The following is a 143,155-nucleotide window of genomic DNA, read 5'->3' as shown; positions in this document are numbered from 1 at the left end:
ATATTACACACACACACACACACACACACACACACACACACACACAAATGATGATCTTCAAGTTTAAATTCCAAAGGGTCTGAAAGAGTTCAGTGCATTTCTGCTTAAATAGAATCGGGGAAGGGCCACAGAACAGCGGTACAGCATTTTTTCCCCCCAAACAGAAGGTCCCAGGTTCATTTTCCCTGTACCTCCCAATAGGGCTGGGAGTCTCACCTGTCTGAACCCCTAGAGAGCTGTTGTCTGTTTGCAAAGACAATACTGGGTTGGGTAGGGTTTGTCCGAAGCAGATTTAGGAGAGCATGACCAGTTTGGTTGCACTGGGCACAGAGCCTTGGGGATACTGCAGGCAGTGCTGTCATGTAGAATGGAAGGCGAGAGATGGGAGTCAGTGAATTTTGGCATTGCACAGGGTGCTACTGAAATTTTGAGACTCCACTGGGTTTTTATAAGGCAGCTAGAAACGATCCATTTCCATCAGCTCCATAGGTTAGAGCAGCTGCAAAGGAAGGGGCCAAGAAAAGGGGGCAGCCATTTGCACCCACACGTTCAATGCATGTGAAAACCCAGAGGGATTTATTTGTGTCCACGGGCCTCTTGCTTTAAAGCAGCTGGAGAAGGAGGCCCTGCATGGTAAAAAGGTAAAGGACCCCTGACAGTTAAGTCCAGTCGCAGGCGACTCTGGGGTTGCAGCGCTCATCTCACTTTACAGGCCGAGGGAGCCGGCGTTTGTCCACAGACAGTTTTTCCGGGTCATGTGGCCAGTATGACTAAGCCACTTCTGGCAAACCAGAGCAGTGCACAGAAGCTCCGTTTACCTTCCCGCCAGAGTGGTACCTATTTACTTGCACTTTGATGTGCTTTTGAACTGCTAGGTGGGCAGGAGCTGGGACCGAGCAACGGGAGCTCACCCCATTGTGGGGATTCGAACTGCTGACCTTCTGATCAGCAAGCGCAAGAGGCTCAGTGGTTTAGACCACAGCGCCACCCGTGTCTATAGACCATAGGAAAGAAGTTGGAGGATGCAGAGCATCCAGCAACATGGCACAACTCACAGCTAAGCTCCCATCTTGCTCATTCTGGCCATGAGTTGTGCTGGCCACTGTGCTGTGCTGCATCTTGCCTCTTTTCACGCAGTCTCCAAGAGGCTGCTGGTCAGGATTTTAGGAATCTGCACAGTTTGGTCCATGCCCTGGTAATCTCACAATTAGATTACTGAGATGCATTCTACATGGGTCTACCTATACATGGTCTGGAGATTATAACTAGTTCTAAATGCAGCAGCCAGATCATCGGGCACATTTGCAAGGGATCTTATGACACCAGTTCTTAAATATTTACACTAGATGCTTATTAGTCACCACCAACACGCAAAACCCTAAATGGCTCAGGGTCTGAGTGCCTGAAGGAATGCCATTCCCCATGCAGTCTTGCCCAGTAGCACCCCACCTGTGGAATATTCTCCCCTCTGAGCTCTGTCTGGCTTCTGCTTTGTATGTATTTTGGAACACAATAAAGGCTTGCTTTCTTGTTTCAGGTACTGCTTTCTTGTTGCAGGCCTTTTACAATAGTATGCCCAGATTGAAGGACTATTACTTTTGATGGATTTTTGCTTTAAACTCTGTTTTATCTCTTTATCTTGTTTGTTGTTGTGACCCATTCCAACACCATACACAATATACACCTTAAAAAGAAATAAAATAACCAATGCTGGCCAATTTTAATCAGTCTGGAGGCATTGGAATCACTTTTGTTAATACGGGCAATTTTGGTTCTGGTGTGTTACCGTAGTATGGACATTATCTCACAGCCCTTTAATGCTCTAAAAAGATATTTGTCCTGTATTTTTTTTTAGTTATATGCAAAACTATTTCAATAATTAATATTTAAAGAAACATTTTGATTAGTTGATTAGTAAATAAACATAGTTGATTAGTCAGTTTTATTTCATTGATTGACAGGCCTAGAAATGAAAGATGTTTTTAAAAGGCAAGGAGAAACGTAATCATAATTTGAGTAACTCAGAAACGAAACGTGATAGAATATGCAGTCCGAAAGGTTATGCATCCTTGCATTTCCCCACTTAAGCCCAGTCCCATAAACCAGTGTTTCCAAACCCTGGGTCTCCGGCTGTTTTTGGACTACAACTCCCATCATCCCTAGCTAGCGAGACCAGTTGTCATGGATGATGGGAATTGTAGTCCGAAAACAGCTGAAGACCAAAGGTTGGGAAACACTGCCATAAACTATTAGAAGCTCTTTGAAAAGTAAGACATCTCTTTGTCTCTTCGCAAGAGGCTAACTCAAACAGGATGCGACAGAGCAGACTCACCATACAATCTCACCTTATCAATGAAGCAGGCAAACTTGTCATTGAGGCACTTGATCTGCTCTCGCTCCTCCACCTTCACTCTAGAGATCTCTGGATCAACCTGTATGCAAAGGGGCCTCAAGAGGTTTGTATTGACCCTGACTGACTGGATCCCCCTGGAGTCACCAAAGCGGCCAATGGGCTCATAGCCCAAACCCCCGCAAACAGGACGGCCACAAATAATGCTTCTGCTGCCATACACACCACCCCCCAGGCTTGGGATGCCAAAGCCAAGTGTCCTATAGCCTCTGCCACAAACGCCACCAAAACTTCGGCTGCTGAAGCCACCATATCTATAGCTACCACTTCCTTCGCCACCGTAGCCTCCAAGGCTTTGGCTGCTGACACCTCCAGGTGTGCCATAGGCCCCTGCACTTCGACTACTAAAGCCTCCAGGCCTGCCAATGCCAGCGCCATACCCTACGGGCCCAAAGCCATAACCCAATGGCCCAGGACCATAGCCCAAGCCACTGAAGTCCCTAAAGCCTGCACTGTATCCACCAGAACTTCCTCCGTATCCACCAAGGCTTCCACCAGAAAGTCTTCTGCTACGGCCGATATTATAGTGGCTTATGCTGCTGTAGCCGCCACATCTGCCTCCTCCGGTGTAGCAGATGGAAGACAGGCTGTTGCCACCCCTAAATCCACTGCTGATGGCCGAGCCAGATGATAGCCGTCTTCCATTAAGGGACCGGGAACTGAAGCACTGCCGGCTCATGATGGCTTATTCAGAGGTGGGACAGAGATTATTGAAGCAAAGCTGAGCTGCAACCAGATGTCCCAGAGAGAGGGGAGGAGAATGGAACCCCTTTTCACATGTCCACTGGAAGTTTATACTTTATATACCTTCAATAAGATGGGCGTGGCCTCAAGATATTTAATCCATGGGACTGGTTGATTTGGAAGTCATAAATGGCAAATGAGATGCATTTTTAAACATGCATACAAAAGGAGACATCAAAGAAAGAGAACATCTGAAATGGGGAGAAGTCGCTTGGCTTGCAAGCAGCTGGATGATGACATTGTGATCTCTAATTAATCTGTTTTCCATAAGGCAATTAGGCTCAAGCTAAATGCCTTCAGAAAGGCCCTTTGCTGCCTCATTCAGAAGCCACCATCCCGCCCCATCTTCCATGCAGCGGTGGAGGAAAGGGGGTGCGGTGGGTGCGGTCCGCCCCAGGTGTTATCACCGAGGGGGTGTGTGTGTGACAAAATGACAAAAATATGAGTTTCAAAATAAATGGGCTCACAAAACTTTGTAGTTCAGTCAACAAGCGCAACGAAACGCGGCTGGCACTGGGCGCCACACTGCGGGGGCCGGCACTTACCGTGGGGCCTGCAGTATGCCCGAGCCACGTGTCTCTCCTGGGAGTGATGTGGTGGCTAGGGCGCCGACAGGCTCCACGCTGCCTGAAACGGCAGCGTGGGGCTTTCGTCTGCCCATCACCTCTCCCTCAGCTGCCCTACAGCTGAGGGGGAGGCAGTGGAGAGGCTCCAGGCAGTGCGCCCCGCCCCTGGCTGCAGGATGTGCGGGCCACACCGGGCACCCGATCAGCTAGCTACGCCGCTGCTTTCATGCCACGCAGACTTGGATTTTACGGTTCCTGGTGTTGTGAACTGTAAATGCTATTGGGAGGGGGGGTTTAAGGGATGAGGCAAGGCCAATGCAGGAATCTCAACTAAAGCACCCATGACAGATGGACATCCAACCTCTGCTTAGAAACTTCCATTGAAGTCCAGTCCAGCACCTTCCGAGGTAGTCTGTACACCAGACTGCAGGAGAGTTACCGGTAGTGGAGAGAGTCCCCGCAGTAGCAGTTCCATTCTCCTCATCAAGGCCTGAAAAACTGCCTGCATTGTAGTATGTTGATTTGTCGTCCTGCATTTAACATATTTCTTCATGTGTGGCAAAATGCCAACAGCTGTACATCTGTCAGTAAGAAGCATTCTAATTGAAGCCATTGGCTCTCCTGCCTCTCGCTCAGCAAGGACAGCAAGTGCTGCACTTCACATGCCTCATAATCATTTCTTTTATAATTTGGAATAGCCCAGCCTCTAGCAGTTCTTGGTCACTCAGCTACTTTTCAGGGCTGGAATGCTAGTTAAGGTCTGGACCTTTGAGTAAATATGAAACTAGGCAAGCAGCCTGCAATGGTGGAGCTGAAGAAAGCATCAAGGCTAAGCTACAGCCCAGCAAGTGAGTCATTTGCTAATTTAAATGAGAAATACCATCAGTACAGTCATACCTTGGTTTAAGTACACCTTGGTTTGAGTACTTTCAGCTTAAGTTCTCCGTGGACCTGTCTGAAATGGATTAATCCACTTTCCATTACTTTCAATGGGAAAGTTTGCTTCAGGTTAAGTATGCTTCAGGTTAAGTACAGGCTTCCGGAATCAGTTGTGTTTGTAAATCGAGGTACCACTGTATTTCTTAGACAAGCAGCTTGCGTGGAAAAGCCATTTCCTCTTCCTGGGGAGATGGCGCTGCGGGCTGGGAGTAAGCCCTCCCCATGTGCATGGGGCGGGATAGCCCCTGCGCCATTGGTTGGTCCTTGACCATATCATCCTTAGGGCTTCCAACCCGGACGGTCTGGGGGCATGCCACGGGCTACTTAAACTGCCCGCAGCCAAGGACTCGCCCCTGTTTCCTCCCTGCTTGGTCAGTTCTCCCTCCCTCCCTTAGGTTAGGCTCTTTATTCCTTGACCTTGCTTTGAACCTCAGTTGGTTGCCTTAGTTGTTCAAGGGACCTGGTAGGAATTTTTCCCACTTGGCAAATTGGCACCGGCCATTTGGTTTTTCCCCTACCTCGTAGCAAATCGTCACAACTTTGTAAGTTTTGGCAGTTAGGCATTGGAAAATTAGGTTGAAGGGGAGGGGAGGTAGTGGCCATCACCTACCCCTCATAATTCAAGGGTATTCCGTTACCATACGATACTCTTTATTGTCATTGTCCCATACACAACAACAAAATTAAAGGAATCTGGGGGGCATGGTCTCTGTCCGAAGCCCCAGACCGGGGGGGGGGGGCTAGGGCCATGCAGAGGGGCAGGAGTCAGATATAGTCATGTGGTCTCCAGTGCCTAAGCCAGGCATCCCCAAACTTCGGCCCTCCAGATGTTTTGGACTACAATCCCCATCCTCCCTGACCACTGGTCCTGTTAGCTAAAGATCATGGGAGTTGTAGGCCAAAACATCTGGAGGGCTGCAGTTTGGGGATGCCTGGCCTAAGCCAATACCACTCACATTCTGTAACCATAAAGTCATGGCCTTTTCCCACCCATTAACCTAAAATACTGTTTCATGTGTCTTTATTCCACTTCCCAGGTGGGTTTGGGACCTTGCCACGCAATACGTGCTGTTGTACACAGATGGCAGATGGAAACCAGCTTGCAAAGTGCAAACATCCATGATGGCATGTGGCACACAGAAGGGAAGCTTGCCTTGGGTACTAGGCTAGCTTTGGCTTTTGCTACCTTACGGTAAATGAAAATACCTCTTGCCACTTAATCCTTTCATGCATCTTATTGTATGTAGTCAAGGGGTGGACAGACATTTTCCTGAGAAGGCAATGGAGGGAAAGAAAGAATGTGAAAGCCAGTGTAGTGGTTAGACTGCTGGAATAAGATCTCGGAGACAGAGTTCAAATCCCCACTCAGCCATGAATGGGTAGACCGGGTAACCTTGGATAAGCCACTCTCTTTCAGGCTAACCTACCTCACAGATTTGTTGTGCAGATAAAAGGGACAGGGGGAGAGTCATGTATGCCTCCCTGAATGCTTCGGAGAAAAGGTGGGATATAAATATGGTTGGTGTTGTTATGTTCACACAGTTCCACAGAATGAAAGAAAGAGGATTCTGTGAGGCTGGAATAAAAGCATCTGCTTCTGGCATTTGGATCTAGACAGCTATACTTGCACGATCAGACATCTCCTTGCAAGTAACTCATTCAAAAATGGTTACACTGGCACAAAGTTTTAATGTCTTTGTGGGAGGAGATTGTTGTTTTGATTTGGGGTGTGTGGGCTTGTGTGTGTCTGTAGGGGGCCATACACTTGGGCTATACACTTGTTCATCACATTCCTCTGCACCAGCTGACACGTCCAAAGATCGCCATGCCCTGTTCAGGAGGTGCCACCAAGTCTGATGACTGTGGGGCAAGAAGAGGAAGGACCTCCCTGGGATTCTGTTCCAGCCTTGATCCAGCAACCAACTCCCTTTCATTTAAAAGGCATGTCTGCCTTTGAGACAGAACGGGCAGCATTTCTTGAGCCCTGTGTCTGTGGCAAAGTTAGACCAGACTCATTTGCCTTGTTAATCCCCTCACTTAGGCATTCGTTAATTTTATTGGGTTCATGAGGAATGGCAGGCTCACCACCTTCTGCAGGGAGGATCCTTTTCCATCCAAGATGAAATTTGCTCCATTAAATATATGCCTCTTGTAATTTGACAACTGCTTAGGGCTACTAAAGATTTCAAGAACAGAATCTGTTGGGGGGGGGGGGAACACACCCACAGAGGAAATATTTTTTTGCTGGATGAATACAGTATTCTTATGGTTACTCAGAAGGGTACAGTTTTCTGAGTAAAATGATTCAGTATTTTGAAGGCTCATTCTGCCACATATTCTTGATGCAATAGTGCAGTAGGACCCAGCTGCAGGATATATTTAAAGCAATATCATGCCACTTTAAACAACCATGGATTCCCCCAATTAGTATTGGGGAATTGTAGTTAGTGAAGGGTTCTGGGAGCTGTTAGGAGACCATTTCCCTCTTACAAATCTACAGTTTCCAGAATGGTTTAACAATCAATCCTCCCTGCCCAGGTAACTCCATGAACCCCAATGCTCACACAGTAGTCCCTTGCCAGAAGGCACATACTTCACCTTCAGTTGACCTACAGTCAAGTGTCCCAAAATGAAACCCTCCACTTCCACATTCTGGTGGGCTGTTCATTCTCCGCTCTAAACTACTAATACCTCTAGATCCACCCTTCCCACTTCCAAAACTGGGTCTCTTCCTCCCAGAACTGCTCATCTCCAGAAAGTTTGGAGCCAAACTGTCACGGTCTGATCGGCGGGTGTCAGGACCAGAGGCAAGATGGTGGTGTAGAAGCAGGAACAGGTGCAGGGCTGAGGGTCCAGCAGCAGGCAGTCACAGGGTCAAGGAGCAAGGCAGAGGCGAAGGTCAGGGAGTCAAGGAACAAGGCATCGGCAAGGCGAAGGTCCAAGGAACAAGAAGCAAGGCGAAGGTACAAGGGTCGAGGATCAAGGCGTCAGCAAGGCAAGGGTCCACGGAGCAAGGATCAAGACGTCGGCAAGGCAAGGGTCAAGACGTCGGCAAGGCAAGGGTCCAAGGAGCAAGGATCAAGAGGCCAGATGCAACCAGGCAGGGATAGCGTTGCTGTGGCCAAGAGCTAAAGGGAAATGCTGAGCTTTTATCCCTCCCAGCTCCTGCCACCAGATGCAGTGAGGTATCAAGTGGCCTCACCTGAGTGACCACTCCTTGCCTCTCCAGCACAAGCTGAGGTCTTCACCTGTGTGGCCACTCCTTGCTTCTCCAGCACAAGCTGAGGCAGGCCCCAGTCCTGCAAAGCACTACAGGCCCCAGAGCCTGACTCCTGCCCATACTCCTGACACAAACATAGTACCCAAAAAGCTTCCTTCATCTCTACAATCTTCTGGCAAAACACTCTTCCCGTAGCAATTCCCTAAGCCTTTGTAATCACATTCCTCATTCTATACAATTGTATCTCTTATCTCTGGAGCTACAATCTGAACTGCTAGAGCTACACATATCTCAGAGCTCTCTTTACCTCTTGTGTCATATCCACTACTTCTACAAAAATGCTCTCTTACAAAAATGGGAGAAGCATATTCTTCACACCCACAAGGTGCTGATCTACCTATGCCACCACTAGAGTAGGTAATCCATCTGGAGCAACACGCTACCCTTCCAGAGCTATATCTCTGACTTGCTGAGCAATAGAAGATGCCCTCAGAGTTTTCTAGGCCACCTGAGATATCTCCTCCAATTGCAACTTCAGAACAAAACCCTATCTATTGTTTTGTATAACCTCCGGTTCTCCAATTGTCTAAGGCAATTTCCAAAGTGCTTGTTCCTTTGGAACCATATCCTCCAACCTTGTAGCTGGGTGTTCCGCAACCACTTGCAGTAGCTGGAGTTCTGATAACAGCAGTCCCTTCTGTTCTTGCACTCCGCTTAGTTGTATCCTCAAGTTTTGGGTAGAAGACTGGAAAAAATGATTCAGTATTTTGAAGGCTCACACTTTGCAGACTATATTGCTGTAAAAAAAAGGTAAAGGACACCTAACAGTTAAGTCCAGTCGCAGTCTGGGGTTGCGGCGCTCATCTCACTTTACATGCTGAGGGAGCTGGCTTGTCAGGAGTGCATGCAGGAGCCAGGCCCTGTGACTGGTAGGGTCTCGCAGGACTGGGGCCTTACTGAGTTTGGCATGGAAGGGCAAGGCGTGGCCGCACAGGTGAGGCTTGACAGAAGACTCGTAACACCTGGTGGCAAGGGCCGGGAGGGGTATATAAGACCAGCATTTCTCTCTGACTCTGTCAGGAGTATGGGCAGGAGCCAGGCTCTGGGGCGTGTAGAGCTTTGCAGGACTGGGGCCTTCCTCAGCTTGTTCTGGAGAAGCAAGGAGTGGACACTCAGGTGAAGCCACTTGATAACTCATAGCACCTGGTGGCAAGAGCTGGGAGGGATAAGAGCTCAGCATTTCCCTTCAGCTCTTTGCCACAGCAATGCAATCCCTGCCTTGTTGTATCTGGCCTCTTACTCCTTGACCCTCGGACCTTCACCTTTGTGACGCCCTGTTTCCCAGCCTTTGGTTCCTCGTCTTCGTGCCTTTCTGCTGCTTGACCCTCAGCCCCGTGCCACCTGGACTTTCATTCCTGCTTCCACACCACCATCTCCCCCCCCCCCGGTCCTGATGTCCTTAGTTGAGACTGCTACCTCCCACTGACCAGACCATGACAGACTCTTTACTGAGCAATAGGAGCTCACTCCGTTGCGGGGATTTGAACCGCCGACCTTCTGATCGGCAAGCCCTAGGCTCAGTGGTTTAGACCACAGTGCCACCCGTGTCCCTAAAGATAAAGGACCCCTGAATAGTTAAGTCCAGTCAAAGACACCTATGGGGTCGCTGTAGCATTTCCCATTTGGTCGACAGCATCATCTGCTGCTCAAGGAACTGGAACTCGATCCAAAACATGATGCAAAACAAAAGAACAACAAAAAATGAAGCGAATTGTGAGGAGAAAACAAAAATCTCATGCAGAGTTCTCATAGGTGAAATAACTCCTCAAAATGCATTTTTTTTATTCTGAAAATTCATTGCGGTATACTTCAAAGGCAGTAATTTAAACATGAACTTTATAGCGCCCTGCACTCAATACCTCCCCCCACCAGCACAATTTAATTTAGCCCAAGCAGAAGCCCTTCCCCCATATGTGTTTCATCCATCCATTCATAGCATGCGATTAAGCAGAAAAGCTAAGCATAAGAGGCCTTCCCTGCAGACCAAATAGCAGCTGAGGGAACAATTAACTCAATTAATTTTCAAATGGCTTAATCTTCAGCAGGAAGCTCTTTGGCTCAAGCGATTGGCCCAGTGCTCCGTGCCAAAGCTTGCCCTGCAACAGGCATGTGCTAGAAGCAGAACAAGCAGTGTAATTAATGTTGTACTTCCCAGAGGAATTGCAGCTGGCCAAGAAGACTGATACCACTGCTAAAAAGCAATGACAGAGTCTGAGACAAGCAGTGTGGACTAAAGATGGATGAGAAATTCAAATTGGTACACATTTTAAGCCAATTCTTGATTACAGTCATACCTCGGTTTAAGTACGCTTCGGTTTGAGTACTTTCAGTTTAAGTACTCCGCGAATCCGTCTGGAACGGATTAATCCACTTTCCATTACTTTCAATGGCAAAGTTCGCTTCAGGTTAAGTACGCTTCAGGTTAAGTACAGACTTCCAGAACCAATTACACTCATACTTCGGGTAAAGTACGCTTCAGGTTGAGTACTCTGCAGACCCGTCTGGAACGGATTAATCCAATTTCTATTACTTTCAATGGGAAAGTTCGCTTCAGGTTAAGTCCGCTTCAGGTTAAATACAGACTTCCGGAACCAATTGTGTACTTAAACCGAGGTACCACTGTATATTTATATTCCATTTTTCCTCCAAGGAGGTCAAGATGGCTTTCCTGGTCCTCACTTCTACATTTTATCCTCAGAACAACTCTGTGAGGTAGCTTAGTCTAAGAGATGGTGACTGCCCCAAAGTCGCCCAGCAAGCATGATGGATGAGTGGATATTTGAACCTGGTCTCCCAGGTCTTAGTCCAACTCATTAACCACTATGCCACACTAGTTTGCTGTGTGTTATTCCTAGAAGAAGCTAATGCATACAGTCCTACCGTCAGAAGGAAGAGTTTCTAACTAGGCTCCAATACAAGTGTGGACCTGCCACAAAATCTTCACTTCCCTCCAGTCTATTGGCATCCTAGCCTGCTGAGGATGTGTGCCTGCTTCTGTGTTGCCTTTGGGGTGCCAAGGTTGCAGTCTCGTGCAGCCCCCAGACTTCCATGGCAGAGCAAGCTGACTGGGTGCCCAGGGCAGAGCAGGGGCGAGGCCAGATGCTTGTGGGGCTCTGAGGAGTCTGCCTGCCTCCTTCCCCTCAGCCGCCCTACAGCTGAGGGGGAGGCAGCAGGCAGACCTTTTCAGCAGGCGAGCCTGTGCGAGCCCGAGACACTGTGTCTCTCCCAGGAGAGATGCATGGCTCAGGCACGAGTGCCGCCCGGAATTTGTCACCCTTTCAGTGGTGGCACCCAGTGCGGAGCTCCCCTATCGCACCCCGTTGCTACACCCCTGTGTGTGGCAGGGATAAAATGTATCAAATAATTTTAGAAGCTAATGTTGTTGTTTTTCTGCACACAAGTATTTCCGCGGGAACACTGAAATCTTCTCTTTTGTTGCAATTGGCCCATGCTGGTTGATTTGTTTCAGGCCTTTATACCCCATTTGCCCAGCCAAAATAGGTCCAAAATCAGCTTTTGGGAAGAAGAACCATAGACATGAAGTCAATGCAACCCTTCAGGAGGGAAACAATGTCAGCATAGAACAGGCCATCCAATGATCTCACCTGACAGGTGTTTACGACGAGGTAAACAACCTGACCACAGGAAGATGGCTCAGGTCATATAGTCATAGAACTGTAGGGTTGGAAGGGATTACAAGGCTCATCTAGTCCAACCTCCTGGAATGCAGGAATCTTTCGCCCAATGTGGGACTCGAAGCCATGACCCTGAGATTAAGAATCTCATGCTATACCAGCTGAGCTATCCAAGGTGCATATAATAATAATAATTTATTATTTATACCCCGTTCATCTGACTGGGTTTCCCCAGACACTCTGGGCGGCTTACAAGAAAATATTAAAATACAATAGTCTATTAAGCATTAAAAGCTTCCCTAAACAGGGCTGCCTTCAGATGTCTTCTAAAATCTGGTAGTTTATCTCTTTGACATCTGGTGGGAGGGCATTCCACAGGGCAGGTGCCACTACCGAGAAGGCCCTCTGTCTGGTTCCCTGTAACTTGGCTTCTTGCAGTGAGGGAACCGCCAGAAGGCCCTCGGCACTGGACCTCAGTTTCCAGGCAGAATGATGGGGTGGAAACACTCCTTCAGGTATACTGAACCGAGACCATTTAGGGCTTTAACCGTCAGCACCAACAATTTGAATTGTGCTCGGAAATGTACTGGGAGCCAATGTAGGTCTTTCAAGACGGATGTTATGTGGTCTCAGCGGCTGCTGCCAGTCTAGGTGCCACATTCTGGATTAGTTGTAGTTTCTCGGTCACCTTCAAAGGTAGCCCCATGCAGAGCGCATCGCAGTAGTCCAAGCGAGAGATAACTAGAGCATGCACCACTCTGGCGAGACAGTCCGCGGGCAGGTAGGGTCTCAGCCTGCATACCAGATGGAACTGATAAACAGCTGCCCTGGACACAAAATTGACCTGTGCCTCCATGGACAGCTGTGATTCCAAAATGACTCCCAGGCTGGGCACCTGGTCCTTCAGGGGCACAGTTACCCCATTCAGAACCAGGGAGTCCTCCTCACCTGCACGCCTCCTGTCCCCCCAAAACAGTATTTCTGTCTTGTCAGGATTCAACCTCAATCTGTTAGCCGCCATCCATCCTCCAACTACCTGCAGACACTCACACAGGACCTTCACTGCCTTCCCTGGTTCTGATTTGAAAGAGAGGTAGAGCTGGGTATAACAGTGCCCCCAGCTCCCAAACCCTCTAGACCAGGCATCCCCAAACTTCAGCCCTCCAGATGTTTTGGACTACAATTCCCATAATCCCTGACCACTGGTCCTGTTAGCTAGGGATTATGGGAGTTGTAGGTGAAAACATTTGGAGGGCCGCAGTTTGGGGATGCCTGCTCTAGATGGTCCGGAAGAATGTTATGGTTGATGGTGTCAAAAGCCGCTGAGAGATCCAGCGGAACTAGGAAACAGCTCTCACCTTTGTCCCTAGCCCACCGGAGATCATCGACCAGTGCGACCAAGGCAGTTTCAGTCCCATGATGAGGCCTGAATCCCAACTGGAAGGGATCCAAATGGTTTGCTTCTTCCAGGTGTGCCTGGAGTTGTTCGACAACCACTCGCTCAATCACCTTGCCCAAGAATGGAAGATTTGAGACTGGGTGATAGTTGGCCATATTGGCTGCATCTAAAGATTGTTTTTTTAAAAAAGTGTTTTGATAACCGCCTCTTTCAGCGGGTCGGGGAAGGCTCCGTCACAGAGAGAAGCATTCACCACCCTGTGAAGCCCATCACCCAGCCCTTCCCAGCTAGCTTTTATAAGCCAGGATGGGCAAGGATCAAGGAGACAGGTGGTTGGTTTCACTCGTCCAAGGCCCGAATACGGCAGCTGAATAGTTCCAGAGCAAGGCACACACATGAGCTGCCTGCTTATGCCCACACCGGAATACTTGCAGTATTGGTCTTTGCAGCAGAGGTATGTTTTGTTTTTCAGATTTTGACTGAGCTTCTGAAATTCATCCTTTACATCTTTACATCCTTTACATCCTTTGCATGCACACGAAAGCTCATACCAAAATATAAACTTAGTTGGTCTTTAAGGTGCTACTGAAGGAATTTTTTTATTTATCTTTACATCAGTGTATGAGGTGGGTATTAGAGAGCTCCTACCTGGCTTAGGATGTACCTGCTCCACAAATCTTTATCCCTGCATTCACTTTGTTCAGTGGGAGTTTGGAGTCTAACGGAATGCACCATGTTGGCTCCACCCTGGTTTTAGAGATGGGAGTATCTGTCCATTTTGATTTCTCTCACATGTCTCCCTCTCTTGCCACTGGAGCACCATGAACACATGACAAGTACCTGTCAGGAGGGGAGCCTTCCTGGGCCTGATCTGTAAGCACATTTCTACCTGTTGCCTGTAGAGATACCAATGCTTTGAACTGTAAAAACAACAAGGAGTCTTGGTACCATAAAAGCTAACAGATTTATTGCAGTATAAGCTTCCATAGACAAGAGCATACTTCATCAGTCTCACGGAACGGCCAATGAAATTGTTGAATACTTGAATTGTAGCTTATTGTTAGCAATGTTTAACAGACTGTGTGTTTCAAAATGGAATATACAACACAATTATTATTTTTAAAGCACTTCTGTTGTTTTGCACCACCACATTTATTTATTTCTCATTTCGCTTCCGGGCATTCCTTTTCTTTGCTACGAAATGGGCCTGGGGAGGAGCCACTTAGGTGAGAAAAGAGAAATTCTGGAACAAGGCTATGCACCAGTTTGCTTGAGAGTTATGCAACTGTACAAGTAACGAAAAGGAGAGTGCTCTGGAAGAAGCACCCCATGGGTTGAGAAGATCAAGTATCAACAGAGAAAACTAGAGTGCAAGGAAAAAGCAACTGTCTACAGCCTTATTGTGACTGAGCATTGGGCTGAAGACCCCACACTATTGGAACAGTCATGTCGCGTGATACAATTTCTCCTGTACTGTACCACTTCAGCCCTTTGCTTGGGTGAGGAGAGCAAGCACATATTTAACTGCTTCCCATTCATTACAAAGCCTCCCTGTCCACACAAAACTAGCATGCCAATGAGAAAACTGAACAAGAAACCCTCCTCCTTAACATTAATTTAGGAATTCATTTTCTTCTTTTAAATATGCCTACATATTCAAGCCTGAGCTTCTCCAGTCTACAGCCTGGTACAAAGTTGCACCAGCTAACTTTTCTCATCATGACTCAAAGAGCTATAGTCTTCTATAGCTATTTGGTTTGGAAGGGGCAAATCCTTTCTTGCCCAGACTTGTAGAAGGGCACCTGCCTGTCTCTCCGAATCCCATTCTTTACTTAATATCTCCGAGTTGTTTGAATTATTGCTTAAATTAATGGTGCAGTCTTGATTAGATTTGTTCGGTTGGGTCAGGAAGGGTGCTGGAGCTGATGTTAAGATCCCCAACTCAATTAGTCCTAACAGGACAAGATTATTAGCTTTGATGCCTGATAATTCCTTTCTTAGGCAGTCCAAGCTCTGAAAATTTTTATCATTAGTTTGAGCATTAAGGAGGCAATGATCTCGGAGATAGCTGTACTGTTCTGTAACTACAAAGAGTGGCATAAACCAAATAATTGAATACTGGTAAGTGTGCGTTATGGGCTTTGAGGGGGATATACATAATTGGGGGAGAATCTTTGTTTTCTTGAAGCAAGGAATGGTGCGTACTTTTGGAGGGTGTGAGCAAGGAAACCTTAGCTGCTCATTCTCTTGCTTGAAGAGGAATGTACGATCTTCACACTTGAACTGCCTCCTCCATAGCCATATCCTCCACCGGTGAGGCTTCCGGAACCGCTTAAACTGCCTCCGGTACTAATTCTGCTGACTCTTCCTCCTCCAGCACTGACATGGCCATGTCCATAGCTCCCGCCACCTCCACCGCCAAGGCTCAACCCACTTCCGCCTCCGGTGCCATATCCGCTTCCTGCTGCACCTCCGACACCATATCCACTTCCTCCTCCAATGCTGTATCCGCTTCCACCTCCAAGGCCATATCCTCCTCCTCCACCGCCACCGCTGATGGTGCTAGAACTGCTGACCACAGCTGTGGGGTAGGAAAATCATATTAGAGGTGTCATTCTGTCCCTCAAGCAAAGAGCCTTGTTTCTTAATGGAATCAGATGCTATGGCACATACTTACATACGTTAACAGGGGTTGTGAATTCTCCAGACATCCTAAAAAGATAAACACAACCTATTGAAGTGAGAGCAAACCATGCTAGACCAGCTTGGTAATTTCATTAGTTATAGGGATTGATTTAGCTCAGCCTTCCTCAACCTGTTGCCCTCCAGATGTTTTGGACTACAATTCCAATCAGCCCCAACCAGCATGGTCAATGTTCAGGGGTGACTACAGCTGCGGTCCAACCCACTCTTTAGTGCTCTATCAAAGCAAATGTCAATTCAGGTTTTTCGCAGATGGATATTTGCTCCAGTTCAGCTTCCAAGAGTGGGTTTTCATAGGGAAAGCTCCAGAGCAGGCATCCCCAAACTGTGGCCCTCCAGATGTTTTGGCCTACAACTCCCATGATCCCTAGCTAACAGGTCCAGTGGTTGGGGAAGATGGGAATTGCAGTCCAAAACAGCTGGAGGGCCGAATTTTGGGGACGCCTGCTCCAGAGCAAAAAAAGGGGGGACTGGGACACAGAGCTTTAAATTGTGGGCTGTGTCACAATTTAAGAGTGGAGGAAAGGTAAGTGTGGATAAGCCCTGAGATGAATAATGTAGCTTTGGGCAGAAGTCAAACTGCAGCAAACAGATGCAGTGCTGCATGTGACAAAAACAAGGTGGAACAGAAAACAGTGCCTCCTAATTTGGAAGGCCACTGCTTCCCCAGCCCTGCTCCAATACTTGAATCTACCTACATCCATTCTATTTAAAGAGAGGGAGGAAATATATATAATTCATATATCTTGATTTTAAAAAACTAAGCAGTGTACAGGGCCGTCTTTACCTGGGGGTTCAATGGGTGCGGGGCACCTGGGCACCTAATTCTGGGGCGTGCGTGCCCGGCGCCTGCCACTGAAGCCACCCAAGATTATGTTACGTATTGTATTGGAAGCTGCCCAGAGTGGCTGGGGGAACCCGGCCAGATGGGCAGGGTATAAATAATAAATTATTATTATTATATATTGAGCTGCTATGTGGCAGCAGGGTCAGCGGCACCTTTGACACGACTGATCTTGCACCGGCAAGAAATTATTTATTTTCGCTAATTGCTGTTTCAGCATGAGATTTCAGCTTTCCATTCCTGCAAAAACACGGCAGCTAAACTAAATTTGGGGGCGCTGGGCGGATCTTTGCACCCCGGCGGCGCATATGCTAAAGACAGCCCTGACAGTGTACACAAACCAATGTTAAAAAAAGAAGTTATTTTACACGATTGTTAAAAAGGTCTTCCAGAGAAACTCCCTTAAAAGAATCAAGTCTATTTGTCCTAAGAAAGTCTTTAAAATAATCCTTCCAATAGCACCTTAGAGACCAACTAAGTTTGTTCTGGGTGTAAGCTTCCGTGTGTATGCACACTTCTTCAGATACTCTGAGAAAGAATTCACCAAGCCCTTATATATACAGTGGTACCTCACAAGACGAATGCCCTGCAATACGAATTTTTCGCAAGACAAATGCGTTTTGCAATCTGATGGTGACTCGCAAGACGAATTCGTTTTGCGAAAAATTCATTTTGCGAAAAAATTGTCTTGCGAATCGCGGTTTCCCATAGGAATGCATTGAAATTTAATTAATGCGTTCCTATGGGCAAAAAAAGAAATTTCAATGCATTCCTATGGGAAACCGCGATTCGCAAGATGAATTTTTCGCAAAACGAATTGACTTGTGGAATGAATTAAATTCTTCTTGCGAGGCACCACTGTAATGAGAAGGAGGGGAAGGATTCATGACTAATTGGTCCTACAGGAAAAAGCAAGGGATTTTAAAAGAGATAGTGACCAAAAATACCTTTAGCAAGCATCCCTTGCTTTTTCCTGTAGGACCAATTACCATAGCAGTCAAGTTTTCCCTTTTCTTGTGAGGAATCCTATTCGGCGTAAGGGAATTTCCCTTAAAAAAATTGGAAAACTTGACAGCTATGCCAATTACAGTCATCAACAGTTGTCAACAGGTTCACCATACCCATTAGCCAATCACCCATTCCCATGACCCTTCTAAGAAAAATCTGAAATAAAAAGGTTTTAAACAGACATTTAAAACAGGATAGTGAGGGTGCCTGTCTGATGTTTATAGGCAGGGAGTTCCAAGGCAAAGGCACTGCCACATTGATGGATTGACACCTGACAGCTGTGGAATGCACATTGCATGGCACTTGAAAATTCAACAGATTTACATTCAACAGAGTACATTCCTCATTGAATAAACTCCCCAAGGACTACTAGGCAGTGGCTGCTCCATGAACTTATATGCCTATCCAATCCCTATTTGCTCCAGGTAGTGTTGGGGACGGACTCCATTCTGAAACCCTGGAGAGCTGCTGTCGGTCAGTGCAATTCTGAGACAGGTGAACCAATAGTCTGTCTTAGTATAAATCAGCTTCCTATGTTCCACATTCTAAAAGAACCAGGAGTCCCATTCAAAACATCCAACCGCAAAATGGCAGATATATTTTGCACCTGGATCCGCATGCCGTCAGATATGTCTGATTTCCCAGTGCCTACCTGATCTCCTCTCCCTCTAGCAGTGTCTTGTATGTAGCAATTTCAACATCCAGGGACAGCTTCACATTCATCAGTTCCTGGTAGTCACGCAGCAGACGAGCCAGCTCATCCTTTGCCGTGTGCAGGGCAGTCTGCAGGTCGAGCAGTTTTGTCCTGGCATCTTTGAGGGCCATTTCCCCGCGCTGTTCACATTCTGCTATGGAAGATTGCAGGCCATTAATCTAAAATAAAAATAGGGAAAAAATGGAGAAGTGCCTCCTTTGGTTATTAGTTATTAAACATGTGGGTTGATTTCCTACATCTTTCCCCCAAATGCTATTCTGAAAGAAAGGGAGAGTATCAAAGATGGCAATTGCCTAGGCAACTGTGCATTTGGAGATGTAAAACCATGTGGTGGGCCGGACTATATTTTTTTTGGGGGGGGGATATGAACTATTTCCTATGCCCCACAAATAACCCAGAGATGCATTTTAAATAAAAGTACACATTCTACTCATGTAAAAACACCAGGCAGGCCCCACAAATAACCCAGGGATGTATTTTAAATAAAAGCATGCATTCTACTCATGTAAAAACACGCTGATTCCCGGACCGTCCACGGGCCGGATTGAGAAGGTGATTGGGCCACATCCAGCCCTTAGGTTGCCTATCCCTGTAATTTAATCAAAGATTCTGTGGGCTCTGCCAACATCCATTTTATTATACAGGATCCAGTAAAATAACCTGATGCATTTACACTTTTTTCATCATCATGCAACACTTCTCCTCTCACCACACTCAAAAAGCTGACCAATCTATTGGATGGGTAGTGCACACATCCTAAGTCCTGTCCCTGAAAAGAACACCTGCCCTGCTTTCATTTGTGATGTGAATTTTATGCTTTATGATATAAGGGATGAGGAACAGGTTAGGACTAAAGAAGTATTCTGTATGTAGGAAGGAATGAGGCAAAAATAAATGCAAAGGGAAGACCAGCTTGGAACTTTCTTTCATTCTATTGGTTATTGCCAACTCTACCCACTGAGTCTACCTACAAAATCTTACTTTGACACAATAGTTGCTCACACAAACATTCAAGAGAAAGGTTTTTAACATCTGGTACTGCAAGAGTCTTGCCATAATTGCTGTTGGTCACTTCTCATTAGATATGTCAGATAATTCCAGTGACAACAATGTTCTCTTATTTGTTTCATGTCTGGAATGGAAACTAATCCAGAGAATACAGTTGGCATTCACTGTTGTTGTTGCTTTCAATCCACGAACAATACAAAACTGATTGCATTCCCCCCACTATTTGCATTGCATTTCCTTTGTGCTGAAATGAATGGGGTGGATGTTGTCATTACATAATTTATGTAATATAAGCCACAGTAGACCGTGAGATGAATAATGTAGGTTTTGGCAGAAGATGAACTGCAGCAGAGTGGAAGCAGCAATGTATGCAACAAATACAGGACAGAGTGGAAAGGATGCCTTGAAACGTCCCTGCTCCTCGCCTACCTTTCCCTCTGAAGCTTTAATGCTTATTGCCTTGCCTGTGGTTTATGGTGTTCCATGGCTCTCCACTCCCTCCTGCCGCTGCTATTTCTTAAATCCACCTCCTTTCATAAGCCAAAAATGCACCCAAGCATCGATAATTGCACATGGTAAGCCCAGGTTAAATCCTGGGGGTGAGGAAGGTGTTAGGAGGGTTGGAATATATGAGAGCTGTCTGAAGGCAGGTTATTCAAGTCTGGACCTGTGAGTTGCATGGATGGGACAATTGTATAGTGAACCATATATAAGCTGCTTTAAGCTCCCAGGAGGAAGAACAGGATGTACAAGCATAAGAAACAAACAGCAATGACACAAGTCCTTGACAAACTGAGTAAAAGAGATCAGAAGGAATTGTTTGGACATCTAGTGACTTGCTCAAAACCTGTCCAGAATTGGCTGAGCTTGTTGTGGATTTATACAGCATATAATAGGAGAATGAACCTTGAGCCTCATGAAGCCCCTAACTGCCTCAATTGGCTTCCTTACAGGCTATGTGGAGGGGGAAAAGTTATGTCTTACAGCTTTCTGCACAATTTCAACTTCAGAGCGAAGTCTTTGGACAAGCCGGCTCATCTCTGCGATCTCATCTTTGGTGGATTTCAAGTCATCGCCGTGTTTGAAAGCTGTAGTTTGGAGTTCCTGGAACTGATACCCACAAAACAAAACAGCAATCATTATATACTCCATAAGCAACTCATGTCAACAAGTTCTCCTAAGTATATGTCTGTAAATGGCTATAGAGAAAGGAGTTGGTGTTCAGTTAGATTTCAGTTGGTAGCATGTTGCATCAATTAGAACATTGTTGCAATTTTACAAAGAAAGGTATAATGGATGCATTTCTACACAGATGTTGGAAACAGATAAAATTCTGGATGGCATTAAACCAGGGATGTGGGACCTTCGGCCATCCAAATGTTGGACTACAACTTCCACCACCCCTCCCAATTTGTCATGCTGGCTGGAGCTAGAAACTGTCCAACAGCACCAGGAAGGCCATATGGCCCATACCTTTGTACTAAAGTGTAATGTGTGAATATTTTCTGCAAGGAAGAAGCCAACAAAGAGACACATGCATTTGTACATGGGAGTAAATATTTGTGTCCTTATGAATGGACTCATGTGGAAATACTTAATGGAAGGAATTCAATGTAGTGCTAAGCTGATTGCTCCATTGAGACAAGCATTTCTGCTGGCTTGATGGAAAGATCTCCCCCTGCATGCTGTTTTGGGGGTTCTCCTGACACCCCCTAAACCAGTTAGGGGAGCATGGGGAAGGAGGGGGAAGCCCCATTGTGCTAGTCCAAGTCATTGCATGAGCTTCTGCTGGCATGCTTTGTTAGCTGAATCTCACCCAATGTGTGAAGTAGGCAATCATAAACATTGTCTATTCTGTGATGCCTATGAATTGGTATTGTAGCTACTTCATTCCCACCTTAACATCAGCTAGCTCGGGAGGGTGATGTTGAGGCAGGAAGAAACCATGGCATTGGCCCAACATAAATAGTTCTGGGTATTGCATGTTATTAGAGTGATGCGAGGAGAGATGCTCCACATCAGGTCATAAAAACTATTGCTCAAATTGTCTTGCTTCTCAGTTGCTATAACTGGATCATAGTTTAGCACTTTTGGAGCTCAAAAAAAGAAAATAAGAATAGAGAGAATTTTCATATTGCAAAAGCTTTATATCAGTTTGGATTTATTTTGTGTGACAAACTATTCTTTTCAGTTTCCTAAAGACTTAGCCCAACCACTTGAAAAGATAAGCATTGGCTCATTGGGGCGGGGGGGGGGGGGGACTGGTGGTGCCATAAGTCACCATGTGAAAAATAAAGTGCCAATTTAAAATTATAATTTTTTTGAACTCATATTGTTCAAACTTTAATATCCATAAAATCTCACACGTTTCTGAAAAATAATTTAAGATTTTGATTGCCAACTATTTGCTTTCAAATATGAAGTATTCTGAAATTTAGCATGGGGCTCTGAATTCTGCTTTGAATTCCAATTAACAATTTGGAACAGTTCAAAAATCGACTTTCAAACTCACGAGGGCCTTTGAATTTCAGTTTTTTGGTAGCACTTTGTGTCCGAGTTACAACAAAATTTTACCTTATTTTGGTACCAAGCCTCTGCCTCAGCTCTGCTCCTGGTGGCAATATCTTCATACTGAGCTCTCACTTCAGCAATGATGCTGTTCAGGTCCAGATCTCTGTTGTTGTCCATTTGTAGGACGACATTGGTGTCTTTAACCTGTGCCTGTACCTGAGTCAGTTCCTGTGGGAATTATTAAAGAGTTTTTTTATTATCAATTGAAAAAACTGTTGTGCCAGCTTGGTCTTTACATCTTGTGGTTTCTGGCACCAGAAGGTATTTTATTCATTTGTCCAAGGTATTTTTAATCCTTCCTTTCCATTAAAAGGAACATTTGAGATAGCCAACAAACTGGGCTGAAACCTGTGGTTGCTGAAAAGAAATGGATTTTATTTATAGCCTTGCTGGAAACACCACCATCAGAGATACTGTAAGAGGTCCTTATGGGGGGGAAGCAGAGACTGCACTTGAAGGTGCTGTTGCAAAAGGAGGAAACTCTTCCCTGACTCCTGGTGCATGACAGCCGGGCCTTCATGTGTCTGTATACACAGAGCACATAACAGCATAGCACATCCCCAGCGGCAGAAGAAGCCACTCAGGAGCCTGGGGCGGGGCAAGCCGCCCATAGGGCTGGGGCAAGGGCAGGGCACACCGCAGCGTCTGCCTGCCTCCTCCCCCTCAGCCGCCCTACAACTGGGGGGGGGAGGCAGCAGGCAGACCGTTTGGGCAATGTGGAGCCTGCTTGTGCCCAAGCCACCACGTCTCTCCCAGGAGAGACGCGTGGCTCGGGCGCACTGCAGGCCCCGCGGTGAGTGCTGTCCAGCTGTTCAGCGGTGACGGCCGGAGCAGGCCACACCCACCACACACCCTTTCCTCCGCCCCTGCACATCCCTACCAAGGACCCTGGCACCCACCCTGCCATAATGACAGGAATTACCGTAGTTTAACTGGTGTTAAAATTAATGAGTGGCTTGAAGAGAGAAGTTCACTTTCGGATGTTTGCTTGTTTTTAAAGGACTGGAGTAAAGTTAAGTCGTTGGGGGAATAGGTTGGCAGGTGGATGTGAATTTGTTGAAGTACAGACGGACCTCGGAAGTTGAATGGAATCCGTTCCAGAAGTCCGTTCAAGTTCCGAAAAGTTCAGAAACTAAGGCGCGGCTTCCAATTGCGTCCCGATTGCGCAGGCGCACCGGAAACAATAGCGGAAGCCGCACTGGACGTTTGGCTTCCCCCCCAAAAAAATCGAAAACCGGAACACTCACTCCCGGTTTTCGATCATTCAGGAGCTGGGTCGTTCGATTCCCAAGGCGTCCGGGAGCAGAGGTACGACTGTACTTTAGTCTGTCCATGGGATCTGTTGTTTGTGGGGCTGTAGTTATTTGTCACATTTTGGGTGATGAAATTGGTTTAGGAAGACGTTCCCATACTGTTAGAAAAGGGGATAAAAATCTTTACCACATCGAAGAGCGCTCTTAAGAACTGGATGTGCTGAGTCAAGGAGTCGGCCTTGGATCCCAGATCTATCTTGTGCATGTAGGAGCCATCCACATCCTTAGGGGTAAACATAAAAGCACTGTTAGCATAAGCTGAGTGTGTGAAATAAGGCGCAATATTAGGTGCAAACTCCAAAACATATTGGTGTGATACACCCTGGAACAAAGTGAAGTGAAAATACCTGATGTGAATCTGTTGATTAAGAACTAACCTCAAGAGCTAGGCTTCTGTTTTGTCAAAGGTCTTCCTCAAAATTGAATTTAACAATCAAAATCCACCCAAAGCTGAGCTTTAGATGGTTTTGAACATTAGCTCTGACCATTGTCTGCTTCACCATTCAAATGGAAGAAACCTTGGTTTAGGTTTGGGTTTTGCACAAGTGGAACTACAAAATGCAAAAGTGCTGACTTTAGTCATTATATTATTCTTGCACTACATATGGATACATGAATACAGATACAGTGGTACCTCTACTTACAAATAACTCTACTTACAGATGTTTCTACTTACGAACGGAGCTCCGTCCACCATCTTGGATGTGGTTTAGATAGGATTTTTTCTATTTACGAATTTTTAGATAGGGTTGCTTTGACTTACGAATTTTTTCTCCTAATGCATTCCTATGGGATTCGCCTTACAATTTTTTTCTACTTACGAATGTGCATTCGGAACGCATTAAATTTGTAAGTAGAGGTACCACTGTATTTAGGATCAGGGTGTATAAGAAATAGGAAGTGAGAGTGGTCTGCCCTTCTGGTTTTAAATTTTCCTTATGCCACTTACCTTTTTGAGCACCACAAAGTCATTTTCACAAGCTGTACGTTTATTAATTTCATCTTCATATCTGTTAGAAAGGGAGAAATAATTATTGTCACCATGATAATTTAAGTGCATAAAATACAAGCCTTACAGGCATAGAATCATAGCATTATACAGTTGAAAGAGACTCTGAGGGTCATCTAGTCCAACCCCCTGCAATGCAGTGTCCTGTATGGGGACTGAACCTGAAACCTTGGTTTTATCAGCACCATGCTCTAACCAACTGAGCTATCCAGTAGTATATATCTTCATTACGACATTGTGAGGCAGATGAGGCTATGAGACAATGGTTTACTCAAAGTCTTTCAGGAAGCCCCATGTTTTGGAAGACTGCTTTATCCCAAGAGAATGTGCTTTCTGCTGGCTCACAGCCATCCCACACCCTCCAACATCCTGCTGATCAAAATCAAGACACTCACTTTTTGGTCCCAAATTCCTGTGCTGGGCCAAAAAGTGGGACATGCCGGGTTACAATCAGAAGCAAGGATGGCTTCTGTAATTCTGGGATGTCCTGCTCAAATTGGGACGGTTGAGGGGTATGCTATCCTTGTGGGAAATTAACTGATGATGAATGGAAGAGACCTCCCAAAAATCCAGAGGTGGGAAATACTTTTTAGCCTGAGGGCCACATTCCCTGACAGAGAACCTTTCAGAGGCCACATGCCAAGTAGGGCCAGAGGCAAAAAAAAGTGGGCAGAACAATGGATGTCACTCTTTACTTTTGTAAAGTCAGGCTAAAGTCACACACACTCACACACAACACACACAACACACACATCTATTCATCTTCCAAGCAGGCAAGCAAGAGGCATTGTCACCCTCACTGCCACCTTTTCTGCCACATACTTGTTCTTGAAATCCTCTACAAGCTCCTGTGTGTTCTTCAGCTCAATGTCCAGGTGGTTTTTATCATTGACTAGGTGGTCAAGCTGCCTTCGGAGAGTGTCAATGTAAGCCTCATAAAGCGGCTCAAGATTGTCCCTCAGAGCTGGGCTGCCCTGCTGGTAGAGCAAGTCCCATTTGGTCTCCAGCACTTTGTTCTGTTGCTCAAGGAATCGCACCTGAAACACAACAAGGGAAGGGCAGAGATGAGGCTAGAGGTTATAGTTCTCAGGGTTCCTTGAGGAAAATCACGTAGTTTAAAGGCATGGCGTGGATGGGACCAGAGTCAATTCACAGATATATGTGCTTATCAAGTAAAAAGAAGATGGTGAGTCTCTGGCCCTGTACTAAATGCCTGCCATGTGCATTCTAAGGTATTATACTCCTGTGGTAGGACTATACCACCACAGGTCTACCTGTCTCACAATATATTAGTACCAGGGGAAGCTTCTTTCAACCTTTCGTCTACCCCTTCAGTGCATTTTAAAAGCCAATGAAAACTGAAATGAAATCATGCATGAATTTATAACTCAGCAATATTTGAAATATTATGTTCTAAAAGGCGGGACTGTGACTTTTTAAAATGGTGACTTTAAATTTTTTTAGTGTGAATGGCAATTAAGACCATAAGTATATTTGCTGCAGCAGCAACAACAAAACCACCCAGTCTGGAAGGGCCCTTAGTGAAAATCTGCTCAGTACATTTGGGGAAGTGAAAAAATAAAAATGTTTTTCTAACTAGTAAGGACTCTTTATTATAAAATGAAAGCCACTTTGTATATTTTGGGTGTGAGCATGATCCATTCTTCATCATGGAGCCCCTAAAGTGAGAGTGAAAATGTAGGAGAGGGGGAATTGGGTGGTTCTGATAAATGATTTTCAGTTAAAACGTATTTATTATTAAGATATAAATCAAGCACAGAAACCCATTTCCTAACAGTAATTCAAACTCTCAAATTATTCCAGAATACAGGCTTTTAAACTGTGGGAACTGAATGCATACTGGAACTCTGCCAAGGAATCTCTGGGTGGCCTTGGGCAAACTATCTATCTCACAGTTTCAGCTCCTTAATCTGTACAACAAGAATCATAGTAATAAGGAACTTGAGCCTAAAGGGATGTTGGAAGAATTAATGGGATAATGGTTTTTGAAACTTGGTGCAAGTGTAGCACAGTTGCAAGACAATTCCCAACATGGGACTCTGAAACCATTGCTTGCTCACTTGGAAGAAGATGATCTTTTCCCCATCAGTGGAGCATAGAGCCCTGTACATCTATGCAGGGGGAGGGAAGTAATAATTCTGACATAATCACTAGGAAAATTTTGCTCATGAGAAGTACAGGTACAAGAGAAACTGCTGGGAAGTGTGAGATTATATTGAGAGTGTCTTTAGGTTTTAGGTTCTGCACAGGGGCAGACAGCATGAAAGTTCTGACTGTTTGCTGTTCTTTGACAATAATGCTATGTCTAAAATAAGGCCTTTCCATCTCCCTTTTTTGGGTGTGTGTGTGTGTGAGGAGATACCTGAATTTCATGCATAACATGGATTCAGATTAACATTAAACACTAGGAGCCTGCACCCCAATCCCAAAGCTGCGATCCGAGTTAACATCTGATTCCACAACAGGCCATAATTGGTACGGGCTTCATGAAGGCTTCTGACACCATATCATCTCACGGGGGAGCAACAAGAACCTGGATGAAATCATGCGGATGAAACCACAATGGCATAAATCAGGCCTGTGGCCCTTCTGATATTGCTGGATTCTGGTTCCCATCAGCCCCAGTCAGAAAGGTAAGTTATCAAGGATAATGGGAATTGTAGTCCAGAAGCATATGGAAGCCTGGGTTCTGATTGACCAGGCATCCCCAAACTTCGGCCCTCCAGGTGTTTTGGACTACAATTCCTATCTTCCCTGACCACTGGTCCTGTTAGCTAGGGATCATGGGAGTTGTAGGCCAAAACATCTGGAGGGCCGCAGTTTGGGGATGCCTGTGATAGACCTATGGCTGTGTGGGTAGAGTACCCTGCAGATATTATGAAAGAAAACATTTTGAAGAAAACATGTTCCGCGTAACTATGCGTGAAGCACATCCTGTGTTCCTTGAGGGTGTGCACATTGTATTTAATGTGAGAAGACAGGACCAGAATATCCCCCCCCATATATTTTTTGGGAAAACCAATAAGGGAAATGACACCCTACCCCACAAGCTACATATTCCTCTTCTGATAAGGCTAGGAAGCATAAGACTGTAATCACTTGATCTCCATTTCACCCTTCAGCACAAGAATGCACACAGCCCCATACTCCATATCTGACCTATGGCAGCCACAATACAACAACAGTGGCATACAAGAAGTAGCCTGAACTGGTTTTGTATGAATTCAATATTTATATATATGTACACGTGTCCCTGAATTTTTCAAAAATGAACACTTTCCTGATGAAACATCCATGTTCAACGTCTGTGAAACTTTGTGCCTAATATTTCAATAGGGATGGGCCAATCTATAAATTTCAGATTCTTTTTCTTTCTCCTTTTTTCAGTTCTTCACATTTCCATATCAGTTTGCAATATATATTTTTTAAAAAAATCCTAATGAAAAGTCATCATCATTTTAGTATGAATATACATTTTTGTGTGCAATTTGCCTAATAGAGACATTTTTGCAAAACCGTTTCCTCTGATATAATGTATTTCTGTATGTTTACTAATATTTGCATATACATGCACACTTTAGAATATGCACTTTGTACACCTTATTGGCTGGAGAACTGTACTCCAAATCGCAAAGGATGTGTTTCTGTTTACATCTTGATTCAGAAAGTGCAAACTGAATTGAATTCCCCACCTATTCCTACATTTTGAAAACACTAATATTTATATTTTGCTAATCAGCTGTTAAATTCAGTGCTTTGGCTATCACATGTGGCTGCAGTACATTTTATAGTACATAGTACACAGTACATAGTCCCTTCTTCATCAAAATGTATAACTAAAAGATCTAATTACAGCAGAACCCTATGCCTGTCTGCTGAGGAGTCCAAGTGGGACTTGCTCTTAGGGAAATGAGAACAGGACTAAATTTGGGGGGAGGGGGGGGTTATTCAGTAGCTTTGAATTAAATTATTATGATTATAGCATTCCAGTACAGCTATAGATAGTGCCCTACTCAGTTACGCAATCTTCCACTCTCTTTCTCCATTTGCATTTTAAAAGGGGGAAACAATGACGTTCTCCTGGCAAACTGTAGATGTGCAACATTTGATAACTTTGTCAAGGCTTTGGAAAGCAAGGAGCTTCCCAAAAGGGAATGTTTTGAATGAGGGTTTGGCATGAAATTGACAAGGTAAATGTCAGAGACAATTTTAACCAAGGTGAGACATTAATTCTCCTTTAAAGTTGCTGGAATTTGTCCATCTAGAAGATTATTAACACATCTAAAAGGGCTACATTGAAGAACTACGAAAACGATCGTGCTGCTGGATCCACAGTTCCTTGTATCTTTGCCATTGGGTTTAATTCTTCCTTTTCTTTTCAAAATTTGTGTACTGCCCGTCATCCGTAAATCTCAGGGCTGTTCACAATATAAAATTTGCCCTTGACATTACTGCTGTAAAACTAGTCAAAAATTTAAGATTTATGTGTATTATTGCTGTTATCATTATTTGTTGTTGTTGTTATATATTATCTCTCAAAGACAAATTTCAAACAGAAAATCTGTAGCATTTCCAAATTCAAAAAGGTAAGTTCTGGAATCTTGCTAACTGTTGGCTTCATGAAATTTCATTTCCATTCCATTTGGAATAGATGTATCTTTAAAAGTAGTTTGGTCCTAAAAATCACCTTGCATACGAGAAGTTTGAACCTCAGGGGGGAAACAAATAAAATGGATGCATTGAGTTCTGTGTGCATTTCAGCCAGAATTCTCTGCTCTTGTAAAAAAAATCTACTGTGTATCCAGCAGGGCTATATTTACTCAGATGCATCTCAATTTTAGGAAAGCACAATCCTCTTTTGAGAAGCAGCAATGAAATCTTTGTCCCAAATGACTTGCTCTGCAGATTAATGCCTGTTGAGCAATCAAAATGGTTTGTGCCTCATGGATACTTATAAGTCAATATAATTGACGTTGCTGATCCTACATTTGCTTGCAAGGCTACCTAGAACACTAGAATAGCATTATCACTATTGAATTTCTCAGTCAGAGATCTTTCCTAGCCCATGTGCTAGAAATGCTGTGGATTGAATTTAGTTCCTCGCACATATATTCTGATAATGGGAGCTCTATTCATTCCATGTTATGCTAATATTAAATGTCCCAAACATGTAAGCATCCACAAAACATAGAAGCAGCCTTTTAAGCATATGTGATCAACAATATGGTCCACAAGCTTCATGGCTCATTAACATCTAAATTGCCCAAATGGCATGATGTATGGAATGTAGGGACCCAGGTGGCACAGTGGTTGCTGATCAGAAGGTCGGCGGTTCGAATCCCTGTGACGGGGTGAGCTCCCGTTGCTTGGTCCCAGCTCCTGCCAACCTAGCAGTTCGAAAGCACGTCAAAGTGCAAGTAGATAAATAGGAACCGCTACAGCGGGAAGGTAAACGGCGTTTCCATGTGCTGCTCTGGTTTGCCAGAAGTGGCTTTGTCATGCTGGCCACATGACCTGGAAGCTATATGCCGGCTCCCTCGGCCAATAATGCGAGGTGAGCGCGCAACCCCAGAGTCGGTCACGACTGGACCTAATGGTCAGGGGTCCCTTTACCTTTTACCTTATGGAATCTTTAGAAGCTTACAGATCACAATGGTTTATCTTTTTTACACAGGTATAAGTAGATAGAATCATAGAATCATAGAGTTGGAAGAGACCACGAGGGCCATCCAGTCCAACCCCCTGCCAAGCAGGAAACACTATCAAAGCATTCTTGACATATGCCTGTCAAGCCTCTGCTTAAAGACCTCCAAAGAAGAAGACTCCACCACACTTCTTGGTAGCAAATTCCACTGCTGAACAGCTCTTACTGTCAGGAAGTTCTTCCTAATGTTTAGGTGGAATCTTCTTTCTTGTAGTCTGAATCCATTGCTCTGTGTCCGCTTCTCTGGAGCAGCAGAAAACAACCTTTCTCCCTCCTCTATATGACATCATTTTATATATTTGAACATGGCTATCATATCATCCCTTAACCTTCTCTTCTCCAGGCTAAACATACCCAGCTCCCTAAACCGTTCATCATAAGGCATCGTTTCCAGGCCTTTGACCATTTTGGTTGCCCTCTTCTGGACACGTTCCAGCTTGTCAGTATCCTTCTTGAACTGTGGTGCCCAGAACTGGACACAGTATTCCAGGTGAGGTCTGACCAGAGCGGAATACAGTGGTACTATTAATTCCCTTGATCTAGATGCTATACTCCTATTGATGCAGCCCAGAATTGCATCACAGAATCACAGAGTTAAAAGGAACCAACTACTCATCTCATCCTCAGAAATTAGCTCCTTCTCATATCTGTAGCATCCTTGACAGCTGCTTGTCCAGGCTTTGAACGACAAGGATATTCCACAATCCCCTGAAATAAGCCAATTCTGCTGCTGAACTATGCTTGCATGGTTTCCTAGTGTTTAACCTACACCCATAGATTAAAGTTATTTGCCTTGCCCTAGAATTACAAGCAATTGAAAACCAACATTTTATTGCTTCGGGCCTAGTGATGCTGTCCCTCCTTAGACTGTTTTGTGTTCACCAAGATTCCCATACATGAAATAGCATAACTCTAACCACTTGTATTGCGAGAAAAAGTTACTCCAGTTCCTGTTTTAGAATATTAACAGGTCATTTTTGTCTTCCTTTCACCCCTTTTGCAATACAACTTCCTCCCAGTTCCATCTTACCTTATCAATGAAAGAGGCAAATTTGTTGTTGAGGGTCTTGATCTGTTCCCTCTCTTGCACTCGGACCCTCTGGATGTCAGGATCAACCTCCATGTGCAGAGGAGCCAATAGGCTCTTGTTTACAATGACATTGTGGATTCGTCCCGGTGCTGGACAGGGAGCAGGGCCTGCAAGCGCATATCCTCCACCACCACCACCAAAGCCTCCAACATGACTGCCCAGGCCAACGCCGCCACCAAAGCCTACCCCACCACCATAACCTCCATAACCGCTGCTAAAACTGCTGAATCCTAGACCGCCCCCAACACTTCGTGCGCCAAAGCCTCCTCCAAAGTGACCACCACCACCTCCACCAGAAACTAGGCCCGTGGATATCCGCCTGCTTCCATTAAGGTTGTAGAGACTTCTGCTGCCAAAGCCACCGCTGAAGGCTCCCACTCCTCCAACAGGAACCACGGAAGCTGAGGAGCTGCCCATTCGGAAGCCACTGCCAGAAACAGAATAGCCCCTTCTTCCACCTGTTGAAAATGATCTGGAACTGAATTGCCGGTTCATTGTGGCTCCTTTGGGAGGATGGCAAAAGGTAGGATGGCAAAAGTTACGAAGCAGGGAGAGACGAGCAGAGATGGAAGGAGATCAAGAGCCCCCTGTGATGTGGGAGTGGGATATTTCTCCTTATATGTGTTTGGAGAGCTGGGCTTGGTTGCCTGGGAATGGGAAGATTAAGGCAAAATATTCATCAAGGGCTTGGCTTGCCTTCAAGCAATGAGTTCTCCACTAACGGCTCAACACCAAATGCAACACACCTACTAGATAGCTTTTAATTTGTCGAAATTGCTTGCCATGCAATACTTGCTCGTTAGCATCTCTTTCATGTTAACCGCTACCATGTTTGCCTCCTTCAAACGGCTTTAAGCTATGGGACACAAAGGTGAGATAACGCAATGTAGGATGCTAACCAAGAGATATATTCTCTACCCATTAATGGTCTTGTGTAGAGAGATCTAAGTATGCGTAGGGATGAACAATGTTCTGCAGAAGCCATAATTTGCACACCTTTAGGGTGATATCCTTTAGAGAACGTGAGACATGGAAAAGGGAAAGTGACGTTTTGTGTGCAATAAAATACAGAAGTCGTTCAGTGAGGAGGAGAGGTGGAATTGCTCGCTGTAGTGCTTTTACTCACTTCTATTCTTCATGAACCCATGGAGATGTGAGAAGAAACTAGCAAGGATAGAGCCATTGGGTAACAACAGGCATCCCCAAACTGTGGCCCTCCAGATGTTTTGGCCTACAACTCCCATGATCCCTAGCTAACAGGACCAGTGGTCAGGGATGGTGGGAATTGTAGTCCCAAACATCTGGAGGGCCGAAGTTTGGGGGTGCCTGGGTAACAACATACAGTACTTTACTTTGTGCTAGAGCAGGCATCCCCAAACTCCCATTTCCTCCTCCAGTGTAGCTGGACTACAGCTCCCATCATCCCTAGCAAACATGGCCCATGGCCAGGGATGATGGATGTTGTGGTTCAGCAATATCTGGAGGCCTAAAGGTTCTCCACACCTGTCAAAGAGACACGCAGAAAAACCATTTCTTCTGTTTCCCTAACAGCATTCATGAACACATAGTGTGTGCCCTAACAAGCCCTCCCTAATGACTTGGTCCATTAATGCAAATTACAGACTGCAAGTAACTTAAGAAAGACGATAAATACATGTACGAGAAAAGAAATTTTGGAGATGTTTGCCAGACTCTCCATTGTCCCATAACAATTTTTTGCCATGCCTGTACATTCACCTGTGGACATAAGCTGAGGAAGGAAGGGAGAAGCCAAGCTCCGTTGAGTTCAATGACCATTGCAATCAAAGATTTGGGAGAGCTTTGTATGGCATATTTTGCTTACCGGTATCAAGAAAACAGAAAATCCTGAACTGGGGGTGAGGGGAGAGATGGGAAGCAAAGTCTGTTTTTTTTAAAAAAAAATACTTTCTACTTTGAAATGGTATTCCATTTCAAATTTACACACGGTGAGAATTTCAATGGGTTGTATCCAAAGCAGCACAAATTCACTGACACATCAGTGCAAGGATTCCTGCATGTGCAATGGGACTTCCCTACTCGCTTCCCCCTACACATCTCCTAAATCTGTACTAGGGGTGCCCCAAACCCTACATAGCAGATTTGAGGAGAATGTAGGGCGTACATTGGAGGGGGGGGAAGGGGCAGGAGTCCCACTTCACAAGCAGAAATCTTTGCACTACTGGGATGCAGGTGGTTGGATTCCACCCAGTCAATTTTTAATTGGCTTTTTATATGTCTTATGTTTATTGGTTCCTTCTTTTGCATCCTTCATTTTAGCATATTCATTTAAACATTTAAAATAGTAATAGGAGCTACAACCAATAAGAACAATGTACAGGTGAATCTCAGAAAATTAGAATATCGTCATTTCAGTAATGCAATTTATTATTTATTATTTTTCTTTTTCTTTCTTTTTTTTTAAAATGGTTTTTATTGTTTTAAAACAACAGAGACAACAGATACACATTTACATAAAAAGGATAATAGGGTAGGAGGGGAAAAAACAGTAAATCAGCAATAAAGTAAAAAAGAAAAAAAGGGGGGGAAAGTGAAAGAAAAAAGAAAAAGAGAAACCTTGTCTCACAATATTTCATCGAAACTTATCCTCACAAGTTTACAAAACAAATATAAATACAAAGCAAATACACTCATTACATCCACATATAGATACTTCCCGTCCCTTTTGTTGCACACTTTTCAATATCTTATTTTTCACAGGCTTATGTTAACGGTATCCCTTTTTCCTCCTCATTATCTTTTTAATCATTTCTATTTTTCTCAAGCATCATTCAATATCCGTGAGTAGAGAACTGTCTGGGTAATATGTTTTAAGATAATTCTTATACACACTCCACTCTTTCGCTGTCTTTTGTATGGGTATATCTCTCATTGAATCTGTCAACCATGCCATCCTAATATAATTTAACATCTGTGTTTGCCAGTCTATTACCGTGGGCAGCGTCTCGCTCTTCCAATTTTTAGCTACCAAAATTCTAGCAGCGGTCACACCGTATAGGCATAGGGATCTTATTTCCTTATTTATTTCTGATGGTAAGATATTTAAAAGGAACATTTCGGGTATTTTTTTAAATGGTATTTTGAACATTTTCTTTAGTTCTTCATATATCTTGTTCCAATATTCTTTTATATTTTTTTGCAGGACCACCACATGTGGTAGTATGTGCCATCTTCTTTCTTGCACCTCCAGCACCTCGGATTTATACCCCCATACATTTTAGCCAGCTTACATGGTGTTAAATGCCAACGGTATATCATTTTCATACAATTCTCTCTTAGGTTAAAACATGCTGTAAATTTTAGATCTTTCTCCCACAATCTCTCCCATTGTTCCATATTGATGTTATATCCCAGATCTTGGGCCCACTTGATCATTGGGGTTTTAGTTTGTTCTTCCATGTTCATTTATTATTTTTCTTTTGATTTTTACAAATGCTTTCTTTTGGAAATTCCACAGTAATAAAACAAATAGTTGCAATAATACAAAAATAAGCATTGCTATTACATTTCATTAATTACATTCCATTTATAATTGAGCCGCCTAATGACAAATAATTACAATTACAACAAATAAAGGCTTGACATATCTTGCTTTGCATCTCATATATTGGTTTCACCTTTTAAGTTGCATTACTGAAATAAATGCACTTTTCGACGATATTCTAATTTTCCGAGTTTCACCTGTACAAGAAGATGAAAATCACATTATGTTCAGTAAGTCAGAAACCAATTTCAACTGAGAAATCCCATTATGCAACCTGCAAATATCAGGAAAATATTGATTAAGTAAACAGCACTTAGGTGCTGCTCTTGCAACAGACTTTCATTTATGCAATGGAACTTGTCTGTCTTCTCATCTTCACTGCTGCCCACAACTTTAAAATGCACCTCCCCCATGGGGCCGAGGACCTTCCAGAGAAGATTTGGGAGTCACACAGGGACAAGAGATGAAGGGGAAGTTTCATTATACAAGTGGAACTTCACTCATGCAGCATTGTACACAACCCCTAATGATTTGTTTTGGAATTTGAGAACAGCCTAGATCAGAATAGTGGCCCATCAGCTACCTCCACAGCAACGCAAATGCACTAACACCAGTCTCTACACCCTTGACAAGAAGCAGGTTATGTCCTTGGATACATGTCATAAGTAATCATTTTATTTCTGTCTTTATACAAATGGTGTTTCTTCTTCTTTTGAACCCAATGCTTAGTCGGTTGGCCTGCCAGCATTTACAGTGTGGCATAAATAGACTGCAGCCCTTAATGTTGGTGCCCAAAAATCAATGATGGGAGGGAGGGAGAATTGATGTGTCTTAGGGCTATGTTTTGAGTCACATTTATCTGCTCACAACAGGGACCCAGGTGGCGCTGTGGTTAAACCACTGAGCCTAGGGCTTGCTGATCAGAAGGTCGGCGGTTCGAATCCCTGTGACGGGGTGAGCTCCTGTTGCTTGGTCCCAGCTCCTGCCAACCTAGCAGTTCGAAAGCACGTCAAAATGCAAGTAGATAAATAGGAACCGCTACAGCGGGAAGGTAAACGGCGTTTCCATGTGCTGCTCTAGTTTGCCAGAAGCGGCTTTGTCATGCTGGCCACATGACCTGGAAGCTATACGCTGGCTCCCTCGGCCAATAATGCGAGATGAGCACGCAACCCTAGAGTCGGTCACGACTGGACCTAATGACCTAATGATCAGGGGTCCCTTTACCTTTACCTTTACCTTATCTGCTCACACTCGGAACTATTTCTGCAGGTAATAGCTTGCAGTTTGATTGCACTCATACTCAGAAATAAAATAACTTGACTTTGGGTAAAGTAAAGCCACAACATTAATAACTTTGCAGCAAATGAGATCTGCAATGGAACAACCTATGCATGTGTTTGCTAAGGATAGAAGTTGCCACTACCACCACCACCTCTTGCTGACTAAAGGCGGGTGAGCCTGTTCCAACCCTGAGGCCAGACCCTCCAAGTGTCCCTATTTTCCAGGGACATCCCTGATTTAGAGAAGCCATCCTGGTTTCTGATTTGATCCTGGAATGTCCCGCTTTTCCTTAGGACATCCTTTTTTTAATTAGAGAAATGTTGGAGGGTATGGAGTTATCCAACCCCCGAGCCGTCTGAAAGCAATCCTGTATAGGGAAGGTTTTTTTAAAAAAAAAGTTTAATGTTTTATTATGCTTTTATACATGTTGGAAGCTGCCCAGAGTGCTGGGGCAACCCAATAAGATGGGTGGGGTCTAAATAGTAAAATCACCATTGTGGAATGGGGCGTCCCTATTTTCATCAGAGAAATGTTGGCGGGTATGTGAAGCTAGTTAACAGCGTATTCTTTCTGTCCACTTGGTCACCATTTCAAAGAAGGTTTTTCTCAGTCACAACCACAACCACCCCTCTTTAACCCGATTTTCACGAAACATTTAAAGCAGTATCATACAGCTTTAAACAGCCATGGCTTTCCCCCCAAACTTCCTGGGGACTGTAGTTAGTTGAAGGTGTTGAGAGTTGTTACTAGACCCTGATCCCCCACAGAGTTACAATTTCAAGAGTTCTCTAGGAAGAGGGATTGACTATTAAAACCACCCTGAGAACTGTTGTTGTTTTTTCTGGGTGTATGCAGGGACGCGCATACTCCTAAACATTTTGTGAATCTTTGTACTTTTATCAATTTACTGTATTTATTTCCCCCGATTTGAACTATAAAATGGTGATTTTCTTGAGTCAAAATGAGAGTACCCCTAAACATTTTTTAAGAAAAAAGGCACTGACTCTGAGAATTGTAGCTCTGTAAGGGGAATAGGGCCCCCTAACAACTATCCCTATTTGAATTATGGTGCTGGAGGAGACTCTTGAGAGTCCCATGGACTGCAAGAAGATCAAACCTATCCATTCTGAAGGAAATCAGCCCTGAGTGCTCACTGGAAGGACAGATCGTGAAGCTGAGGCTCCAGTACTTTGGCCACCTCATGAGAAGAGAAGACTCCCTGGAAAAGACCCTGATGTTGGGAAAGATTGAGGGCACAAAGAGAAGGGGATGACAGAGGACGAGATGGTTGGACAGTGTTCTCGAAGCCACCAACATGAGTCTGACCAAACTCCAGGAGGCAGTGGAAGACAGGAGTGCCTGGTGTGCTCTGGTCCATGGGGTCATGAAGAGTCGGACATGACTAAACAACTACTACTACTACCCACACCCTTGACAAATTTCAGCTCCCAGGATTATTTGCGGGAAACCATGGGAGTTTAAATTGGTATGATAATGCTTTAAATATAGCAGCAAGTCACAGGAATCTCTTTTCACCTTCCTGGTCACACACAGAGTTACCTTCATTTCTCTTCGTTTATAGTTGTGACTATAAGACTAGCTGTACTATACAGTTAATCTTTATGATGCAGAGTTCCATCTGTCATGATTCATGGTGGCATGCCTGAACTGCAGAGACATTACTTTACTCTGGCTATTATATAGGAGGAAATGTTCAGGGTGACAGAGGTTTAAACAGGCAGAAAAACCAATGAAATGCAACAAGTAGCCTGTCCAAGATTCAATCCCTTCAGAGTCTTTCCACAGGATGTGTTTCTGAGCTAGGTTGTCGATTTCTGCAGCTGCAAATGTTGCAAGTGGATACATGCACACTGCACCTGGCCCCCATGGGCTGTGCATGCCCTCAGAGTGGGCACAACCAGGGTGGGCAAAATATGGATGTTTATGTTAATTTGTGCTATGTTTGTGCTTGAGCTGAACTTGAATCATCTGCCTAGATCTGACTAGTCCCCCAAGCACTGGGAACACTATATCTGAGAGAGACCAGAAATTCCCCACTCTTTGTCTCTCTGTTAGCACATAGGTCACGGATCTGGCACAGGGCATTTAACTTCTGGCTTTGGCTAAAGTCAAATCCCCCCGGTCTAATATCCCTAGTGCTACAAGACTATCACAAGATTGCCTGTCTAAAATTGTTTATCAAAAACTTCACTCTTGTGGTTTATCCCCACAACAGTTACTCACCGTAGGTTTCAGTAAAGCAAACAGTCTAATTTGTCAATGCCTAAATGATATCCATTCTGAAGGAAATCAGCCCTGAGTGCTCACTGGAAGGACAGATCCTGAAGCTGAGGCTCCAATACTTGGCCACCTCATGAGAAGAGAAGACTCCCTGGAAAAGACCCTGATGTTGGGAAAGATGGAGGGCACTAGGAGAAGGGGACGACAGAGGACTAGATGGTTGGACAGTGTTCTCGAAGTTACGAACATGAGTTTGACCAAACTGCGGGAGGCAGTGCAAGACAGGAGTGCCTGGCATGCTATGGTCCATGGGGTCACGAAGAGTCGGACACGACTAAATGACTAAACAACAACAAATTATATTGAGCATCAGAACAACTTGGCCACAATAAGGAAATTTTGCCCATGGTATGACCATTTCCCCTCTTCCCACTTCGATTCTCTGGGCACCCCATCTGTATTAACCTAGCAATTCCAAAATATAGACGCTCTTTTACCCTCGCAAGATTGAATGTACAGTGGTACCTCTATTTATGGACCTGATCCATTCCGGGGTGCCGTTCGCACCCCGAAAGGTCCATAAGTAGAGTGCAGCTTCTGTGAATTATGCAATAGAGTGCTCCTGTGCATGTGTGAAGCGCACAGAATGCTTGTGCACGTGCGGCAAAACCCGGAAGTATACACTTCTTGGTTTGCAACCCGAAAATCCACAACATGAACCTACTGCAACTAGAGGTATGGCTTTATTGCCCTTGGCTGTACTTGAGGGACGATTCCAACAGATTCCACACAAAAAATGCTTATGTCGCTGCGGAGGTGGCAGTACCGAATCAGTGGCACATGCCCTCCTGGCTTGCACTCTTTTTAAAGACCTGAGGAATGAGATTATCACCCCTCTTTTATTGTCTATTCTGGGTCGTCCAACCACTGCAGAGTGTCTTTTCTCCTGGCAGAGTGTCTTTTCTCCTGGTAGAGGAGCAGATGACAGCAACAGCTGCAAGGTTTTTAGCTGAGGCAATCAGAATAAGGTCCACTATTTGACTGCTGATTCAGAACCCTAAACTGTGTTTTATATAATTGACTTTTAATTTTGTTCTGTGTATATCACAATGTTCTTTTGTTGTTATGGCCGATGGCTGACGCAAATTAAGTTTCATCCATTCATTCATAAGTCATATACACCAGTGGTCTAGTTTTTTTTAAAATAAAAAAACCCCTAAAAACCCTCATGCTAAACCAGAGATGAGGCACACATGACCCTCCAAATGTTCTCAGACTACAGATCCCAACATCCCTGGCCTTTGGCCATGTTGGCCGATGCTGATAGGAATTGGAGCCCACAACATCTGGAGGATCACAGTCCCCCTCCTCCCTGTGCTAAACTTAGTTCTGAAGTCTTGCCTTTCCTACTAGGGCTCTTTAGTACTCACAAAGATGTTCCCATACTTCGTTACAGCCCTTAAAACCATGTCAGGGCACACAACCTTTTCCTCTTCATTATGTGATGAGTATCTGAAGTCATCCAAACATTCTTCAAGCAAGATTTTGCATCTCATCTGAATGCTTTGTGGAATTGTCTGGACCCTCCCACCAAGGCAGCTATCATTCCCTTTAACATCAATCTTCAGGTGGTAGGTGCTGTTGTTTATGTTGCCAAAACAAGACTGCCAATTACATAATGGACCCAGCATCCATCAAGGAAGACTTTTGTAGCCAAGACAGCACCTCCCATGCACAAGAGGGAAGATATCAACATGCCCAGGGAATCAAGAGATTTGAGAAATACAAATTAATAATAATAATAATAATAATAATAATAATAATAATAATAATAGACTCAAAGCGGGTAGTTTTCCCTTTAAAAAAACCAGTTAAAGCAAAATTGGGTGTTTATGAAACAAAACTTGCTCTATGACTGTTTCCCTGCAATCCAAATAAGGCTCAGTCTAGAGAGCATAGTTCTTCAACGGGTGGGTTGGGACACACTATGGCTTCTGGCCTGATCCAAGTTGGGCCACAACAACAGTACAATTATATGAGGGGTTAAAGATGTCTCCTGGGTCTGAGAAGGTTGAAGACTACTCATATAGGAGAATGTTCCCCCAACTTCTCAGCCTGTCTGACCAAAGAGCAGGGCAACTCGCCACCAGGAAATGGAAAGTGTTGAAGATGCCGATCTCCATAAACAAAAGTCACCCAGTGAGCTTCATGGTTGAGTGGGGATTTGAACCCTACTCCAGACAGACTCTCATGTTCATAAGCATTTGTTTAAGATTCCTCAAAAAAAATTAAATCAGCAAATTTCAGTCAGTGCGAGCAGTAAGGTGACGAGGGCATATTTAAACCTCAAGCCAAATGTGGCCCTCCAGGGCACTCTTTGCAGCCCTTGGGACTCTGCACAAACCACACCCTCTCCCCAGCCACACACTCTCTTCTTTGTGTCAGGCCACAAAGAAGTCCATCAGTTTAGCTTTTCCTTTCCTTGGTTTTCATCTATTTCCCCCCGCTATTGAAATATTCCAATCTGTTTAGCCAGGGGGGGGGGGAGAGGAAGAGAGCACACAAGGGTGGGGAATGTGCCCAAATGTGTATTGAATGTAACTCTATTTGGCCCTCACAACTCTCTCCAGGCCTCCAGGCCACACCTCTCACTGGCCCGTGCTTCAGTCATTGTTTTCCCCGTCTGAGATGTGACCTTGTACTCCGATACTGCCTCTTGCATACCAAGACAGTAGAGAAGGGCGTGTGAGTTTCTAGAAACTAGCCTACTGCACAAAGGTTAGCCCTACATTCATTTCTCTGCCTCTGCTCCTGTCCACCACTGGCATAAGGCCCTCAGAAGGTTATCCAGAAGGGAATGAAGTCCTCAGGCTGAAAATGGTTCCCCACCCAGTGAAAGAGACAGCAAGAAATGGCATAATGAACCTTCTGTAGAATTCCTAAGTGCCAAAGGAGCTCTTTTCATCACTCTATATCCTGAAGCCTTCTCTTGTATAGCTACGGAGTTGGCCAAAACTTGTGGTGCCATCCAGGATAATGCTCAGGAAGCCACACCTAAGGTGGCTGATGCCGAGCAAGATGGGCAGGAATGAGGCTTCCACCTGCTTGGTCTCTTTCCCTTGTGAACTCAAGCATTTTCATTCATCCTAGGCCAGCGTAGTGGCCAACCCACTATTTAATAATACAGGACTGAACATGATAGGAGGAATTATGTTGTCTTGATAACATCAAGCCTTAAAACGAAGAGACTCCTTTCTGATCATGCCTGCACATGTTTGACTCCAAGAGATGTACAGCATGTCTGATGATGAGGGATGCCAAGGTCAGGCAAAACATCAGGGTACTTTTTCAAAAGGGATGCTAAGAAAGGGCACAAGTCCCAAGGTGGCTCCCTAGACTGGATGGGAGAGATGTGACTTGCTCTGGGTGGGGAGACACTCTCTGTGTAGAAGCAGGAACATATCAATGGATACTTCTGGATCCATTCCTGTCACTTGAGGCTCAAGTAGCCTCAGTGGCCCAGTGTGCCTTCCACTAGATTAGACTTTATCTGGACAGGGGCAGCCTAACTTCTGTTGACTATGCTCTAGTAACCTCTTGGTTGAACTACTGCAATGAGTTATTTGTGGGGCAACCTTTGTCGGTAGCCAGATTGTTGAGCAAGGCAGAATTGTCCTAACATATTATTATGACAACAATTATGTCATGCATACACTGTTTATCAATCTAAGCTCAAGACCGAGCCAGAGGCAGGAGTGCCAACTTGAATAAAATACTGAGGCCCTGTCCCACACAATTGATCACAAGATGTGGTGCACACACACCATTTGAATGGCAATGCCCAGTAACACTGGGTGAGCCAGGCCCCCTCAAATATACTATATTTTATCAGCTTAATATCAAATTGCCTTTTTTTTAAAAAAAAAACTAAAACTCGATTCTTCGTCTGACCACTGTATATAAACAATATTCATTTCAACCACTCCAGTATAACACCCTAAAAAAGCCCCTTCTTATAAACAAACATTATCTTCCATCCTCAGATCCAAATGTCATTATTTCGTTTTCTTTTTCATGCAAAAAGTCTGTGAGAGGTTTCTACTCTTTAATAAATGTTAACAATGACTTTTCTCTCATTAAACATGTCAGTTTCACCATCTCAGCTAAATCTGTTAATTTTAATAGCCATTCTTCCATTGTTGGTAGCGATGAGCCCTTCCATTTTTGTGCATCTAAAAGTCTCGCCATCATAACCAAATATTGAAGCAAAGTTCCATAGTCCTTTTCTAACTGTTTATCTATACGTTCCAGCAGGAAGAATTCTGGCTTCAGTTGATAGTTAGTCTTCAAAATTCTCCATATCAATGCATGTATTTGTAAACCTTTTTTTTTTTTTGCTTTTTTACATGTCCACCAAGCATGATAAAATGACAATCCCCCCCCCCATATTCTAAATTATTTGAGTGTATAGGAGTTAGTAAGCCAACTCAGTGATCAAAGCTTTTTTTAAAATTAATCTTAATACCTTTATAGAAACACTATGGATTTCTATACCCACCGGTGTTGACCAATTGGTTCTCTTATTGAATGACATCAATTCCACCGTATGGCTAAATTGGCTCCCTTCATAATAGCTACTTAAGTTTGGAATGCCCCAACTGCCACCTGATGGGTGGAGATATAATCAGTGCTATTTTTTATTTTATTTTTTGAGAAAAAGAGGTTTTCAGAACTCTCCATGAACACCTTCCTTATTCTCTTATAATGAGAGGTGCCAGAACAGAGCTCTGTAACGTTCTGGCTGAAAAAAAGCCCTGGGTATCAGGGGAGTACCCAGGATCAAAACTAGGTGGGGGGGCAAGCCATGGTTGTTCAGGTTGTGACATTTCAGCACGGAAAAGGCGAATGAAACCAAAATTTTAAGAAAATTATATGTAATTATATTTTATATATTACGGTAGTTATTTGCTTGAAAAAAATATATAATTTTTATTCTAGTTACATGTCTTATACTAATATCATTTTTCTTGGGTTTGAAGAAAACTTGTTCAAAACTTTCGTTTCAATCTAGTCCTGATTTTCCTTGAAGAATTTCCAATGGACGCTCACCAAACACAACCCAGTCAGTCTGTCCTCTCCCATTGTACTTCTGAGCCAGGTCTTTACCCTTTAAAATTTAATTTTCTACAGAAATTACTTAACTTACCTTTTTGGAACCAGTTTCTTATATCCATTTTGGCAGCCTCGATGACTTCTAAATGTAAATAAGAAGGTAAACTAATAGCGGGCGGCTCAGTTTAGTGGCGGGCGGCTCAGTTTAGTGATGGGAACTCACTAGACCCCTCTAGAAGATTCCCTCTTCTCTCTGCTAGAGCCCACTAGAGACCTCTCCCTCCCTTGAATCCCAATGGCTGGCTACCATTCGCTAGGTGGCTCTACCAGTCGCTAGGCGGCTCTAGATACTTCTCGGTTTTTACACCATTTCAGTGTGGTAAACAACTGATTATTTGCCATCTACCTAATTTTGTTTCGTTTCATCACTTTATAACCATTTAATTTTTTATTGCTTCTAGGGGGGCAGCTGCCCCCCTTGCCCCTCGCTGGGTACACCCATGCTGGGTATAATAATAAAAAATTAAATACATGATCAATCCAATTGAAATATAAATTTATTGATTGTTTTAATGTCATTTGTTCAGATGAGCTATTGGAATCCAAACTGGCAGCATCTGAAACAAACAGAAAACAAAAAAAGTAATTGAGTTACAATCATCATTTTAGATGGAGAGTCCAATGTCTTTACTCCAATGTATTATATCTGTATTTATACCTTTCCAAACTGTACGAAAACATTATTTGCTTAGGGAAGCCCACCCAGGTACATAGATGTTGACATGCTTTAATCCATTTTTAGTTTACTGCTGGTTTAGATTGGGTTTTTAAAAAAGTTTTTTTAAAAATAATTTTATTAGTTTTTACAGATATTTTCTTACATTACATCATACTTTGCAAAAATAAAATAATTGGCTCCTTGAGCCTGTGACTTCCCTCCTCCCCAAATGATGATTTTCAAATCTAATCTCTATATACTGCATTTTCTTGTATTTCTTATTCCTATTAAATTATATCCTTCTAGAATTACTTAAATACAATGAGTAATAAATGATCATTTTATCCTTACAAAACTGCTTATCACCCTACTAGCAATGTTAATTGTTTACAGTTGTCTTTCAAATATAGCGTAATTTTTTTCTTAGTCTTTCTGAAAAGCCTAGTCCTGCTGGTTCCGGATTTCAATAGTTTTAATAGTTTTTATTGATAAATTTAATATTTCAGGTAAACTGCTTGGAGGTTTTCTTTCAATCAAGTGGTATATAATTCTTGCTAAATAAACAAACTCAGCTGCTGGGCTACCTCCCAGAGCCACCAAGTTGCACCCAACATTGAGTGGGCCCATCGTGTGTTGCATGATGCCACACATGAATGACATCAAACACAAGTGATACTGGTGTGCTGGGCTCCTTAGAGTGCAGAAGATCCAGCCCTACAGCATGGCTCTGTTGATGAGCACAGTGCACCTTGGACCTTCGTGTGTCATATGCGAGACTGTAGGAGGCCAATGGCCAGCCATTGGGAGGAGGCCTCAACATTCAGGGGCCCTGGCCCCTTTCCTCTAGATATTGAGGGAACCAAAGACCCCTTGGCCCCCTAGTGTTGGCACGCCTGCTACCTCCTGCCTTTGCCCTGCCCTGAGTGTACCAGGCAAAGGAAGTACAGTCCTTTGTAACTTATAAAGTAGCATTATATGCGTTGGAAGCTAAGAAGATCAGGAGAAAAGAGCTAGATAAAATAGCGGTCAACTGCAAAGGGGATTTGGACATTTAAACTGGCATATTTTACCTGAGATTCCCCTGCTATTCTAGCTTATGCAACAAATAATCTCTAGGAGACTTGACCATGGTTTATTGCACCGGTAGTGCCAAATGTTTAAAATGTTTTTATGGTTATTGCTGTTTTTCCTTTTGTTCCCCCTGTGAACGATGCCATGGCCTTTGGCTAGCGCAGGCATCCCCAAACTTCGGCCCTCCAGATGTTTTGGCCTACAACTCCCATGATCCCTAGCTAACAGGACCAGTGGTCAGGGATGATGGGGATTGTAGTCCAAAACATCTGGAGGGCCAAAGTTTGGGGATGCCTGGGCTAGCGCAATAAAGTTTATGAATGAATGAAAAAGTACAGTCGTAGCTCTACTTACGTATCCCTCTGGATACGGAATCTTCGGGTTATGGTCACGGCAAACCCGGAAGTGTATACTTCTGGGTTTCGCCACGTGCACATGCGCAAAAGCGCTCAATCGTGCTGCGCATGTGCACAGAAGCATGCCTCTATTTATGATTTTTGTGTGTGTGAATGGACCCCCGGAATGAATTAAGTTTGTATCCAGAGGGTCCACTGTATGATGATTCTGACGGGAAAGTGCTGGGTCTCCTTTGTGTTAACACCTTAAGCAGGTCCTGCTAGCCATCATATATGAGCCTCCAGGCCAGACAGCATCCACAGAGGTCCATGCAAACTTACAGCAGCCATATATGGCAAGCCTGCCCTACTTCCCAGGTATTGGGTTGGGCTTTAATTGTGGGAGTACAAGTCTTTGCATGCAGGGCTGTACCAACAATGGAACACAGTGAAGCTGTGAATAAAGGCAGCAGGTTCCCGAGAGAGTACCAACTTCCCCCCTCTTCCTCTAATCATTACCACCTTTGCATCATTTTTTAAAAAATGCATGTGGAGAAGGGAATATTATTACACTTCTTAAATGTGCAAAGCTATAGTGCTCATTTTGCATGGAAAGTTGCCCCCTTCAAGGAGTGCTTGAAGAATCTGGTGGGAACTGATCTGATCCTGCAGCTCTTAGACCAATGTGCAGATTACACAGTTTCAGATGTTATATACAGATACCAATTGGGATCTTCTTCTTTTTTAAAAAGCTGCACTTAGATGGTTTGTTGAAAGAGGCAACTCTTCAACATACACCAAAAAGAATATCCTTTATAATATATAAAGAGGGTGAGTTTTAAAGGGTAGGTGCCACCACACTAAAGGCCCAATTCTGGAATCATGATATCTGCAGGATGTCTTCTCCTGCAGAGCTCAGCAATCAGCTGTGTATATATAATACAGTGTTTTAATTTTCCCAAGCTATATATGGCTTTGTTCACCTGTACCACCAGCTTGGAATTAGGTGGTTAGCTGATGGGCAGCCAATGCCATTCTTTCTGGCATAATATAATGGTGGTATTCTTCCCCAAGGAGCAGTCGAGCCACTGAATTCCTGCACTAACTGCAGCTTCCAGATCATTCTCAAGGGTCACCCTATATATGGCAGTAATCTAATCTGGAGGTCACCAGCACATGGACCAAAGCTGGGAAAAGGCAATCCTAACCACTGAGGTCACTTGGGGCACTAGTAGTAGTAGTGTGGAGAGAGAATTGCTAATTGTATTATTGAGCTGGATCTGATCTGATTTGATCTGATCCTTTAGTTTGCATTGCTTGCATTGTATGAATTCTGTCTGTATGGCTGTATCCCTGGGATGTCTTGCTTAAATGCCTTTTTTCTTTGCCTCTCTCTGTGTGCCAAAGGGTGGTGTGGGCAGGACAGAATGCCCTGCTAAACTATCAAGGCCGGATGGCTGGCCTTGTCTGGAACACAGAGAAAGCCTTATCAGTGGATGAGCTGGACACTAGAAGCTGCTATCCTTGACGCATAGTCTTACTCAAGGCTGAGTGAGGATGCTACCCGGGCAGCATGAGTCAGCATGTGTTTATGCACAGGACCGGACATGGATCTTCCTTATATGTACTTGTGACCCCCTTGCGTATGCACATTTACAGAGGAGGGGGAAAGGAGCCCAATAAGTGTATAAGAAGCTTTGCAAATTTGTGTTACTTTACTCTTGTCGTGAAACATGGATCACCGAGAGTCCCTTAAATTTAAGGATTAAATTCTTTCTCTGAATTCAACCTTTGGAGTCTTGTTGACTGTCTCTGTCCTTGCCTGGGCGCAACTTAAGGACCCTTAGTAGCTGATAAGGCTACAGTAGCACACCCTGTGAACCTGCTCCTTCAATAGGAGTGTGGCCCCATCCAAAACAGGCAATAGGCCCATTATCCAGATTCAGGACCCACCCACTACAGCATCTCAGCTGACTTGTACACTTCCTGTGTGGGGGAAATAGTACCCAAATACATTTTGTAGAAATGCATATTTTGAGCAAAATACATTTATACTGATTTTTTTCTCATTCATCAATTTATACAGAAATGAAACAGAACAAATTTGTGAGTAAACCCATGCAACAGTGATACCAGCTGGAGATAGATTTGTCCACCCCTCTTTGGATCTACATCTGTTCATTTGGGACAGATTTAGGTTGGAGTGCTTGGCTACTATGATCTCCTGCCTTGTGGATCTCTGACTGGGCTACATCTTGAGCTTCTGGCTGTCAGCAGCTTGGAGATTCACACAAAGGTGTGAAATGGAGAAGAGCACAAGAATATTTTGATGGCTGTCTTAAGAAATTTCTTCTCGCTATACAGTTTGGAACAGCAAGCTGGAGCTGGTATCTTGGGTGCACCTGAGTTATCATTGAAAAGTACCATGCATATATGGCTGTGGACATCATGAAACCTTATAATTAATATATCAGGCTTCTACTTCAAAGCCAGTATGTCCAAATCCTCTTGTGGGTGTGGGTGTTTGCAGGGAAAGTCTCCATGCCACAGCCTTCTTTCTCCCAGAAGTTTCACACAGCAAATTTGGCATGCATGTAGGTCATGGCGGTAGCCTGGAATGTATTATGTGTTGCGTCTAATCCAAATGGATTCATTTAGGAATTTGATCTGTGAATTCCGATATAAACTGTCTTGATTTGCACCTTCGGGTCTAATGATCAGGTCAGAAAACAGTTATCTACGGACTCTCACATTTCCTGAATATTTCACTTAGAGCTCTGAGCACATGACCTTTTGCCATTCTCCATCTTTCTTGTGGTCAGAGAAACTGGGGAGGGGGAGAACATTTCACCATATTTATGCAGTGGAAAGAATATTTTTTTATCATCTATCTATCTATCTATGCATGTTAACGCTGCAAATGACAGCAACATAAATTGTATTGCCAGCCTGGCCATCATTTGATGTCCTCCACAATAAGAGTTTCAATCTTGTCCATACTTCTTTGGGAGTGAGGCCTCTTGGGCTCAAGGAGACTTACAATGGAACAAACCCAATTGGCATCAAGGTGTAAGTCTGTGTCCTATTCTTAGTTGGCATTAGAAGAAGAAGAAGAGTTTGGATTTGATATCCCGCTTTATCACTACCCGAAGGAGTCTCAAAGCGGCTAACATTCTCTTTTCCCTTCCTCCCCAATTACAATCTTGGTGTAACTTCCTTCTTAATATATGCACATAGATTATGGGGCAGTGGTGATCTTTCCATGCTTCATCAGACCATACTGGAGTTGAGCTTTCTTTTGTCATGTGGCACTAGGGATGCTGCAACTGATCTAGTAAACTTCAGTAGGTGATTTGACTCTGAGTTTTAGCCGTCTTCAGCTGAGATGACTTAATTGAATTCTGAAACTCTGTGTGTGCATCATACATTTAAAGCACATCCACAGAAACCCATCCACACACAAAACCACATTTCCTTCCACCCTCATTTCCAGGAGCTCAGTTCAGTCCTGTATTTCCATGTGGCAGTATGTTCTGGTCTCACCAGAGACCCAACAGGCTCCCTATACTAGACTCTTCCTTGCTCAGATTGTATGTGATCCAGGCAATTCTGCAGGGCTGCATGGTATCCTTCCATTATACTTTAAAATTTTATTTTAAAAAAAACACTTGCAGGAAAGAAATATTACAATGCAGTTTATTGGCAATAAAGATCATGCAGAAAAATGAACAGTGAGAAAAGGATGAGCCTCTGCAATTTTATTTACAATAAGCACTAGCAGACAGAAACCAATCAAGGTGAATGTGCTTGCTAAGTCACAGATTCCTTAAAATCTTCAACAGTGTGTAAATTCTATTCAAACTTGTAAAATTCATCACTTTGCAAAGCAACCCAACCAAGAAGGCAAATATGTGTTCCACTTAGGTGCTGCAAGTGGTATGTGACCTAAAGTCAACTATACTGGAATGAATATTGTGATGTTGATGAAGCCAAACTCTATCATTGTCCTGGGCAATCATGAAAATTAAAAAAGAACCAATGCTGATTGATCGGAGCACTTGCTCCTTTTGTTTATTAAACAATTTCCTGTTTTGACTGTGCCTGTGCCACATGGTGTCAGAAGTGGTTTGTAATCATTCAAAATAAATGAACAGTGCAATCCACAATATGTCTATTTGTAGTAAAGACCCCTCAGTTCAAGGGGACTTACACTCAGGCAAGTGGATATAGGATTCAGTGGATATAGTACAGCCATTTACCTGTGACTAAGTCCTACTGAACATAATGGGGCTTAGTTCTGAGTAGATGTGCATCAGATTGCACTGACTGGGATATCAGATGCCTTTTATGGCAAAATTATTTTTATATATAAAGTGGTATTTGATATTCCCAGTGGCACCTTGGCTGGAGGGTGGTATACATTGTATTCCACACTTCTCAATGCTCCAAGAGATCAGTACACAAATCTGCAACTGGAGCAATGGAATTTCATAGCAAAAAACACAGACTTTAAGGTTACAATTCCACAGTGTTACACATTCTAAAACCCTGTTTGTAACTGTACATTCAGTTGCTGCCTAAAGTTTAGAACAAGTCATTAGAAGTAGGGATTCAAATGTGTCTTTTGAAGTGAAGCTATGATCTAAAATAAATGTCATTCCTTGACATACTCAAGTTTCCTAGGGTGGTTTTTTTTTCCTTTGAAAAAAGGAGCACAACCCAGCCAAAGATTAAGCATTTTATCAGCCCCTTTCATTTCAGTGGGCAAAGTTGAATCACATCCTTAACTCTCTCACTGAAATCAGCAGGGCATTAAAGTGTTCTTGTTTTGTTTTTTTGCAGTAGGAGCATGCCACAAAATGATTGCAATATTACAATGGGATCCAAGTGTTGTGTTATTTGTCTTCAATGGGGGAAAAAATACCCCAAATTTGAAGTAAATTTCCTGCTGGTTCCTCTCTTCCAAACAACTGGAAGAGAGACAGCAGCCGATGCAATTTGATATGGGTGCCTCGATTCATTCACACTGCAAGTGGTTCTGAATTCTTGCACTGCAGCCAATGTTAACAGTGTCAGAGAGAAGGGGGGAAACAGGCATTGAACGAAAGAGGTATACAAAGTGGGAGATGCGCTGCTCTCTGGTCAAGTTTCCTCTCATTTATTTCAATGAGGTAATGGTGGTGTTAATCGAGAAATATAGCCTTAAGCAACAGAATCTATCCACTCTAGGCTAGGGGGCACAGTGGAAAGGCATTCTTCATGAATATCCACTGCATTCCTGTGTGTGATTATTTGGGGGGACCATTTCTCCCATCATTTAGTCAAGGACAACTAGCACGGAGGCTGGGTGTTGCTGCGGGCAGTTAGAACAAATATGAACATTTTCTAGAAGTGGCTGAACTTGTGTGAGTGTGGCTGCTTTCCTTTTTATCTGACTACTTTCTTCCTTGATGACGAAGTTGTTGAGCTGTATTTCACACTCGAGGAGCCCCCTCCCCCTCCTGAACTCAGCCCCCCACCAAAGCCAGAGCTGTAACTGCTCCCTCCTGCAGCGACTGCACTGCTCATGCCATAACCACCACCACTGCCACCACCCATTCCGAGATTAAGGCTGCCACCTCCACTGCCACCACCTCCTCCTCCTCCTCCTCCACCACCACCCAGGGAAAATCCTCCGCTGCTCACTCGGCTGCCGCCGCCGCTGCCAAAGCCATAACTGCTTCCGCCCATGGTAGAAGAGCTGCTGATCACCGCTGGGGGGAAAAAAGAGAATTTTACTGAAAGATGCTCCAGAGAAATTCTCCAAGCAAATGCCACTACAGGTACATGCAAAGTACTGCAAAGCTCACTGGGTAACCTTGGGCCCTTCACTGCCTCACAGCCTAACCTAACCCACAGAGTGGCTGTGAAAATAAAATGGGGCAAGGGAGAAGCAAGTAAGCCACCTTGAGCTTTTGGGAGGAAAGATGCAATAAAATAAATGTAATACAGTGGTGCCTCGCTTAACGAATGCCCTGCTTAACGAAATTTCCGCTTAATGAAAGGATTTTTCGAGCAGAGGTTGCCTCGCTAGACGAATTCATTTTATGAAAAATTCAACTAGCGAATCGCAGTTTCCCATAGGAATGCATTGAAAGTCAATTAATGCATTCCTATGGGGGGGAAATTCAAAAAAAATTCAATGCATTCCTATGGGATTCGCTAGACGAATTTTTCGTTATAAGAAAAGACCTGTGGAATGAATTAAATTCGTCTAGCGAGGCACCACTGTATATCCATTTGTTTCATGACTGAGCACTGCTGAATCAGACCGAGGATCTGTCCAATTCAGGACCCCATTGAGTGGCCAAACCAACTCGTTTCCAATTTATTTCCCTGCCTCTGATACATTACTTATCATAAGTGTGTGTGTGTGTGTGTGTGTGTGTGTGTGTGTGTGTGTGAAATACCCTCCTCAAATTATTATTTTTATTTCACTTGCCTTCTTGTCAACTTGCATTTTTGTTCCCGCCAAAATTTGTGCCCCTTTTTATACTCCTCATTTGGGCAAGGCTTACATTTTCCCAAAAGAATCCTTCTTGCCTTTTATTCCTTGATTCTGCTTGTTAACCACACTGGCATCCCCTTGGACTTATTTACACCAGCCAGAATGAGAACACCTATATCTTTCACCAGATCCTGGGCAGCACTCAGGATTACTTCAAGGGTTGCCTCCTTTCTAGTTAGATTACTCCTAGGGTGGCATCATTTATTGTATCTAGAAATGTGATCTCTCTGTTGTAACCTGAATGCATTTTGGTCAACCTGTGGGTATCTGGTAACTCATAATTACAACATCCACTCCTCGCTTCTCCTATATATATATATTTTTCATCTACAGATCACCATCAGACTTTTGGTTTGAGATGTGAGGTAATGCAATAGTACAGTCCTGGTACCAATAAACTTTTAAAGTAAATTTCCATCCAAAGAGATCCTATAGAGAAATATATATGGGTATAATGTCTGAAAGGGGCTTTGGCAAGGTATGGTATGTAAGAAGCATCACAGCCAGGGGTGTACACATAACCACATGTTTTAGTATTTTTAAAACAATACAAAAACCTACTAAATCTCTTTACTACAGTCAACAGAGGGGATGAGTACAAACACCACAGGGAGGGACCCCTCCTTCAGACTGTCTTCGGTTTCTGGAAGGAAACTATTTTCTGCCTTCAGTCAAAGTTGCCCACTTGGAAGCTATGAAATTTTGTTCCCTGGAGGTTCTTGATGGGGTACTTGCCAAGGTGTCTGTTAGAAACCACACTATACATTCAAAACATATTTAACACACATAGCTTCCCCCAAAGAATCCTGGGAACTGTAGCTCACCCCTCAGAGAACTAAAAGTTCCCAGCACCCCAATGAAACAGCATTCCCAGGGTTCTTTAGGAAAAGCCACATGCTTTAAATGTATGGTGTGGATGTGAGATTCATAGCAACATAGGAAGCTGCCTTATAGTAAGTCAGACCATCTAGCTCAGTACATTGAGTGGCTGCAGCTCTGTGGGATTTCAGTTTAATTCAGCTTAATCTGCTATCTGGAGATGCCAAGGATGAAATCTGAGACCTTCTGCACACAAAACAGATGTACCCCATCTAACCTATTGCCCTTCCCAGTCCCTTCATTCGTCCCAACTTTATGAAGTTCTCAAAAGAGCCTTCGGAAGTCCCACACTATTCTAGATTGGGAGAACTTCAGCCCAGAGGTAAACTCTGTGGGGGAGAGTGTGGTATCATGGACCTTCACAGTGAAAAGTAGTATAACTAAAATACTTACACATGCTTACAGGGGTGGTAAGTTCTCCAGACATCCTAGTGAGAGAAAAACATTGAAGGCAAGTCAGCCAATCATTCAAGGATGAAATGCTTTTGAGCAAAATGATTAAGGCGTGTTACAGGACATTTGTCTGAAACAGTGCCCTGGCAAAATAAATATGTCTGCTAAGTCACAAGGACAGTTTCCAGACACAGAGCAAGAAACTCTGCCTGGCATTTTAGTTACTCATTGGGGAGAGATCAGACATGGAGGAAGTTAGGGCCCCTGGTATCTTGCCTACAAAAGGGGATTTCCTAATAAATGAAGCTTGCCATCCAAGGACAAGAGAAGCTGCATGTCTCTCCCTGCAACAAAACCTACTACAGGGCCCTCCTCTAAATACCAGTCCTGCATCTCCATAACTTAGACCAGGGGTGGCCAACTCCCAGGAGACTGTGACCTACTCACAGAGTTGAAAACTGGCAGTGATCTACCCCCTTTTGGGGGGTTCAGGTCAAAGTTCTTGAGCATTTTTTAAGATGGAGGAAGGCCCATTTTGGGGGGGTTCAGGTCAAAGTTGTTGAGTTTGTTCTGGGAGGAGGTGAGATGCTGAGCTTTTTTTTAGGGGAGCCACAGTTGTTCAGCTTCTCTGGGGGGAGCCAATGATCTACCAGTGATCTACTTCAGACATCCAGTGATCTACCGGTAGATCACGATCTACCTGTTGGACATACCTGCCTTAGACCAAGAATGGGGAACTTCTTGCCCTCCAAATATCATTGACTCCAATCATTCCTAGCGAGCATCAGACATGATGGGAGCTGTAGTCCAGCAACATCTGGAAGGCCTCACTCTATAGCCTGGGGAGGCTCAATGGTTCGTTTACATTACCAGGATTAGTCAGGCAGCATTTCCTGCCCTTGCCCATCACTGGTGCCATGGCAGGCAACACCTCCCACCCTAACTTGGGTTGTTGGTGTAATATTACATATTGCAGGTTTCCATGTTGCACTGGCCCAGCAGTCCTAAGGCAGAGACAGGCAACTCACAGCCTTCCAGATGGTACTGGCCATAAGTTTATTATTTGCAAATGCACAGTAATGCCCAGCGCCTCACCATACATACTGTGAGTGGAGAGGGACCTTTCCACTCAGAATATATTTTAGACCCGCTACAGGAACAGGAGATACTGCTCTCAGGTGAAACTGCATATTGTTCTTTGAGAAATTTCCCTTTTTAAAAAGGAATTCATGTGCCCGACTTTCAGACAAAATATCCCATCCTCCAATACTTGAAAGTGGGGGCCTCTGGGAAGTGACTGTGAGATTGCCCTTTTCCTCAACCAGGTGGCTGTTCTGACATGTTAACTAAACGGGAGAAAGGGACACAGGTTTGGTTTCAGCTTGTGGGAGGCCTCACAGGGCCGGCCCAACCATTGGCCAGGATGATGCAACCACAGTAGGGTGTGTCATTTCAGAGGGTGAAACTTAATTTTGCAATCTTTTTTCAGTGAGCGGTCTTTAAAATACGTTTTTTGGTGTGAGGAATTCAAACCTGCTATTATTTTTGTGTCTGGACAACATTTAGCTTGGTAAGTCTACATTTGATTTAAAAAAAAACTTTCGGAAAAACAAAATTCCTCATATTTGGAATTTGAAAAATTCAACACGCTCTCCCAGCAAATACTGGGAGGTAGGGATTGTTGCCACACAGACTGCTCTATTCCTCCTAAGCTAAGCTCTCAGGTGCAGTAGAAGCCAGCCAGCACTGAAATACAATTCAACTGCCGGTCCAATTGGCTTCTGTACATCAAATTAGGGAAGGCAGTCAGCGTCTTGTCCAGGCATAGGCAAACTCGGCCCTCCAGATGTTTTGGGACTACAACTCCCATCATCCCTAGTGTCAGGGAAGGTTCTAGCAGTGAAACTTCCCTGACTACCGAACTGGAGAGGCACCGAGGCTCAGACAGCATCCTAGAGCCATTACTGCAATCTGAGACAGACACTCAGGGGGAGGGGGAGGGAGAAGTGTCCAGCGGGGAGACAGCCCGACCTTTCAAGTTCGCGCCTGAATTGAGACATTCCAGGACACGTAAGCGTAAGGGGAGGAGATTCAGAGTCCCACGGTTGTTATGCTGGGGGAGGAGCAGGCGAAGGGCATTGGGGGAATCTTCTTCGGACTAAGCAGACATGTTTCCTTGAAACTTTATTGCACTTGTACATATATTATGCACCAATAAAAGTCTTAAAGGCAGGATGGCTGTGGAACTCATCTCTCAACAGTAGCCAGAAGCAATCTGTGACACCTAGCTAACAGGATCAGTGGTCAGGGATGATGGGAATTGTAGTCCCAAAACATGTGGAGGGCCGAGTTTGCCTATGCCTGGTCTTGTCTATCATCTCAGGAAACAAAAGGCCTTGGACCCACCCCCTGGAGGCGTATGAAGAGGGGTGGCTTGTGAAGAAATGGGGACTCTGATTTGGTAAGCAGATGGGCAGTGCACACCATTTTGTTTCCCCTGTTGCTACTGTCCTAAGCCATTTCATTATCCCTGCCTCTGGGGATTCTGCAATCACAGCCTCAGAGTGAAAGATCGACAGTGGTTTCTGGGGTTGTTTGCCAGCTTCAGGCTTAACCATTTCTCACAATCCTGGGGTGGAGGACATACCAGTCGAACTAGTGGAACCAGTGCTCTGCCTCTGAGATAGTCTACATTACATGGTTGCTGCCAATGTGCGGTTTATCTCAGATCCCAATGGGAAACCTTTTGCCACTGGCTGGGACTATGGTGTAAGTCCATGTAATCACCCCTGACACTGCCATGCACACTCCCTCTCCCTTCCCCAGTTGCAAAACCTGCCCCCGGGGGCCAATTAATAACCCAAGCAACTTCAGCCATGGAGCAATCACCAAATAGCTCCCTCAAGTGGTGAGGAATGACCAGGAATGAAAGGCTGATCCCTTTACTCATTGAGCAAGCTTGCAACAGGAGTCATACTTGGAATCTGTTTTGAATGCCAGACGTCAGCCTTAGGCACATAAACAAATAATAATAAAGACACAGGTCTCTCTAAGCATGTGAGAGCTGGACCATAAAGAAGGCTGATCGTCGAAGAATTGATGCTTTTGAATTATGGTGCTGGAGGAGACTCTTGAGAGTCCCATGGACTGCAAGAAGATCAAACCTATCCATTCTTAAGGAACTCAGCCCTGAGTGCTCACTGGAAGGACAGATTGTGAAGCTGAGGCTCCAATACTTTGGCCACCTCATGAGAAGAGAACAATCCTTGGAAAAGACCCTGATGTTGGGTAAGATTGAGGGCACTAGGAGAAGGGGACGACAGAAGACAAGATGGTTGGACAGTGTTCTCGAAGCTACGAACATGAGTTTGACCAAACTGTGGGAGGCAGTGCAAGACAGGAGTGCCTGGCGTGCTATGGTCCATGGGGTCACAAAGAGTCAGACACGACTAAACGACTAAACAACAGCAACAAACATGCACAGAGTACCTGTTTTTCACCATTGCATAACTGTCAGTAGGCCTTTCATGCCCAAGATAGGGGCTAAGAGACCCTTTTATGAATAGAGATTCCTTTTATGAATAGTCTCTAAGTAGCATTATGGTGTGGGTTTTTATTTTTAAAAAAATGCATTAGATACGTATCTACTAATAAACAGAGACTTACTTATATGCATGTAAAATATTTGTGCATGTTATGCATTTGCATTTTTAAAATCCACCCTGTGTTATAACCTGCTTCAGCTAATATGAATGCAAATAAAATGCATGTGGAAACACAAAATTCTATGGCATATGCATGCAATGTTACTTATGATGTGCAACAGCAGGCAATACTTCCTAAGTATGCACATAGATATTGGCTAAGAGATCCATTAAATATGAGACATTTTACATGATTGGATAAATGCCATGCAAATGTATCTGTGTTTCAATGCCCACATGAATAAATGTAATAAAAAGCAGGAATAATGGGTGCCACCACCTGAATGATTCTCTTGCAAAATCCCAAACTGGGCGAATCATGGCATGTTCTGTGTTCATCAACTGGCTGATTCCTATCGTTTGAAACCCCCTTCTAACTGTTTTCTGAGCTACCATGATGGTGTAGTGTGTCCATGAGTGTTCTGCATGGTATGGTGGAATGTGGGGGAAGGATCAGTCTAAGCTGAGATATTTCACTTCCCACACAGAAATGGCTACAAAATATCTCTCGTAGGTTTCAGCTACAGGAGTAGGGTGACCAGATTCAAATACAGAACAGAGTTCTTTCATTTGTTTTGTACAGAGTCCTGTACAACCTTTGATAGTTGTACAGAAGAGAAAACGTTTGAATGAGAGAGAAAGGCCTCTTGTACTAACATAACCTCTCCTACACAACCATTAAAGATATAGAAACTAACTTTTTGTGTGTGGAAGGGGGGGGGTGCGCCTGTGTATCTGGTTCCCTTGGATAAGAGGGAGTATATATTGCTGGTAAGAAGAAGAGTTGAAGGTCAGAGAGGGCAGGTAGGGGCAGGAAGCCCAAGTGAGGGAGAGGAGGCATCTAAGGAGCAGGGGATCCTGGGGCAGCGTTGCTGAAGGAAGAGAGCATGCTAAGTGAGTTGGACTTGTTGGAGGAAGCAAAAATCTGAGGGGAAGTGGGACAGAGGAAGCATCAGCTTGATGGCAGGAAGAGCCAAAGAGAAAGGAGGCCCCAGGTATGGTCTTCGTAACAGGAGATCAAAGAATGGGCAAGCAGGAGAAACTGGGAGGCTAAGATCACAGACCCAAGGCAGGGGTCCCCAAACTCACGTCATCGAGGGCAAGTGCCACCAGCGCTGATTGTGCTGCGGGCCGGAGCGTGTGGGAGCGCACACCCATACGCATGCACACACGTCATTTCCAGCGCACTTCCGGTTCGCCAGAACACTGGAAATAGCTTGTGCGCATGCGCATGGGCCTCCTCTGGTCCGCAAGTGCTCAGGAAATGACGCTTGCGCATGCACACAAGCTATTTCTGATGCTCCAGCGACCCGGAAGTGGGCAGCCGCGCCGCATCACACCGTTAACAGCGGGGGTCGCTGGGGGCCACATAAAAGAGCCTCGCGGGCCGCATCCGGCCCCCGGGCCTTAGTTTGGGGAAGCCTGACCTAAGGCAACACTGAAGGGCAAAGAGTCGGTAGGTAGCATTTCACACCCAGATGTGAACAAACCAACCAGGCATATCTTTGCTGAAGGTATTTGATAGTTATACAAAGCCAAATATATAGTTTTAGGGTATTAAAATATGTATAGATTTGAATATGGACACTCACACCGCAAGTATGCAGCATTAGCTATGTTGTGTCAAATGCATACATGCTACAGCACCAGGTATGAAATGAAACCATCGCAAGATGGCACCCACCTGCATTCCTCTCCTTCCAGCAGAGTTCTGTATGTAGCAATCTCAATATCCAGGGATAGTTTGACATTCATTAGCTCCTGGTAATCCCGCAGTAGGCGTGCCAGCTCATCCTTGGCACTTTGTAGGGCATGCTGCAGATCAGTGAGTTTTGTTCTGGCATCTTTCAGGGCCCTTTCCCCTCGCTGCTCAGCATCAGCAATAGCTGCCTGGAACTGAGCAATCTGCAGCAGGTATCAGAAAAGTCAAATAGTAGCTTCCTAAAGTGTTCATTTTACATACACCATAATATGTAATATTGCCTTGTCAGTGTTACTTGTAGATAGTTCAAGAGCCCACTGGCCACGAATCAGCTCTTTCCATACATCTGCAGAGACACCTAACCCTGTTTTCATGAAGTGATAGCAGTTTTCCGCATAGTCATACCTTGGTTCCCATTTTGGTGTCAGAATGGAAAGGGCCGGCTGGAGGCATTTTGCAGGACTCATTGTGGCACCGGCTACTGTTCAAATACCTTCCCCATTGATGAGTTGGATTAAGGGGTGGGTGGTATATTCATGAATCTGGCAGATGCCATGACATGTTTAGGAATTGTAGGTTTCTCAAGAGGTCAGTCTAAATATTCTAGATCAGGCATCCCCAAACTTAAGCCCTCCAGATGTTTTGGCCTACAACTCCCATGATCCCTAGCTAATAGGACCAGTGGGCGGGGAAGATGGGAATTGAAGTCCAAAACATCTGGAGGGCCAAAGTTTGGGGATGCCTGTTCTAGATGATAGTCTGGATTGCTGGCCAGATAAACATCAAACTGAAATATATATATAATTTTTTTTTAAAAAATTGTCCAGTAGCACCTTAGAGACCACCCATCAATCACCCATCTCCTACTAGCCTCCTGAGAAAAACCCCACCCCACCCTCCCACTATATATAAGGGTCTGGTGACTTCTGTTTCAGTGTAGCTGAAGAAGTGTGCATGCACACGAAAGCTTATACCAAGAACAAACTTTGTAGGTCTCTAAGGTGCTACTGGACATTATATAAATATATATATCGACTGTGTCAGACCAACACGGCTACCTACCTGAATCAAATGGAAAGGCAATCAATTTAAAGTGTAGCTCATAGAATCCTCTGTGAATTTTGATTATTTTCTGTCTTAAGGATATCTATGGTATGTATGTATGTATGCATGCATGCATGCATTTACTTACACACACACACACACACACACACACACACACACACACTCCTGCTCCAAGGAACTCATGGGCTGCCCAATACAGTTCCTAGGCAGTTTCCCAACCAGGTAACTTACAGGGCCAAACTTCTTCTTTTCAGGAGTAGTTTGGAATTATATGCCCAGCTTTAACTTAAAATATCTTAAATTAGCATGGATTTAATGTGTCAAATACCAATACATTATTTTAGTATCACGGTGCATGAACAGACGTCCCCCAGGGGACTGCAGGATCCATGTCTGGCTCTCTAAAACCCTTTGCTTAAATGCAAGTCTAAAGTAAAAGTAGCTGCAGCAAGCGCAAATTCAGTCAGGGTTGCAGGATTTGTTACCTTGAATTATTTCCCATTACAACCCCAAAGCCACTATTAGCCATGAAAGTGAATCTATAGCAGTCGCTGTCTTTTTTTCTCTCTTTTGCAGCTATTTCAATCAAGGGGCTCAGGAGGAAAAGCAGAAGTGAACACACCCCAGCAGGACAGAAATAAATTGCACCGTGTCCACTGAGGTTTTCAGTGCTGAGCGCCAAGCAGCAGCCACCAATATTAGGCCTGATGACACTTTTGAGAAGGGTTCCTAGCTCCTATTTTAGTAAGTTTATAGTGTGAGAGAGGTCTGGAAGGGAAGAATGGTGGGTGGTGGGCAACTATCAGGAACACCTGTCTGTGGCTGCTTCCAGGTGGGTGTTTATTGTAGGATCAGCACTACTCATACACGCAGGTTCTCTGCAGCACCCACACCATGTCGCTGACGTCAAAATGCTAGCCCATATTCCCCCGCCATGTGCATCATCAAGATGGCAGAGACTGAACCTGCAACCATGTGTTCTGCCGTTGAGCAAAGGCTCCACCCAGCCTGAACTTGCAAGAAAATACAAATTGAATAAATAATAAAAAGAAGAACAAGAAGGAGGGGGAATGAAATACACACATGCCATAGATTCAGTCGTTGCTATATTAAAATGGTCCCCACCTGTTTCTTAACAGCATCAATTTCTGATTTTAATCTGTGGATCATTCGATTCAGTTCTGCAATCTCGTTCTTGGTGATCTTCAGGTCATCACCGTGGCCAGCTGCTGTACTCTGAAGTTCCTGAAACTGCAATGCAGAAATACATTCTTCAGTAACTGAGCTACTTTAAGCAGTACCAGTTCTAGGATTTAGGAATGGGCAGCTTGGTTAGGCTCTGGAACTCCCTCCCTGGAGAAGCGAGACTGGCTCCCTCCTTGCTGTCCTTCTTGTTTCAATAGGCTTTTGAGAATGGACTGCTTTTAATGAAAGTGTTGGTGCCGTGCTGTTTTTATTATAATAAACCTCAAAGTGGTTTGATAGCTTCCTTGGTAGCAAATGCTTGAATTTTTTACTTTTGAATCTATGCTGCATTGTCTGCACATCTTTCTGTGGTGCTTCCCCAATGGTTCTACGTTATTGCCATTTGGAGGAGGACAAAGAGGAGCCCCAAATATTTGTGGCACATGCAACAATTGAAATCGAAGCAGAATGTTCACCCTGAAGCTTTTTCCAGACACAAATGTCATCGAAAGTGGGGTTGCAGATATAATCGCCGTCATGCCGCCATGAGCAAAAAATAATCATGAATGCACAATGAAGAAATATCTCTAGGGTCCTATGAGCCTCTTGGATGCTCCCATATCAAGAAAGAATGGCAGTGCTATTGGGTGTAGTAGGCCTTTTGCTTCTCAGAGGCTTTCCACCAGTGGTTGACTTTACTCTCCTCCAGATCCAACTCCAATTTTAAAATTAGGAATTGAGATCCAATTTGGCAAACATTCCCATGAAAATGGAACATTTTGGATTTAAAAACTTTTTGGTCTGCAAGTTCAACTTGTTTTCATTTGCCTCAGGCTTCTCTGTTGATTGAAAAAATAATAATAATAGTCTGCTGGGAAAACAGTCGAAGTGAGCCTCCAGGGTGATAGGGACCAATCTATACGGTATCTCAAATTTTAAATTTTAGGTTCTCACGTGTCTATGCATTTTGCTTAATTTTAATTCCGAAGCTGTTTGCTGTAGATTGTTTTAAATGCATATTTTATTCTAGTGAAAGTTGTCCTAGATGTGTCTTTCAAGCTGGTCTTTAACCGTAATAAACAAATGACTGAAAAATAGGGCCCAGGTGCCTCTTAGTCACTGAGCGCCAAAGATAAAGGATGCAGAAGGTCTCACCTTGCTTTGATACCAAGCTTCTGCTTCGGCCCGGCTCCTGTTAGCAATGTCTTCATACTGTGCTTTCACCTCAGCAATGATGCTATTGAGGTCTAGATCTCGGTTGTTGTCCATCTGTAGGATAACGCTGGTGTCGCTGATCTGTCCCTGGATCTGAGCCAGTTCCTGCATGAGAAAATAGGTTCTTAGTATCCGTCCACCCACCCATCCACAAACTCGGGGATTTTAGGATTACAGCTGGATGAAAAACTTAATTATTAAGAAGTGACTAAATGAGAAAACCTCTCCATGACGGGACCACCACAGGGAGGCCATCTTTCTCTGCCTCTGCATGGCAGTTGGTCCACACGAAAAACCTTTATAATGTGTGTACCAGCTCAAAATACAGACCAGGCCTCCACTATGTGATTCATCGCCCATCCTGCTGCCCAACATTCCTGTCAATGGATGGCAGTGGTGTGGAGATAAACCACATGGGGGGCGTGGAGGACCACCCACGTGTTAGCCCAGGACATATGGCTTGCTACTAATGATAATGTAGAATTATGCAACAGAAGTATACAAGAGACTTAGCAGAGTTGAGCATCATGTGGCACATTCTGCCAAGACCTCTCCCATTTTAGAGCTATGCCTGGTTATGAGTCTCACATCAGCATGGGTCACTGACCAATGCCAAGTGCAGGACGCCTTTGCGCATTCATGGCCAAAACTTGGCATATGTCTGTTTGTGAGCCCACTATGGCAAGCCTCAAATCTGAAATGGATTCGAGGAGTTTAGCTGCTCTCAAATAGCAGGAGGAACACCGCCCCCCCAAAAAAAACCATAATAATTCTGAAACGATTTCTTTAGGGTTGCCATATTTGTAAAAAAGGGAAATCCGGACACCAAAGTTTTTGAGCTTTGTTGAAAGAAATCCGCCAAATTCTACACTTCTGACATGGGTTGCCATACGTATGGATTTTCCCAGACATTACAGAGATTTCATCACAGACACTTTTTTGATGGCCAAATCCCGGCTATGTCCGGGAAATTCTGGACGTATGTCAACCCTAATTTCTTAGCACTCTTGCATGTGGAACAGCCACTAGTTTCAGGCATAATATGTGTGGCAGCCATATTATAAAAAGTGACTCACAGTGAAATTCTACACACACCTACCTACCTGGGAGTTAGTACCACTTACTTACTTAGAATTATACTTGCATAGAATATCCCTCTCATGCATTCTTCTCTCTGGCTAGACTCTAAATAACTTTTTTGTCCTTCATTTAAAGTAAAGCACTAAAACAGAGATGGGGAATCTGTGGCACCTCCAGAAGTGGATGGACTCCAACTCCCATCAGCCCCAGCCAATGGGCAGGGGTGATGGGAGTTGTAGTCCAGCAACATCTGGAGAAACACAGGTTCCCTATCCAGTTCTATAAAGAACCATCTGATCCACAGCAGAGTTTATGTTGTGACATGCAAAGGGGACTCCTGTGTATTCACGATTCCCTATCAGATGTTTTCCTTTGAATATAGAGGGCTTTCCCCATCACATAAAATAACTGGGATTTTATTTTATTTTTATTTTATACACTGCCCTACACTCAGAGGTTTCAGAGAACAAAATCAAATGTCTAATGCATGTCAGATTTTGTCCCCTTGTAAGGCTTTGCCTGATAAGAGCATCTGGTTTTGTTTTCATTTTGCCCCCCTTGCTGTCCTGCAGTATCCCATTTCTGATTCCTATCACCACTTTGTGAACTGATGGAGAGATAACTCTAAAACAAATATTTTAGAGCGCCATCAATGCAATATTGAGGGTAGTTCACTCACAACTCCCATGATTCATTCCTAGGTCTGTGCAAAATTCAAAAATGACTGAACCAGGCTCACATTTAACTCCCCAGCAGACCTATGAAATGTTGTCCTCCAAAATCTGCCAAGGAGCCAGTCACATGTCCCATTTTCAACTATTTTGAAACTATTTTCACATATTTTGCATGTGCTCTTTCTCACATGAGTCAGCCCACTTCTTTCGGCAAAAAGTAACTTGGCTTCCAGCTGTGAGGACACAGCCTATCAGATTCCACATTACTCTGATTTCTTTGAATCAAGAAAGTTAAGCACTTACTGCCTCAAAGAGGGCTCTCAAGAAGTCGATTTCATCTCTCAGTCTATCACCTTTTGCTTGCAGCTCTATTTTGTGCATGAAGGAACCATCCACATCCTGAAATAAATGCAGTGAATTCATGTTACATTAAACATGGCTAGAGCCAACCTAGAAGTCATAGACAGCTATTGGTCTTCTCAGCCCAGTAACATCTACTCTGATTGGCAACAGTAGAGGACTTTCCCAGGGGCATTAAAAAACCTTAAAGATACTGGAGACTGAACCTGGGACCTCCTTCAACCAAAGAAAGTCTTTTCCATGAAGTTCTGCATTATTTTCCAACATGCGTCTGGAAGCTCATAAACAGGACACAAAGAAGGCAATGCTGTTTGTCCCTAGAAGTGGTGATCCACTTATGTGCTTCTTCTGTATTGTGGAGGTTCCTGTTAGCCATGCTAAAGCATATGCAGAGCTTCACATATATTATTTCACTATTTGTCACAAGAAATCTGTAAATTAAGCCAGTACTATTAGCCTTACGTTGCAAAGGTTTGAACCAAGGGCCAAGGGCCTCCTGACTCAGAGCCAAGTATCCCACGAATCTACTCAGAAGTAAGGCCCATGGAGGTCAATAATGCTTGCTTTGAGGTAAGTGGGTATAGAATTGCAGCCTCAATCAGTTGACTACATCTACCTTTCATTGATTATTGATAATAATAAAGCCAGTAGGCAACTATTGGGGAAACAGCCACCTGAGCTGGAATTTGAAACCCATTTAATCTGGACTCCACTAAGGGCTGAGAAAAAATGTTATTTCCCCTCGAAAATAGTCTCCTACTTATTGTTGCCTTTAAAAAAAAAGTCACCTTCTTGATGCCAACAAAGTCATTTTCAGCCGCAGTGCGCTTGTTGATTTCATCTTCATATCTATTAAGAGAAGAAACAGATTTGGACTCTTCTGAGAACAAGGAGAACTGAGGGAGAGGAAGAATAGCAAGAAAATGGTTCCTTCCTTTGATGCGATTCTGGCCCAGATGAGTAGGTTAATTGCTACTTACAAATCTGGATTGCAACCTTACATACTAGTGTTAAATGTATTACACAGACATAAGTTTCACTGAGAGCTATTAGGAGACACTCCGATTCCTCTCAAAGGGCTACAATTCACAGTCCATCCCTCTTCCTGGGAATTGCATCCCATAAGGGAAGTAAAATGTCTGCTAATAACTCTCTGCAAACTACAATTCTTTAACAAACTACAATTCCCAGAATTCTAGGGGGTAAGGTTATGACCAGGCACCCCCAAACTGTGGCCCTCCAGATGTTTTGGGACCACAACTCCCATCATCCCTAGCTAACAGGACCAGTGGTCAGGGATGAGGGGAATTGTAGTCCCAAAACATCTGGAGGGCCGAGTTTGGGGATGCCTTGTTATGACTGTTTAAAGTGCTTTAAAGGTAGATGGGGCCTAGATTACACTTGTTGGGTTTTGCTGTAGGCATGCTGTGTGTAGGCATGTGTGTGCTGCATATATGTGAGGGAGTGCATCATACAACAATATTCTTCAAATCCGCCAAGTCAGAGGATAATGACTATCCCATCTGTGTGGGTGGGGGTCCTAAAAGTCTGCCTCAAGTGTCTCAGTCCCATCTGCCTTTAATGCAGTTGTGCCCCATACTTTTCTACCAACACACTTTCCAGCAGGCCAAGGAGTCATGAATATATATGACAGAATTTGCCGCTGCAAGTTTTTATGGCTCCTTTTGTGAGCCAAGCTGCATTTTATGATCCTGTAAATACTTGCTTTAAATGCCCTCATTTCTTTAATATGCAATGAAAACTTCTCCAGCCTAAACCACAAGGTGGAATCCACGCCAAGAAAAAAGAAAAAAAAGATAGCATTGCTATGAGGCCAGAAAACATCTAGATTGCATCTTCGGCTCATTCCTAATGCTGGATTGACGCATGACAGACCACTGAGCTCATCAGAGACCTGAGATGGCAGTAGGATGGAATTTGCCACTTGAGAGGAGCCTGCTGGATCAGGCCAATGGCCCATCTAGTCCAACATCCTTCTCTCACAGCGGCCAACCAGAAGCCTAAGGGTTTCTCATGGGGCACTCTCCCCATTTCAGACAGCAGCAACAGAATTCTTTTTTTTAAAAAAATGCTCCTAATCCCTACATTAAAAAAACAACAACATCCTCCTTGCAAGCAGAAAATAAACACAGCATATAGAGAGCCAGGCTATGCTACTTTTCATAATACATGTTCATTTTCTACTTCCAGGAAGATTTGTTTTGGTTTATATTAAGGGGGGGCATTAAAAATGGGATCACACACACACACACACATACACTCCTGCAGACTGAAATGGTACATTCCATGCCACCTTTTCAAGGTTTTCCACCCTCTTATTCTGCTGCATCGATGAGTATGCTGAGTCTTCTTACCCAAGTAGGCCCTCATGGCTCACTCACCTCTTTCTAAAGTCTTCCACCTGATCCTGCACATTTCTGAGTTCTCCATCCAGCCTCCCACGATCACCGGTCAGGGTATCCAGCTGTCTCCTGAGGTTAGCAATGTAAGCCTCAAACATTGGCTCAATGTGGATCTTAGTACCTGTGCTGCTATGTTGCTGTAGTAGGTCCCATTTGGTCTCTAGAACCTTATTCTGTTGCTCCAGAAACCGTACCTGAAACCCATCAAGAGAACCATGTTGTGTAATGTCATAGCACCACCACCACAACAACAACAATTTGTTGTTGTTGTTGTTGTTGTAGTTGTTGTGGTTGTTGTTTATACCCCGCCCTCCCCAGCCAAGACCGGGCTCAGGGTGGCTAACATCAGGTATAAAAACAATTGATTAAAATACAACTTAAAAGGCAGCCTCATTTCATTGGAAGCCCAGATCAAAACCTGTTTGGGGGGAGAAAACGTCAAATCTTCACCAAGGCCAACTATCCAGACTGGTCCTACGTGGGCCAGAAAAAAGCCAGGGAAGTCCCCAAATAGGGGTTCCATCACAGAAGGAAAATGAAAGAGGGAGAGGGGATCAGGCTGATTCCAAGCCAAAGGCCAGGCGGAACAACTCTGTCTTACAGGCTGAGTCAAAAGCATAGTGGAACCAGAGCCCAGTCCTTATTACACACTGATCAATGAGGATTAGCTGCACTCGTCAATGAATCCCCCTAAATCATCAAAGACCCTGGAGATACACATATTGGAATGGATTAAATTGCCGTGCAAACCCTTGAATGTTTCAAAGTTTTCAAAGCACTTACAGCACTCCTGTAAGGCAGAACAGTATTATTGTACACATATTGCAGTGGCAACGGAGGCTGAGACAATGGTGGCTTGCCTAAATCCACCTCTCTGAGATGAAAGGAGAACTGGCAATTTTCTGGCTCACACTCCTGGCCTCTCCACTGTACCAGCATCTCTCTAAAAACATCAAGAGGAGGATGCAGCAAGCTTGCCTTTGCTTGTGTTGGTGGAATCCTGAGGCCTCCTACAGCAAAGACAGGTAAAGGTAAAGGGACCCCTGACCATTAGGTCCAGTCGTGACCGACTCTGGGGTTATGGCGCTCATCTCGCATTATTGGCCGAGGGAGCCAGCGTACAGCTTCCAGGTCATGTGGCCAGCATGACAAAGCCGCTTCTGGCGAACCAGAGCCGCATTGGAAACGCCGTTTACCTTCCTGCCGGAGCAGTACCTATTTATCTACTTGCACTTTGACATGCTTTTGAACTGCTAGGTTGGCAGGAGCAGGGACCAAACAACGGGAGCTCACCCCGTCGCGGGGATTCGAACCGCCGACCTTCCGATCGGCAAGTCCCAGCCTCTGCGGTTTAACCCACAGTGCCACCTGCGTCCCAAGATAAGATTCAACTAATCAATTAATCATCATTGCTACAAATAAAGGGAATTCAGTACCCCTCCTTTTTGTGAAACATGATTCTAAACCAATGGTAGCCAGCCTTTCCGACAGGAGTCCCATAAATAGTACTGCCAAATGACCAAAAACATGCCTCCTCTCCCATTCCTGGACTGGTCTTCTGCCTGTGACAGCAGCTTGATCTTCACCAAAATATGACAGTCTTAAAATGAGCATGCTTTTGCCTCCAGGATCTTCTTGGAGGCTCTTTACTTATGAGCAGTCAACCTGTATGCTACTGTCATATCAATCTACCCCCACCTAGTCCTAAAATAGCTGTCCTGTTGAGAGCACTTAGTGGCCCAGGTTGCCAGCTGACCATGGCAAAACAGATGTGCTTTGGGCTTTGAACAGCAGCTTCGCAAGCAGAAATTTAGTTTCCACAGCATGGGGTGTGTGGATATTTTCACCAGCCAAAATCTCACATAAAGGTCCTGTTAGACAAAACTTAAGTGGCTAGTTGAAAACTGGAAAGGTAGCAATCCTACCAAAAAGTCAAGCCCAATGTATTACATAACATCCTAGTAGTGTGCATGATAGTATATATGCAACTTCGGGGTGTTTTGCCTCTGAGCAGGAGGACAAGCAGAAGCACAGCATGGGAGAGCCAGGAATGTAGGCTAGCCTTTATAGCATAGCCATGCTCACAGACCACCCTGCTTCTCTCCAGGAGTGTGTCAAAAAATGCCCTGCTACTTCTGCCCCTCCCCATGCTACAGGCTGGCAACTCAATCTAAACCAGGGTTCATCATTCTCAGCTGGCATAGCCAATGGATAGGTGGCTGGTGGGAGGTGCAGCTCACAACATGTGGAGCAGGGGGCCGGTCCACTGTCCCTCAGACCTTGTGGGGGGCCGGACTATATTTTGGAAAGAAAGAAAAAGAACAAATTCCTATGCCCCACAAACAACCCAGAGATGCATTTTAAATAAAAGGACACATTCTACTCATGTAAAAACATGCTGATTCCTGGACCATCCGCGGGCCAGATTAAGAAGGCCATTGGGCCGGATCTGGCCCCCGGGCCTTGGTTTGCCTACCCATGATGTGGAGGATACCACATTGACTACCGCGATCTAAATCCATAACATCTATGAACATGAACACAAATGCTCTTGCATATAACAGTGACTCAGGCTTGAAAATGTCTTCTACTCAAAATAAGACCCGCAACCTTATCCTAAGGTTTGTTGATGGGGATGGGGTGTGGCAGCTGCTTTAACAAGGCAAACAGCTGGAGAAGCAGCAGCAGCAGGCAAACCCACACTATGCTTTAATAGTCATTCCCTCTTCCTATGGGACTCTGGGAAATGTAGTCCTGTGAAAGAGATTCGTGATACCTAACAATCTACAATTCCAGACATGGTTTGTGGGAAACCACAGAGGTAGTCAAACTGAAACCTTGGTTGGGAAGAATGATGCCTGCATTCTGATTTCATCCAGCGTACCCTTGAGTGGCCCATCCCTTTCTTGCAAACTCTACCACAATGTTGCGTTTAACTGACTCACCTTGTCAATGAAGGATGCAAACTTGTTGTTGAGGGATTTGATCTGCTCCCTTTCTTGCACGCGCACTTTTTGGATCTCTGGGTCAATCTCTAAGTTGAGTGGTAACAGGAGGTTGGAGTTGGTGGTCACTTGCTGGATGCCCCCAGGAGGAACTACACAGCCCATCCTTGGACCACCACCAAAGCCCCCCATTCCTGATCCACCTCCACCAAAGCCTGCAAAGGAACCACCTCCAGCTCCATACCCCCCAACAGAAAACCCTCCACCACCAAACCCGCCTGCACCAAATCCACCACCACTACTCATTCCACCACCCCAGAGGCCTCCAATTCCACCTGCACCATGACTAATGGAGCTGCTTTTGTTAACTCCTAGGCTGTATAGGCTTCTGCTCCCAAAGCCACCCCCTAGCCCCCCACTGCTTCTGCCACCCCGGGATAAAGAAACTGACGTGAAGCTGCCTTTCGTCCCTCCAGGAATGGCAGCAGTGGAAGAACTGTAGCCCCGGGAGATCCTGACCCCACCCCCAGACCTGGAACTGAATTGCCTGTTCATTGTGTCTTATTCAAAGTATAGGGGAGAAAAATTAGCAAAGACCTATTATGGAAAAGAGGGAGAGAGAGGGAGAAAGAAAGAGAGAGAAGGACGCCAGACCCCTCTCTGAGGTTGAAATTCTGTCTTCTCTCCCTATATATACACACATATGTATGTTGAGGTGGGCTTGGCTGGAGTTAGGTAATTAATCAAGAATAAGCTCGTTAGTGGGCTGGGCTATGTTTGGCAGCAACAGATTTTTTTTTATTTTTTTTTTAAAGTCCTCTAAGTGTTCCTTTGAAGTGAAGCAAAGCACCAAAATTGCTTGGCTTGCAGGCTTTAATGGCACAAAAACTACACTAACAAATTAATTTTCTCACCACCACCTCCGCACCTCAGCCAAATAATAATAAATACACCTCTGCAAATGGTTCTTTTCCCAACTATTTTTTTAAAAGTTGCTTTAATTGTGGATTATCCCTCTTCAGTATCTTACTTCAAAGCTCCCTATTTTCCCCTCCTCACATCATTGGCTTGAAATCCATAGTGCCTCCGAGAGCTATGATTAATCACCTGAGGTGATTCTGGTTCCATTCTCTTTTTTGCTCTCTTCATTCTCTTTTTTGCTCTCTAGCCTGAAATTACATTCATCTTCTTTTGGAACAAGAACAGTACATTTATTAGCCCAAGGCCAGTTCCAGCAGCTGCCCTGGGCAACAGCATTTGCTGCTCCTGCCGCTGTAGTTGAAAGGAGAGCCTTTCCCCAGGAACCTTGAGACATGTGCTTATTCACCAGTGAAGGCTGTGAAGGTCCTGTGAGTGCCTGGAGGCGGTTGGAGGATGGATGGCTAACAGATTGAGATTGAATCCTGACAAGACAGAAGTACTGTTTGTGGGGGACAGGAGGCGGGCAGGTGTGGAGGACTCCCTGGTCCTGAATGGGGTAACTGTGCTCCTGAAGGACCAGGTGTGCAGCCTGGGAGTCATTTTGGACTCACAGCTGTCCATGGAGGCGCAGGTCAATTCTGTGTCCAGGGTAGCTGTCTATCAGCTCCATCTGGTACGCAGGCTGAGTCCCTACCTGCCTGCGGACTGTCTTGCCAGAGTGGTGCATGCTCTGGTTATCTCCCGCTTGGATTACTGCAATGCACTCTATGTGGGGCTACCTTTGAAGGTGACCCGGAAACTACAACTAATCCAGAATGCTGCAGCTAGACTGGTGACTGGGAGCGGCCACTGAGACCACATAACACCGGTCTTGATAGACCTACATTGGCTCCCAGTACATTTCCAAGCACAATTCAAAGTGTTGGTGCTGACCTTTAAAGCCCTAAACGGCCTCGGTCCAGTATACCTGAAGGAGCGTCTCCACCCCCATCGTTCTGCCTGGACACTGAGGTCCAGTGCCGAGGGCCTTCTGGCGGTTCCCTCACTGCGAGAAGCAAAGCTACAGGGAACCAGGCAAAGGGCCTTCTCGGTAGTGGCACCCGCCCTGTGGAGCACCCTCCCATCAGAGGTCAGAGAGATAAACAACTACCTGACATTTAGAAAATACCTAAAAGCAGCCTTGTTTAGGGAAGTTTTTAATCTGTGATATTTGATGTATTTTAATGTTTGTTGGAAGCCGCCCAGAGTGGCAGGGGAAGCCCAGCCAGATGGGTGGGGTATAAATTATTATTATTATTATTATTATTATTATTATTATTATTATTATTATTATTATTTCTTCTACCTTAAGAACAGCAGAAGCCAAAGGAAGGCCTAACAATGCTAGAAAGCAGCAGTTCCCCAAACATCAAAGGACTTTTAAGCAGCAGAACAAGAGGTCCTGGAAAGGAGGCTTACTCATCTCTCGCCCTACATGTGCAGGAGAGAGAAGGTTGAGTCCTTGCAACCTTAGTCTATGCAGGTGTTAAAAGGGGGCCCAGCAGATCTAAGCCAGGGCTCTGCCTGAGCCAACCTTGCCCCCTACAACAGGCACAGAATCCTCTGCAACATGTGGCTGACCTGAATGCAGTGGAATAGAAATGGGGGAGAGGCATTGGATGCTGGTTCTGCCCCCACCATCTACACACTGGGGGTCATGTCTGCAGAAGAGAACCTTCTCTGCGCATGTAGGCTTCCCTCCTTGATGTGGAAACCTGACCAGTCAGTGTTTTACATTACTGAGGGTGGGGAGAACACATGTAAAGTGCACTCTCCCCTCTAGATACATAATATTCCTGCCATCCATAGTGTGGATGGTGGAGCGGGGGGGGGGTAGGACCAGTGGAGGGATGATGGCAGGGCCAGTGGGCACAGTCTCTCCCTTCCACATGGTTAAAGAGGATGCATGAAAGAGTCTGTAGATCCTTTTGATTATTTCAAAGTCCAAAGCTTGAAAACTACTACAGTGGTGCCTCGCTAGATGAATTTAATTCGTTCCACGGGTCTTTTCTTATAACGAAAAATTCATCTAGCGAATCCCATAGGAATGCATTGGAAAAAAATTTGAATTTTTTTGGCCATAGGAACGCATTAATTGAATTTCAATGCATTCCTATGGGAAACCGCGATTCACTAGACAAATTTTTCATAAAACGAATTCGTCTAGCGAGGCAACCTCCGCTTGGAAAATCCTTTCGTTAAGCGGAAATTTCGTTAAGCAGGGCATTCGTTAAGCGAGGCACCACTGTAATCTAAAGCCTACATGGTGCCCTCTGAATGCTGTTGGAGTCCAACTTGCATCAGCCCTAACTCCAGGAAGGGTAATGGTCAGAGATTACGGGAGTTGTAGCAACATCTATGCATCTCCATCTGCTCTGCATCTAGGTTTGTTTGTTGTTGTTGTTTTAAGTCCCCCAGTGTCATGAATCCAGTGCTTCATAGAGACAAGCGTTGTGATCCTCCCACCATCATTCTGCAGGGGAGAATATGTCCACCTACTTGTATTCTCCCTGACCATTAGCCATGCTGGTTGGGACTGGTAGGAGTTTGGATATCTGGTTGGCCTAGTTCTCACAAAAAGATAACTATCCACACATTGGTTTTGGAGGTGCCGATTCATGTTGGAATTCACAGAAATCTACCATTCCTACTACTGCCTGGTATGACACTGGGGCAGGATGAATACAGGAAGCGCTACCTGAATAATTTGATTCTTTATGGACATTATGTGATTTCTCTTCCTGTTCTAGATTTGAGTTTGTGTTTTGAGAACTTTTTGTAAGCTACTGTACTTGGAGAGCCACTTGGAGAGCCTCTCTGGGCTCAGAAATGGAATAGAAGCATTCTAAATCAGAGGTAGCCTGATATTTGTTGGACCACAGCTCCCATCATTCCCAAACAGCATGGCCAGAGTTTATGGGATGTTGGGAATTGTAGCCCAACAACTGGAGAGCACCACATATACTATCTGTGTTCTAAATAATATGATAACATTATCATATTATTTACCACTAGACCCAGGTGGCGCTGTGGGTTAAACCACTGAGCCTAGGGCTTGCTGATCAGAAGGTCGGCGGTTCGAATCCCTGTGACGGGGTGAGCTCCCGTTGCTCGGTCCCAGCTCCTGCCAACCTAGCAGTTCGAAAGCACATCAAAATGCAAGTAGATAAATAGGAACCGCTACAGCGGGAAGGTAAACGGCGTTTCTATGTGCTGCTCTGGTTTGCCAGAAGCGGCTTTGTCATGCTGGCCACATGACCTGGAAGCTATACGCCGGCTCCCTCGGCCAATAATGCGAGATGAGCGCGCAACCCCAGAGTCGGTCATGACTGGACCTAATGGTCAGGGGTCCCTTTACCTTTACCTTACTAATAGTGGTAATGGAATACAGAACAACCCCGGTCTTATGTACAGTATAGAATCTTATGCTACAGGTGAAGAGCTCTGGTCCTTCGTAAGTTACAGGCCGATGCCACAGTGCCAACAGTACTAAACAACCTGGCAGAAAGCCCACTCCTTGGCAGGATATTAACCTCATTATTTGGAAGAACCCGCCTTGGCCTGAAGCAATGTATTATCTGAGTAAGCAGTAATGTTGCACACAATCAGTCAAAAAGTGGGGGATCCAAGGCAGGTGGGTCCCTGGGGAGCACATTGTTTCATGTTTCATGTTCCAAGCTGGAGTTGCTTCAAACTGCCATGTGCCTGAGGGGGCAAAGAGAGGGATGCTTATTTAAAAATCTAATGTGGGGTGTTGGGGGGGGGGAGGAATTCCTCTGTTGCCTCGTGACCTGATTATTCTAAAGCTTCTTAGAAGGTCTCATTCTCAACTACCAGTCTTTTCTACCTTTTCTTTGTGAGTATAGCCACAAATTGTGTATGTGTTGCATCTCCCTTTTTTTAAGGAGGTCTCCGACTGGCATCATTAAAGTAAGTATATGCTTTATTTCTGGAGGGTGAGAGGGATCAAGAATAAAACAGTAAAAACATATAAGGACATATCGGGCCCAGCCTACCTATGAGGTAGGCTGAGGCAACCACCTCAGGCGGCAGAAGCTCAAGAGGCAATGCACCCCAAACTGCCTCCAGTGTCACTGTTCTGGGCAGTTAAGGGGGGCATTGGGGGTGCAGAAACATCAGAGCAGGGAGGCGCCTTCCCGTTTTGCCTCAGGCGATGGAACTGCATGCTCTGCCATGACACATAATGTATAGCAGCAAGCGAAGCAAATCTACGCATTCAGAAAGAGCGCTGTCGCGGTCACCCTGATCTGCACATCACCCCCGGGCGTTTTACGGTCTATTGATGATGTGCCAACGACAAAATAAATATCTCCTGACACTCAAAACACTTCAGACCAGGATAAGGTAGAAATAAATCGTCGTTGCTTTATTGTGCGTACATAAGCGTATTGGTTACAGAATAAATCTTAGAATGTTCCAACTGACAGATGTTTCCTATACCGGCCTATTACCTCTAAATATAAATTACCGGCCTATTACCGCTAAAGTCAACTAAATAAATATTTGTAAATAAACTCACAACTCTGTATCCTAAATAAAAAAATTCTTTCAGTAGCACCTTAAAGACCAACTAAGTTTTTATTTTGGTATGAGCTTTCATGTGCATGCACACTTACGTGCATGCACACGAAAGCTCATACCAAAAGAAAAACTTAGTTGGTCTTTAAGGTGCTACTGAAGGAATTTTTTTATTTTGCTTTGACTCAGACCAACACGGCTACCTAGCTGTAACTAGAACTCTGTATCCTGTCTGACTATATTCCACCATCTATTCTCCACCTCAATATTTAAAACAGCTCTCTCTCTACCAATAACCAACCAACTACCTCACGAACTCTCACCAACTGACTACCAACTAACTCCCTCACAAACTCCCTCACAAAACTGACTAACTGACTCCAGGGGTGGGGTTTTTATACTCAGCCAGAGCCCTCCCCCTTGGGTTCTAACAGGTCTATTTTATTTAATCCTTAGTAACCTGGCTTAACTTTAGGCTGATCGCCACAAGCGCATAGTACAACTTTCCACAGACTGTACCACTTTGGACTCAAATGCATGATGGAAGGGAAGGGGGTCACATATATGAATTCTCCCCAATGCAATAACTACTTGCTCATAGTAAATTAAGATTTCGGGATGATTAAGGCTATAAAACATGTGTTGGCAATGATAACTTTTTAATAAGCAGAGACTTTTTTATGTAGGAAAACGCTCAAATGTGACTGCTGTCACCAGTCCAGAGGACCAGATGCCTTTCTTCTCCCCAAGTACAGAACAAGTTCCATTCTGGAATTGTGTATCAGGAGTTCTGGTCCGGGGGTTGGTGAGTGATAAATGTAGGGCTGGCTCACATACAACTCTGGCAGTGATGGTCTTTAAACATAAGGAACATGCAGGAAATAATCATGTGATGTTCACCCTCAGGCTTGTGCATGTGTGCAGATTCCATGCATTTAATCCATCTATCCAAAGAGGTGTAAGCATGCATGCTTCACATCACACACTATAGGAACATAAGAAGCCACCCAGCATGAGGTCAGATTATTTGTCCATCTAGCCCAATATTGTCTACTCTGATGGGCCCAACTGTTCCTCAGTCAGAGGTCTTTCACATCACCTGCTACATGAATATTTCTTCTTTTGGAAATGGAGATGGGAGTTAAACCCAGGACTTTCTGCATGAAAACATGTGCTCTGCTGCTGAACTATGGTCCCTTCCCTATGTTCTGTGTCAGGGATAAGAAACCTGTGACCCACCATATATTGGTAGACTCTAACTTGCACCATACCTGCAAGGGTATGTCACCTTTCTGCAGTTCAAGCTATATTGCAATATGGCCAATGGTCAGGGCTGATGGGGGTTGTCGTCGAACTGCATCTAGAGGGCCATTCCCTACCCCTACTCTATGTGGGAGAGAAGGAAAGTTGTATGTGAACCACAGACTCCTCCTCATCTCACTGTACATCAGGGAAGCCAACTTGCATAAAATATTGAGGGGGCCAGGTAAGCCATGCCCCACATAATAGATCACATGCACACCATTTGAATAGCAATGCCCATTGATGGGGGGATCCTGGCACCCTCAAATATTTTATTGAGGGGGGCAAAGACCCCTCGGCCTCAAGGAGTTGGTGCCTATGATGTACATAGAACACAGATGCCAGGACTACAGTGGTGCCTCGCTAGATGAATTTAATTCATTCCACGGATCTTCTCTTATAACGAAAAATTCGTCTAGCGAATCCCATAGGAATGCATTGAATTTTTTTGAATTTTTTTTCCCCATAGGAACGCATTAATAGAATTTCAATGCATTCCTATGGGAAACCGCAATTCGCTAGATGAAATTTTCATAAAACGAATTTGTCTAGCGAGGCAACCTCCACTAGAAAAAACCTTTCGTTAAGTGGAAATTTCGTTAAGCAGGGCATTCGTTAAGCGACATACCACTGTATATCTGAGTGTGACATGCCTTTTTCCTAGCTAATGTATGGATAGATGAAAAAGATGCCATAATAAAAATGGTGAGATTTCACAGTAACTTATAATTGCCCATGAGCTCAAAGACTTTCTTCCACAGTATATTTGTGATGGTGAGAAGTGCCCAGTGCTCAGTACCTTATCCAGTGAGGTTCAAGCCCCACCCTGAACTCCAGACACCAACTTCTGAGTAGCCCTGTTCATCTATTACAGACATGAAGGGCACTCCTGATCTTGCCGACAAAGGCCCGTATAGTTAAAGCTATGGTTTCCCCAGTAGTGATGTATGGAAGTGAGAGCTGAACCATAAAGAAGGTTGATCGCCGAAGAATTGATGCTTTTGAATTATGGTGCTGGAGGAGACTCTTGAGAGTCCCATGGACTTCAAGAAGATCAAACCTATCCATTCTGAAGGAAATCAGCCCTGAGTGCTCACTGGAAGGACAGATCCTGAAGCTGAGGCTCCAATACTTTGGCCACCTTATTGAGAAGAGAAGACTCCCTGGAAAAGACCCTGATGTTGGGGAAAATTGAGGGCACAAGGAGAAGGGGACAGCAGAGGACGAGGTGGCTGGACAGTGTTCCCGAAGCTACCAACATGAGTCTGACCAAACTGTAGGAGGCAGTGGAAGACAGGAGTGCCTGGTGTGCTATGGTCCATGGGGTCACGAAGAGTTGGACACGACTAAATGACTAAACAACAACAAGGCACTCCTGTGTTGAAGGGGAAGCAGTCTTGCACTACAGTCCCTAATATCACAAGCCCCGTCCCTGAAATCCCCCCGACATCCACCCATTGAGCATTCCTACTTCCAAAAGGTGAATGCCCAACACCCATGTAATGCCTGGCTAGGGCTTATTGTCTGGGTCAGCAGGCAGTCCCCACCTTTAGTGCACTGGCTCCCGGTGGAGTACAGGATCAGGTTTAAGGTGCTGGTTTTGACCTTTAAAGCCTTATGCGGCTTAGGACCCTCATACCTATGGGATCGCCTCTCCCGGTATGCCCCGCAGAGGACATTAAGGTCCACAAATAATAACATACTGGAGATCCCGAGTCACAAGGTGGTTAGGCTGGCCTCGACCAGGACCAGGGCCTTCTCAGTACTGGCTCCGACCTGGTGGAACGCTCTGTCTCAGGAGACTAGGGCCCTGCGGGATTCGTCATCTTTTTGTAGGGCTTGCAAGACAGAGCTGTTCCGCTTGGCCTTTGGACTGACGCAGTCTGACCCCGGGGTTACCCTCCCCTAAGGTTTTATCTTATAATGGTTTTATCTTGCTTGTAGATTTTTAATTTTAAAATAGAATTTTAACATTGTGTTAACCTGCATTTTAATTGAATTGTTTCTTTTATACTTGCGTTGATATTTTTGTTGTTAGCTGCCCTGAGCCCGGTCTTGACTGGGAAGGGCGGGGTATAAATATTATTAGTAGTAGTATTAGTATTAGTGTAGCACAACCAGGTAGCTCAGGAGGTTCATGCCCTTTGCTCACTGTTGAGTTAACATATGCTCTGCTCACAGCCAATGAGGAAATAGGATTCCACTGGGGATGTTTTCTCATTAGTCATTGCAGAAAAGTGCATTGTTGCTAACTTTCTGTCCTCCAGGGGCTTTCTGTTTGGGGATGGGAGCTATAGATAGGATGTCCCATCAGTCCCCAACCGCCCCCTCCTCAAAAAACCTTGGAGATAGTATGTTCTCACAAACAAGCATTGGTGGGCCTGTGATTCTTTTCTCATTCTGGGATTGTGCCATACGAGCCCATCAGTAAAGTGAAATATCAGTGCTTTGGGGGAGGTCCTGACATCACAGAAGGACCTTAGAAAGCACAGTGGGAGCAAGTGATGGGTGATTGGGCATTGAGCCCCTCACCTAAAGGGCTATAGTGGTAGCCAGGCACACTTAAGATGAACTCAAACTTGCAAGATCAAACTGCTTGAATGGGGGAAGCAGAGAGAGAATGTTTGTTAGTGTGCCATTCTGAGCTGCTGTGTCACAAACCATTTTTTGCAACACAAAGCAACAGTGCAGAATAATATTGACAGCATATTAACAGCCCAGCACACCACAGATTTATACAGTTATACCTCTTGTTACGTCAGTCTCTGGTTGCGTTTTTTCAGGATACGAATATGGCAAACCCGGAAGTGTATACTTCTGGGTTTCCCCATGCGCACATGCGCGCAGAAACGCTCCACACACCTCGTGCATGTGCAGAAGCACTCTATCATGCCACGCACATGCGCAGAAGTGGTGCTCTAGTTGCGGACTTTTCAGGGTGCGAACGGCACCCCAGAACGGTTCGAGTCCATAACTAGAGGTACCACTGTATTGAATTAACTGTCACCCCCTCTTTGAAGGGAACCTTGGGAATTGTAGTTCATTGTGCAAGGGTGGTTAGCGAAGCCTAACTAGAGGCTTCTCAGCATTGTGCTGTTCTCAGGATTTGGAGGAGTGGGGAGCCATAGCAGTTAAAATTAAATGCTTGTAGGAGATTTTATATATATCACCGCCAGCCAACATGGTCAGTGGCCAAGGATGCTGAGAGATATAGTCTAGCAACATGTAGAGTGCCACAGGTTTCCCACCCCAGCTCTGAAGCCATGAAAAAGAGTTGTTGCACACAAAGGGCAAGTTTCTTCACAGCAGTTATTTAGTGTTGACAGCCTATAGGCTTTGCAAGTGGTCAGTTTGGTCCTTCAGTACATTATGATTATGGTTCATCTGGCGGTTGTCCTTTTGCTCGTAGAGGTTGTTGATATGATTTTCAGGCCGGAGCAACTTCCTCCACCTCCAGAGCCATATCCCACAACGCCTCTGCCGCTTCCAGAACTTGAGCAACTTCTGATGCTGAGCCCTTCTCTGTGGCTCAGTCCACTTCCTCCTGCCATGCCACTGTTGCTAACTACAGCTTCAGGAAGAGGAAGAGGAAGAGGAAGAGGAAGAGGAAGAGGAAGAGGAAGAGGAAGAGGAAGAAGAAGAAGAAGAAGAAGAAGAAGAAGAAGAAGAAGAAGAAGAAGAAGAAGAAGAAGAAGATCATTTTAATTGTGGCACACTAATTTTAGAGAGATAACCAAGTGAGACACTCATTCAGTTAAGCCTGATACAATTTGGCATAATAAAAATTGCCCATGCATCAAAACATTGTAGAGAGGAGTTCCTTTTTTTCTAAAAATCCAGCAGCTAGCTAGCCAGCCAGCCGGGTCCTTTTCTAAGAAACTCCACTTCACCCACCTCCCCTCATCCAGTCTTTCCCATTTTTCTCCTAACACTCAGTCACTATTCTGCACCATCTGAGGATGTTCAGTCCCCACTGAGTTGTTTTTGGTCTTGTCCGCCTGCTTTTTTTTTTTAAGTACTTCAGATAACTAAGGGTCCACTTTAGGAGAAAGAGTTCCCTGTTAGTATATGATATTCACACTTAAAAGCTTTGGAAATGTTCGGAACATTTAATGTGCAAACAATCTGAATCCTTATTCATTAGGGGCTGTAACTTGGGGAAGGTTCACAGCTTAGTGGTACAGTAACTGCTTTACATGGAAGGTCCTAGCTTCAACCTCAGGTATCCCCAAGTAAAGGGGCCCCTGACCATCAGGTCCAGTCATGTCCGACTCTGGGGTTGCGGCGCTCATCTCGCTCTATAGGCCGAGGGAGCCGGCGTTTGTCCGCAGACAGCTTCCGGGTCATGTGGCCAGCATGACAAAGCTGCTTCTGGTGAACCAGAGCAGCGCACGGAAATGCCGTTTACCTTCCCGCCAGAGCGGTACCTATTTATCTACTTGCACTTTTTGGCGTGCTTTCGAACTGCTAGGTGGGCAGGAGCTGGGACCGAGCAACGGGAGCTCACCCCATTGCAGGGATTCGAACCGCCGACCTTCTGATCAACAAGCCCTAGACTCTGTGGTTTAACCCACAGTAAAAAGATTTCTGCCTGAAACCCAGGAGAGCTACTGCCAGTCAGAGTAGACAGTGCTGAGCTAATGGACCAATGGTCCACTGCAGTATAAGGCAATTTCAATATCCCCTCTCCTGCCCCCATATGCTGTACTGGGCTTCTCCTGCCTCTGGAGAGTGGATTTGGTGAGGCACAGAGAGAGGAGAGAGGGAAAGCTTCACTGCACCGACCAGCAACAGTCCTTGCTCTGGCTTCCAGTGGAATCGGGTACTTGAATCTGGCCCAGGTGTTTCAGAAACATGCTGTCATTGCAAACTCAGAATGCCAGCACAAAATCTTTGACTACTTACATATGTTTACAGCACTGCCATATTCTCCAGACATCCTGTTTGGGAAAAGCAGAAAAAATAAAGAAATAAAAAGTGAGCAATTCAGTCCTCCACATCCTCCTTCTTCTCAAGCAAGTCTGCAGATACTATTGCATCATGCACACTTTCAGGTCTACTCCAAACTGAGCCCCACTGAATTCAATAGGACTTACTCCCAAGTAAGAGTATATAGGGTTCAACGGATCTTACTGTTGAGCAGGGATTGAGCTCACTGGTTTTTTGGTGTTTGTTGGCTGCTGAAATTACCTTGCCCAAAACTGGCTCATAAAATCATCCAGCTAACAAAAGGCCTTGTAAATCCACCTGAAATTGTCCATTGCAAAATTGATTTCAATTGTCTCTTTGTTTCTTAAAATGCCAGTTGCAACTGATGGCGCAGCTAACATTAACAGCATGTTAATTATTCTGGGCTGCCATCTCCAGGGACACTACGGTATTGTGCTCCCAGGCTCTTGTGGTGTCTTTGTTCTCAGCAAAACAAACCTTTTTTCCCACCTTACACTTCTCTCAGTAATTACACCTGCCTGCAACTTGCTTTCTTCTCCACAAAAGACTGGTTGCCTCTCTCAGCTTGAAAAGTTTAAATCTGCCAGTTGTTTGTTGCTGTTGTTTTAGAATTGTAGTTTAAGATATATTTTTAATAAATGCGCTTCAGTGGGGAAAACAGAGTTGACACAGAAATTGGTGGTGCGATTTGAGTCGCTGCATTTACTAAAACCCAGTCCAAGTCATTCTTTTTGCAGCAGTTGCAGGAATAGGTTCTGATAAATAGCGAAAAACGGCTCAGAGTGCAGTATCGATTCGGCAGCAGTTGCTGATGTTCTTCGTCAAGGGAATTTGGTTAAGTTTGAATGAAAACTCGATTTCTGCAACAGTCAAGTACACCCCATTGAGTGTATTGCTTATGGCTGATAAATGTGGCAAATCATCACCTCCGTACAGGGATGAGGATCCCATGGCCCTCCAGACATTGTCAGAATCAAACTCCTAGCCAGCATGACCAACAATCAGGGATGATGAGAACTGTAGATCATCGGCACCTGGAGGACCACAGGATTCCCATTCTGAATATGAACATTGCTAGCCTGAATTCATTTTTACTTGCTAGCATTATTGTTAGCAAAGCAAATTGCTTGATAATCTACTTACATTTTGAAAATTGTATCCACCATACATTGAATACTGCCAGACAACTTTTTAAAACAAGCAAACCAGCAAACAAGCATTAGTGCTATACTTGTACTGCCACTGTTCACTGGGTGATTGCATTATCTAGTCTTTATATAAAGAGGCAAGCAACATTTTCCATTATTTTTTCAAGCAGCACTGAATGAAACTGATCGTGTGCCCTCTTCAGGATTTGCTGGCAAAACTGGCTTCCCCTACCCCAATAGCACTGAACTTCATCAGCTAGAAACTTGTTAGTATCACCCAGGCTTATTTATTATTATTGCTATTATTATTATTATTATTATTATTATTATTATTATTATTATTATTATCTCCAACACTAAATGTACAGGAGGATGAAGATGGGGGATGTAGGAGGCAGCATTAACAATGTAAAATTGCTTGTCGTTACATGAGACAATAGTGGTTGACTCTACACACATATTAAAAGCGTTCTGAAGATTTTTTGTAAAAGGCATTTTTAAAAATACAGTACATTGAATTTTCCATAAGGCTCACCATCGCCACCCAGTGTCACATTGCATATTGCACTTAAAACATTTTATTTGCAGCTGTATAGCTGAGCTGTGGGTTAAACCACTGAGCCTAGGGCTTGCTGATCAGAAGGTCAGCGGTTCGAATCCCTGTGACGGGGTGAGCTCCCGTTGCTCGGTCCCAGCTCCTGCCAACCTAGCAGTTCGAAAGCACGTCAAAATGCAAGTAGATAAATAGGAACCGCTACAGCGGGAAGGTAAACGGCGTTTCCATGTGCTGCTCTGGTTTGCCAGAAGCGGCTTTGTCATGCTGGCCACATGACCTGGAAGCTATATGCCGGCTCCCTCGGCCAATAATGCGAGATGAACGCACAACCCCAGAGTCGGTCACGACTGGACCTAATGGTCAGGGGTCCCTTTACCCTTACCTAGCTGAGTCCAGAGTTTGTTCTGATCTCAGAAGATTGTGATGGGGTTTAAACAACAACAACAACAACAACAACAACAACAACAACAACAAATCAACACTTGAATAAGACAGGGCAACAGGGAAAATGAGAACAGAACCTTTTGAGATCAGTTCCTGGTTTCTCAAGAATAAATTGAGGAGTGAAACACATCAATTCCAGAGAAAATGGTAAATATGGAAACAACTAGTCCTAGTGTGGACAGCCTGTCAGCCATGCCATTGGTTTTCATCACACCCACCTCCATTCTTCTCCTTCCAGGAGGGTCCTGTAGGTGGCAATCTCAATATCCAGGGCTAGCTTAATATTCAAAAGTTCCTGATAATCACGCAAAAGGCGGGCCAACTCCTCCTTAGCCTTCTGCATGGCATTCTCCAGTTCCAACAGTTTCTCCCTTGCATCTTTGAGGGCTATCTCTCCACGTTCTTCAGCTTCAGCAATAGATGACTGAAGATGGACACACTATGGAGAAAATGCAAAGAATAGAAATCGGCTCACATAGAAATCAGCTCATATAACCAGAGCTCTCTTTTCCTCCTTTTTTCAGAGCAAACATTAGCCTTTTTAATTAGTATTTATGATTTATTTGGGTGGACAGGTGGAGAAACCCCCCCCCCCCGACCCTGGGCAATATCCGACAATGTGTTATGGGGTTAAAATTTGGACACAACTTTATTAAAACTTCAGATGCAGGGAGACCTTGGCTGAGGCATTGGGTGTTTATCCCCCCCAATCCCCGGCCGGGGATCTGGGGAACATCAGGGTTATCCAGCATGTGTGGGGATTGGGCTGTCTCTGGAGATCATCTGTTCAAGCAGAGAGCCCACCCACCCCCCATTTCACCACCATTGCAGGGGAGAGCAATGACAACCTAATGGCGTATAGCCAGTGCCTCCTCTCAAAACAACCCCTTTAACAGGGAACCGTGGGATCACCGCTGAAGGGGGGGGTCACCACTTCACACACACACCCGCACACGTATTTAGGGAAGATAGACTAAAGGATTCCGCCCAAGGCCTGAAACCGCCAAAGTTCTGACGTTTTGCTACGGGGAAAGCAAAACCTGCCAATGCAGGGAAATTCCATTTCCGGCCCTTCAACAGTGACCCTAACATAGCAGTGCCTGCGTACCTGTGAAGAAGAGGTTAACCTGCAAAAGAAGGCTTAACTGAGGGAGGGCAGGGTGGGAGAAGCTCTGAAGCCGACTGAGAACTCCCAGGTAAGTTTTGCCCGCTATTGTGTGGGCTGGGTGATCCCTCCCCTTACCTGGCCAACTCTCTCCTGGCAACGCCTCCCCAGCTGGCAGAGGTAGGCGGCTGCCTCCAGGTGTCCAGCCTGGGGGGGGGGACATATCCACGCTGTACTGCCAGGAGCCGTATAGGATCGGGGGGTGGTACTGCACACAACAGCACAAAAGGTGCCCCCCATTTGATGTGGGGAGCAGTCATTTCAGAAATTTTCCATATGCCCAGTACAGTCTCAAACCGATACAAGAACACTAACTTAACTGTAGGAACATAGTGCACAGCTTTTTAACAAACTGAAATAACAGTGCCATAGGCAAAAGTCACAAAAGTCTTACACAGTCACAATCTCCATTTCATTGTCAAGTACAAGTGATGCAACTTAGGAAATGTCTTGGCAATAGGTCTACCCATCAATTTAATAATTGGGGCTTTAAGAATTTGCACCACAAGTGAAAGTGCTTTGTATGTTTCGAATGCTTCTTTCTGCCTCTAAATGAATGATTCATTCATTTGGATTCCTGGGGTCCATTTTTATGCCCTTAACTCTCAGGTGCAGCTATGCAGTAAGTCAAAAACAACTTAGGAAATGTTCACAACTCAAAAATTCATGTTTACATTTTGAAGTTTGTAACAGTCGTAATTTAAAGGATTCGTGACACACCTGTATCTATGGAATGCCAAACAGGTAAATGAGAGAACCCCATTGTGTTGTGAAAGCAGCAAAACTATTTATAAACTAGGAACTGAATTATTTAGTTAAAATGGATTCAGGGCATATTTGTAGAATCAAACATAAATATTATTGCCAACCTTGGGCTTAACTCAAGATCATTTCTTCACAAGATGATGCTAAAACACCCTGAAAGCAGGGTGAATATCACAGGTGGGGAACCTGTGGCACTTCAGATCTTGATGGACTACAACTCCCATCATCATTGGCCAGGCTGTCTGGAGCTGATGGGAGTTGGAGTCCAATAGAATCTGGAAGGCCACAGTTTCCCCACCCTTGGGTGTATATAAACTGACCCCAAATATTGCAAAACCATAGGAAAACTGCTGGAGCTAAGTAGTGCTGGATTGAGTTCTTTTCCAGAAAGCATTACTGCTATTAAATTAACTAGCAATACATTCACTCCATTAAAAGTCACTGCAATGTGTACTACTCACTGTAACATTATTAGACCATGGATGAGAACCATGTGACTCTCCAGGTGTTGTTGGACTACAACTCACATCATCCATGACCTCTGATTTTGCTAGCTGAGGCTGATAGGAACTGAATTCCAGCAACTTAAGGAGAATCTCTGGAGAAGAGCAATCACTGGATGCAAACAAACAACCTCTGCTATGCATATCTGCTAAAGGAACATGCATCTTACTTGTTTCTTCACACTTTCCGTTTCTGATCTTAGTCTGTGGATGAGTCGATTCAATTCAGAAATCTCCATCTTGGAATTTTTCAAGGCATCGTCATGTTTCCCAGCTGTGAGCTGAAGTTCCTGAAACTGATTTTATGTGACATCATAAAGCATAACAGCAGCTGCCAGTCCTTAGGCCAAATCCATCACCAGTTGCAGCTGCCTGAAGCTGCCAGTGGCTGAAGGTGGGAGAGGAGTTGGAGGGAAGCACTATGCCCCCAAAATAGGTTTAGGGGGCATGCAGGTGGAGTAGAGTAGGGGGGTGGTGGCTCATTGTGCAAGCAGACCTTGATCCACAAGTGCATACCCCACCTAGCACTAAGTTGAATTCCATCCATTAGTTCAATGGCATGTTTCAGCATACAATTGCAAAAGCAAGAAGCAATAAAACAAAAAACCCTCTGAGTCTCGAGTATCCCTCAGATTCTCAACTTTGGCTTTTGAATGCAGAAATTCCCAGACAAGAAGGATCATAGATCAGTGGCAAAGCATGTGTTTACATACAGGAGTGGCATGTGATGAGAAAGCCCTCTCCCTCTCTATGCCCAAGACCATAGCAGCTAGCCAGAGTAGACAAGAGTGGGCTAGATTGGTTTTTTTAGAAGCAAGCCAATAGATTTTTATTGTTTTGAGCTCTTCTTTGCAACTAGAAAGCATATGAATAGAAAAGTACTACAGTGCTCTAACTGCAGGGATTATTTTTAGGTGGGAAATTCTCATTAACTCTCCTGTTTTGAATTTGTCAAGTTTCTTTAAGTAGTGTTCGATAGGTGGATCACTTTCCACTTGAGTTTTCCCTCCTTGCAGCCACTGCCTCAATTGGTGAGATCCACCATGGCATCTTCTGTTCTAGGAGGTCTCTGTATTTCTCCCAGAGTTTAAATAAGGATTTTCTGATAATATGATTGGTAAAGTCCTTATGTACTTTCCATAGGTCAGGTACGCATGCCAACTGTGCCTAATATTAAATCCTTCAAGATCTAATATGTCTGGGTTCCCCAATGAACACCAATCCCTCAACCAGGTGAGACAGACCGCCTCATAGTATAGACTTATATCTGGCAGTGAGAAGCCTCCTCTGTCCTTAATATCAATTAAGACTAGGTGTTTTGTTCTGGGTCTCTTCCCCTGCCAAATGAATTTTGAAATTTATCATTGCCATTCCCTGAAGACGGTCCGTCCCACCCAGTATCGGGATCGATTGAAAGAGAAACAATAGTTTGGGGAGCACATTCATTTTTGTTATAGAGATCCTTCCTAAAAAGGATAGCTTCAATCTGCTACAGGTGTCCAAATTTCTTCTGATGAATTTGTCAAGTTTCATATGGATTCAAGTGGCATTTTAACGGCCACATTTTGCATCGCTTGCCATGTTACTTGTCCAAGCCAGATGTACACACCTTGCTTTGGTACATGGCATCTGCTTCTGCTCGGCTCCTGTTGGCCATATCTTCATACTGAGCTTTGACTTCTGCAATGATGCTGTCCAAGTCCAGGTCACGGTTGTTGTCCATTGAGAGGATGATGCTGGTGTCACTTAGCTGCCCTTGCAGCTGTGATAGCTCCTGTAAGTCACACAAAAATCTTAATCAATGGGTAGCCATTGCTCTATGGACTCCCGATAAGGGTAGGAATGTTTGCAATCAGTTTATTTCATGCAGGGAATCTCAGGTGGTCCTTAGGAGAACACAAAGTATCCTCACCACTTCATACAGGGATCTCAAGAAGTTGAGTTCATCTGTCAGAGAAGCCACCCTGGTCTCCAGCTCCACCTTGTTCATGTAGGCAGCATCCACATCCTGGGAGGGGGAAATTACATTGAAGATCATAAAGGGTTAAGAGCCAGTCAAATGAACACACCGCAGTGAAGGTCTAGCCTAAGTTAAGTATTTGATGTAACTGCAGGGAGTAAATCACAAACTGTAGGGCATTCCTGCTTTACTCTAGGGTCTTTTCAAATCTACAATGCAAGGTCCTGGGCAGGGGAAGAGCATTGAAAACACACCTCCCTCTGCCAAAAAAAAGGTGAATCCAGTTGGAGCAGGGAGGTAAAAATGCAAACACGTTGCATCCCACCTTCCAAACATAGGCCTTCATTTTAAGCGCTAAAAACCCTGAAATTACCATCTTAGATCTCAGATTTGTTCCCTCCACTCTCGCAAACTTAAATCCTATGTTGAATGGAAGAGATTGTGCATCTATCATCTATCTATCTATCTATCTATCTATCTATCTATCTATCTATCATCTGTCTGTCTGTCTGTCTATCTATCTATCTATCTATCTATCATCTATCATCTATCTATCTATCTATCTATGGCATCAGCAGTTGGTATCCTTGAGCAGCTGCTAGGGCTCCAATGCTGTGGCAGAGCCCAGTACAGATGTTGGTGGATACTCATAGCATCCCCAGCGTAGCATCATTCTAGAGCACTGTGGAAAATCTACATGGCAGATGACTTACCATGCTGCTACTGCCACCAGTCCTGCTACAGCTGCCTGCCACTGCTGCCACCATAATCTCTAGCAGGTAAGCCCACCAGGAGAGATCAACATGAGAGGAGGCACACCAGAGGGCTTTTTTCCCCAGTGCCCACTCAAATATGGAGCTCATTCTAAACACATGTGTTCGTTCATTCATTCATTCATTCATTCGTTTGTTTTTATTTAACAAAATTCATGCACTGCTTTAATTGTAAATAGAACCTCTTATCCACTAGTTGCATACCCTCCAACATGCCACAGAGGAAAATTGGGAGAGCAGCTCCTACACGAGTCATGTGACCTGTGTGAGAGTGTGGCCCCCACAATGCACATCTTTCAGAGCGGCGCTCTCGTGTGAGCCAAAACAGGACATCATGGGATCCAATCAGAAGAGCCTGTAATTCCAGGATGTTCCACTTAAAGCAGGACAGTTGATGGGTAGGTTGTCTGTATATTTACATATTCTCACATTCCCCTTCATTTACCTCCATTTGGAATAGGTGTGCAGAACCTTTTTCAGAGCAAAGGCCACATTCCCTTCTGTGCAGCCCTCCAAGGGCCCCATGGCAGTAGTGGGTAGGGCCAGAGGCCCGTGTGGGCAGGGAAAGGAAGGTAGATTTTACATTTGTACAGAAGGTTGGCTTTTACACACACACACACACACACACACACACACACACACACACACACACCACACTAGCCTCCACCTGGACACACAAGAGTCATTATCAGAGTTCAGCTATGAAGCCAGGCCAGTGAGGAGAGTGTGTGTGTGGTTGTGCAGGAAGATTCCCCAGAGCCAGAAAGAGGCCTGGGCAGAGCCAGGGCCGGCCCTAAGGCAAGGCTGGGTGGCGCAGGGTGCTAGGGCACCGGGCCGCCAGGGGGGCACCGCACTGCGCCCGCCAGGCAGCCGTGCTGCGAAACGGGGCGGGGGGGGGCACCGGAGGGATCTTTGCACTATGGCGCCAGGGCACCAGATATGCTTAAGACGGCCCTGGGCAGAGCTATATTCAGACCTCAGGCCTGAGGGATTTCACCCTAATTTATAACGAGTGTCATCACTTTGCGTGTGTTTCAAGACTTGCCTTTTTTAGTAGTACAAATTCATTCTCAGCAGTGGTGCGCTTGTTGATTTCATCCTCGTACCTTTTGAGAGTAAATGAAAACAAAACCAAAGATTGTGATGGATTTGTGGCCATAATCTGTTCAATATCTGTTTAAAGAGAAGAGGAAGAGGAAGAGGAAGAGGAAGAGGAAGAGGAAGAGGAAGAGGAAGGGGAAGAGGAGGAGGAGGAGGAGGAGGAGGAGGAAGAAGAAGAAGAAGAAGAAGAAGAAGAAGAAGAAGAAGAAGAAGAAGAAGAAGAAGAAGAAGAAGAAGAAGAAGAAGGGGCACAAACCAGGGGAAACGCCACTGGTTCCGGTTTCCGCCTGCAGGAATGGCGGACCTGTTTTCCATCTCTCTGACCTTCGTAAGGAATTTGGCGGTTGCTAGGGGAGTAAATGGCAACCCCCTACCCTCTCCGGGGGTTACGGAGAGGGGCCGCTGGCCCGCGATGCCCCCAGACCCACTCCGACTGTTTTGGGAGTGGGGGGAGCTTGGGCTGAGCACTTACAAGGGCCAGGACTCCCGGACGCTAATCTGCATGGCGGGGATTTCCATGGTTAAAGAAGATAATTAGGCTTAAATCTATGGACATACTTCAGAAGGAGGGGAAGAAGCGCTGTTTACTGCTGAGAAATTTATGCTGCTGAGGGAGAGGAGTCAAAGATTGTACTGCATCTGGAAGAAGGATTGATGGGGACGGAGCGATAAGGGAAGTGAGTTTTTATTTTTTTTTTCTTCATATTGTTGCCTCGTACCTTCCCGGACGCGATGTCCTGGCTTGTTTGGAGTGAAAGAGAAGCAAAAGACTATGTGAGTTGAACTTTATAACTGTTGTTACTGAGCATATTTTTTAAAGATGTGGAGTTGCCGATGAGAAAAGCCCCCCCCCTAGTCGGACGGAAGGAGTTCTGGACGCGTTCGGAGGATTTATGAGCTGTGACGCACTTTAAATTGGAGCAGCGACCTGAAGCTAAGTTCAGCTATAGGGCAAGGAGATCCATTAATTTACCAAGAGTCTATGGTTTGATGTTTGGGTCTCCTGCCTGGAAAAGCTGTAAATTCTATAATGATCGTAAATCTTCATGGCTATGAGAGAAAACGAAAGTGATTTGAGCTTTTTAAGATGGCGCTACTTCGAACTGCTTCGACGCAACAGGGAGCTCCATTAAGAAGATTTATGGGGAGGCTGGACTGATTAACTCACACAGGAGAAAGAACATCTGTGAAACTTTGTTTGATATTTATCTCAGCAGCTGGGAAACAATCGGATGAAAGTGGAAAACATCTATGTGACTGTAAGGGGAAGATCTGGATTATTATGAACTTGGAGACGATTTGAACTTTAGAAAAAAGACGGCAGTGGACAGTTGCGAGGAATTCCCAATTTCTTGAAGCATGGGAACCCAAATAAAAAATTCTTTAGATGATTTGGCATAACATTCGGTTTGATTGATATATATATGTGTATAATTTGAAATATTGAATGTGATATAATTGGTTTTAATTGGAAAATTAATAAAAATATTTTTAAAAAAGAAAAAAAGAAAAAAAACCAGGGGAAACGCCACTGGCAAGGTGAAATAGAGAGTAAGGGGCTCTACTAATTTCTATTCTACAATGGCACTTTCCATCAAATGTGTAAACGATGATAGGAGACCTTTCTCAAAACAGGAGCAAAGAGTGCCAGGCAAATGCGCTGGCAAGTGAATGTGGTGCTGATGAGGATTGCTAGTTTATTTGTGACTGATTAGCTTAGAGACGCAGAGAATGAGGGAAATGGTCAAGGAGAAGCTGGGTACTTTTGCAAGATTGTTTACATTTCTAATTAAAAGCTAAAGGTTGCATTTCAGTGGGCTGAAGATCTTTGGTTCAAGCCTGATGTGCTTTACCAGATGAATTTGTTCTTTAACATCTATGACTTGTCAGTTGTTCCTAATTAAATTTAGTGTTGCGCTGCACACTGCTGCTTTGGTGCAGGGAAGTGTCTGTGAAGATATGGATAACACAGCTGCCTGCATTTGAGAGCTGCTGCTCAGATCGTAGCTATGAAGGCTGTCATGATGAGCTCCTGAACTTCAAAATGTACATCTCCATCACTGGGGCATGGCACTCCAGGTGGGAAGAACTGAGCGCTGGCCTTTCCTTTCCTCACCTACCTGCGCTTAAAGTCTTCCACTAGATCTTGCATGTTCTTCAGTTCTGAACCCAGCCTCCCTCTTTCACCCTTTAGAGAGTCTAGATGTTTCCTCAGGCTGTTGGTGTAAGCCTCAAAGAGGGAATCCATGTTGCTCTTCGCATGGGAGATGGGTTGCTGCTGCAGGAGGTTCCATTTGGTCTCTAGGACTTTGTTCTGCTGCTCGAGGAATCGAACCTGAGGATCAAACAGATTGAAAGGGGGGCTGAGTGTCTTAGCAAGTACCCAACAGATCACTGGTGAGCAACTTCAACATGTATATAGTTGGCCAAGGGTAGCCACACTGCAACTCTAAGCCCTTCCAGGCATAGCATGGAGAGCAACTGTACTAAAACGTCACATGACATAAAAGAAAAGAAACTGAACTGTTGAATTTTTGAGTGCAAATTTTGAAGTCCAAAATGCTCAAATTCAAGTTTTGACTGTAAAGGACAGGGCACTCTCTTTCAGACCCGCCAATGTGATGCCCTTCAGAAGTTGTTGGACCACAGCTCCCATAAGTTCCAGCCAGCACAGTCAATGGTCGGGGGTGATGGGAGTTGTGGTTCAGCAACATCTGACTGGAGGGCACAATATTGGCTATTCCTGATATTAATTGCAAAGGTATGGATCCTTATGTAGTCAAAACAATTCTACCCGTGCTGTAGATGGTAGTATCTGCACTCATGGGGAAACCCCAATTTTGCAAAAGCACACACACACACACACACACAAATAAATCAGAACACCATGTGGAAAGGGGAACTTCCAAAGCAGCACATTGAGGACAGTATGCTGAGTGACCACAAAAAGCTGACTATTGAGGGAGAGCATGGAAAACCTCCTGAGAGGAGAGAAATAGAATGGACTCCGGGAAAAGGGCATGGCTGGTTGGCTGGCTGGCTGGAATCTTCCACACTATGACATTGGATGCATGACTGACTCTATAAATGGTAAGTCTGGATGATAATGCTTAACATTCTATTAATATTTTCCTTCCCAAATCCTGTACATAAAAGACGTTTTCTAACACCCTGGTCCTGATTCAGCTGTAGTTGCAGAAACAATGGTTGGCCTTGGATGGAAAGTGGTCTCAGTCTCTGCATCAATAAATTAATGCAGCCCATTCAATATGATTTGGATAAACACTGCAGTATGCATGAGCAATAAGACGTCAATATCCATTGACTGGCTGCAGACACAAATGTCTACTTCTGCAAATGCATATCACTTGCTGGATGGAGACACTTGCCATCATAGCAATCATAAAACTATTGTTCAAATTGGGGGAAGAGAATCAAATTAGGAAAATTTCCTTGAGTTTTCTTTTCAATTTTATTTCTTCTCTAACACATAGGAAGCAGCATCACAGACAGTCTTGTGGTGTATTGTGTGTCCCGTCCAGTCTACATTGAAGAAATCTCCTGATCGCTTTACTATATAGCTTGCAACCCATGTTCCCCTACACTAAAATGACCAGGTAAATTTCCCCTGGCTTAGATGGGAAACTATGGATTTAAATTACAAATATTAGCGTATGGAATTTGATTCAGACATTCTTCCTGGACAACAAGAAGCTGCTCTACCTTTTGTTTCTTTATCCTCCTTGGGCTTGCGTCTGGGGTTTTTTCCCCATCAAGAACAATGCTGAGAGTTCGTTGGGCTCCCACAAGACTTGTCAAGATATGTGTTATGGAGTGGTGTAACATTATAGAGTTGCCTTTCAATATTCTATATCTAACTGTCTATCTATCTATCGATCGATCGATCGATCGATCACAGCAGGTCTTAAGAATTGCCCAAACATGCAAGTAAGTTCAACCCAAATGCATCATGCCATGATGTTTTTTCTCAAATGGAAACAGGGGATGTAGGCAGAATACATTGTTAGAAGATCTTCTTACAAATGTAAAGGCCAACTGAAAAGAGCCCATTTCCTTAACATCACCAAGCTTCATTAGAAGATTTCCAAATAAATTTGAAAAAGGACAGTCTTATTAAATCCTCCATCTGTCCACATTCTGTGACTTAAGGTTCAGTGTAGTGTAATGCTTCTACTAAAATGTCTATTTTTCATTTTAATTTGCCATAATGAAAAGACAGGCAGAATCCAAGAAATCTGACCCATTCTCAGATTTAGACAATAATTGGCCAAAGTAGGTGCCTATATAATCATCAGTATGTTCATTGGTGGTGACAAGTGAGCTAAGAATTGTAAAGTGTTTGCACGAAGGGGGAAAGAGGCAGATAAATTATATATAATTCAAAAATGTATGAGCTAACATAATCCCAGGCATATCAATTTGGAGTACTGCTAAATATTTCCTGTTTGACAAAGGAATTTAGTAACAATTTAGAAATATGTAACGACAGTAAGAAGCAGTTAGTTAACAGAGCAGCTCAAAATCCTACCTTGTCTATAAAGGAAGCAAATTTGTCATTGAGGTTCTTGATCTGCTCTCTTTCTTCTCTGCGCACTTTCTGGATCTCAGGATCAATTTCCAGGTTAAGTGGCGCCAGGAGGCTCTGGTTAATGATGACTTCTGGGATGCTACCCAGAGGATGGGAAAGAAACCCAAGGCCATTTCTTCCATTGCCAAAGTTGCCATTGGCCCATCCACCACCAGGAAATCCACCAAAACTAACCCCAGCATTGTTACCAAATCCACCTCCACGATGTGCACCTCCAGGAACCACACTCTGGGAAATGCGCTTAGTACCCCCCAGGTTGTAGAGGCTTCTACTGTAAACGCCACCAATTCCACTTGCTGTTCCGGTGCTTCTTCGGCTGGGAGAGGAGGCATTGATCCTGCCCCCTCCGAAAACAATTGCAGAACCAGCACTAAACCCCCTCCCTCCATTCAAAGATCTGGCATTCAGCTGTCGGCTCATTGCGGCATAAAGGTGGTGGCGTAGAGAGAGATGAACAGTCCAAAATCCTCTCCAAGTCTTCCTTTATATGGCTTTCAGAAGCTGGGCTTGGTTGGAGAAGTGAAATGAAAGATATTCGAACTATTCACAGGCTTGGTTTGTCTGGCACCAGCCCATCCTATCTTGAAACCCACTAAATAATATGTTCACACCTAGTGGGTCTGGGTGAAATGCAAAAAATGACTTTCATTGAGATTATCAAATGTTCACCTTGCAAACATTTTAACTCCAGAAGGCTACCCCTATATAATTAACACAGTATCTGCCTCTAGTTGAAATCCATATTTCATCATCCTTGTCACTCATGACCAACACAGGTATTAAATTGTCAGCTATAAACATTCAGAAAGCTTTTATTCCGCCCCCCTTTAGTAAATGTACTATTTACTGCAGTCAAGTAAATCTATCCCTCCCACATTGGTAATTTATGGGAGTGGTTGACAATTTGTGAAGTATATTGCCCCCCCCCCCCACCAGGTCGGAGCCATCACTGAAAAAGAATATGATCAGGAAATAATAATAATAATAAATTGCTATAACTTATTTTAAGGGACTGTTATTATAGGATGATCCTATAATAATGAATGATAATTTTGTGAGTTTTTTGTATTGGTATTGTACATGTGTGTGTGTGGTAAATGTAGAAATGAATTGTTTGGGTTTCTTTTAATATTATAATATTTCAGCAGAGGTTGCCAACATGGTGCTCATGGGCACACATGGGCCCATCAAAGCCTTTGCCCACGGGACCCCCTCCTTCCACCTTGCTGAAATTAGGCTTGAAACAAACATTCTACTGTAGCCAAAAGCACAGCTTGCAGGTATGCAGTGCCCATTGCAGTTTCTCCCAAGGCTATTTTCAGCTGGAACTCACCAGAACTCAGTTCTGGCACCTCTCGGTTGTTATAAGGCCACAAGGGAGACATTCGTAGTGAGTTCTGCACCTCTTTTTCTAGAAAAACAGCACTGGTTTCTCATGTTTGTAAATGGGCCCATGGGCCCAAAAAAGTTCATGAAAGATACTGGAAGAATTTGTTCATTGTTAATTTCAGAGTGAACTGACCTGATCATTTCGTGGATCAGAATATAGTTACTTAGCTTAGTTTGTACTTCTCTGGAATTTCCAAATGTTATCTCAGGGTGGATCCTCGCCATATTATTTTTTAAATGTGAAGTACAGTATATTTGAAGGCTGAATTGAATTGTCTTCCTTGGCTCCTCACAGTATTCTGGAGTCTTGTTTCAACACACATTTTCAGAATTTATTATTATTCCTGCTATCAAGGAAGAGGGAAGGACTGGTCACCACTACCACCACCACCACCATAATGCAATCAGAAAGGATACACGCTCCCTTGGGTCAAACCATAGATCTAAATTGTGTTTCCTGTTTGGCAGGTGGCCTCATGTTTTTGGTGCAATTCCTCGGAGATGCTTTAACAAGGCAGAAGGTCAAGGACTGAACCTTTAACCTTGTACAAAGAAAGCTATGGTCCCATTCAGTAGAGTTTAATTGAACCCAAATATGTCATGATTTGGATTTGAAACGAGGTTGGTCTGTGTTCTGTTTGACCACAAGCAGGACCCCACAGGACCACAGGCTGTAGTGACAACAGGGTAGAACTTTGGGGCAGGAGTCCAGGGTCCCATTCAAGAGAATGAGCAGGAAGGCCCCTGGTGCAGAGGGATTGGCTTAACACAGTTCTAAAGTCAATGAAGTAATACACATAACCACATAAAGAGGTGCAACCGTCATAAGACCAACTACAAATGGCCTTCTCATAAGATCATTAAGTCCAGAATCTAAAAATTACCTACCACCACTACTCTGACAAACACTTGGTGGTGGTTAGTCAGGCAGGTAGTCAGATTGGAGCTATCCAAGGTCCTGCAACTCTAGTCTGACCCCATTCTGGACTTTGGATAGCTCAGGGGTGGCCAACTTCCAAGAGACTGTGGTCTACTGGCAGTAATCTACCCCCTTTTGGGGGGTTCAGGTCAAAGTTGTTGAGCTTTTTTTAGGAAGAAAGCCCTGGTTTTTTTTTGGGGGGGGGGGGTTCATGTAAAAATGGTTGAACTTCTTTAGAGAAGAGGAAAGTGATGTTAAGCTTTTTTTTTTAAGAAGGAAAGCCCTGTTTTGGGTGGTTCCGGTCATTTTAGGGGTGCAGGGCAAAGATGTTGAGCTTTTTTTAGGGGAGCCAAAGTTTTTTAGCTTCTTTGGGGGTAGCCACTGATCTACTGGTGATCTACCACAGACATCCAATGATCTATCAGTAGATCACGATCTACCTGTTGGACATGCCTGGGATAGCTCATCTGACCCTAGAACAGGCATGTCCAAAGTCCATTTAGTTGGCCCTCATGCATGTTCACTTCATCAAATCTGGCCCTGCCCTAGAACATTTGAAAGGCCAGGTAAGAGTTTAGAGCTTGACTAAGGAACATAGGAAGCTGCGTTCTGTTGGGTCAGACTAATGGTCCATGTAGTTCAGTAGGCTGCACAGCATCCTTACAGCATAGTGCAAAAAGTAGGGTGTGTGCCTGTGATGCCTAGGCAACTGGGAAATGCTTGCTTTCATTTGGCAAGTGTTGTGCAGGTACTTAGGCAACATGGTGGGGGGGGTGGATTGCCAAATTCTTCGCACTCTGTGCTGCAGTTGCAGCATCATTCTGAAAGCTAGGAAAGCATCCCCACCCTTGGGTCAAGGAGATTATCACGGCTGCAAACTGTCAGAGGATCAAAGCTAAAGTATTTGGGCAAGAGAACAAAACCAGAGAGGGCAAACCAATTTCATAGAATTGCAGAGTTGGATCATTTCTGCTTGGCTTTTATAACCTTTGCTGTTAGCTTTCACCACATGCTCATCAGTCTCCAACCTCTGATGCCCCAGACACAGCCAGAATCTGTTCCCTTGATCTACCAGGTTCTCTTTCCTGTCAGGTTAGGCTAGGCTTCTGCCCCATTCCACTAGGCTCCACTCCATAACCTATCAGGCAGTATCCCTTACTTCAGAAAAGGGGGGACCTGTGGCCTTAGCCGTGGGGACTGACCAAAGGGCCAGCCAAAGTTGTTGACCTTTTTTTTTTAGGATTGAAGTTGTTGAGGTTTGTTTAGGCTTTTACCCCAGGAAATAAACTGCTTTAGGGGCTGGATTAAACCAACCGGCGGACAACATTAGACCCCCAAAACAGACTTTGGACATGCCTGGTTTAGGTATTCTACACCAAGGAACCAAATTAAATTCTAGAACAGAGGAGAAGCCTGGGAATGAACCATATAGAAAAGCATGACCCCCTCAATCTGAGGTTTAACTAAGATTTAAATGTGTAGTGTGGATGAGACATCATTTACTTAGAGTCCAAGGAGGAGGCAAAAATGCTGAGTCTTTGTGACATTAAGATTGAATATCATGTGGTATGTTGCTTCCTTCTCACTGTGTCATCCTGGGACTCTATGAACCAGGACAGTTTGTGAGCAAGATGGGAAAGTGATGGGAAAGATCACTGAGTCTGAGCAGTAAAGATCTGGGCACACTGAACCACATGAACCAGTAGAAATTTAGAGAACCACGCAGGCTTAACTGCAACTTGAGGGTGTAGGTGTATATATAGGAGAAGTGTGGTAAGAGACAGGATAAGCAGGCTGGATTCATTAGGGTGGGGTCTAGAATTTATCTATTGCAGAAAACAGTATTGCAGAGGTGTAACCTGTTAGGGTGTGGCCAATTATGCATCATCACAAAGAGTGGGCAAAAGAGGACACAGATTTGCATCAAAATGTCAGGTGCTGATTTAGATGAATACCCTGTTTCTCATATTTTAAGACATACCCATAAAATAAGCCATAGCAGGATTTTTAAGCATTCAAGGAATATAAGCCATACCCCGAAAATAAGACATAGTGATAGGCGCAGCAGCAATGCCGGCTGCGGCAGGAGGAGGAGGAAAAAAATAAGACATCCCTTGAAAATAAGCCATAGTGTGTATTTTTGAGAAAAAAATAAATATAAGACATGTCTTATAATATGAGAAACACGGTAGATGCACATTTATAAATTGCAGAGGCCGCGCAAAATTGCCAGTGGATTAATCTAATCTTTTGAAAGAATTAGATAAATTAAGGGAGACTGGAGCTAATTCTTTTAAAAGATTAGATTAATCCAAGTTGGCAGCCATCACTGCCTCCTGTGGGAATGAATACATCTCACCATAGTGGGGGAAACTGTTGCCAAGTGGCCTGGGTGCCTGCTCGGAATAAATGTTGGCGGACAACTTCAAGGCCACTCCTTTCCTTTCTTTACACCAGACCTGGACCAGAAAAGATCTGCAAATAGAGGGCACCTTCCAAGCAGGTTTTTCTGGTTCATTTTCAAATGCTGGTTATTGATTTTAGAAAATGTTTGGTTACAGTTGTACTGCGACCTTATGGTGAAGCATGAGTAAGAAATCAAAATTAATAATAATAATAATAATAATAATAATAATAATAATAATAATAATAATAAAGGTAAAGGTACCCCTGACCGCTAGGTCCAGCCATGGACGACTCTGGGGTTGCAGCGCTCATCTCGCTCTATTAGCCGAGGGAGCCGGCGTTTGTCCGCAGAGTTTTTCCAGGTCTTGTGGCCAGCATAACTAAGCCGCTTCTGGCAAAACCAGAGTAGTCCATGAGAACACAGTTTACCTTCCCGCAGGAGCGGTACCTATTTATCTATTTGCACTTTGACGTGCTTTTGAACCGCTAGGTTGGCAGGAGCTGGGACCAAACAACGGGAACTCACTCCATTGTGGGGATTCAAACCGGTGACCTTCTGATCGGCAAGCCTAGGCTCTGTGGTTTAGACCACAGCACCACCCACGTCAATAATAAATAATAATAATAATAATAATAATAATAATAATAATAATAATGCTTTGTATTGTTTATAGGATGGCTTTATCATTATGCTATAAGCATAATTGCTTACTTTTAGTGGTTAACTTTAAAAGAAGAAAAGAATTGTTGTAGCGGTTGTAGTACAAAAAGAAAACTCTGTAACAATTGCATTCCCCCTTTTTTCAGAGTGTGTTTGTGTGTGTGTGTGTGTGTGTGTGTGTACTTTTAGCCAGTTTCAGTTTAAAACAGGAGGGTGTATTGCAGCTGCCTTTCTTATCTAGGAGACAGGCAAACTTCTTCCTCATTCACACTTTCCAGGATGACATCAGCAAGCCTCCACCCATTACAGTTGTGGCTTTTGCCATGGCAGCGAACTCATCAAATGATTAGCAGGTGAAATACCTGGGATGTCTTTCGCAAGGTGTCCATGAAACTCTGGGGATGATGATGATAAATTTGCCATCCTGTTAACAAACATTTGGACTGACCTGTTCACACTGTTTGTAAGAGACCAATCTGTTCTCATCCACTTCATGTCTCCTAATGGATAATACAGGTACCCAAACTGCGGCCCTCCAGATGTTTTGGCCTACAACTCCCATGATCCCTAGCTAACAGGACCAGTGGTCGGGGAAGATGGGAATTGTAGTCCAAAACATCTGGAGGGCCGAAGTTTGGGGATGCCTGGGATAGTATAAAATTATAATGGAAATGCACACTTTAGATGCGAGTATCAAGATGCCATAACTGCCTTCTGTTTTCCTGCTGTTTCCAGACATAGGCTTTCCCTGTGTGCTCACAATTGTGGGTGACACATACATTAGATGTTTGCCATCTAATCTATGTGAATAGACTCCCAGAAGCTGAGAAGAGGTTCCAGTGATTGGAGCGTCAGCCTTCATAGCCCCCCCATAGTTCTTGGCCCCTTTCCCTTGGCTCTGAGTCTCCACCTACATACTGTTGCCTACCCCCCCCACCCTATTCTTTACCAAAAAAAACCTCAGAAGAAATTCTTCAGAAAGCAAAATTTAGAATAAATTATACTTTGGAACATTTATGCAAAATGTAGCAGCCTGCATAATTTATTCAAAAGGAAGAATTTGGCACACATGGTGTTTTTCATAGTTCAAGGAATGACTCTAGGTTTTCTTCCAGGATTCTCTTTCCGCTAGATCCTGCTGGCTCATGGTGACACCCTCCCACTGTCAATTATGAAAGGCAAGGGCATGTAAAAGGGTGTTCATGGGGGTTCAGATCTCCCTTTTTGCACAGACAAAGCAAAGCCAAAGCCTCTATTCCAGGCATCCCCAACCTGTGGCCCTCCAAATGTTTTGGCCTACAACTCCCATGATCCCTAGCTAACAGGACCAGTGGTCAGGAATGATGGGAATTGTAGTCCAAAATGTCTGGAGGGCCGAAGGTTGGCGGTGCCTGCTCTATTCCATAACCAGCCTCTTCCTATCAGGAAACATTTAAGGGCCCGTGAGCAGCAAGCAGTTCTTTAAGTAGCTACTATTGTTTCATTTTTTAAAAAAGGAATGCTTAATTTAGATTGCTCTCCCCCAGGACATATTCACAACCAGCATTAGGAACACCTCTTAGTCTCACCTGTGACTCTTGTGAACTAATGTAATGAAGCATGCTGTGAACCAGAGACTTGTTTTAACTGCAATGACAGGCTGGAAGGTGGATTCCTATCCTTGGGTCAACGCTTGATAGTATTGTTTCTGCCACTCTGAGTTGGATTGTGTTCTTAAATCATGAATTGTATTGCTTAATTTTAAGACACCAAAGTAGTAATTGGCCAAACTAAATCCCTGTGTAACCCAAACATCACCCACATTTATGAATGCTGGACAAAGGAACTGACTTGAAGCTGCAATCCTATAAACACTTGTTCAGGTTTGTCCCATGAAACTTAATGGGCCTTAATTCCTAAGTAAACATGCACAGGATTTGATTGCAAGAGTTTTTTTGAAAGCTAATTCAGCTTCAGAGATGCCATATCTCCAGCCTTTTCTGGCCAGGAACCCACCTTTTAACCTGCATTTGGAGACCCTTTTCTTAACTTCTTGCCATAGATTTGTATAGTGGCAGTACTGCTTTTGCGATCCACTTTAGATCAGGCCATGACCATCAAGCTGTGGCCCCAATCTACCAGCTGAAAACTGGCAGAGTACAAGATCCCCCCCCCAAGTTGTTTTGGCCTTAAATTAAGTTAAATGTACCAATAAGTAAATAAGAATCATCAAGACCACATATGACTTGACTGCAGTTTATTGAAAATGGCCACCTCCCAACAACCTGGGAAGCAAACCATGGGAAATAAAGACAGGTGCAATGTAATTCACAAAACTGACACAAGAATGTACTTTTGATAATGAGATAGCTTTTCCAATGACACAATTATAGTAAATGATTGTATACTCAGTGTTGTACAGGGCCTTGTTGCTCTGTAGCCTCGATCAGGCTGCCTGGTCATTGATTAAATCATGACTTTGATTCAAGGGAGGAAATGCTCTGTTTTCCTTTCTAGGCAGATAAGAGCAATCTTAACTCAGCATTATCAATGTTGCCTTGTCCAACATCAGCACAGTCAAATACAGTGGGGACAAATTATGTCTTTGGGGAAGCAAGGAACTACAACAACACCTGGAGAGAAACAACCAACTGGAAGAAGCCTCAAGAAAGAGAAGGAAAGGCCACTTCAATACAGAATGCCATGAACTGGCAGCCACCATAAAAAGCCAAAAAAATGTACAGCACACTCCGAAAGAAACACAGTCCTCCCCTTCCCCCTTCCAGCTGCTCTCTGCTAACTGGTATCCTAAAATGCAACACCGTCACAGCATATTTCATTAGCATTCTCTACCAGAACTCTTCCACCATTAAACAACTAAGCAACAGGTGACAGAAGCAAGATGGGAGATGGTAAGCTTAATGTTGCTTTCTTGCAGGTTTGCTTTGGGGAGCAAAATAGATACAACATTGTGTTTTAGATGACACCGTTTGTTCTTTTCTGTATGGCCAGGGTGGGGTTGAAGGTGCTGTGCTGCTGCCACAAGAAGCTAGAAGATGTTTGTTTCCTTTTAGGGACCAGCTGGGACATTTAATGCCTTCCGCCTTTGATAGATGAGCTGCTTGTGGTGGTTCTCCTAATGATCGTGCTAGAGCCGGATCCTGAACCCTGAGAGTATCCACCACCGCCTATGCAGGAGCCTCCAGAGCCTCCTCCTCCTATCATTCCACCTCCGTAACCTCCGCTTCCACCTCCATAACCTCCACTTCCACTGCCGTAACCTCCGCTTCCACCTCCGTAACCTCCGCTTCCACCGCCATAACCTCCGCTTCCACCGCCATAGCTTCCACCGCCAAGTCCTCCTCCTACAATGCTGCCACCGCTAATGCCACCTCCCATGCCACCAACGCTGATGCCGCCGCCGCTCATGCCGCCGCCGCCCATGCCGCCGCCGCCAATTCCTCCCATGCCGCCGCCAATTCCTCCCATGCCACCGCCATATTGGGAACTCCTCACAGCTGCAAAGGAAACACAGGTTCAGTACATACACTTTCATGTTGGAAATAATTCGTTTTTGAAACAGTGAAGGTGAAAATGGAAGCTACTTACAGACATGGACTTGGGATCCTTGGCCACTCAGCCTGTTTAGGAACAAGAAAAACTGGTCACAAAATGAAACAAAACCTTCTTTTCACTACTGTACAAGTATGATCACTTAATCCAGATGTTTTGAGACTACAGTTCCCATCATCCCTGACCACTGGTCCTGCTAGCTAGGGATCATGGGAGTTGTAGGCCAAAAACAGATGGAGGGCCGAGGTTGAGGAAACCTGACTTAATAGGCCGAGTGGTATCTGCAGTTAATAGTAGTCCTGCCTAGCATCTGTGAGTCATAGAATTACTAGGCCTGACTTACAAGTGACCCAAAAAGCCATGTAGTCCTATGCCCATTTTACAAGGCTAGACCTTCCATCCTCCAACACCCCTCCCACAAATCAATCCATATAATCCGGACCAATGAGAAGCAAGCAGAGAAGGCAGAGAGCTACCCAGCGTGATCCAAATAAGGAAAGGAAAGCACACAATAAACCAAGGAGGCATAACAAAATAAAGAAAAGAAACAAAAAAACACCACCACCAAGGACATTCCTTCTGGAGCCATAACAAATTTGCTCCCCAAAACATGGGTGTCCAATTCTATGAATGCAGAATCCTTCCTGAACCCAGCAACATTTGAAATCAAGGCAGATGCTGCTTACGGACACTTGGCCCAGTTAACCTACAAAGAAAAAAAATTCCCTATGTGGAAGGTTGCAAAGGTCACCCACCTGCTCTCTTCTCCTTCCAGCAGTTTCCTGTACATGGCAATCTCAATGTCCAGAGCAAGCTTGATGTTCAGCAGGTCTTGGTACTCTTTCAATAGGCGAGCCAACTCTTCCTTGTCCTTTGTCAGGGCACATTCCAATTCTTCCAGTTTCTGCCTAGCATCCCGGAGGGCCATCTCGCCACGCTCCTCAGCTTCAGCAATGGCCGACTGCAGTTGGGCACACTGCAAGACAAGAAGAAGGGAAAGATAAAAACTTTTCTGTTTCCACAATGAACTTATTTCCAGTATGACTGAGACCTTGGGGTGGACTTTTTGGACACTGTTCCTACTGGAATCCCAGCCTTCCTTGTTGCTTTGTTCACCTGCCCAGCTATTTAACAAGCCTCCTGGGCAGGGATTGCATCAGAAGCCCAGGTTTTTCTGACAGCTGTTCGGTCCAATCTCTGAATATCTGTCTCATTATTCCTGTCTAGCACCTCAAACCCCGAATTTAGGAACGAAGGCTGGGAACAGACTGATCTATCCCTGATCTGAGCACCCATCAGGGATAATTGTTTCCAGGTCAAAGAATTGGATTTATAGGCCAGCCTGGACCCATAGTGCCAAGGTATATGGCCATGTTAATGATCTTAGAAAAAGAAAGATGCTGAGCCTCAAAACTGCATAGGAGCCTTCGTCGCTGCCCTGAAAGATGCATTCAAGGTGCCATGAGCATCCTTTCCCAACCTGTTGCCCACCAGATGTTGCTGGACTGGCCATTGGCCATGCTGAATGAAACTGATGAGAGTTGGAGTCAAATGACATCTGGACTTCTTGTGAGTGCTCAGCAGGGGACCAACACTTTGCCTGAACTGAGCCATCTCTTTCAAGTCTGAATCCTGATGTTCCAAACAGGTTCAGAGGCTGAGTCCAGCTAAGCCTGGGATAAAGTTCAACTCTCCCAACACATGTCTTTCCTACTTCTTGGTATGTTAGATATCATTATTTAATGGAGAAAATTAAGCAATATTTGGTAGGGGGGGGGGTTGGTAAGTCTACCTCCAGGTGCTTTTTCCAGTCTTCCTGTACTAAGAGATCTCAGCTGACCCTTGCCACCATAGTAGATTTCCACCGAAGAGTGGAAGCTTCTAGCAACAGTTGATGTGTGAGAGACTGAGAACTCTCTGTAGAATGTGGAGCAACACTTCTCACATTATACTGCACATTAAGGCAGCAGCTCGGAGAGGGCACCACACAGAGGCTATTCCACGTGGCCTCCATGGGGCCAAGGTGAATGTGCTGATCCCTCACTGCCAACATTCATGCATCTTGAATTAGAGTATCATGAGTCCATTGCTGAGCAACAGTTGTAAGCAAAGGTCCTCCCCAGAAAGGAGCTCTTCCTCTCCAAGGCAGTGGGTACAGTATGGGTGCAGTGGGGCAGAGCTTCTGCCAGATTCCTTTTAGGCAGGAGGCAAGACTCAGAACAGAATGACAGCTGCTGCCTGCACAATCCATTGAGTGACGAGTCAGCATCCCTTCTCGCTCAGATATTAAAAGCTGAGGAGCATAGGAAACTCCCTTATACAGACTCAGATCATTTGATCATCCAGGTCAGTATTGCTTACACAAGCCTTCCCTAACATGGTTTAGACTACAGTTCCCATTATCCACAACCATTAGCTATGCTGGCTGGGGGTTATGGGAATTGTAGTCCAGAATATGCAGGCTGGTCTAAATTGACTGACTGCAGCTCCCCAGGATTTACAGACTTGGTTTAATGCCAAAACGTTTCCACCCTAAAGGCCTCTCTCATGTTCAAATTGCAACATGATGTCCCTTGAACCACCCAGGCTTCACAGGGAAATGTAACTTCAATCACTGTCACGCCTGAATTTGCATACAGGCAATGCAATTTGCATCGTGTGCTTGCCTGATCTGATGCAACGGCTGAACAAAGCCACCGCCATCCTTAATAGATTGCAGGGTGTTGAGAGAGTGGAAGGGCAATTCCAAAAGAGAATAATGGGAATCAGGCATCTTCCAGAGATAAATGCATGAAGTTGCTGAGTCAGAATACCATCGATTTCAAGAGAGGCATTTGGTCTCTTCCAAGGTCTAAGACAACAATGTAATACTTAGACCTGAAATTATTGAGGATTGGATTAGGAGCTTCGCACAAGCTATCGTTGAGCTAAAGCCCATCTCACAGCTGAGATGAACTGTACATCCATGTAGTGTTACGTGGATCTCCTGAAAAAGAAGACACTTTCCAGCCTTTGCCCAAATGGAATGTTCATGTCCCATACCTGCTTCTTGACACGGTCAATCTCCCCACGCAGTCTCTGGATGTTCCTAGTCAGCTCTTGGATCTCATGTCTGGTGTTAGTCAGGCTGTCCCCATGTCTTCCAGCTGTGTTTTGCAGAGCTTCATACTGTTGGGCAGAAACAGTGTAGTGTTTTAGAAACAAAACGAAAGCTCCTCCAGCAATATTCTAATCATGGATAACATGCAAAGGTCCCTCTGCCACAACACATTAGCCTCAAGCACAGGGGTCATGCAGGGGCAGATATGGGTACTATGGTGCCCTGTGCAAGGCCAATATTTGGTGCCCCCTTCAGTCCTTGCAGTGCCTTTCCAAAGGTAGGCGAGGAGGTGCCCAGCTTTGGGAAGGAGGTGTGAGGGCTCTGGCGGGATCCCAGGGTCCTCCTACCTCCTTCTCAAAATCATGAAGGTGCTAACTCCTTCCCAAAATCATGAAGGTGCCTCATGACTCCTTCCTAAAGCCCGGCACACCATCGTCTCAGCGCAGGCACACCACTCACACAGCCCTAAATCCATCCCTGGTTCATGATGGAAGCCGCAAACTGCAGAGAGCGTCTCACTATGCTATAAGCCTATGTTGATTTCATTATACCAGTTTGACTGTCATGGCTTCACCAAAGGACTAGGAATTGTGGCTGCCATTTTAAATTTCATGGCTTCCCCCACCTCCAAATAATATTCTAGTTTGGCTAAGGAGCTAAGAATTCTTGGTTCAAGATTTGCAATGACTTTCCTTCCTTCACAGGGGTCCCATGGAGAAAGTGATCTGCCCTCAGGTCCCTTGCAATAGAAAGAAAGCCCAGGAAACCACAAGGCATGTCAGGTATCCTCGTTGCTTGATTACTTACCTGGCTATGGTACCAACTTTCAGCCTCAGCTCGGCTGCTGCGGGCAATCTCTTCATATTGGGATCGTACTTCATCAATGATGCCTTCCAAGTTGAAGTGGCTGCTGTTATCCATACTCACCACCACAGAGGTGTCATGGCCACCTGTCTGGACCTGAGACAGTTCCTGTTAAAGGACCACAAAGACATCAATCAGTAAGATTTGCAATCTGCCTCATTTCTGCCATTTCTGCCCCGATTCACCACTCATGGAAAAAAAAACTAATTAATATAAATTATGTCTCCTAAAGCATAATTTTTGTTGTGTCTGGGTTGTAATTGCTTTCATGCTTTTTCATAGCTTTCACTTTTTTAAAAAAAAGAATTCAAGTTTCTAGATCTCAGAGAGGAAAGGGGGGCTGAAACTTGTCATACTGTTACACTGATTAAGCTTTTTGTTTCAGGTGCAGGGCATGGAGCAACCCACCCTAAGGTGAATACAGATGTCTCCATCCCAGTTTAATTTTGGTGGCTGGGAGGAAGTTCAGCACAGTCAAAGGAAGTACAGAATCACCAGGATGGAGTGAGGCTTCTGTGGCCAATCCATCTTAGTCCTTTAGTCCTCAGTGACTATCACATACTTTCCTCTGCATCCCTCCCTCAAAACTATGTGGAGTGGTAAGTAACATTCCCATGTATTCCTTCATCTATTTTAAGGAGAGAGAATTCAGTTCCTTTGAATTTGGGTTCTGAGTGATGGTAGAAGAGAGAGTATTCTTAGCTAGCAAATGGAATGGATAGACTCCTTACCTGTTGGAAGATACGTCTAAGGAATTGGATCTGCTCAGCTAGAGCGCCCACTTTGGCTTCCAAGTCAACCTTGGTCATGTAGGCACAATCCACATCCTAGAAGAGAGATTATGGGGAATGCAAACTTTAAAGCTTCACAGATTGTTATCACTGACTGAGGCGCCACATACAAGAGTTTAGGCATCTCCACATACATAACATTTAGTCTCCCTTCCTGTTGGGACGTTTAGCTGTGATGACTCAACAGGGACTCTGCTTCCCATATGAAGATGTAATTAAAGACAGGATGTTCCTAGCATGCACAGATTTCTCTCTCCCTCTTCACCAAGAAACCCCAGGAATTCCCCATACATCTGGCTGCAGGGGGAAAGGGCTTCTGGGTCAGGCTTAATTCAACAGCTCCACTCCACTTAATTCAACAGCTCCACTCCAATGAAACAATGGATTTTAAACAAACTAACATGGACACATAGGAAGCAGCAGTTTAATTGACACTGCCGTGTTTTGCAGTGTGCCCCTGCAATTTCTATGATTGCCCTTTTGAACTGCTATAGATCCAGTATAATTTGCTACTATGAGCTCTCCAGTGAGAGCTAAGGATGAGTGATAGGTGTCTTGTGGGGTTCAGTTGTTCTCCAAAAGGCCATTAAACATGTAGGCAGGCCCAAGAGAACCAGAGGTGGTGCAGTGGTTAAAGTGTCAGATCAGGACCTGGGAGAAAAGGGTTCCGATCCGCACTCAGCCATGAAGCTTGCTGGGTGACCTTGGACCAGTCACAGATTCTCAGTCTAACCTACCTCACAGGGATGCTGTGAGGATAAAATGGGGAAGGGGGAAGTGCATTTGCCAACTTGTGCTAACATGTTAGGGAGAAGGCCTATACTTATAGCCTAGACTTCCCCCTGACAGATGGGAGAAAACAACATTTCTCTGCAATGGTTTGGCTTTGTATAGCTTGAAAACATTCCGATGCCTGATTCAATTCTATCCCACCGCGATGCCTTCTCTATTTATAGTATGCTGCCAAGCACCACTCCTCACCTTTTTCAGCACCACAAATTCATTCTCAGCAGATGTGCGCCTGCTGATCTCTTCTTCATACCTGTTTAAACCAGAAAAGAGAGGTCACAAAGAGCTCACTGAGATAGACTACTGCAAGTGTATTAAAATAAACCACACAAGCTGAACATTGCAAATGCCCCAGAGAAACACACACAAACTACTCAGATTAGTGTTTCCAACCTTCTGTTGTATTGCAGAAGGTTGTAATGCTTAGTGCAACCTGAACTCATTTGGAATGCCCTGGAGCTGAGGACAATTTCATTGTTCTGAACCAAAGTCACTTGATGATTAATGGCAGATGCACAAATAGTGGTGACAAAGCATCTTTCACTTTTGGTTGTTCCTTACTTGTTCTTGTAGTCTTCTACAAGGTGCTGCATGTTCTGAAGTTCCGATGCCAGCTGTGACTTCTGCATACGGATTCGTTCAATTTGGTTTCTCAGGCCGTTGATGAATTGCTGGAATTCACCATCCAGGTTCTGATGTGGGCCTCGGCCCTGGGTTTGCTGCTGTAAGATCTGCCATTTGGTTTGCAGAACCTTGTTTTGTTGCTCTAGGAACCGGACCTGAAACCCAAGAAATGGAAGATGTATAAGACATTGAAGAGGTTCAGCATCATAGCACATTGGAGATGGGTGCTAACAGCAAAGTCCATTCTTTCACAGGTTACTGGATCCACATGAAGTCAACCTGGCTGAGCCCCAAACTGCACTTTGCTCCCCCTGTTTGTTGTTACTCTGAATTAATAATTGCAGAATTGGAACACTAGCAATTTTCAGTTTCTGGGGGCCAGTGGAACCTTCCCATTTCCTTAGAACCATGCTTTGTGGTTCTCATAGCAGGGCCACAGATCAGTGCCTGCTCCCCAAGTGATGATACAACATAGGAAACCGGGGTGAAAGGTCATTTTTATGGTGACCATAAAATGTAGCTGTGCAATAATAAACCAGTGCTGGCACTGTAAACTGCAGTTGCCTCTATCTGGGCAACACCACCCTGGCTTCCGGTACCAACCCACCAGAGTGGATCAGCTCTTGTCACAGCCACAATGTCCTAAAGGCAGCCTGAGGAGTCCATACTTGCTCTCTGGTCTGCATACACCAGGAAGAGGACCACCTAGACTGAGTTCTGCATCCTCCCACATCACCTCAAACTTTCAAGAAGTGATAGCTCAGTATAGAGCATCTGCTTTGCATGCAAAAGATCACTGGCATCTCCAGGTAAGACTAGGTGGGACTCCTGTCTGAATACCTATAGAATCTCAGCCAGTCAATGTGGACAATACTGAGTGTGATGGATCAATGGTCCGATTGAGTGCAAGGCAGTTTCCTATGTTCCCTCACCCCACATGCCTCAAGGTGCTCACCAAATATTCTACACTTATGTCTACCATACCCACCCTTAAACTAACCAGAAAGCAAATCAGCCACAAGAGAAGCACACCAAAAAAGAGACATGACAGTGAGGAACAGATGGAAAAGATGTGCACAGAGGTGGATCTTAAGCCCACCCCAGATAAATCCTATTCTGACCACACAAATAACAGCCCACCACAGCCCTGGCTACCAGCCCCAGGATGACTAGGTAGGTGGGTAGCTGCACCAAATGGATAGAAGAGTTCCAGGCAGTGTTGCCTTATGATAGGGTCATGTGAAGGGTCATTCCTGAGTCATCGGGAAGATGTAGCATACTACCCTCTTCATTCAATCCAGGAGCAGCGGGGGAACTCACCCCTGATTAATGCTGGGGAAATGGCATTGCATGTAAGACAGTCAAAGGTTGCCATCTGTAATTAATGTATATCAGGTAGGAGGACTGGGGAGACCCCTACTTGAGATCCTGGAGAGCCTCTGCCAATCAAAATAAACAACACTAGGCCAGATAGACCAATGGTCTGAGTCAGCAGCAGCTTCATATGACATATATTAGGACTGAAGTTGATGGACTGCAACTCCCACCATCCCTCACACTAGCCATGCTAGCTGGGGCTGATAGGAGATGAAGTCAAACATCATCTGAAGGACACCAGGTTCCCCTGATAAATACAAAAAAGCTACTTTAGTTTTAACGGCCATGCAACTCGCAGCTGAGAAGTTTTGCTAGTCATACCAAAATATTTTTTGCTTCCTTAGAATCCTTGCTTTGGGTGTATCCAGTGCTAGTCATACTCAGAGTAGATCCATTGAATTTAATGGACCTAGGTTAGTCATATCTATTGACTTAAATGGATCTACCCTGAGCAGGAATATCATTGGATACAATCCAATGTTTCAGCAAAGGAGCTCCCCAAAATCCCTTTGAATTTTACTTGAAGCCAAGTTTCAAGCAACAGCAATTTTAATTGGCATGTTGTCCTGTGTGTCAAGCCTCAATGCATCCAATTGGGCCAATTCTGCACACTTCATTGGGCTTTGGACAACTCTTAACACTTCATTAAACTTTTTTCATTTCACATGCTTTGTGAAACCATATACATCCATGTACCTATAACACAGGGGTGCGGGTGGCACTGTGGGTTAAACCACAGAGCCTAGGGCTTGCCAATCAGAAGGTCGGCTGTTCGAATCCCCGCAACGGGGTGAGCTCCCATTGCTTGGTCCCAGCTCCTGCCAACCTAGCTGTTCGAAAGCACGTCAAAGTGCAAGTAGATAAATAGGTACCGCTACAGCGGGAAGGTAAACAGCATTTCCGTGTGCTGCTCTGGTTCGCCAGAAGCGGCTTTGTCATGCTGGCCACATGACCTGGAAGCTGTACGCCGGCTCCCTCAACCAATAATGCGAGATGAGCGCCACAACCCCAGAGTCAGTCACGACTGGACCTAATGGTCAGGGGTTCCCTTACCTTTACCTATAACACAAACATTTCTCCCAATAAATCTCACTTGTGTCTTAGCCAACACCAATTTAAAAAAAGTAGCAACATATTATTGCTATCCTGGAGTCCCTTGGCGAATCTGCTGGTTAATGCAAAGACACCAGACATCTGCTTCCGCTTAATTTTCTTAATATTAGGTGGGTGGGAGGAACAGAGCAAATGTTCTTCCCTCTGTTTTATGCCACAAACATATCCAACACACTGATCATCTTCCATTGCAAATGGCCTCAACTGACATTAATGGCTTGTAAACAGTTAACTAGGAGGTTGTTACAGATATTGTGATATATACTGTAAGTATCACCGCCCTGAGTGATGCATATGCATGTAGAAGGGTGGGATATAAATGCTGGTATAAATGAATAAAGCAAAGAACTCATAATTTCAGAATTTAAATAAAATATTCTGTGGAAATTAAATCCCATCTAATCCATAATTAGTGATAAACAAACAAATGTAAACCTCAAATTTCAAGCTTTCATATTTTCAGACGTTACCCAACCATTCACAGCAAAAATTAACTGCATTTCCCCAGACAACATGAAATCAGTCAAACTGCATCACTTCCTGCTCTGGTAGCTTACCTTGTCAATGAAGCTAGCAAATTGATTGTTGAGATTCTTGATTTGCTCTTTCTCCTGATTTTTCACTTGCTGGATCTGGGGATCAATATCTACACGAACTGGTCTCAGAAGACTTGGGTCTATTTGGACACTGCCAATGCCTCCGCCACTAACACCAGGGCCCATTCCCCCACCAAAAGGACCACCACCCATTCCTCCACCAAAAGGACCACCACCCATTCCTCCGCCACCATAACCACCACCCATTCCTCCACCAAAAGGACCACCGCCCATTCCTCCGCCACCATAACCACCACCCATTCCTCCGCCACCATAACCACCGCCCATTCCTCCGCCACCATAACCACCGCCCATTCCTCCACCACCATAACCACCACCTATTCCTCCACCACAGATCCCACCACCATAGCCGCCACCCATTCCACCGCCATAGCCTCGTCCATAGGAAATTCTTGTTCCTCTACTGCCATAGTTATGGAGGCTCCTGCTGCCATATTGGCCTCTTATGCCGCCACCATATCCCCTGGATGATGAAGCATAGCCAATTCTACTTCCTCCTCCTCCACCTCCACCACCGCCAATAACAGATGTTGAGCTATAGCCTCTGCGGCTCACGTTGCAGGTTTTGACAGACATCACTGTGTCAGAGTTGAATGAAGAGCAGAGAAAATGATCAAGCCCAGAAGTTGCAATGCAAAAAAAGGAGAGGAAGAGATGTATGCAGAGCCCAAGGGAAGCAAAATCCCTCTGGATCCGGAGTTGGAAAGAGCCTCCCTTATATCTGCTTTAGGGAGGAGCTGGGCTTGAGTTTGCATGGGCGGGAAGAAGGATATCATTGTATTGTGTTCATGAACTTGGTGTGGTTGACAGATCTTCATCTTCATTTTTCCAAACACTGACCCTACCCATTAGCACACCCCTTCACTGCCAAAGGAAGAGAAGATGCCGATGATGACCAATGATGGCACAATGTCTTTTCAGTGACTAAGATACCTTAAGCTTGATTATTTTGTCTGGGGAGTAGGCCCTTTAATTGACACAGTGCATCACTCTTTATTCTCAATGGAGGTCTTATCTATCAGTATCTTCATCTGCATTTCTAATTGCAAAGCTCCATGGCAGGCAGCCGCTTTGCAGCATGCAAAGCATTAGCATGCCTTTCACAATCCCCAAAGCACGCCCGCAATTACACCCTAAATCTGCCTCTATGTGGAAAATTGCCTTTGGCTCCCTAAGAGCAGTTTCTCAACTTGAAGTTCACGGAGGATCTTCATCACCTTGGTAAACAGAATGCTTGGTCAGAGCAGATCTGTCTGGGCTCTTCTCGCATGGGCATCCCTAAAACTCCTTGGAAGAGCAGCAGTTCCTTTACACCAAGGAGCTAGCAACAACACTGAATGAATCTTAGGACGGGCAACACCAGCTAAAAGAGAATGGAGATCACATGCTGATGAACAAATGGTGGACATCCATGGAGGACACTTCTCGTTTTACTTTGGATGGTGGGCATAAGGAAACAAAGAGGCGACTGAGGCATGCAACTCTGTGCTTTGGTGGAGATGGTAGGCTGTGGATGGCAAAGCTCAAGAAGAATGGATGGGCTAAAACAGCAGAAGGGAAAGGACTGACTGTTCTGCAGGACCTTCTAGATTGACTGATTGATTGCAGCATGAACTTCCATGCAATAAGAACAAAACTTTTTCTACTTCTTCTCTCTGTCTGTCTCTGTCTCCTTCTAGGTCACATGTAGGAATCCCATAAGATACATGCTGTGCTCAGCCAATTTAGAGGCTTTAGAATCTGAGTTAGCTTGTTTCATAAAATTTATATACCACTTGATTATGGGGGGAAACCAAACAAACCTTTAAAAGGGTTTTTAAAAGATACATATAAATGAGTGTATATGTGTCACAGAGAGAGAAAAGAGGCAGTCAAATGTGTGAAGGTAGATTAGAAAGATTGGATGGGTCATTGATGGAGAGATGGGCAAACAATTGTGAAACAGATTGGATGGTAAACTTCCAGCTTAAAGAAATTGCTATTCAGGCCACATGAAAATGGGACCTAGCAGTCACCTAGCTGCTTATGAAGCAGGTTGAATCCTGACAAGACAGAAGTACTGTTTGTGGGGGACAGGAGGCGGGCAGGTGTGGAGGACTCCCTGGTCCTGAATGGGGTAACTGTGCCCCTGAAGGACCAGGTGCGCAGCCTGGGAGTCATTTTGGACTCACAGCTGTCCATGGAGGCGCAGGTTAATTCTGTATCCAGGGCAGCTGTTTATCTTTTTTTTAAAAAAATATTTTTATTAAGATTTTCCAACATATAAACAAGAAAAAAGAGAAAAAAGAAACAATATTCTCCTATAACATATATCATCTTCAACCATCCAACTTTAAGAAAAAAAGAAAAAAAGAATAATTAACAATAAAAATAAGAATAAAGATCAGCATTCCAATATCCTAATTTCATAGTTCAATAATAGACCTCCACGAGAATTCCTTTTAACGGTTCATTACATCTCTAACTTAGCAGGTTCTAATCAAATTTTCATCTTCTTTTTTTAATAGTAATTACATTTTTTCCTTAAATTCAACTGTCCGACTTACATTTCTAACCTATATAATTTTACACCCTTAATTCCTAACCTACAACCTACACAATTGCTTATAATCCTCTTCAAATATCAATTCTACAATATTTTTTAGAATAAATTATGAATTTCTTCCACTCCTCTTCCATCTTTTCCTCTCCCCGGTCGCGTAGCCTTCCAGTCAGGTCAGCAAGTTCCATATAGTCCAACATCTTCATCTGCCATTCCTCCACTGTAGGTATCTTCAGTGTCTTCCAGTACTTTGCTAATAATACTCTCGCCGCAGTTGTGGCATACAAAAACACATTCACATCTATACTGTTTATCAGCTCCATTTGGTACACAGGCTGAGACCCTACCTGCCCATGGACTGTCTCACCAGAGTGGTGCATGCTCTAGTTATCTCTCGCTTGGACTACTGCAAAGAGCTCTACGTGGGGCTACCTTTGAAGGTGACCTGGAAACTACAATTAATCCAGAATGTGGCAGCTAGACTGGTTACTGAGAGCAGCCACCGAGACCACATAACACCGGTCTTGAAAGACCTACATTGGCTCCCAGTACGTTTCTAAGCACAATTCAAAGTGTTGCTGCCGACCTTTAAAGCCCTAAACGGCCTCTGTCCAGTATACCTGAAGGAGCGTCTCCACCCCCATCATTCTGCCCAGACACTGGGGTCCAGTGCCGGGGGCCTTCTGGCGGTTCCCTCACTGCGAGAAGCCAAGTTACAGCGAAAAGGGCAGAGGGCCTTCTCAGTAGTGAAAAATAACTACCAGACTTTTAGAGGACATCTGAAGCTTTTAATGTTTAATAAATTATTGTATTTTAATATTTCTGCTAAAGCCGCTCAGAGTGGCTTTAATAATAATAATAATTATTATTATTATTATTAAGACAACATTGTGAAGATAGTCATTGTGAAATGTATTTTTTTATTATTATGAAATGCATTCATCACGCAGGAGCTAAGCTGTAACAAGCTGAGTTATCATTTTTCGAGGACATGAGCCCTGTCTTCATCTTCTTTTTCCTTTTTACTACCCTCCATTAAATATACCCATTAAAATTTGCCAGACATTATTTCTTAGGTAATAATGACTGAGTTCACCAAATAGCGTTTTTGCTATAGCTCCCCTAATAATAATAATGCAGATTTAAGAAAATAACCATTTTAAAAATATTGTCCTTTAAAAAAGAAAGAAAGAATTTCTTGGCATCATTTTCTGTTGAACCAATCAGACTCTTTGAAGCCTTGTTTGTACATGAATGAACAGGTCAGTGCTTCTTCTCTATCCTTGATGATTAATACACCCATCCATTTCTTGCAGATGCACATATAATACCTTCATTTGCATTTCCTTCCAGTGCATTTCAATATCATGGGCCATGCCTCTGGAGGTGCCCTTTCCACCTGCACAGGAGCTCTATGGAACCTGGCACATAGGGGGTGCTCTGCATGGGAGGATAAATGTTACATTTCCAATAACAGGAGAGTATTTGGAGCCCTAAAAAGAGTTGAAACACCTCTCCAATTTGTGCTAGACATACATAATATTCTGCATCTGGGCATATGGGAGCATCTTTGTGTTAAGTAGATAAGATGTGTACATTGGTACCTCGGTTTATGAACACAATTGGTTCCGGAAGTCTGTTCATAAACTGAAGCGTTCATAAACTGAAGCGAACTTTCCCATTGAAAGTAATGGAAAGTGGATTAATCCGTTCCAGACGGGTCCGCGGAGTACTCAACCTGAAGCGTACTTAACCCGAAGCATGGGTGTAATTGGTTCCGGAAGTCTGTTCATAAACTGAAGCGTTCATAAACTGAAACGAACGTACCCATTGAAAGTAATGGAAAGTGAATTAATCCGTTCCAGATGGGTCCGCGGCGTTCGGAAACTGAATATTCGTAAACCGAGGTGTTCATAAATCGAGGTTCCACTGTACATTGTTGTTGGTTTTGGGGGGGAGGTGTAGAAATCTGGGTGGTAGTCAACTAAGTGTTACTCATAGTAGACCCACTGAAATTAATAGACTTAACTTGATCATGTTCCCTAATTTCAGTGTGTCTACTCTGTGTAAAACCTAGTCAAATACTACCCACTTTGTTCAACAATACAGTGTATCTCAAGCAAGCAATAACAAACACAGTCTACATGCAATCAATCCTATCACTAAACCATGTAAGCAATTATACGTTGTTTGATTCCTTTCAGTGCTCTAAGATAGCATCCTTGTGCATCAGAGAGCTAATAAATTGTCAATTTTTTAAAAAAAAAATGGGGTGGGTTTTTTGGGTTGTATCCCATGTTAATCCTACTCAGAGGTTTTATTACAATCAAGAGGTATATACATTTCGTAAAACGAATAAATAAAATGCCTAACTCAAGGCCTTTAATTTCCATAGGTCTACTATGATTGGGTTAGCATTGAGGGAAAGGCTATATTTTTAACACTTTCCCTTTCTTTTCCTCTCGATTTCTCCAAGCTTTCTCCAAGTTTTCCTCATTTTGTCCTGCTCTCTTCTCATTTGGTCCCATGCCATTCTTTTCAGATTGTGAGCCTGCACAGAGAAATCAGAATTCCCCCTCTGTTTTTTTACCGCATCAATACTCCATATTAAGTGCTTTTGAAAATACACAATAAATTGATTGTGGAAATGATGGTGATGATGTTGGATTTTTTGAATAGTCAAGTTACTTTAGAGCCGGTCTAATGTAAATACTGTCTGTTTAAGAGAAACAGATGCCGGTGTTTCTGTTAATTGCTCACAGGCGTGGGCTCTGCTTCTTGTATATAAGGCTCTGCCAGAAAGCCTTCTGTATCTCTTAGTTAGATCTTTCAGTTTGATTCATCTCGCAGTAGATCACTCTCTCAGTTGTTCTCAGTTTAAGAGATTCCTCAGTTGAATCTTAGTATGAGAGTTGCTTAGTTATAATGCTAGTTTGCTGTTAATTCTCGGATAGTTTAATGGGAGGTTTGTGGGAGTTTTTGAAAGTGGGTAGATAACATTGCTAAGAGAGAAAGCATTTATCTTTAGTTTAAAGTTTCTTTAGAGTCAGTTTGTTTTTCAGTTAAAGAAACCCAACAGTTTGTATTTTCTTCTGTATGCTTTTACAAGCGTACAGCTAGTAAGGGGTTTCATATAAGGGAGATAATACCCTACGCTCTTGGTGGTGTTTTCTTAGCCAGGTCAACTTCTGACTGTGTATACTCTGCGTGAAGCATACTTTCAAGGGCCGCTGGAAACAGGGATATATGATTTAGGTTAAGCAAGTTTCAATACCCAGTTTTCTCCAATATTATTCTTATATATATATATTATTTTCCAATAGATGAATCAGAAATTACAACGGATCTAGGTTATCTATTTCCTTTTGGATTGTAAAAATGTCTATGGCTGAATTCTTCATTCCTCTTGTGCTTCAATGTATTGCCACAAAATTGACAGTTTCCATTTGTCTTGCTTCTCTAATCCATACAACATTTGTTAATTTGATCAAGAGACAACCCACATCCCAGGCTGCACATAACCTGTCCATAATAATGATCACATATTTGCCTTTTTTAATCCCAGGGCAATGTCTGTCCTTGCAGCTCTTAATAAGTGAAAAAATATTTCCAAGCTATCTCACATCACCAAATACTGTAGTCAAAAGGAAGGAAGGAAGGAAGGAAGGAAGGAAGGAAGGAAGGAAGGAAGGAAGGAAGGAAGGAAGGAAGGAAGGAAGGAAGGACACTGGGAGTAGTCCTTTTGGTATCCTGTATCCAATAATATCTTCCACTTCAATTTCCAGCAGATTATTTGTTTGGGGGCATCCCAATTCCCAAAATGTGTGTATAGGATTTGCACCTTCTTTGCATTTCTGGAAACTACCTTGGTCCAATTACAGTATTATATTTTGGACTTTTCCTCTCATACAAACAGGTAGGGGGGGAGGGGAGGCAGGCACCCAGGGAAAAAGACTTTGGCAATACCACCCACCATTGAACCCCATGTGTTTTGACTATATGCAGTTTTGGCTTTAGGCATGACCCCCAGAACGTAACCCCCACATACGTTGCGAGCTTACTGTATTTTGAAGTTCATCTTTCCAAGTTTTTCTGGATGAATATTCCACAGGGCATATTAAAATATTAAAAGTGGGGTCTTTCAATGCAAACCTATGAAGACTTCATTGACTATATAAACCAAATGTTCATATTCCCCTTTAGTGAAGGATATGAAGCAGTTCGAAAGCACATCAAAGTGCAAGTAGATAAATAGGTACCACTCCAGTGGGAAGGAAAACGGTGTTTCCGTGAGCTGCTCTGGTTTGCCAGAAGCGGCTTAGTCATGCTGGCCACATGACCTGGAAGCTGTATGCCGGCTTCCTCACCAAGTAAAGCGAGATGAGCACTTCAACCCCAGAGTCGTCCGCGACTGGACCTAACGGTCAGGGGTCCCTTTACCTTTATGAAGCTACTGGGAAGAGGAGGAATGGTGGAGGCATCCTGACCAAACCAGGGAGGAGGAGGAAGAAGATAATATGAATTTACAACAGGGGTTTGAGGAAAGTAGCAGCTCAGAGGCAGATGAGGGGGAAAGATGGGAAATCATGGGAGAGCAGGGACAACACCCAACTGACTTTCTCATTAGAAAGCATTCTAGACCCTCCATCTCCCAGAACCCGACAAGCCTTAAAAGTAGGAGAGCAAAGAGCTCAAAGGCAGAGGGCACGTAGCAGCACCCGTAGATGATGATGATGACGAATGAGGAAGTGGGAAAGACAGGAGGTGGAGATTCACTCTGGACAACGCCTTTATCCAAGAGGCTGGGGTCTATAGCCTCTCTCTGTAAAGATTGAAATAGAAAAGGACAATAATAAACTATTCCTTGTCTTTATACTTTACTGGGCAACCAGCCGGGAGACAGCATCCTGACATTCATTGAGCCTCTCCAAATGGGGAAGTAATGGGGGCATCTTTTCCTCCTACTGTTTCCAATGGGTGGAGAAAATACATATATATATATATTTAATGTTTTAAAATTTGACTTCAGGAAATGGGCAAAAGCACACAGAGCTTTCCTCTACCTTCATTTCTGCCCTGACAGTTCAAGACCAGCTAGGGCACAGAATGCAATGGTTGAACCACCTCCAAATTCCCCTCCCTGACCTTAGGACTACAGCTATATTTAGCTACCTGAACTCAACCTGAGTCTCCTGTTTTAAAAGCCATCTTGTTTTAATTGGATTGTTTTATTGTGGGCTTTAATTATGGATACTTATATTTTGATATTTTAATGAGATGTTTGTATTGTGTATTTTAATTATGGATATGTACAGTGAGTTTTAATGTCTGTATAATGGGTTTCTAGACTGACAGCCCTATCCACAGGCTCCAAGGAACATGTAGAGAACCCTTAGCTCATATTGGCAGCAGATAGTTACAGGTAGGTAGCCGTGTTGGTCTGAGTAGAAGCAAAATAAAAAAATTCCTTCAGTAGCACCTTAAAGACTTCTTCAGATAATCTGAAGAAGTGTGCATGCACACGAAAGCTCATACCAAAATATAAACTTAGTTGGTCTTTAAGGTGCTACTGAAGGAATTTTTTTATTGGCAGCAGATGTTTCCCATGTACTTTCTTCTTTCTTTGGCAATCCCTCATAGCCGAGTAAGATTGTCTTCCATAAACATGGTTTTAACAATGAATCCATAAGTGACTGTGGACACCAATTCTGGATACACACATCCTTCCACAGTGGGGACATTGGTTTCCGGGCGGGAGTTGATTACAGTGCGGATTTGCCAAGCGTGCCTTCCTCTTAGCACGTTTCTCCCTTGCGTCCTGAGTTTGAGTGTCTTCAAAGCCCATGACACCTTTGGTAAAGGTACACTTAGGGCTCAGCCACACTTCTAGAAAACCTATCAAACCCATGATTTTGTGGTGCAGGCCAAGCAGAAGTATGGTTATGCAAATGCAGCTCTTGTGTATATGAGGGGGACTGAGGGAGCCCCTGCTCCCTTAATACACATACACTTACCATTATTATCATAGGAAACCATCCAATTTTTTTCCTAACATGTGAATGGCATTGTTCCAGTGTAACAATGCTGTCGCACCCAACTACAGGTGCAAAAAAAAGCCAACAACCAAGAACATGTAAGTGATTCACTAATTTCTTAAAAAAACAAACAAACAGCAACACTCATTTGAGAACATGGAAGGTGTTAAGTCAGCAAGAACTCTATATCAAAGGAAGCCAATGAATCTACTTAGAGATAATGTGTCTCTTGCATCACACGAGGTAAGTCCAGACAACTCCAGATTTTATTACGATTATCAGCCTTAAGGCTCAACCTTGATTTGGATGTTTTGTACCAAACAATGGAAGAATTGGTAGGATACAAATGCAGATCTACAAGGAGGACATAGAAAGTAACATGCTACTTCTGCAAAAGAGAGAGAGAGAGAGAGAGCTCCTTAGTATATTCCTATTATTGCCCCAGGCCCTCCTTGTCTTCCTTGTTTCCTAAGAAAACTGTATTTCAGACCTTGTGAGTTCACTTAAGGACAATTCAGCCTTCAGCCAGGGACCCCCTTCTCCATTAGAGAGGCCTTCATTATGAGCCTTCATTATGAGCCCTGCCAGGATGCTGTAAATAAATCAGTTAACCTGGTAACACCTACCCTAATATGTAAAGGTAAAGGACCCCTGACAGTTAAGTCCAGTCACGAACAACTCTAGGGTTGTGGCACTCATCTTGCTTTACTGGCCGAGGGAGCTGACCTTTGTTCACAGACAGTTTTTCCGGGTCATGTAGCCAGCATGACTAAGCCGCTTCTGGAGAAACCAGAGCAGCACATGGAAATGCCGTTTACCTTCCCGCCAGAGCGGTACCTATTTATATACTTGCATTTTGACATGCTTTTGAACTGCTAGGTTGGCAGGAGCATGGACTGAGCAACGGGAGCTCACCCCGTCGTGGGGATTCAAACCGCCGACCTTCCGACCGGCAAGCCCAAGGCTCAGTGGTTTACACCACAGTGCCACCCGTGTCCCTAACACCTATCCTATGTGCAGCTAAATGCAATAGATGACCTTCAAAGTACAACACAAAGGCCATATCGTTTAGTTTAGTTTAGTTTAGTTTAGTTTAGTTGTTTAGTTTAGTTTAGTTTTTAGTTTAGTTTAGTTTAGTTTAGTTTAGTTTAGTTTAGTTTAGTTTTTAGTTTAGTTTAGTTTAGTTTAGTTTAGTTTTTAGTTTAGTTTAGTGTTCCATAGCTCAAAGGCACTGCAAAAAGCTACACAATGTTCTGCATCCCAACAATTAAGCTGCGTGAGAAACCTTTCTTCTCTCTCTCATCAAACCTAGGGCTTCAAGTTGCCCAGAGACAGATAAGGCTTCTTAGAAAGTGACCACACAAAACTTCATATTTAGTACTCAAAGATATAAAACGGCTTCCACCACTTTTCCCTCCCTGTGCCCCTCTGATGCCCCCCAAACAAGTTTGTGGGTCAGGAGAATTCCCTTGTTTTTCCCCCGCAGGACCTATTGCAGTAATGAGCAGTCGTTAACAGCCATCAACAGGTTTACCACTCTTACAGCCCATCACCCATTCCCATCACCCCCACCCCACCCTCTGAATATATATAAGGGTCTGGTTGCTTCTGTTTCAAGTGTATCTGAAGAAGTGTGCATGCACACGAAAGCTCATACCAAAATAAACACTTAGTTGGTCTTTAAGGTGCTACTGAAGGAATTTTTTTATTTTCCCAGAACAATGTGAGGGAAGGAAAGGGGGATAATTCCATCTGGCAAAGTGCAATGTTTGCGCTGACACAATGTTCAGCGCAGTGTGACATTGAATTCCACATACACTGCCTTGAAATATGGAGGCTCTGTTTTTCAGCCTTCAAGATTAATTAGCCATTGATTGACCATTCCACCTGTTTCCCAAAGCCAATGTACATGTGAAAGTTGTGAGTGGGGCAGTCAATTCAATCCCAGTCCTCCATTGTTGCTCACGTGGGAGAAAATGAAGAAGACCCATAATATTATCGCAACTAGTGTACACTTCATGAAATATAGTCTGGCCCCCCCACAAGGTTTGAGGGACAGCGGACTGGCCCCCTGCTGAAAAAGTTTGCTGAGCCTTGCTCTATTCCATAGTTCTGCTAAGAGAAAATCCAGTGGTTTGTCACTGTCCCATTTTTCTTGCTTCTATCTCATTATCTAACAGAGCAAGAACATTGTGTACCTGGTGTAAAAGGAAACTGAAATCTAGGTTTGCAAAGCCAGTGGGAGGAGTTCCATGAGGGAAGCAGCACATCTTTCATTGCTCCTTGTGGGTGGTGGTGAAGCGCTTGGGAGCATAAAGTTACAAAACTCAGGCGAGACACTAGCCGTTCATTTGGCCGTCTCAGCAGAAGGTGAATCAGCATGAGGTTTTACCACCCCACTTAAGGGAAGGTCTCACTTGCATACGCATACGCAATCCTGTGTACATGACTCTACTTCAGTCATGCTGCTGCAATCTCAGGTGTTCGACCAGGGGTGCCACCTTGAATAAAGTATGTGGGGAGCAGGTAAGTCCCACCCCATATAATTGATCACATGACATGGCAGACAAACACCATTTGAATGGAAATGCCCTTCAACTTTGGGGGCCATTTACACTACAAAGTTTTCCACAAGTTTAACTTTCATTGCTATTCTCAAAGAATCCTGGAAACTGATGTTTGAGAGGGTTCTGAAAATTAGGAATAGAGGGGAAAATTTGAATATTATTGTTATTATTGCATTTTAATGAGAAACTACCTAATTTGCACCTTTTTTTGAACAGGGTGATTAAAGGGCATCAAGGAATCTGGAGTCACAGACAGGCCCAGGTCCAATGCTTGTGGTCTATATATACTCCAGATTAGAGGATGCTCCAGTTGTCAAGCTCTGAGCCATGTGTCAGTCCCTTTCAGTCTATCTTGCCCCGTCCCCTCCACCATCAATTCCTTGCCTGCCCTCCCAGTTTTACATCTGCCTCCACTTCCCTGCCCTCTCCCTCCAGAGCCAGTGTGGTGTAGTGGTTTAGAGCGGTAGACTCGTAATCTGGTGAACCAGGTTTGCTTCCCCGCTCCTCCACATGCAGCTGCTGGGTTACCTTGGGCTAGTCACACTTCTCTGAAGTCTCTCAGCCTCACTCACCTCACAGAGTGTTTGTTGTGGGGGAGGAAGGGAAATGAGAATGTTAGCCGCGCTTTGAGACTCCTTAGGGTAGTGATAAAGCGGAATATCCAATCCAAACTCTCCTCCTCCTCCTCCTTCTCCAAAGCCTCCCATTCTGCCATCCTCCTCTAAAGCCCTTTCTCCACCTCCCTCTGCCTTTCTTGGCCTGTTACTGGAAGTTTTGGCTGTGAAGTTCACACCTGCAATGGGAATGGACCCCAACCCCATATTCTGTTTCAGCGCAGAATGGAGACACACACAGAGAGAGAGGGACTGTTCTCACAGTTGCTTATGGGACCTGAGTGCAAGAACACTTTCCTCTCTTGTAATTGCCACTTACTGGTATATAGAGACACATTATCTCTCACAATGGAGGCAGAAGAGAGTCTTCATGGCTACTACAGTGGTACCTCGACATACGAATGCCTCGACTTTCAAAGGTTTCGACTTATGAAGTCAGCAAACCTGGAAGTCTTTTTGCCACGCGCCCATTCTGTGCATGCGCAAAATTGCGCTTCACGCATGCGTACAATGGGCACTTCAACAACCAAAGGCTTCGACTTATGAAGAGCGCCGCGGAATGGATCGTCTTCGTAAGTCAAGGCCATAGCTGCCAAGTTATCCCTTTTTAAAAGGGATTTTCCCTTATGCTGAATAGGCTTCCTCGTGAGAAAAGGGAAAACTTGGCAGCTATGGTCAAGGCACCACTGTAGTCATTGATAGCCTTATCCTCCATCATAAGGCTTTCATGATTATTATCCCAGCATAAAAGCTCTTGGCAAAAATCCAGAAGACACCATTGTTCTCTTCACTTAGAGTTTAATGAGCTGCAAGTGATCACACGCGAGAGAAAAGGAATCACCACCAAAACAAAAAGATTTTCAAGACCATTACAAAAAGAAAGACAGAATGTGGAGCACAAAGCGGCTAAAGTTAAATCTGGATAAGCCGTCTTGCTTTCAATAGGAATGACTTAAGCCTCTGCTTAAGCTCTCTCATTGGAGTCAATGGGACTTAAAGGAGTGTGACTTTGGCAAGATCACATGCCCCTACCTTTTAGCTGCTGGTATTTTGCATATTCATTTAAGTAAGTAACCATTATTACTCAGCAAAACCACAGGCAGGTAATCACAGGAGAGTAGCTGGAAAGATATTCATTTGTATCAGGGCTTTTTTTTTCCAGCCAGAACTCTCCAGAACTCAGTTCTGGCACCTCTCAGGTGGGCGCCATTGCCATTTAAGAGAATGAGGGAGGTGCTTGTGGTGAGTTCCAGCACCTCTTTTTTCTAGAAAAATAGCACTGATTTGATTGAATGAGCAAAACATGAAGGCTGTGCTCACATAAGCAGTTTTTGATGTAATTCACATTCTTTCTCCATCAGGTTTCATTCAGAGGAGTTAGAATGTAGACAAAACAGCAGTACTCTTTAAACGTTATGAGACTCAAATAACCTGACTCCTAGAATTGTTTTCTCGTGTGAACCGTACCTATCCAGAGTGAAGCCTGCCCCCGGTGTTTCAATCCACCAAAGAGATAAAAGTGTATCCTCAGTTGAAGCACAGCCAGTGAGAATTCTGGGCTATCTAGGACAGAGGGTGCTGCTCTACATAAAAGATGTGTGAATGGTGCAAAGACAATACACACATTGCCTAGAATAACCTCTATAGAACTACCTAATACTGTTTGCCCTTGTTCATGCAAACACAGCCTTCGCATATTACACATCTGTTGACTAGACCTAATTATGTTAGGGGCATGAAATGTGTCAACAACAAAGGGTGGGCTACAGACTAAGTTTGGGTTGGGTTGGATACCGACTACGTTAGATGAACTAAGGTCCCACTGACATAAATGAGACAAGTTAGCAATGACAGGTCTCACAGAACTCAATGGTACTGAAGTTCAGCTAATTGAGTCTGTATCCCACCCAAACAATGCAAGACTTAAAAAATATCCTGGAAGAGCAGCCATAATGGCCATAAGGGGCACAGTCCATTTTTTCTGAAAGGCGCCAAGATTCTGTTCAGGGTGGCTTTGCAGAAGTCTTCAGAAAAACGGTTCTTTCATCCATGCTGATGTTGTCATCCCTGCACCTGTTGCTTCTTATTTCCTGCTTGAAGACTTGATGGAATGAGAGGATGTGGTGGTTTTTTTCACAATGGTGCCTCCGGAACTATATCCTCCTCCATATCCTCCGCCGACAGAGCAAGCTCCTCCTCCTCCGTATCCTCCGCCGACAGAGCAAGCTCCTCCACCTCCTATGCTGCAAACACCTCTTCCGCTTCCAGAGCTGAATCCACCAAGGCCACCAGATCCTCCTCCATAGCACATTCCACCTCCAAATCCACCTCCAAATCCGCCACCATATCCACCGCCAGAAGTAGTAGAGGAGGAGCCAACCATAGCTGGAAAGGAACACAAGCATGGTTAGCATTGCGGTGGTTTTATGGACTAATAAGGCCAATTAATGCCTGGAATGTAGTTCTCTAGCACTGAGCATGGGGGTGGCGCTACTTTGTCTCTGTCCCAGGGCATTCTGTCCCAGGAATGCACCAGTGGAGCATGCAAGCCATTGCCTGAAGAGATGGCAAGTCGTTGTAAAAGAAAGAAAGAAAGGGAAAGAAAGAACTTCCAGCTACTTTGCATCTTAAAATAAGACAAGTGAAACTTCCAGGGCCAAGGAGTCATCCATGTAATGAGAGTCATTTGAGAAAGTGTGTGGCATGTAAGGGCTTAAGCACTGAACTCGAACTAAAGCAGGGAACCTGTGGCCTTCCAAATGTTGCTGAACTCCAGATCCCATCAGTCCTTGCCTGCATGGCCAATGGTCAAGAATGATGGGCGTTACAGTCCAGCAGCAGCTGGAGGGCCACAAGTTCTCCATCCTTGCACTAAAGGGATGCTGGGTTCCAAACGATCCCTATTCAGCCATGAAGTTTATTGGCTTGCTTTGAATGAGTTACAAATGTTATCAACCCATGAGCATGAAGCAATGCAAACCCAGCATCACATACAAAAGTTGTTCCCACATGGTATTTTTGTAACATTTAAAATCAGGGACAGGGAACCTGTGGCTCTCCAGGTGTTGTTGGACAACAACTCCCATCATCCCTGACTTTCTTGAGTTTCAACCTCCTTCTGGCATGTTGCTACAGCACACTGGAGTTTCACCAACACAGTTGCATTTGTGGTGGTGTTCAGGATAGTGCAAGGGGGGATCTTCCACAGCCCTGATTCCACATTCTGCCTCCACAACTTTCCTTCTATGTCCATATTTACGGTGCTTAAGAGCTTGGTGCATATTTACTATGACTACTGTTGTCAAAACCACATCAAGACACAGTGGTGCCAGCGCATGCCATTTTCCAGAGCAGCTGGTTATAGGATAGTGCCACTAATTTTAAAAGTTGAGTACAGAGTCACTACTTACAGATGCTCACGGTGCTCTGACACTCTCCAGACATCCTGTGAAGGAGAGGAAAAACCTGGTGTTTAGGCAAGAGATGAGATCCAATTGGGCATTCATACACAAAATACTGAACAATACAGTGGTACCTCGGGTTACAGACGCTTCAGGTTACAGGCGCTTCAGGTTACAGACTCCGCTAACCCAGAAATAGTACCTCGGGTTAAGAACTTTGCTTCGGGATGAGAACAGAAATCGTGCGGCGGAGGTGCGGCAGCAGGAGGAGGCCCCATTAGCTAAAGTGGTACCTCAGGTTAAGAACAGTTTCAGGTTAAGAACGGACCTCCAGAACAAATTAAGTTCTTAACCCGAGGTACCACTGTAATGCAGTACCACAGGGATGGGCAAACAATGGCCCTCCAGATGTTGCTGGACTACAGTTCTCAGCATGGAGAACCATCAGGGATGGTGGGAGTTGTAGCCCAGCAACGTTTGTAGATCCTACAATCCCCCATCACTGCAGTACATGCTTTCCTCGCCATAGCTGCCAAGTACCCCGTTTTCCCCGGGAAACCCCCGTATTTTCTTACCATTTCCCGCAGGTGTCCCGAATGGCAAAATACCCTGTATTCCCCCCGGATTACAGAGCTCCTGCCATGTTCTTCTGGTGCCACGCCGGCACCGGAAGTCGCTTCTACGCACTTCCGGACATGCATGGAAGCGACTTCCAATGCCGCTGTGCCCATTTCCAAAATGTCTGCAGTGCCAGGAGTCGCTTCTACGCATGTCCGGAAATGCGTAGAAGCGACTTCTGGAGTTGCGGACGTTTTGGAAATGGGCACAGCGGCATCGGAAGTCGCTTATATCCATGTCCGGAAGTGCGTAGAAGCAACTTCCAGTGCTGCGGCGCTGCTGATCCTGGATCTTTCAATCCAGAACTTGTGGCACCTATGTTCCTCGCCAATGGGTATACATTGCAATGCCCACCCTTACATTTCTGATCTTGTGGACAGGCCTAGTGGGCTTCAGTCTTGGCACCTCACCTTTTTAGAATTTAACTGCTGGAGACTCAGTCAAACATTTCATGGCCTTCCCTCCCCGCCCCCCTGCCCCCAAGAGGAAGCTCCAGTTTGATTTTCTTTCTTTTTTTGTCTTCTCTTCGGCAAAGCCCAAATACGCATCTCCTTCCTGTGCATCACACTCACCTGCTCTCCTCTCCTTCCAGCAATTTCCTGTAGGTGGCAATTTCAATATCAAGTGCCAGCTTGACATTCATCAGCTCCTGGTACTCCCTCAAGAGACGGGTCATTTCTTCCTTGGCCTTCTGCAGGGCCCCCTCCAGTTCATTCAATTTGTCCCTGGCGTCCTTGAGGGCCAGCTCACCACGTTCCTCAGCTTCTGCAATGGAAGCCTGCAGCTTCTCACACTGAAAGGCAAGAGATACATTCAAAAAAACTGATTATTGAAATATCATTTTTATTTTTAATACCAGCAGCACCATTCCTCCTGGATGCAGCAGCCCCCTACATTCACTGGGAACCATTTGTGAGTGCCTTTTTTATTTTTATTTTGAAGTGCAAGGTCAGGAGGTAACATCCAATCAAAGAGGCCATCCTACTTCAGCCTGATATCTCTTGGCTTGCCGTTAGTTGTGTTACTAAATGAATTGCTGCAGTTCAGGCAACAGCACAGGACTAAAGATGACCAGATTGTGAAATTCCAATAAAAATCTCTGCCCCCCCACCCTTGGGCTAATCTTGCATATATTCCTCCAGCCTACCTGCTTCTTCACATTCTCTATTTCAGATCGTATCCTCTGAATCATCCGGTTCAGTTCAGAGATCTCGGCCTTGGTGTCACGGAGACTGTCACCGTGTTTCCCAGCTGTTTGCTGCAGCTCCTCGTACTGGTATATAGAAAGAAGAAAGGGGTTAAATTGTGTTATGTCAAAGAAGATAAATCTTCTTCGAACAAAAACCCAGTTGAGCAATGGCTCAGGTTCTGCCAAACCCTCTGACATCCTTCCAAGGTTGTCTCCCCCCTCCCAAAAAAAGGAGTGTTTTTTTGCAGTGCTTGGTGGACTAGCCTGATTAAAAGCTTACCTACAAGTGATTTTGAAGCAATACTGGTAGATTACTAGCCAGTTTCCAGTGGACAACATAGCACCTTGGGGAAGGGCAATAGCTCAGTGGTAGAACATATACTTTGGATATGGAAGGTCCCTAAGTTCAATCCCAGGATCTACATTTAGGGCTGGGGAAGTCTATGAACCAGGCGTGGGGAACCTGTGACCATCCAAATGTTGTTTGACTACAGCACTGGCTCTGCTGGCTGGGTCTCGTGAAAGTTGGAGTCCAATAGCATCTGGAGAGCCACAAGTTCTCCACCCCTGCTGTAAGCCTGAGAGAGTCGCTGCCACTCTGTATAGATAATACTCAATCAGATGAGCCAATGGTCAGAGCAAGTATAAGGGAGCTTCCTATGTTGCAACTGCTGTTTGCTGGGCTTCTTTGTAAATAATGCTGGATTGTGTGGCCTTAGTCTGTTCCAGCAAATTGGGAAACATTTGACTGCGAGCACTCCGATTGGAGACAGCCTTTACCAAAGGTGTAAGGGGCTTTGAAGACCCTCAAACTCAGGACGCAAGGGAGAAATGTGCTAAGAGGAAGGCACACTTGGCAAATCCACACCGTGATCAACTGCGGAACCCAACATCCCCACTGTGGAAGGACGTGTAGATCCAGAACTGGCCTCCACAGTCACTTACGGACTCATTGTTAAAAACCTTGTTCATGGAAGACATTCTTACTTGGCTACAAGTGATCACCAAAGAAGAAGACATTGTATGTTCATAAGCATACTCAGGACCACTTCATTCAGGGTTGTTATGGCTCAACTGGCAAGAGATATTGAACCCGCGCTCTTGCTTTGCAAATGTAAAACATATTGGGAAACCATGGCAATTCTATAGTTACTGTAAAATAAAGCAAAGCACACGGCGCTGAAGTCGGATAACTCCTAGTTTAATACATTGCCTTGTGTGCATTTGGCCTTTGCCACTAATGAACAACAAGAGTCTCTTTGTTTGTTTGGATTTGGTTTTTGCTCAAGGAGGTCATTTGAGACTGGCAAGGCTTGATAGGCCTGAGAACTCACCTTGCACTGGTACCAAGACTCTGCTTCTGCTCGGCTTTTCTGAGCAATTTCCTCATACTGAGCTTTGACCTCTGCAATGATGCTGTCCAAATCCAGATTCCGGTTGTTGTCCATTTGGAGGACAACTGAGGTGTCAGAAACAGTCTGCTGCATCTGGCTCAATTCCTGCCAAAGAAATCGATTTACTGATTTTTGTAAGCTGCCATGGGTGTTCATTTGGCTAATGTGTAGAGTACATCTACCTTAAATGAATCAATAAATATGTAGACAGCGCCATGGTCACATCATGTTTTTTCACCATAAATGTTGATTTATAACTTACCTCTCCCCTTGGTAGAGGCATTTGTCTATTATTATTTTTTTCTAAAAGTGACTAATGGCTGTGGTAGTCCATATTGGCACACCTGCAAAAGGTCTGTCCTTCTAAAAGCTATGCGTAGAACTTTCTGGCATCCCAAAAGTTGGACATGAAAATTAGCTGTTATAATATACAGTACTATAGTAGTCAAGTTGCTGTCATAACAGCAGATGATGTTGCGTGCATGTGGATTTATGCATTGCAAGGATGTCTTATGGAGAGGATGCAATGCACTTTTGAACCTTCTGCAGAACAATGAAGGGCATAAAAGAGTTCCCATTATAGTGAATGGGAAAACTGTGAGCTTCATTTTAGCCAGCAGCTCAGAAGATGAATTACAGATCGAAGCGGCGACAGCACAGAGGGACTCAAAGCAGAGTGGATTTTTTACAAGGGCACAGGTAGAAGGGGAAACTTAGGGCCTGTGCACACCCCTAAAACGTAATTAAGCAATGTGACACCCAAAACAGGTAGTCATCAGACACAGAATAACTTCCTAATCTAACATTTTAGAGTAGCCTAACTTTAGAGTAGCATAACAGCAATCCCAACTCTTATACATATGCTTCCATTACCTCTCTAATCTCCATCCCTCACTTCCGTATCTCTTCCTCCAACTGTCATTTCCCAAATGACTCTCTACCTGTCACTCACTCTTAACTCCACCCAGCATTCCATCCCACTTCCCTGCTATAAATCAAGAGCCCCAAAATTCGCATCACTCTAGTGTTCTCCCAGGAGGCCACAAAAACTCAGCAAGACTACTTACAGCTTCGTACAGGCATCTCAAGAAGTTGATTTCATCTGTCAAGGAGTCCAGTTTCGCCTGCAATTCTACTTTGTTCATGTAAGCAGCATCCACATCCTGAAGGAAAGGACAAAGAGACGTTCGTGTTTCGCACACAATGATGGAGACAAACACACACACACACACACACACACACACACACACCTTGCACCTCCAAGCCACTGCAAAGGAGCTGGGAAGAGTGGGACACTTACCTTTTTCAAGAGCACAAAGTCATTCTCTGCTGCCGTGCGCTTGTTAATTTCTTCCTCATATCTGGTCAATGCAAAGAGAGAACATCAGGTATAAATACTTTGGCTTTTCTATTTGCACAATTTTGTGTGTCTTTTCCAACATCTATCTACACTCCCCAATTTCTAGTAAAAAAAAAAGGTCCGATTTCTTTTAAGAACCTGAAATCTTGGATGCAGCAGAAAATAATAAAATAGAAGTAATATGTGAAATATTGCTTTTTTTTTATTCCACAGCATTGTTTGGTCCGGACTTTTCTTTATAGAAAATCTAGATCAGGTGGGGTTGGGGTTGAGCAAAGGACATCTAGCCCTGCCTTCTTCTTTCTAGATTTTCTTAACAATCAAAGGCCTTGTGAAATTGCTTGGCCTGCAAGTGATGGGGAATGACCAATTCCCAATTTTGCGGGTTACTTGATATCCTAAGGTTTATAACTCATAGAACATTCTTCATTGTTCCCATTCTTCTGACACTGTCCTCTGCCAAGAGGCATTCTACATTCTTTGGCATCAAGCAAACAAAGATTCTGTTGAACACCACCCTGATTTACAACATACTTTCCTGGCTCAAGAGTTTATTAATTTACAGTACCTATTTTCAAGTGCCACCAAATGCATACCTTAGGGCTTCCCAATGGATCTGTTTGTCAGAATTCAAGCTGTGGGTCACCATTTTTGCTAGGATTTACAGCAGACATAGCCAGTGTGGTGCCCTCCTGATTTTTTGAACTACAGTTCCCATCAGCCTCAGCTAGCATGGCCAATGGTTAGGGAATATGGAGGTTCTAGTTTACAACATCTGAAGCCCACGGTATTCCCTACCCAATTATAGTGTAGTGTAATCATGTTACTGGACTTCATTGGGTCTTGAGCAATGAAAAGCAAAACAATTTGTAAAATCATATATTTCAACGTTAGGAGTTATTGGAAGTCAGCCATAGTTTTTCACCTTAGCTGCAATAATTATAAAGGTGCAAAGAGCCCCAAAAAGATACAATCACATGAGCTTGAATGAATGCTCTAGGGACAGTCTCACAGAGGATTTGAGAGCATAAAATAGAATAATCCCTTTCCAAATCCATCAAATTTCTACCAGGGTTGAATTCAAATTCAAGAGGAAGTTAGGTCCCACCAGAGGCATGATGCCACAATTAAATTGTGACTTCTTACTGGCACTGAACATTCAGTGTTGAGTGCCCAAGCTAAGAGGCAAACCAAACACACACACACATCTGAGGCCTTCTGTCTAATTGTGGGTATATATGCTTTTATTTTAAATAAATAAATAGTTAATATTTCTATTTTCTGTCATCCTAGCATCATCAAAAGGCCTTGTCTGGTTTTTCAAATAGGTAGTCTGGTCCTGGCCTGGCCCATCCACCCTCAATTGCACCGGCGGGGAAGATCATTTATTGATACCCAATTATTTTGATTCTATAATCCCTTACTTGTTCTTGTAATCCTCCACAAGATCTTGGAAGTTCTTCAGCTCTGATTCCAGGCCTCTCCTCTCATTCTGAAGACACTCAAGCTGCTTCCTGAGGTTGTTGATATAAGCCTCAAAGAACTGATCAAGATTCTTTTGACCAATGCCAGTCCCTTGGCCCTGCTCTTGTAAGAGTTTCCATTTGGTCTCAAGAACCTTATTCTGCTGCTCTAGGAAACGGACCTGAACCAAACAAAGAATAAGGGTAGAGAAAGAAAGGGTTATTTTAATGTACTCTAATTGCCTTTAAAGGGGAGGGCAGTTCCTGGGGTAAATCGCTATTCCTGTTCTGTCCCTGTTTTTGGTTTTTTGAAGAGTTTGGGGTTCCTTTTTTAAAAAATGATGCTAATGTGAATTTCTATAGAGCAAGCTTTCTCTTCTCTGCTTCTTTGAAGTTAAATAAAAGAATCATAGAATTGTAGAGCTGGAAGGAACCCTGAGGACCATCTAGTCCAACTGCAGCTGTCCCATACGGGGATTGAACCTGCAACCTTGGCATTATCAGCACCATGCTCTAACCAACAGTGTCAGAAGGGACTGCTGTGTATTAACATAATATGTGCATGTGTAGAGAAGCCATCACCAAGCTGATATCCTCCAGATGCTCTAAATTAATACTCCCACCCAGATGTCCTGGGAGTTGTAGTCCAGGACATCTGGAAGGAACCAGGTTGTCCAAGGTTGGCAGTGGTATAATGCACATCCTGCTATTTCAAAGGTTGCAGTTGGTTAAGCTTAATTTTGAAATGTAGGTAATATATTATAGGAAACAAGTCAAGCTGTTTTAGCATATCTTTAACCAGAAGAACAAGCTAGCTTTTTTAACTTTGGGATAATGCAGAATCAATGGATGCACATACAGCAAGCATGATGTGCTTGCATACAGCAAATCATGATGAGGGTGTGACCATCACCTTCTGGGCTTTTAAAAGCATCCGGGTAATCTTCACATTGCTCAACTCCTGGATAACTGAAACCACAGCAACAGGTGCTGGATTTTGACCTGTGTCCTCTTATGGAGTACAGTGGTACCTCGGTTTAAGTACACAATTGGTTCCGGAAGTCTGTACTTAACCTGAAGCGTACTTAACCTGAAGCAAACTTTCCCATTGAAAGTAATGGAAAGTGGATTAATCAGTTCCAGACGGGTCCGTGGAGTACTCAACCTGAAGCGTACTTAACTCAAAATATGAGTGTAATTGGTTCTGGAAGTCCATACTTAACCTGAAGCGTACTTAACCTGAAGTGAACTTTCCCATTGAAAGTAATGGAAAGTGGATTAATCTGTTCCAGATGGGTCCGCAGAGTACTTAAACTGAAAGTACTCAAACTGAAGCGTACTTAAACTGAAGTATGACTGTACTGGACATGGTCATTAGTCCAAACTTGCCTGCTGATGTTGCTTTGCCAGAAAACCACACCCATAAGTTCTCCTAAAACCACTTATGCATCTCCTTCCATCATTCTAGAGTTTCCTTTGCATTTCCCACAAGCAGGGAGACCTTCCAGTTGCATGTTCTGTACTGCAGCCACTACTTTTTAAGGCTCCCCAAGACCCTTGAGTCACAATAGGTGGCTGAGGGATGCAATGAGGAGAAGACCAGAAAAGGAAAGAAGAAGGCACAAGGATTTGTTGCATCACCGATGCACGTATGATGCAGGTCAGCTGTACATTCAATGCACATCTAACACCCTCAGTTTAGTGGGATTCAAAATAGCTTCTCCCCTTTCCTATCTGTATGTTAGAGAAGGGTCACTACAGGATCAACATGGTAGTTTCTGGGTATTGGTCCAGGATTGTCCGGGGGACGACGACGTATGCCCACCTTTCCCCAGGTTATATTTCACTGCTTATTGATTAGTACTGACAACATTATGCAAATGGGCATGTCAATAGTACATACTTGCACAGGTTTAACAGTCAGGTCATACCCTGGCCTAGGGCATCCTGAGAAGTATAGTTCTGTAATGGGGAAGGCTCTCTGAGAATAAGCATCTGCTTCACCAAACTGCAGTAACCAGAATCCTTTGTAGGGAGCCATGGCAATTACTTTGGTACAGATTTTTAAGAGAATCAGGACTGGCATACCCTTGGGGACTCACATTTGACCACACCTCCATGAAGTATGCAAGTTAAATATAAAACCTCTTGATTTGAGATTTTGTAACAAGGCAAATTAGAAAGAATCATAACAAAACTGGCAAACCAACACTTTTTAAATGGCTTCATCATTTTTCAGCCTTGAAATTCATTGTTATTGTTTTAAAAAATACAAATCAGACCAGATCTGATAGACACAATACACAAGACAAAAGGCCTTCATACTGAAAAACAAAAAGGAAAGAGAAAGAGAAAGTCTTGGAGCTACATGCAAGTTAGATGCTCTCTAAAATCATTTCACCTTGTCGATGAAGGAGGCAAACTTGTTGTTGAGGGTCTTGATCTGCTCCCTTTCTTCTGTCCTCACTTTTTGGATCTCCGGGTCTATCTCCAGGTGGAGGGGCTGCAGGAGGTGCTGGTTGATGGTCACCTCTTTGATGCCTCCAGGTGGGCATCCTGGGAATGGAGGGCAGATTGCAAGTCCAGGGAAACTTGCACCGCCAAAGCCACCGCCAAGGCCACCACCAAGGCCACCACCAGCTCCAAAGCCCCCACCCCCTTGGCCACAGGCGCCACTGAGACCCCCGCCAAAGCCACCGCCACCATATCCACCAAAGGAGATTCTCTTGCTGCCCCCCATGTTATGCAGGCTCCTGCTGCCAAAGCCTCCGCCTCCGCCTCCGCTACGGACAGAACATCCACGGGACATGGAAGCAGTGTTGAAGCTGACTTTGTTTCCACCCCCAAAGCAGACAGAGCTGGAACTGAAACCCTTGTTCGGAAACCCTCCTCCAATGCTCCGGGCACAGGACTGGCGAGACATGGCTAGAGGAGAGGTTGTCTTGCTGGTAGTGTAAGCAGTGATGTTCCAAGGAAGAGTTCCCAGTAATGAATGAAGCTGAGCCCCTCTGGCAGGAGGGAGGAAAATCTACCTTTTTATCCGTTCGGAGAGTTGGCTGGGTGACAGGGGAGTGGAGGAAAGAAAGTAGTCATTTTTTTTATATTGTATTCTTGAGCTTAGGTGTGCTTGGCACCCTCCCTCTTACTCTGTGCCAGAAACTGACCTTCCCTGAAACACACCCCAAAGAGCTGGAGAAGAACCTGCAGCCTGACAGTGAACTCCTGGCGACCCCAGATTACCTGCATCACCCTTCTGTCAACTAGCGTTCTCTATGAGCCTTGCCTGAATGGCAGGGCATGGCAGGTTTCCTTGACATTCTTTTGCCCTGCAGGGGAAATAATCCCCTGGCTGAGATATCCCCATCACTCCCTTTTCTGAAACTCGATGGCAGATGGTTCCTTTCAGAGGGTTCCAAAATTAACCTTCTGACATGCAGAGTTCACATTTAAAAAAAATACACACCCACAATTGCACCACACATATGGGCATTTCTTCTTGGAAATAAATGCAACATCAAATCTGACTTTCAGATTTCTCAAAGGGACGGGAGGTTGGGTAGAGAAAAAGACACTACCTCAATTTGAAACGCCAAACAAATGACAATATTCAGCTAAGCAGGAAAGAACTTGTAGCTTGCAAGGCCTCTTGTGGGCTTTCTAACATTTTTATCCAGCTCTTCCTCCAAGGAGCTCAAGGTGGCATGCTTGATGTTTTTCTCCCCTCACTCGCAGCAACCATTTATTCATTCTACATTTATTCTTTATTTTAAAATGTTATATCCCATCTTTCTTTTATCACAGTTATCTATATAGCTCTATCAGTGTGCATGTCACTTTGCAGAAAGGCTCTGCCCCAAGGAGTTTACCATTTTAAATGCAGCACAGTTCGCATTTAAGTGGGACAAAGATGGGTGGTAACCACTGAAAAAGCAATCCAAAACCCAATATGCTTCAATCTGCCTGGATACGGCAGGAATGCAGGAAAAACTGCCTTCTTTAAGAGAATGAAAAAGCAGCAATACATTATCGTGTAAGGTACTCTGGGAGGGAAAGGCTTAAGGATGGGAAGGAGATTTGCTTCAGTTTGCATTCAAAGATTAATCTACCTTCTCGAAACTATATGTGAACAGAAGCACAACCTCCCTTGGACATTTGAACTTCTCTGAATTTTGCTGTGCAGTTTACCAGCCAAATGATGAGCGCAAAAAATGCATAAACTGGAGGAAAGTGTGCATAAATGCAAAAGTTAGTAAAAACAGCATACAAACGCACGTTCTATTGGGGCAATAACTTGCCAAAATAGGCAAATCAGTCAAAACTGCATGCGGGGAAAAAAATGTATTTGGGTTATGACAAAAAAATTCAAACTGATGCAGAAACGTGGGAAACAGCACTTATGACTGAACACTGAGAGAAACTTAACATAGAGAGATTTGCCCATCCCTAATGTTAGGGAGAAAAAAGGTAGAACAATGTGATACTTGACTCATCACAAGTCAGGGAGCATTACAGATGGTATATGAACTGTTGAAAATTCTATTCACATGGAATCACAATGCACTTATTCAGGTAAGTGTTACAGTTCATTCACTGTGATAAGCCCAGAAAGCTGTCGAATTGGAGCTTTAATTCTCCGATTGACAGAGCTGACAAGTGGTGACAGAGCACCAGCAGGGCTCACCTGCACCTCCCAGTTAAAACCACTCCAACATGTCACCGATCATCCACAGCCCGTCTAGGCAATGGCATTACACCCCGACAAGCCTTGGATGGTAGGCTTGTCCTTGCTTATAGACACCCTGTACCCTAATCTAAAATGCTTACTGCCCCAAATCAGATCACCCAGCAGAGGCACAAAACCACTTCCGCATCCCAACGGAGGTGGTGTTGTGGGCGGGACCCAACTGTACTCTCACGATGGGGCTGGGAGCCAGCCCCCTCGCGTCTAGGGAGTTCCCGCCTACGTCACGCCCGGGCCGACCAGTAAGGTCGGCCAGGGGGCGGGGCTTCACTCCTTTTAAACGGGGTGGAGGCGGGAACTCGGCCTCTTTGCCCACTTCCCCCTCACGGAAAGCGTCAATGTGTCATGGATTGCGAGATGGGGTATGCGGTGGAGTGAACTCCTGCCAGCCGTCCAAGACAGGGCTGCTTCACTGGGACCCCCCCCCCCCATGTCTTGGTCATACAGATTGGGGGAAATGATTTGGCCTACAGCAATGCGGTGGACTTGAAATGGAAAATATTTGAGGACTTTGAGAGGCTGTTGGTTTCCTTCCCTGGGATGACGTTGCTGTGGTCCTCTTTGCTGGAGAGGCGCATTTGGCGTGATGGGCACTGCCCCCAATGTTCTGAACAAAACAAGGAGGCTCCTTAATTCCTCCGTGGTTCGCAGGGTGCTGTCGCTAGAGGGTCAGATAATCTCGCATCCCGATATAAAACACAGTGAAGCAGCCCTTTATCGCAATGACGGGGTACACCTATCACCACTAGGAAATGACATTTGGTTAGGCGATATAATTAGGGGAATAAGACATCGGTTGCGGGTGTGAGGGTATTGGCGGCGAGCCTTAGGAGGCTCGAGTGGCGGTTAGGCATTGGAAATTTGCATAAATGAATAAAAGCGGGGCAGATTATGTCATCATCTGCCCAGAGAGTGGAGAAGTATTCCGTTAAAGGTTTCCGGGGGCGGAGCTTGTCCTGAGCCTGCGGAGGTCAGGGCCGTAATGCACGCCCAAACGGTAGCCCCAGAGGGGGTTCCGGTAGCTGTACATCACTGGGCACCTTGCTGGTAGTTAACTTCTCACAGACTGCAACACACGGGTTGCAGTCAGATATAGTGGTTAGGTTCCAATGCCTAAGCTAATACCGCTCAACATCCGAAACCAATAAGGTCGTGGCCTTTTCGCCCATTTAAAATCTATACAGTGTGTCTTGTGTCTTATTTCATGGGAAGGAGGGTCATCGCCACACAAAGACCATACCTAGGTGCCCAAGAGTGTGATGATGACACCTGAATGGTTGGCTTATTCATTGCCACCACAGAAATGCACGCAAAAATAAAGGTGGTAGTCTTCGAGATGCTATAAGATTTTTGGATGTTTGGGACAAGGAGCGCCCCTGGTTCACCGTGAGGAATCAGACCTTGTGGATTTGTCTTGCCCTCTGCTTCTCCATTCAAAATTGCTTCCCACATGGTTTCTCTCTCTCTAACACACACAGTTGGACTCCTCCCACCCAGGGTAGACTGGAGAGCCGTCTGAGGCTACAAGCAGAGGGTTGTAGTCAACCTTAGTCCTACTCAGAGCAGAACCATTGAATTTAATGGCCATGACTAACTTTCAGTCCAGTGGGACTGCTCTGCATGAAATTTAGCTGGATGCAACCAAGGGAAAGGATTATAAGCACCTACCTCTACCTCCCTGCCCATCACACCTTCTCATGACATAAAGGGGGGGGGAGTCTATCATGGGTTGGTTTACCGGTGTTTAAATATGTAATTTGGCTCTGAGCAGCTAACAGGGGTGCTGCTGGCAATATTTTTATGGTGGATGCCAGATCTCTGACCCTTCCTCTTAATGTGTGTGTGTGTGTGTGTGTGTGGCCACACAGTAAACTGCAGGGCCAATGAGACCTCAACTACCTGCCATTTCTTGAGCGGCTGCATATTTCTCCATAAAGGAGAGGAAGGAGAGAGAGAAAAGGCTAATTGCTTGCTTCCATTTTAATTTATGCTTTAATTACCCCTTGTCAAGTTTGTCCTTAACCTTCCCAACCAGCATCTCAAAAACAAAAACATATACAGGCACAAACACAAACTTTCTCAAGATCTGTGCTCTGCTGGAAGGATATCCTGTGCAGTAGATTGGGTCTTAAATAAATAAATATTGCAGAAAATAATAGTACGCAACTATTATTGCTCTACATAAAATCTAATATTTATGTTTATTAATTCACAATTTAACATACTGAGAATGAATGAGTCAAATTCCTATGTTTTCATCACTCGTAGTGAGGCAAAATTTCAGTCTGTGGGAGCAGGGTCTAAATATTAACCGATTTGTCCCAAATTTGAAATTTGACTATGTTTATACCATACGCCTGATATAAGATCAAGGGAGGAAACATTTCTGGGAAAAAGTTTTTTATGACCCAGCCTACTGTGCAGTGCTACAGCGTATCTATACTTTGACTGGTCCCATACGTAGAAAGCAAGGGCTTGAGTGGTTTATCCCTTGCACCACTCTTTTCCAAGAGAAAATTCACTCTTTAGCTTTAAATCGGAACAAATGGCAAACTGCAGAAAACCTGACTGCTGTTTGCTCTGATTGAGCCTTCAAGAATGGTTTTCCCCAGGGCAAAGCAGTGGGATAAGGGGAAATGTGGATGAGCCCCTAGTTTTTTCATTCAAAGTCAAAACACAACAGAGTGTCTTGTGCCCTTGGAAAGATGATTTTTCTGGGTGCTTTCTACATCGTGCAGCCAAAATCCAAAGGAGTCCAATGCTCCTGAAATCCATGGGAGGAATTCAATAAGGTGGCAGTTCCTGCCTTCCGAAACTCTTCAGACCTCTCTCATTGATTTAAACCAGGCTTCCTCAACCTCGACCCTCCAGGTGTTTTTGGCCTATAACTCCCATGATCCCTAGTTAACAGGACCAGTGGTCAGGGATGATAGGAATTGTAGTATCAAAACATCTGGAGGGCCGAAGTTGAGGAATCCTGTTTTAAATCACTTTTCTCCTCTCAGTGTCCACCCCCCATTTTGTTCCCCTACCCCAACCTAACTTTGTGCAAATCCGGGTCTGTGATATGCATAGCTGCCAAGTTATCCCTTTTTTAAAGGGATTTTCCCTTATGCTGAATAGGCTTCCTCGCGAGAAAAGGGAAAACTTGGCAGCTATGGTGATATGGCACTACAAATACTCCAATGGGGACTGTACGATGGTAGGCTAGTGCAAGCATAATATAGAAAGATGTGTTGCATTTATAACCCACTCTTCCTCTGAAGCCCTCAGAGAAAAGGTTTCTCCATTTTATTCTCTCAGCAACCCTGTGGAAAGAAGAGAGACCAGCTCAGGGTAGCCCAGGGAACTTCTTAGAGTTCTAACCAGAACTCTAAGCTAACCAGAATCTATGATTCAGATCTTGTCCGAGTCCAAATCTCTATACACCACATCTTGTTGAACCTCAGAAAAGCTCATTTGAGCAGGTGTATTGCTAAAACAAAGATAGCCCAGATCTACAGGTGTGTATCAAAGAATACATCCTTTGCAAGCAACACACGCAAATGTTCCTCTTCTACCGTTGGAAAGGCAAGGACTGCTCTACTTGGCTGTCAGCTATGCCATTTTGAGATTGAAGGACGGAGATGCCATCAGTCTGTCTTCTTGCACAACGTACCATGTGAAAATAAAATAGAATCGTCTTGTTAGATCCTGGTTGGTCAGCTGGAGACATAACTGCTGGGAGTTCCCAAGGAATATACTACCATTTTTAATGGTCTGCCATATAACTTTATAGGCTGTTGCCCAATAATTTTAATTGTTAGGCATGGCACTCTCCACTGCATAACTGTGTTAGCTGCAGTTTGCATCAGTGCAATGGCAAGAGATAGGGAAGCATCCAGTGGAAAGGATAGTATCTTGTGGGACATCTTAGGAGATAAATTTGAATAGAATTAAAAAAACCACTTACTCAGCAGATCTCAAACCAGTTTCCTGATTTTCTTCATAAAGTCACTGAGTAACATTGGGCATATAAGAAAATGTTGAAACCCAAGGGGCTGAGGTACAAAACATTTCCTCGGGAGTTTCTCACACTCCAGACTTTGCTCTGGACTGCAAAAGAGGAAGTGTAAGAAGTCATAACCTGGGGATGAAATAAGATTCTATGCTGCATGGGGTTCCACCGTCCCTTACTCTTTGGAGTAAAAGCCAGCCTATCTATTGCAAAGCACTGGGGCTAGGATTAAAGCAACAAGGACTGTACAGTGGTACCTCGGTTTATGAACACAATTGGTTCCGGAAGTCTGTTCATTAAACTGAAGTGTTCATAAACTGAAGCAAACTTTCCCATTGAAAGTAATGGAAAGTGAATTAATCTGTTCCAGGCGGTCTGCGGAGTACTTAAACTCAAGTGTTCATAAACTGAAGCGAACTTTCCCATTGAAAGTAATGGAAAGTGGATTAATCCATTCCAGATGGGTCTGCGGAGTACTCAACCTGAAGCGTACTTAACCCGAAGCATGGGTGTAATTGGTTCCGGAAGTCTGTTCATAAACTGAAGCGTTCATAAACTGAAGCGAACTTTCCCATTGAAAGTAATGGAAAGTGAATTAATCCGTTCCAGATGGGTCTGCGGTGTTCGTAAACCGAAAATTCATAAACCGATGTGTTCATAAACCGAGGTTCCACTGTATTTGTTTAATGGATTTATGATCTGCTTCTGGAGACCATGCTCCACAAAGCAGATTGCAACTTGCATAAAGATCCGAATCCAAATGCAATATAAACACCTTTGAAAAGATGCATGTCATAATAATACTAAAACCTAAAAACCAACAGAGACAAACCACAAAACCCACA

The 143,155-nt window shown here is 44.3% G+C and overlaps 6 protein-coding genes and 1 long non-coding RNA gene across 9 annotated transcripts in view; 1 reads left to right on the top strand and 6 right to left on the bottom strand.

Moving 5' to 3' along the window:
• The window catches only part of LOC118081542 (keratin, type II cytoskeletal 75-like), a 13,365-nt gene extending 10,276 nt beyond the window's left edge, over nt 1–3,089 (bottom strand). The window contains exon 1 of the mRNA XM_035108036.3: nt 2,346–3,089. Within this exon, the coding sequence (XP_034963927.3) occupies nt 2,346–3,089 (744 nt within the window). The remainder of the gene's footprint in view (nt 1–2,345) is intronic.
• A 10,829-nt stretch (nt 3,090–13,918) lies between these two features.
• LOC118077279 (keratin, type II cytoskeletal 75) lies at nt 13,919–31,568 on the bottom strand. Its single transcript, XM_035100846.3, has 9 exons — nt 30,900–31,568; nt 24,967–25,181; nt 24,085–24,145; nt 23,263–23,358; nt 21,826–21,990; nt 20,236–20,361; nt 18,181–18,401; nt 15,651–15,685; nt 13,919–15,554 (listed from the first exon to the last, which is right to left on the bottom strand). The coding sequence occupies exons 1-9, from the start codon at nt 31,452–31,454 to the stop codon at nt 15,205–15,207; spliced, it is 1,824 nt and encodes a 607-aa protein (XP_034956737.1). The 5' UTR covers nt 31,455–31,568; the 3' UTR covers nt 13,919–15,204.
• Nucleotides 31,569–48,922: 17,354 nt separating this feature from the next.
• LOC118081540 (keratin, type II cytoskeletal 6A) lies at nt 48,923–70,077 on the bottom strand. The gene is made up of 9 exons (XM_035108034.3): nt 69,413–70,077; nt 66,447–66,661; nt 64,833–64,893; nt 63,988–64,083; nt 61,871–62,035; nt 60,656–60,781; nt 58,448–58,668; nt 53,060–53,094; nt 48,923–50,993 (listed from the first exon to the last, which is right to left on the bottom strand). Exons 1-9 carry the CDS (start codon nt 69,965–69,967, stop codon nt 50,668–50,670), a joined length of 1,800 nt encoding a protein of 599 aa, XP_034963925.3. The 5' UTR covers nt 69,968–70,077; the 3' UTR covers nt 48,923–50,667.
• On the top strand, nt 50,948–61,019 carry LOC148686705 (uncharacterized). The gene is made up of 2 exons (XR_015947923.1): nt 50,948–51,062; nt 54,549–61,019. It is a non-coding gene; the product is annotated as an uncharacterized LOC148686705 (long non-coding RNA).
• A 9,431-nt stretch (nt 70,078–79,508) lies between the features above and the next one.
• LOC132591766 (keratin, type II cytoskeletal 75-like) lies at nt 79,509–94,843 on the bottom strand. 2 transcript variants are annotated; one of them, XM_088661232.1, is made up of 9 exons: nt 94,128–94,843; nt 91,699–91,913; nt 89,523–89,583; nt 87,657–87,752; nt 87,354–87,518; nt 85,915–86,040; nt 83,530–83,750; nt 81,119–81,153; nt 79,509–79,778 (listed from the first exon to the last, which is right to left on the bottom strand). In XM_088661232.1, the coding sequence occupies exons 1-9, from the start codon at nt 94,605–94,607 to the stop codon at nt 79,594–79,596; spliced, it is 1,584 nt and encodes a 527-aa protein (XP_088517358.1). In that variant the 5' UTR covers nt 94,608–94,843; the 3' UTR covers nt 79,509–79,593. The 2 variants fall into 2 exon arrangements, with proteins under 2 accessions (XP_088517358.1, XP_060128094.2); XM_060272111.2 differs by having other exon boundaries at nt 79,509–79,784; nt 94,128–94,839.
• Nucleotides 94,844–101,783: 6,940 nt separating this feature from the next.
• LOC118077274 (keratin, type II cytoskeletal 7) lies at nt 101,784–113,087 on the bottom strand. Its single transcript, XM_035100831.3, has 9 exons — nt 112,330–113,087; nt 109,220–109,437; nt 108,851–108,911; nt 107,810–107,905; nt 107,022–107,186; nt 106,157–106,282; nt 103,870–104,090; nt 103,151–103,182; nt 101,784–103,059 (listed from the first exon to the last, which is right to left on the bottom strand). Exons 1-9 carry the CDS (start codon nt 112,963–112,965, stop codon nt 102,632–102,634), a joined length of 1,983 nt encoding a protein of 660 aa, XP_034956722.3. The 5' UTR covers nt 112,966–113,087; the 3' UTR covers nt 101,784–102,631.
• A 12,803-nt stretch (nt 113,088–125,890) lies between these two features.
• On the bottom strand, nt 125,891–136,629 carry LOC118077285 (keratin, type II cytoskeletal 4). Of its 2 annotated transcripts, XM_088661231.1 has the most exons (10): nt 135,974–136,629; nt 133,534–133,754; nt 132,050–132,110; nt 131,817–131,912; nt 130,690–130,854; nt 129,314–129,439; nt 128,739–128,959; nt 127,558–127,592; nt 126,383–126,532; nt 126,098–126,346 (listed from the first exon to the last, which is right to left on the bottom strand). In XM_088661231.1, the coding sequence occupies exons 1-10, from the start codon at nt 136,493–136,495 to the stop codon at nt 126,231–126,233; spliced, it is 1,713 nt and encodes a 570-aa protein (XP_088517357.1). In that variant the 5' UTR covers nt 136,496–136,629; the 3' UTR covers nt 126,098–126,230. The 2 variants fall into 2 exon arrangements, with proteins under 2 accessions (XP_060128095.2, XP_088517357.1); XM_060272112.2 differs by having other exon boundaries at nt 125,891–126,532.
• Nucleotides 136,630–143,155: the final 6,526 nt, after the last annotated feature.

This window comes from Zootoca vivipara, chromosome 2 (genome assembly GCF_965207765.1).
Source record: "Zootoca vivipara chromosome 2, rZooViv2.hap1.1, whole genome shotgun sequence".
In the NCBI taxonomy this organism is placed as follows: Eukaryota; Metazoa; Chordata; class Lepidosauria; order Squamata; family Lacertidae; genus Zootoca; species Zootoca vivipara.
This window is presented reverse-complemented; position numbering and strand designations above follow the sequence as displayed.

What these genes read in the sequence shown, in the direction of transcription:
- LOC118077279 (XM_035100846.3), bottom strand. Translation starts at nt 31,454, where the DNA reads ATGAACCGGCAATTCAGTTCCAGATCATTTTCAACAGGTGGAAGAAGG. An exon ending in AGGCTTGGTACCAAAATAAG is followed by an intron (nt 20,362 to 21,825) that starts GTAAAATTTTGT and finishes TGTGGGTATCAG; the next exon opens with TTCCAGGAACTCCAAACTAC. An exon ending in CTAGAGGGAGAGGAGATCAG is followed by an intron (nt 15,686 to 18,180) that starts GTAGGCACTGGG and finishes TTATCTTTTTAG; the next exon opens with GATGTCTGGAGAATTCACAA.
- LOC118081540 (XM_035108034.3), bottom strand. Translation starts at nt 69,967, where the DNA reads ATGAACAGGCAATTCAGTTCCAGGTCTGGGGGTGGGGTCAGGATCTCC. An exon ending in TTGCATCCTTCATTGACAAG is followed by an intron (nt 66,662 to 69,412) that starts GTGAGTCAGTTA and finishes GATGGGTTTCAG; the next exon opens with GTACGGTTTCTGGAGCAACA. An exon ending in AAGCTTGGTATCAAAGCAAG is followed by an intron (nt 60,782 to 61,870) that starts GTGAGACCTTCT and finishes TCTGCATTGCAG; the next exon opens with TTTCAGGAACTTCAGAGTAC.
- LOC132591766 (XM_060272111.2), bottom strand. Translation starts at nt 94,607, where the DNA reads ATGAGCCGACAGCTGAATGCCAGATCTTTGAATGGAGGGAGGGGGTTT. An exon ending in AATTTGTACTACTAAAAAAG is followed by an intron (nt 87,753 to 89,522) that starts GCAAGTCTTGAA and finishes TCCCCCTCCCAG; the next exon opens with GATGTGGATGCTGCCTACAT. An exon ending in TGGCAGTGCTGTAAACATAT is followed by an intron (nt 79,785 to 81,118) that starts GTAAGTAGTCAA and finishes CTCTTCCTGAAG; the next exon opens with CTGTAGTTAGCAACAGTGGC.
- LOC118077274 (XM_035100831.3), bottom strand. Translation starts at nt 112,965, where the DNA reads ATGTCTGTCAAAACCTGCAACGTGAGCCGCAGAGGCTATAGCTCAACA. An exon ending in AATTTGTGGTGCTGAAAAAG is followed by an intron (nt 107,906 to 108,850) that starts GTGAGGAGTGGT and finishes TCTCTCTTCTAG; the next exon opens with GATGTGGATTGTGCCTACAT. An exon ending in AGGATCCCAAGTCCATGTCT is followed by an intron (nt 103,060 to 103,150) that starts GTAAGTAGCTTC and finishes TTTCCTTTGCAG; the next exon opens with CTGTGAGGAGTTCCCAATAT.
- LOC118077285 (XM_060272112.2), bottom strand. Translation starts at nt 136,495, where the DNA reads ATGTCTCGCCAGTCCTGTGCCCGGAGCATTGGAGGAGGGTTTCCGAAC. An exon ending in CTGGAAGGAGAGGAGAGCAG is followed by an intron (nt 127,593 to 128,738) that starts GTGAGTGTGATG and finishes TCTCCTTCACAG; the next exon opens with GATGTCTGGAGAGTGTCAGA. An exon ending in TCAGAGCACCGTGAGCATCT is followed by an intron (nt 126,533 to 127,557) that starts GTAAGTAGTGAC and finishes GTTCCTTTCCAG; the next exon opens with CTATGGTTGGCTCCTCCTCT.